This window comes from Poecilia mexicana, unplaced genomic scaffold (assembly GCF_051168715.1).
Source record: "Poecilia mexicana isolate PSO_F unplaced genomic scaffold, ASM5116871v1 scaffold_6, whole genome shotgun sequence".
In the NCBI taxonomy this organism is placed as follows: Eukaryota; Metazoa; Chordata; class Actinopteri; order Cyprinodontiformes; family Poeciliidae; genus Poecilia; species Poecilia mexicana.
Genome location: NW_028263375.1, coordinates 26,251,198 through 26,395,376, shown reverse-complemented (window position 1 = coordinate 26,395,376; position 144,179 = coordinate 26,251,198). Strand labels below are relative to the sequence as shown.

Below are 144,179 nucleotides of genomic sequence, written 5' to 3'. Positions count from 1 at the left end.
TCCTTACAGGTCTATGTTTGAGTAAAATGAACATTATTGTTCTTTTATTCTGCAAACAACATGTCTCTGAAATTACAAGCAAACATTTAGTTTTTATTAGCAGAAAAGGAGAACTGGTCAAAATAACAAAGAAAAAAAGATGCAAATAATGCAAGGAAAGCAAGTTCATATTCATTTAGAAACAACACTGATGTTTTCATTCAGGAAGAGATCAGAAATCAATATTTGGTGGAATAACCATGCAGTTTATTCCACCAATAAAGTGAAGTGGACTCTTAATATTTCCAGAGCTGTATATTAAGTGCCATCTATCTTATAAAACCCAAATAAAATACATTAAAGTTTGTGAAAAGGCTTTAGTAAAACCAAACCTGTACACAGACTGAACTAGTAGTCATTTTCTAGTAATTTGCACATTTTTAAGTATTAACTCTGCCACTGCAGCATTAAGGATTTTACATTACGACTTACACTTACAAACCTTTTTTTTTCTTTCTTTTCTTTCCCCCCCTAGCAGAATAAATTCCTTTAAACAATCTGTGACTGGCTCCAACAGAGCCTTAAACGTGTGAGTGAAAACTTAGATCGAGGCTGATGAGCAGAGTGCTCTTGTTCTGCAGTTGCTGAAATAAATAAATAAATAAATAAAGCCCGGAGCTACAATAATAGCTCAGGACCTCTCCAGTGGACATGTTGGAAAAACAGGAGACGAGGGTTAAAAGTGGCTCCTTCCAGCGTGACGGAAGACATCTGCTGCGGTGTCCTTGAACCCCCCCAGGATAAACCATGAGCTCCCACAACAAGCTCCCCAGCGTGAGGAGGCCTTGATTTTAGCAGTCGGAAAAGACTCACTAGAAAACTTTACCCGATAAGCCAGATGAACTTGGCGACAGCAGCTCGCGCTCTGCGAGGGCCAATCGGAAATGAAAGAGAGCAGATCCATCCGCACTATCAGCACATGGATCGGCCGGAAGCCGCAGCCGGGTGGCAGTCGATGGCTTCAGGGATGGAAACTGTAACATTCAGTTTATGTGAGGCGTCACTTGGAAGCGGAGGCAGCGCTGGTAAACACGGTGGCGCTGGGAAGTTTCTCGTACAGCAACAGAACCGTGGACGGGAAAGTGCAGGCAGCGCGGCAGGATACAGTGTTTTTAATTGGTCTCTTGAGCTTGTTTGGGCTCTTCACTGAGTAATTCACAAAGTAATGCGTTCTCCCTTAATTTTTTACAACAGTTTCTGCTCTTATCTCTTCACCAGATGCATTACTGATAATGCGGACAGTATAAATAGCAATATTTTCTGATAAGAGTGATTTTCACCATTCTTGCACTATTTTTCTGAATCTAAGTATACCACATAAGCATTGTTAGCTACTTTGCAGATTTCCAGAAACAGTTTTTATGTATTTATTTAATGGCATAAGCCTGACAATCATTCCTCTTGTGTCTGCTTTGACAGTCTTGACATCTGCAGATCTGCTAAATGTGACTCCAAAACCAGGGTTATAATAGTTTGGAGTTTTTCATTATAATCTAGTTTTCTTTTGTTGTGACTTTTTTTTTCTTTCTAATTCAGTTCATTTTAATTAGTTTTGCTATTTTTTTTATTAGTTAAATATTGTTTAGTTTTAGTGTTGTCATACTTTGGCTCATTTTTAGGTGAACGTATTGTATTGTGATTATGTATCCACTGATTGGGTAACAAATACTCAACAAATGATATTACCTTCAAAAAATCAGGTTATTGTTGAACAACCAGCTGATTCTGATGTTTTCTCCCAACTCTCGCCGTCGCCGTGTTGCCGACCAGCACCGTGATTGCGGAGCACCGTATTTTGCTGACAGCCAAAGTAAACTGCTTGTGTGTTTGGGGAGGGGAGAAAAGTCCAGTGCTAAAAGCTAACAAATAGATTCATAAAACATAAACACAAAAGTTATTATATCTATGATTTCAGTATGTTTCTGTTTTATAAACACACTACGTAGTTCCAGTTGGTTGTAGTTTTCTCCCATGAATTGACATTTATATTTATTTCAGTGAAGGAAAATGTTTTCTCCATTTCAGTTTTTTGTTAACTTTACTTGGACATAATAACCGTGTTACAGACTGCTTACAGTGGGAAGCACAACGAACTAAAAGTAAAGCTGAAGCTGTCAACTTTCTGTACAACCTGGTAATGCCCGCAACAAGATGGGAGCTCATGAGTTCCACCAAAAAAAAAACTAGACTTATTTTTGCACATAAAAAAAAGAAGCAAAAAAGTCAAAAACATGCAACAAAGACTTTTGATTTATTTATTAGTCCTGCAACTCCTCTGGAGGAATTTACCATTCCAGATGTTGCAGATAAAAAAACGATAAAAACACATCCATCACTGGACTGAGTAAATAACAGGAAAACTTTTGCTAAAAGTCTTACTTTTGCAAAACATACCAAGAGCAATGTTTCCACTGGCATATCTAAACGTTCAAATGTCCCATTGAGCACAGAGGGATTCAAATCCCCCGCCCCTCCAAAAAAGCTAAATTTTATGTTTTGTTTTGTTTTTTACATGAAGCCATGCTAAGCCGAATGTCTTGCTGAGGTTTCCTGCGCGCTGCAGGTCACCACAAAGAAGCCTAAGGAGGCTTCAGAGGGACTAATTAAACTAAGAGTCACATTTTTGTACTGTAAGAGGAGGCAGGAGAACCCAGAGTTCATACAAACGTCACACAGAAAGACTCCAGAATGGGATTCAAAGTACAGGCCTTGAAAGAAAAACAACTAAGCATCTTTTATTGTATGAATAAAATGTAAATAGTTAATGTTACGAGGGACAACCAGGTTCGTGTCGCCCAATTTCCATGAGAAATTATGAAATTGTACAAGGCAACAACAGCCGAATCCAGTGGAAAATGGCTGAAGAGCTGGGAGCAAGCTGGCATGTTGAGGGAAGAAACATGGAGAAGTGTGCAACAACTAAAGAAAAAAAGGATTAACACTAATAAACTAAAATGCACAAAGAATGAAGAGAACGAAGCTAAACCCAAAACTCAAACACACCAGCATCATAAAGCAAAGTCCTTCAGTTTCAGTGCGTAATAACATCAACATCACAATTTGATTGACTGATTTGACAAAGAATCAGATTTTTAAAGCAGTTCTGCTATGAGGTCTGTGTTTCGTCAGCAGAAACAAGGGAATTAAAGCGGATGTCAGGAACGCCATAAACCAAATTCTGCTCATCTCCTCCTTTATGACTCAAACAAGACGATGGAAATGGACGGAAGTTCGGTATCATTGCTTTTGACGAGGACAATAAACAGGAACATTTCTCCGGGAGTAAAGCAGGATGAAGGCGTCACTCCAAATGAATTCTCATCAGTTTTGCTTCCGCCGTCACTTCAAGTCACTGTCTTTTGTTTTTTTGTTGTTTTTTTTCAGTAAAGTCTGTCTTTTAGCTTTTAGGAGATAATTTCTCCCTCTTAGCCTCGCTAAGTTTTATGTGTGGATTTTTGATAATGGCAGACATCATCACTGCTGTTGCAACATTATTCCTCTCTAAAGGCGTCTATTACATAGTAAAAACCTCCCAAATGGGATTTATCGTGCCGTCGAGATAGTTTTGGATTTAAAGAGATATTGCAATAGATTATAATTCATGACTATATGAATTGGCATAGTAATTGATTTTGCTGATCAAAACCCCAATTGTGAGTAAAAGAACAGCATGAGTTTGTTATCTTTAATTAGTAATCTGGTCACATCATGTTACTATCTCTTTAAAAATGTTCAAACTTTTCTGAAAACATTCCTGCGTCCAATCATAAACTTGGATTCGTCCTGCGTTGTGAGTGTTGGGGGTGGGGAGGTGGTAACTTTGCTATAAATTTTTTTTTTTTTTAAATATATAATTGTACAAAATTAAATGTAAGAAACTACTAATTAAAGAAATGACTTTTTATAGAGTTGTGCAGCTAACAACTTAGAATATCATTGACTGTTTTATTAAACACTGCGGTCATATTGTGATACATTAGGCATGTGTTGGATTAGTCCATTTGTTGTTTTTAGTGGATTTCAATAAAAACTGGAAAACATTGATAATTTTCTTTAGACTTGGATATATTTGAAGGGAATTATTCTAGTTAAGATTTGGCCTTTATGTATTTTGTAAACAGAAATTAACTAAAAAGGTAAATAATCCATTTTAACCAAGATATTAGGATGTTTTTTCTTCCCCCACGTAATCCAGGTTATGGATTATTTTTTCAATTTCTCTTTGGTCACTTCTATGTCAGACAAAAGTCACTTTAACCCAAAGCCAAAGTGAGAAACTGTCGTGTTGAATCAACGGTTCACATTTGAGCTACCAAGATTTAACCAAGTAGTTTTTACAGTGAACAGGAGGCGTATTGGTGCATTTTTTTCTATTTCTGCCATTTCATCATGAATTATTATATACTAAAGTCACATGTTGTCATTTTCCCAGTAGTTTGAGTTTACATCGCTTTTCACGTCCAGACATCAAAACAAAACCAGTTAAACATGTTATCAAAAAAATTTATTTTATTAACTTATGAAATTACACACATCAGGTAGCTATTTTGTTTTTCCCTCCTGGATTAAATGTAACATCTCCCACATTTTCAACCACAAACAAAACCGGTGGCCGACAACCCGAACTCAAAGCTGAGCCTCATTAAAGAGGGAACTATAAATGTGCTGCGCGTTGCACAGATTTACAAACAAAGAAACAACTCAGCTTATTTGAATTCATTAAAACTAACTGCTTGCAGGCTGAGGGCTCTGCTCCGTTTCACGTTTCAGACACAAGTGCTGTTTCTGCTCACTCGGGGTAAACAGTCTTAGGTTTGCACCAAGCCTCACTTGAAACTATACGCCAGTGGTCCCCAAACTTTTTCCTGTGAGGGCCACATAACTTTTCCCTTCTCTGGTGGGGGGCCGGAAATTGTTGAGGGGCGGGGGGAGCGTTTCTCTATTGATTTTTACCCAGAAAGCACATGGGCAAAAACCATGAGTGAAACGGTCACTGGGACTAACTAGTATATATTCCATTGAGGGAATATAATTTTAACATATTAATTTCTCATATGTTAACATAAAGGCTCGTTTTGAAGTATAAGCGGCTACTTACAGGCATCGCTTCGAAGAATTCATCCTGACACGTGTGTTCATCTGCTCTACCGCTAGCAAACAACCGTACTGATTAAATAACATAAAAGTAAAGCAGTTCCCTAAAAGTCCAACAGATGGCAGCAATGCGCCATGCAAAACAAAACACCCACAGTTTACAGGACACACTTCCTGCTAAAGAGCCCCCTGGTGGTTGAAGAAAAATCCACATATAAACTGGAAAATACAATAAATGAAAAAAAACATCTGAATGCTCTCTGGTATTGTTCAGGGGGCTGGACCAAATGTGGAGGGCCGGCGGGCCGTAGTTTGGGGACCCCTGCTATACTTTGGAAGCTTATGACAGAAGGAACAAAACCTGCTTTGATACTTTTTGGTTTTACGTTTGAGGATGACAAATAATCACCGTCCAGATGGGGGGGGGCCTGAACTCGTGGTGCAAAGGATGAGACACGTCTCTTAATGTGGATGAACTCCGCTCACGTAAAATACTAGCAACGATAAGAGAAAATCAATTTGTCCACTAGTCCACGTGGGACGTGGACTTGGGCACCCCGAGCCTTTTCCGATGCCACCCTGGGTAACTGCCCAACTCAACAACCGCCTCTGCAATCTTTCTGATGTGTTTCATGAATGTGCGTTGCGTATGCAGTGAAAATGCAAAGGGGTGAGGTACAAGCTTCCATGCACTGGGGAGCTTTTGGGTGACATGTAGAAAAAATATTTGCAGCAGAATAATACCACAGCACGTCAACTCAATGAAGCACGGAGGTGGCAGCATCATGCTGTGGAGCCCTTGTTTTACAGAGTGACGTCACTGTGGTTTTGCTTCCTGGTTATGTCTTAGCTTAGCACACACAACAAAGAAATAAATCAATAAAACACACAGTTGTAACGTGAGAAAATGTGGGAAAAGTTCAAGAGACAAAAACCTTTCAGTTAGTGAATCCTGGGGAACAGGCTATGTTTTTTTTTTCTTAATATTTACATAATGTGCTTTCGTGTGTGGTTGAAGCTTTTAAAATAATACTGATATTTGACTGAAACCAATAATTTCACAGCAGTTCTCTAAACGTGTGGTTGTGATTGGAATTAGCTGCTGCTGCGCAAATTGCGTAAAACCAGCTGGTAGATCCAGCTGGATAAGCCATTCCCAAATTCATCTATTTTAATCTTCAATGATGAATCTCACTTCCATCCAAATTATTGTAGTTTATGTAATCACCAGATTAAGGAGGGCTGACTTCTCCCAAGGAGAGGATGATTTTTTTTTTGAAGCGCATGCGTTTTTTTTGTTTTTTTTTTGTTGTCTTTTTTTACGCACTGAAATCTGACTCGACTTTAAAAAGCCACCGCGGCGGATAGCAGCCACACAGTGCCGCGTTCCGCCCACCTCCACCCTTGTGTGAGCAACAGGTAGCTCCATATACGGACCAGAGAGGCGCCGCGCAGCCCTTCTGGCACCGGATCTGCAGAGGGCGCACGGAGGGGCAGTGCCACCATGCGCACTCCATCCGACGCGCCTCTCCTGAGCGGAGGCAACCAGTCCCTGCTGGCTTCCAGCCTCGCCGGCGACCCGACGATGGGAACCCCTTCGAACGGCACCCTCCACCCGAACGGATCCGACCCGTTCGCGCGCAACGAGGACGTGGCCCAGATCGAGATCATGGTCCTGAGCATCACCTTCGTCGTCGCCGTGATCGGGAACGTGAGCGTGCTGCTGGCCATGTACAACACCAAGAAGAAGACGTCCCGCATGCATCTGTTCATCAAGCACCTGAGCCTGGCCGACCTGGTGGTCGCCTTCTTCCAGGTGCTGCCGCAGCTCTGCTGGAAGATCACCTTCCGCTTCTACGGCTCGGACTTCCTCTGCCGCGTGGTGAAGCACCTCCAGGTGATGGGCATGTTCGCCTCCACCTACATGATGGTGATGATGACCCTGGACCGCTACATCGCCATCTGCCACCCACTCAAGACCCTCCAGCAGCCCACCAAGCGCTCCTACGTGATGATCGTCTCCACGTGGATGTGCAGCCTGGTGCTGAGCGTCCCGCAGTACTTCATCTTCTCCCTGAGCGAGATCCAGAACGGCTCCGAGGTGTACGACTGCTGGGCGCACTTCGTGGAGCCGTGGGGTTCCAAGGCGTACGTCACTTGGATGACCGTGGGCATCTTCCTGGTGCCGGTGGTCATCCTCATCCTGTGCTACGGCTTCATCTGTCACACCATCTGGAGGAACATCAAGTACAAGAAGAAGAAGACGGTGGCCGGGGCGGCGGGCAAGAGCGGCTTGATCGGGAAGTCGTCGGTCAGCAGCATCATGATGATCTCCAGGGCGAAGCTCAGGACGGTCAAGATGACTTTCGTGATCGTTCTGGCGTACATCGTCTGCTGGGCGCCGTTTTTCACCGTGCAGATGTGGTCGGTGTGGGACCGAAACTTCCAGTGGGACGGTGAGTCGAAACTCGGCGGGAGGAATTTCTCGGCGGTGAATCTGTTCCAAAACTGCGCTCGGAAAGTCCGTTTGCGCGCAGCTTTTTACGCACGGAATTACTCAGGAAAACAGCGCAAAAATATGCGAAAACGAATGCGTGTGCGTTATTAAAGATGCAACACTCGATGATTGAGAACAAGGCACTTCACGTTCAGTAAATATGAGCGTGATCAATCTTTCAACAATACCATCCAGGCCCACAATTTAGTGAAATAAGTGTATTTTGATAATTATAATTAATAGAATTTCATATAACTAATTAGTCCAATCGTAAAGTTATTCGTAAATGCACAATGTAATGCTTAAATGTGAAAATAATTAATTAAAATCAGTATGTCAAAGGCATAGTGTATTCAATTATTGCAGTCTTTAAAAAAAAAAAATTATTATTATTTCATGAGAAGCTGGTTGCAGCTCGTCATGATTTTGCCAATCAAACTGAGTGGGCGGGGTTAAACTGATCGGTTCAAGCGGCTGCGTAAATGAACTATTTAAGTCATAGTGGTGATTCTTTTTATTTTATGATATATATGAGCATGGGAAATATGAAATATTTTTGATAAATACTGAATCACAATTATATGATCATAATGCAAAATAAAATCAAATTTTGAACAATAATTTAATGTTTCACTTATGCATTTAAGAATGCATTATTTGTTTATTAATAGATTGTATTGAAATGATCAAATGAGTTTAACACATAATAATGATAATAATGATTTTTTTTTCACATATAGATGTTACATTAAAGTCATTGTTTTTAAAATACATTTTTGTTAAGTTTTAAATTCATGCCATGAGGTTTACAGGGCCGGATCTAAGACCTAGTGGAGGCTATGGGCTGAAGCCAGTTTGGTGCCCAACCAGCATAAGTGCATTTTATGTATCAAATTCAAAGATTTTCGTCGCTGTCTGTGTAAAAATTGAGAAAATTGCCTTTGCTGTTACATTTTTGAAGAAATTCCTTAAGAGCTGGTTACTTTCCCCAAAACAAAATAAATTGAAACACCTCAGAGCCACTTGGGCTCAAAAGCCCCCTTCAGAAACTATTTAAAATGCAGCGTTCACAAACATCCGTTTATTGTTTAGAAGCCACTGCCAAGGAAAGTAATTGTGAAATCATGGCCCCAAAGGGGGGCTTTTGTCTGAGAGGCCAGATGGGGGCGGGGGGTTAATGATCGTCTAGCTCTGAAAAAAAAAACAGAACAAGATTCAAGTATTTTTAATCAGGTAAAATACCTGAATAAAAATAATTGATAATTGAGTAATTTGATGTAACTTCAAATTAGGGCCTGATAATAAGGGGGGGGGGGAAAGGGAGATTCCATTAGAAGGTAAAACCTGATATTGTGAGTTAATGAATTTCAACTACATTTACACCAAAAATCAGCTGATGTGGTAAATTTCTCCATTCAGCTGAACATTTCTCTTAATAAGAGTATACATTTGTAATCTTACCCTTACTTAACAGTCTCATATTCTTATTATTAATGTTTTTTTATCCTTATGTGAATAAACAGTTGGTACAGCTGAATTTCCCCACTGAGTCAATGAAGGATATTTCTATTCCAGTTGGACTTGATTCCCAGGTACCATAAAATTTAGTGCTAATGTTAAAATAAAGGCCTTTAATTCTAACAAAAACAACTATAAATCTAACTGTATCATTACCATTTAAAGGGTTACATTAGGAGCCATTCTATGCAGAATGAAAAAGAAAATTTCACGTATATCAATGCATGTTGCAGCTCATTAAAGCCTGTTGTTTTTACTACACCCCCTGCAATGTGGCACCAAATGAACTTCATCTACAGGGAGACTTCTGCATATCCCAGATGTTTCATGGATTAATCACTCCTTCCTTCCCTCCCTCCCCTTCGCTGTCTGTTCTGCAGATTCTGAGAACACAGCGGTGACTCTGTCTGCGCTCCTCGCCAGTCTCAACAGCTGCTGCAACCCGTGGATATACATGATCTTCAGCGGCCACCTCCTGCAGGATTTCGTGCACTGCTTCTCCTGCTGCTGCAAGCTGAGCGCCGACTACAAGGAGGACTCGGACAGCAGCGTCCGCAGGACGACGCTGCTGACCAGGATCACCAACCGGAGCCCGACAGGCAGCACCGGCAACTGGAGGGAGCTGGACAACTCCCCAAAAATGTCAGCTCAGACAGAGTAAAACAGCCAGCGGCACCAAGAAACACATGCAGAGTGAGCTCATCTGTGGGCATGTGTGATTAGGACAAAAAGTCCCACAGACTTAGAAATCCTAAGGGACAAGAAAGCATTCTGCATGGTGAAAATGGAGCTAAACAGTGTAAATAAGAATATCGATATATATATATATATATATATATATATATATATATATATATATATATATATATATATATATATATATATATATATATATATATATATATATGTACATATGAGCTTTTTGCTCAGTCCCATGTGCGTACTAAATCTTGTTTATATAAGTTCTAATATGTATTCATCAGAAGTACATTGCGAAAGGAGGGGATGTAGTTTTTGCGTCACCACTTCAACCCGCCTGTGAACATTCTGGTGCGGCAGATAATTTAATATTTCAGCTAAATCTTTCACATGCTGACACGAGAACCTAGATGAGGCACAGATATTCCCGAGTGAGCTTGATATATTTAAAAAAGAGAAAATGTTAGCCACTGAAAAATTCAAGATGGTCACCATCGTGGTCAAAGAAAATTTCTTTTTGCACTAAAACTACCAAGATTTGTCACAGTTGTTTACTTTGCTATAGCGCTAAACTGATGAACCCATTGAAAAGAAAATAACTGCAGATGTCAGCGCTAAACCAAATACATGAAAAAATTAGTAGAAGCTAATGATAAACTGCTAAGCACGTAAACAAAATTTCTGGAAGCTAACGCTAAACCAAACATGAAAAAATCAGCAGAAGCTATTGCTAAACTGCAATACACAAGAAATTAGTGGAAGCTAACGCTAACCTCTAAGCACATGAAAAAAATTTGTGGAAGCTTGTAGGAATCCAAACATTAAAAAATTGCAGAAGCTAATGCTAAACCGCTAAACAGAAAAATTGTGGAAGCTAATGCTAAACCGCTAAACAGAAAAATTGTGGAAGCTAATGCTAAACCTCTAAACAGAAAAATTGTGGAAGCTAATGCTAAACTGCTAAACCATGAAAAAAATAAGCAGAAGCTAATGCTAACCTTTAAGACGACTGCCTCTCAGTCTGTCTCACATCTTTATCTCCTTTATCTCCAGTTGACGACTGGTTTGAGATTCACAAATCGAAAAGTTCTCAGTTTCAGAATTTGCCACATATTGTTACTTTAAAGCTGATTGACCAAAGTCTAAAACATATGATCATGTGACAAAGTTAATTGAAGTCATGAAAATGGGTAACATTTTATGGCAATAATTGATTTAAAAGGTTCAAATGGCAGCCATCTTGTAAAATTACGTCCTGACATTCAAGTGGCTAATTGGAAATATTAAAAACATACAACCTGAGAGCTGTGCATACAATTTTTTATGCTTGTATCCAGACATAGACAGTTTTTTTACAGTAATATGCTGCCCTGTTCTTAGTCTCCCCTCTCTAAAAACACTCAGCTGTCTTGATGCTGTTGCTGGTGTCTGGGTCTCCCAGCAGAGCTGCCCGACTCTCTTCCTTTTCTGAGCGTTCACAGAGATAAAAGTCACTGCGGCCTGAAGGTGTTCATGGGTAAAAGCAGCCCTCTGGTCTCTAAGTAACCAAGGCAGCCACCACATCCTTTGTGTTTGAATTTCCATTTTGTTTTTGCTTTTTTACTCTCTCTCTCTCTTTTTTTTTTCTTACAACCACATTTCAGCGGTTTATGTAAAAATGTGAATAAAACCAAACCATAACAGGACATAAAAGCATTAACAGGAAAAAAAGAAAAGGATTTGAACATTCGTTTTTAATATAAATGTCTGAGGAGCTGTCTCATGCAGGCTCTCCTCTCTCAAATAATGGCTCTCAGTTCTGAGGCAGAAACACACGGAGCTGGCGGGGACACGGACTGTAGGTGATCCTGACGGCTCTCGGATGGCGACCCACCCTTTGCACACCGTTCTCATGACTTTCACAGAATGTCAAGGAGAAGCTCACACATTCCTCACAAAACACGTCAGCTCACTTCCCGAGGTTTTTTTTTTCTGACATCCTCTGTGTGGGCTCTGTTTTTGACTTTGTTTGCACACAAGACAAAAAGAATTTCCTGCACTTTAATATGATTTACGGCATTTTAACGGCCCTCAGACCACAACCACAGAGTCCAACAAGCGTGTAATTAATCAAAGTTGTATATATATTACTTTGTGTGTGCGTACGCATGTGTTCTAAAAGTGTAGCCTAATGTATATTTGTAAATAAAAAGGCACTTGAATATCTGTAAATAGAAGTAATATATGTAAATGGCTTTGTGCTCACATCTTAAAAGAAGCGATTTATGCTGAAATACACATTGATGTAATGAACACTAATGACTGTTGCCTGTTTTCATAGTCATAACACTGGAGGTTTCACTGTTTGTTTTATGCAGTTGCTGCACAGCCACAGAAATCTGTCTGTTGTTTGTGTTGGAATAGCATAATTTCTGAACTTATATCTCTAGCCAATCTGAACGCTTGCATCGTGCCAATATCTGGTGTTACGCAACCTTTCCATTGAAAATAGTGTGAATAGGAAGTCCAGATAAAACAGAGCTCTTTTCAGAAAACGGTGACAACAAAACCCTCCAAATACTCCATGAGGATAGGTTTAGAACCTCAATAACGCTGTTAGTGTTTTGTGTAGAAAAGCAATCTGTGGCTTTAGCACAGATTGCTAAAGCGACAGATTGCAAAGCAATCTGTCCAGAGGCTTTAATGTCTCTGGACATTAAAGTCCAGATTTTTGGCTGCTAACATTAAAAACATCCTTGCTTTCAGACGCATTTGTTTGATTTGACTTACCGAAGCACCACATATCAGTGGAACATTATATGACCAATAAATAAATGATTAAGTATAAAGTGATGAACCTTTTAAAACTCCCTCGCAAATATTCATCTTTTACTTGTAAAACTAAACTGTTCACACCACAAGTTGTAGTTTCTCACAGGCTAAGAAGCTAGCAGCATCAAGCTAACGTCTTTTCCTGCCTGTGAAGTTTATCAAATAAGGAGATGCTAGCCAATTTTCCGCCAAGAAATTAGCCTAATCAAAGCCGGGGAAAGGAGACAAAAGATAATGGGGTTTTACGTCCTAGATTTTATATTACTGTAGTTTGAAAAGACAAAAATCCAAAAATAACAACCAAACTAAATCACATACTGGGTTATGTAAAATAAACCTTGTTAATGTTTAAATCTCGAAAACATCTTTAAAGATTAGCTCTCTAATACATTTTTCTTCCTCTTAATTTTTCTTATGTTTTCTCTACATATGTTGTTTTATACTTTAATGACGTGTCACTCTAAAGTTTTTCCACTCCTGCTGAAAGTTTCAGGGAGGAGTCTCTGTTATTTTTGCACCACAAATCACCAACTAGGATGCCTTTCTGAAGGCTAACAGTGTTGTTGTTTTTTTAAACTGGAATGATTTCAACATCTAAAATCCTCTCAAAGAAATATTGACCAAAGCATGTCATCAAAAATATGCAAAGAACTCTGTACCTGGTGATCTCCAATACTTTTATTTATTGACGTGCTGATATGTAGCTTATTTGACCAGTAATAAAGTTAAAAAAAAATAATTCTTGGCTTGCTTTCAGTGTCTTGATAAATTTCTATGAGCTCCATCACTGAGGACTTTGCAAGACAACGGCAAAGTGATTTTTATTATTTCTAATTAAAATTGGACGCTTTGTGAGACTGTTATCCAGTCAAATATTTCCGTTGGTCAAATTCTTGCTCGTGAAAATGTCCTTCACCTCTCTAAAATGGAATATTTACAATGAAGCAGAAATGTGACTTAATCCAGATAACTGCATTAGCTTCATAGCATCTTTATCTGATTCAAAAAGCATTTTTCAGACTGTCAAGGGAAAAATTGCTCCACCACCCACATGTTACGCTGACACTTGGTTTCAAAACAGTTTGTTCATATTGACTCTCTCCTCCCAACTTCCCTCAGAATACCTCCAGATGTAATTTCACACTTTAGACTTTGTGGTTCTCGCCTTGTGACCCTCTAAAACACAGCTCCGAGACTTTTTTCATACAGAAAAATCCGCTGAGATCAAACAGTGATCTGCTCCATTCACAGCAGCGCAGAAACAGAGAAGTGCTCTAAAGTATCAGCTCATAGCATCACCTAGAAGAACAATTTGTAATTTGCGTCATGTCTGGATGACCTGGGTAAGTATTTCAGTAGCTGCAAGGTGGAAAATATACTGCTCAAAAAAATAAAGGGAACATTTCACTTTAATTTTGTGTGTGGCTCCAAATCCAGGCCTCCATTGGTTAATAAATTTGATTTCCATTGATGATTTTTGTGTGATTTTGTTGTCAGCACATTCAACTTTGTACAGAACAAAGTATTCAATGAGAATATTTCATTCATTCAGATCTAGGATGTGTTATTTGAGTGTTCCCTTTATTTTTTTGAGCAGTGTATATGTACCTTATCTTAAAACTCATAAAACCAGTAAGATGACCAGTAAAGTTCCTTTTTTTAATCTACACACCCCTGTTTTATCCATTCACTATGCCAACACTAAATTTTTTCTTTCTGTGAGATATCAATAATAAAATAAAAACTACTAGTTTATTTTAGGCATGCAGTAATTCTACTATTGCATCACTTTTCCATTTCAACTTGACTATCCTTCGGTATAAAGGATAAGAAAATCACTTTCACCCAAAAGTCTCTTGATCCTTCTGCGTACTCTCGTAAATCAAGAGAGACGAATCTGCCGAGACGAATCGGATCCTACGAACAAAGGGCCTCGGTCCGCATCATCCCTGCGGCGGTTCGTGCATCGGCAGAAACAGGCAAACCGGGTTCTGCAGGTTGAATCAATCAGTCGAGCGATCTGGACGGTACTTTGTCACATTTTGTCATGTTACACAAATGTCGATGTTTGTGTTATTATTTGCCAATACAACGTAGTAAACGGTGGTAAGGTGAAAGAAAAAAAAATCTTTAAGATTTTTTAGTGTTTTATAATCTGTTTATAGCTCACAATCTATATTCACCTTCACTCCTGCAAAGTTTGTCTAAAAACACGCAGTTGGTAATCTGCTATTGCTTTTATTTTGTTAATTTAAAATGGTCGTAGAGTCCTGAACGGTCGACTGTACAAGGATGCAAACCAAACTTGTCATTTTATTGTGTAACTTTTAAGGCGGAAATTGACAGCAGCTGTCAGTCGCAAGAATGTGGAGTAAACACTTTTTACTGGGTAAGAAGAAGAACGGTCATTTACTTCATCAGTAAGTACGATATAAGTTCCAGTCAAATGTTTTATTATGGAGAAGGTCCGTTTCTAATTATTAGGAACCATGGGAACAACTGTCTCACCGTCATGTAGCCTAGCATGTACAAAAAAAGGATTAGCATCTCCTCTTTTGTTTACTTCTGTGTCTACAAGGGGAAACACAGTTTGTGGCATTTAGAGGTATAAATAATGTGGTGTGAATTCAGGCAAACTCAGCAATTCAATCAACACATCAGGAAGGAGAATCGGTTTCTAAGCTAGCCTTTACCAAATGGTGTAAATGCCGCTATGGGAGCAACAAGGTGTGCTACTTCCACAGACAAATTGCCTTGACTTGAACAAGCAGAAGCTGTGATTATTTTGACAAAAACAACTCTTTTCAAAACTTCCTAAGTGTCGTATTCTTGTGTCAGATTGGATTCAGTCACAGCGCAAAGTTTTGGAGAATCTATGAGATGATTCTGATAGTTCTCATTCAAGGTCATCCCATCGAGTTTAGAACAGAAATCCCTGACTATCCAGTGTCTTCTTGGGCTCAGGGCTGCATTATCTTTTGCGTCATTTTAGACAGATGCCACGAAGATCCACACTTCCTCTCTTTGATGGGTAAATAACTCACATTGTGTTTTTCTCACAGGAAACAAATCTGCTTTTTCGGTTTCTGTCCAAACAATCACCTGGCTTACCGTCCACCTGACACGCCAACCTCTGAAACTGAAGCAAGCAGGCGAGGAACCAAAGGAAGCATTTGGGAAGGAAGGTAACCATTTTCTAAGTTGGTTAAAAAATGGATGCCACAAAGCGAGAGACATCGTCTTAATTCAGCCGCGGTTGGTCGGTGGTAGAGGAGACGACATGTGGCTCTCTCAGCGTCTTCACTACACGCAGCTTCCGTCTTCCTGCTCCATTGTTCTCCCTTTGAAAATAACACATACCTCAGTTTGCTATTGTGACGGCTAATCGGCCCCGCGGGGTCGCTCAGCCAATGCGAACGAGCCAATCCAAAAATACTATCATGCAAAATCCGGAAGAAGTTAAAACATTGTTTTTGATACTTCACACATTACATAAAAGCAGCCGGTCAAAAGGACGATTGAATAACAGCATTGATAAATAAGTTGTTTGGTTCTTTTTTTTACATGGTTTGTAGATGAAAACCGACCGTCAGAAGCGGCTGATGCAATTTTTAGCAAGACTGATCTTCCATAAAACATTAGATTTTGCTTTTCTTTAAAGTTCGAGATCCTCATGGCAATTTCTTTCTAGTTTCCTTCAAAGACTCTTTTGCTCTCATCGATATTTTGTAACCCAAGTTACTTTTTGCACGTTGCGCAAATTTTTGTAAACATTTCCGGTGGATTATGTCTTAAATGAAACCAGTTAACACTAACCCTGGGATGATTTTGGTATTAAAGGGGCTTTAATTCAGACTATGAACCCGTTTTGCATTAAAGTATAAACAGCTCAACTCAGTTCAGTGTTGTGTACCAAGTCAGCATATATTGAATATAAGTTAATGTTATATTTAAATGTTGGACATATCTTTAGGAATATACTGAGTGTTTATATGTGTGTGTCCTTAAGACTATCACTGCTCATTATTTATTGTTGTATGTTTATTATAATTATAATTTATTTATTTACTTATTTTTTTTGTTGTGTGCTATGCTGGGACAAACAAATCCCCACACATCAGGGATCAATAATATATCTTATCTTGTCTTGTCTTGTCTTGTCTTGTCTTGTCTTGTCTTGTCTTGTCTTGTCTTGTCTTATCTTACAGCTACGTAATTTGCTGATGTTTCGTCTCGCCTCAGTCTTACAGAACACATTGCCACAAAACAAGAACAAGACAAAAAAAAAAAAACCTCCCGGAAAAGCAGCCGTCAATCTCCAAAGATGAAGCCATGTTCATCTGAAAGTGTCAAACTTCTTGAAGTGTAAACAAATGCTAAGTAGCTTAAAACTTCTGCACTGAACCATATTTTACGACAAAACTGATTTGCATCCTGGAAACTGTGTGTGTTATTGTCCGGTGTTGGCTTCGGCTGTCGCCGTGTTTCCTCTGTCAGCTCAGGATCTGTAAGTAATTGTTTCCTAGCAGCATGGGGGTCTCATCATGGAGTTTGTTGCTGAGGCCATCAAAGGACAGAGCGGTGGATTTTTAAAACCTCTAATCTTGTCCATGACCCCTCGCCAGGAACCGTAGCGAACCTGTGCTTTACTGCTTCCCTTCGGAGGAAGAACACAATCACCTCCGCGGCGAAGAAAGACGGAAAAAGGGATGGAATAAAACATGAGGCCGTCTTTTGATGTGAGACTCAGATGTGGTCTGTGTAGCTGGAAGGGCTTGAAGTGAATGGTAATATCTCAACACCTCTTATAATAAATTACAAATATTAAAAACAGTAATTTAACACACGTATATTCAGCCGCCTTAATATCCCTCAATCATTTTTTTTGCCACAACCAATTGTTGTATAATTTGATTTCAATATATTAAAAAAAAATCTGCTCGGTGAAAACCTCAGAAGTTTGTCATAAAAAAACAAACCTTAGGTGTTCCTGCTTATAAAATTAGGATTAAATAAAGCATGGGACACGACAAACGTGGCGACACAAGATTTGAGACAGGGACAGAGGTTTGAACTCTGGTAAAAATAATAAATCAATTACTTCCTGGTCGTCTTCCCAGTCACTCGTCATCCTGTCTGTTTCGCCGAGTCAGACCTGAAACGCGCCCTCAAGAATCACCTCTGTTCCTGCTTGCACATTTGTGCATTCATCATAAGCAGAAGCTATTTTAGCTGCACTGTGTTTCACTCAATCTGACTGAACTTGAGACAAACGGGTTCAGTTTTCATCCTGTCTGTCAGGGAGAGGTGAGAAAGGCAAACGGTGAACCACCCGGTCAGAAAAAGCTCAGATCTTATCAGGAAGTGGCGAAGAGAAACGGATGCTTGTTGGTTTTAGGGATAAAAATAAATAAATTTAAAAAAACACTTAAGGAATGTGCATCATTTGGTTGAATCTGTTTTTATTTAGAAAACATGTCTACAGATGAGTGCAGGCAGGACTGTGGTTAAATATATTTCCCCTGCAAAATCTTCTACTCTTGATAACAATGGACAAGTAAGAAGGCAAAGAAACAATATAAGACTGTACAAAAACACAAAAACTTAGCAAGTATTTTCATCTAGTTTCTGTACCAAATGTCTTAGCTCACTTCAAATAAGACAAAACTAACTTTTCAGCAAAACGCAGGAGCCTGTTTTAAGTCAACGATTCTGTAATGTTGATGAAAAAGTGCTAAATCTCCTGGCAGATTTTTTTCACTTATAACAAGACATTATTCCCATGTTATAAGTGAAATAATGTTATAACATCATCAATATTAAGGAATTATGATCTCCAATATACTGCTGAAAAGAAAAGTTACTTGTGAGTCAGTTTTGTCTTATTTCAAGTGTTCTAAGATATCTTTTCTAGAAACTAGACACACTTGCAGTGTAGTTATTTAAATCCCTTTAACTTCAGTTCTTTGTTAAAAAAACAAAACACTGAGTGTGTTTTTAATTGCACGCAAATTCTTGCGGTCTCGTGGAAGAGGCTTTGGTCGCACGCTGGCGCAGAATTGATCAAACGTGTGCTTTGATCCGCTGCCGGATCGCAGCATGACCTCACCTGAAGTCAGCTTACAGATGAGAGCCTTACGATGCACAGACCCGGTTTCAATCAGAGGCAGAGGCAGGGAGGTGGGCTGAGAGGCCGCCAGACACACTGACCTTTTCCTCTGGACGTCATTGTATAGGTGGGTGGCTACCGGGAACACGCAACGCAGGTGTCGGCCATGTTTTTGGGGGGCCTTTCTGAGTCATTGGGCTTCCTGATTGGAAGGATTTCCAATGAAAATTCAGTCAAAACATTTCACCGAGTTGTTGACGCGAAAACGGACTGAAAACAGGCCGAGCGGGGAGCGCAGAGCGGTGTGTTGATGGCACGAGTTGTTGCCTAGCAGCGAATACCGAGTTAGGTTGTGTCTGTGATTAATGAAATGTCAGAGCTGAACTTTTTGCTGCCCTCAAACAAACAGGTACAAGTACCCGGCTCTGTAAACAGTTTTACAAGACAGGAATGTTTAAGCAGAGCAGCTTATCAGAGGTTTCATAAAATGATTTTTTTTTTTTTTTTTTTTTTTTTAAGACAAGAGTTTTCCTTCTGAGAAGCACAAACATGTTTACATTCTCTGCTGATGGATGAGGTCGTGAGCAGCATCCTCACGCAAAGGCTAAATAATTCCTTCTCGCTTCAAAGGATTTGAAAATCCTTCTCTGTTATTAATCTTCTTACTTGTTATTGGGACATTTTACTCTTGTATCATGTCAGTAAAATGAAATAAAAATTGTGTGGCTGCCACAAATTGCAAAAGTGTTCACACCCCTCTCATCAAAACCACAATCAGTTGGGTTTTATTGGTGGGGAAATGCAACGTAGCCCACAATTGTGAGCTGGAAATAAAATGATATATGGTATTAAACATCTAAAAAGAGTGGCCTGCACCACCTGGTTCAGTATTGTGAAATACGTCGAAGCTTGCTGCTGTAATATATTAAAATTGTGAAAAGTCCTGAGAATATGAATAAAGGCACTTTTTTTTCTGACCTGCTTTCCTTTTTTTTTTCTTTTTTCTTTTCTTTTGTTTTGCAGGAAAGTGAAGCATTCAGTCATATAATGCATGTTTGGTCTGCATGTGTTGTGCTGTGCAATCTGAGACCAAAGTCCCCCAGATTAAATTGTATTTTTTAAAAATTCAATTTGGATAATTTAATCAGATCTTCTCAGACAAAAAAAAAAACAAAACAAAACAAAAAAAACAAGAAAAGTCAAAACAAAGATCTTTGGCGTGTCTCAAAATGTCCAAAAATTTAATGCGGTTTGATCAAAGAGCATCCTCCTGCAAAAACATGTTTACAACCTGAACATCCCCCCTCCGCCCCCCGCCGTGCTTTCATGCTTCTCTCCTGCCAGCAGACTCTGACCTCAGCTCAACAAAGGAAAACAGTTGTTTACCACAAAGTGAGGAAAGAAGCAACAGAGACAAACGAATCGGGCAGGGGCTTTTTCCTGTGGAGCGTCTGACCACCATCTTAGCCCTCAGACGGGGGAGAAATGTCTCCAGGAGCTTCATATGCAAACCAATTTGTGGCGGCGGCAGCGGCACCTCTGTGGAAGAAATTCATTCTGATTGATAATTTTCTTCTCCCTCATTCTTTCAGGAAGTCTGGGCAACATTGTCATCAATAGCAAAATGCAAAAAAAACAAAAAACAAAACAAAAAAAAAAACAATAACTCAAGCAAGGTTTCACAGATTCAGTCTGAATCGTCAATCGTCCTCCAGGAGATTTTCAGATTGACAGTGCCATCTGCTGGTCAAAGAGCCAAACTACAAGGTTTGATTTAAAATGTTCATGGCTCCTTTTCAGATCAATTGAAGCCCCAATTTGACCCATTCTAGATCCAATCTCACAAAAAAAAGTTTTTGTACATCGTCTGTGTTTTACTGCGTACCATTTTCATTGATTGACTTTCTGATCCCGGTTTGGTGCAGCCGATGGTTATGAACTGTGAACTTACGATCTCTGATCAGACTTGAAAGCTTTGTTAGGGCTCAAAAGCATTCTGTGAAAAGATTTTAAAAAATGAGAAAGTAAAAATACAGAGATGTATCAACATATCAAATGGTTGTACGTTTGTATACTTTAATCCTTTTAATCCCAAGAAGTGTTTTAGAAAATCTCTCTTGCTCCGATGATTCCAGTTTAAGACCCAGTAGAGTTTGTCAAGGTACCAATAGCTACTTTTTTTGACCTCTTGATTGGCCAGTATGCAGGTTTCACATAAACTTTTATTGTCTAGCATGGGAGGAGAGAGCTTGATTTTTTCACAGGTTATCTGTCTCGTGTTAAACATTGTCATTACAGTGACAGTTTTCATAAATATGTAAAGACAAAAATGCAATAATAGCTCCCTACTGCAGGTTTAATAACATTAAATATGTCACAACGTATGAAGCTTAACCCAAAATGTAGAAGTTTAACCTTTTATACCGACTTTCTGGGACGAATTAACATTTTGATGACATTTAATATTTGCATCGTATGTTAACAAAAGACAATTAAAAATAATTTAAATTTGAAACAATGGAGTGAGGGATCTGAACCATCCCTCCCAACTTCTCTAGGATTTGGGATTTTTTTTTTCTTTTTCTTATTTTTAGCTTTTGAGATGCAATGCAGCTGCTCCCAGTTGTAAAAACAATACCTTGTTGCCACGGCTTCACATCATAACAACTGTCCGAAAGCAAAAAAAAAAAAAAAAAGAAAAGAAAAAAATCCTTCCAGCTGCACAGCATCCAAAACTAGAGGGAATAATTGTCCAAACAAGCACCCCCCCACCCCCCCCCAAAAAAAAAGATTTCTCTCAGCTGTAACTTGAGGTGCAGCAGTTTGCCTTTGTGAAAACATGGACTGCAGCTCCTCTAGTGGCAACAGATGGTATTAGATTTCACTCCTGATGACACCCTGAAAACAAACGCTGCAGTGAGAGTCGTTATCATAATCTCCATCATAAACACACACAAAACCGGCATAATTCACCCTGACATTAAGTCTAATAAATCGCCTCACTGTCTGTCTCACACATTTGTTACCGGACAGACGCAAACCTCCGCATGAACACACCGCGCCGCCACCTCCGGGTTGTCTATCCTCCCCAGTGAGTGTGTGTGGGAGCCATCTGTGTGTCTGTGTGAGTGAGTCAGTCGTCGGTCAGACAGGCCCGGCTTATTAAACCCACACACAGGCATCCATCCAAAAAGGACAACAGATTTTTTTTAATGTATTTTTTAAGCAAGCTTGACCCCCGTCATCAATGTCGTAATCATGTGAAGAGAAAGAAAAAGAGGAAGAAGAAGGCAGAGGTGAAGGGTGGTGATGTGCATGAAGTGAACCAAAAATAGAAAATGATTGAATCCAGCGGAGTTAAATTAGATCTAGTCATCGCTGACTAACACTGCAGCATTATGCAATGCGGCAGAGGCACAGAAGCAACCCGCTGGATGTGATTTATGGTTCATCTTGATGTTTTTGTCTGCTTCGTTTTGAGTAACAAGCGAAGACTTTAACTTTTACCTTTATTTATTTATTTTTTTTTTACCACAAGTAAAGTCTCTAAAACAGTGGTCCCGAAAGTCGGTCCAAGACCGGCATCCTGCATGTTTTAGTTCTCTCCCTGGTTTAACGCACCTGGATCAAATGATGGCTCATTAGAAGGTCTAAGAAGAACATTGACCTGCTGAGAAGGTTGTTACTACCTGCAGGGAGAGGACTAAAAAGTGCAGGATGTCGGCCCTCAAGGACACCAGATGAAGCTTCTGAAGCTGCAAAATACTGCAGAACTGATGAAAGTGGAAACGTCAGTTTTCTATTTTAAGATAAATTCAATTAGTTTTGCATTTGGTGTCTTGTAAAGAATCTCAGTTCACTGGAGTTTTGCTGTGATAAAAAAAGTTCCCAGATTTCCCCGTTCTCAACAGACCACCGTGTCTCCGTAGAGACCAAGTAGAGTGGTATGCAACAAGCCGACACAAAGTTTCAGTTTTGCAGAGACACCAAGCTCTGCTAACCTTTCAGGTCTCATGAGTTTGAACTTTTGGAAGTGCGAACATCATCGCCACTTGCATCAAACCTTACACCGTTTCCATCCGCCCCGGAAAGCTCAGAGTCACTGCGCGACTCTTCATGGGGGTCAGTGATAATGATGCCCCTGCTTCTGAGCTGAGCATGGAGTGAAATCAGGCCAACCGGACCGGACAGCACAGGTCAAACACTTAAACTCCATCAAACTGAATTAGTCTGGATGTTGTTGACGACCGAACCGAGCGAACCAGGGTCTAATTTTGCTGAAAACTCTTCATTAGAGTTGCTCTAGAAGCTGAAAAGCAGCCACCAATCTGTCTCAGTTTTGATATCACACAGATTAATTTGTTACGGAGCAGCGCTTAAGAGTCCTGCTACGTATTTATCAACCTCGTCTTTGCGTGCCGTGTCAGCGCCGTGGGCGTAATCGGGTCAGTGGAACTCTGTGCAGACAAACTTTAAATTATTGATCAGCTGTAGTCTGCCAGCAGTCCATCATCAGACCACTCGCCGTCACTGGAGAGCCTCGGTTTAATGAGTGCACTGTCAGATTTAATGGCTGTGCTGCCTTTTAAAGAGTGAAGATGATCGTTGTTATTGAACGCAAACAAGAAGCTCGTCTAACGATCATTAGGAAGATCATTAGAGAACGATCATCATCCACTGTTGGTGGCTCCGGAGCAGAGGTCGACTGAGTAGAGCAACCAAAAGATTTGACTCAATGAGAGTAGAACTACTTTAGCATATTTTTACTCAAGTAAAAGTAAAAAGTAGCCGTCCAAGAAATGACTCCAGTAAGAGTAAAAATGTGTTTGTGTAAAAAGGCTACTCTATCACACAATCAATCAATCATTTCATATTTCAAAATTATGATTTTTATGTAGTTATCTGGAATTTTTTTTTAAGGCCCAAAATGAAACTAATTCATTTTGTAACATAATTACAAAATAACAAAATCAGGCAAAATAAAAAATAAATCCAAATGAGTTTGGCCTTGGTACAAGAGTGGCAGGAATTGATTGTTGAAAGAAAAACTATCAGAAGTCACATTTTTGTCGTTGCCAAGCAAAACACTGAGTCCATATTTTATTAAATCATATTTCCTTGTGAAAATCAACTCTATTGATCACCCTCCACATCCGTCTATAGTTGAAAAGTATCAGAAGCAGCATATGATTTTAATCAAACAGTATAAATTACTTTTCGTTTTCTAAAATGCAAAAAAGGTTTTTTTGTGTCTTCAAATGTTTGAACGGTCCAGTCAAAGTCCAAGAACTCAGCCACTGACTGTGAATTCGGAGCCATCTCTTATCCCCTGGTCACAGCTACACGTTTGCAGTTTGTGTCCCGTTTGCAAAGTCCCAGTTATATTCAGGTCAAATCAAATCACTCTGTGACATCACTGGATTGTTGATGCTCACATCGACTAATGTCAGCATCAAAGCGCCGTGAGTTACAGGCTAATCTGATCAAAAATAGAAACGAGAGTTTCACTGAATGTTTTCAGGCAGCAAAACTTTGAGTTGGATTTGAATCATCATGTTTCCAGGCCTGTAGGGGGAAGTTTTTTTTTTTTTTTACTTTTAATGATAACAAAATAATGTTTTTGTTTCTTTTCCTCAAATCTGAAAGAGTGTCTTGCACTTTAGCTCTCTTCAGCTCCGCCAATAGAAAGCAGCCTTGAGGCTCTCTGTGCGGTTCGGCTCGTCTGCTGACTGTGCATTGTATAACAAATCAAGGCACACTTCTCCAAAATCCAGTTGGAACTGGAAAAGTGTGGCGCTGATAAGCAACAATAGAGATACCAACGGACACGTGATTTGATTTGACTGAAGCGTTGCCGTAGTTCTGGGGCCGATACTCTGCTGACCAAGGCCAATGAACGTTGCCACACTGGATCCTCACAAGTTGAATTTGTCGGCTTGCTTTGAGGAAGACGTTTCGAGCGCAGCACGCTTAGAAACCACGCGGGAGAGAAACTCTGAGTTGCTTCTGTTTTTGTTGCGTCTTTTTCTCTTTCTGACAGAGGATTCATGCTTTTATCAGTTTTTGCTTCCCAATGTCTTTTGTGTGTCTCCTTCAGAAATACGACTGCAGCTCAAAGAAACACGCAATATCAGTTTAAGGATAATATGCCAAAGTTCTTAAAACTGTGTTCATTTCTATGTAGCTGAGTTTTCATTCAATCATTCATTTAACTGTCAATGAAATCTCAAAAATAAATTTGCTCAATGGAAGCTCGTCAATTTGGAGAGGGTTAGGATATCCTAACCCTAAATTTTTTTTTATAAGAAACTTTGGAATGAGGTGGTTCTTAAGCTGCATCAAAACAAAACTGCAATGGAAATATATACAAATATTTTTTATGTGATCAACAACCGCATGTCACTGCTGCCGGGAAAGACGAAGACAACAGGACGTAGCATGAGGACGATGGTGTGCCATGTTTTTTAATGACATCTTATGACTTTAATTGCATTTCTAATTTAATGGAAATGCTGCAATTGCGCATATTTTTGCGCAAATTTGTAACAGAGACCCAGCTACCATAACCATCAAAATGACAAAAAAAATAAAGGCTTGGAATATTTCCCTCTGTGTGTAATGACACAATATTATATATGAGTTTCACTTTCTGAAACGAGTGACAAGAAATATTAAACTATAAAACAAGAGGAGGCAAAGGGCAACACGATCATCGCTATGGGACTTTGACGTTCCAAGACGTGATTTCAGAGTGATTTTTTAATTCTTTTTTTTAAAAAATACCAGCTGTCTGATAAAAATCTAATGTATTCTGGACAGATATGTTCATCCAATGCTGTATTCCCAGTCTTGGATGAACTGGGAATACAGTTCCCAGTTCATCCAAGGATGGCGGAGGCGTCGTGATATGGGGGAACCATTTTTGCCAGCGGGGACAAGGAAACTGGTCAGAAATTATGAGAAAACTGATGAAGCCAAACACATGGCAGTCCTGGTTTAAGATCCTTAAAAAGCTTGATAGTTGATGCTGACGTGTAAAATTAGTCGAGACATAACCAAAGCATTGACTCGTGTGAGGTGAAAACTCTGAATACAGTATTCAAAATGTGTGGATGTTATTGCATGACAATGAATGTCCTTAATAAACTCTATAGCTCATTCGCGGTTGCGCAAATAAGCCTCAAAGGAAGTCATAAAAAAGTCCCTGGGGAGTGCAGAAGTTTAAAACAGAGAACTATGACCTCCAACAGGCTTGTTGTGTTCAGTGAAGTCAATGTGGGAAACAGCACGCCTGCAGTATTTATCAGATTTCTGCACTAGTTACACAGCCTCGAGGTGATTTAAGCACCTTTGACCTCCAGCAGTAAGCGGCTCACTGAGGCGCGCGCGCGCACACACACACACAAGCAGCGACCGGTTTGTCACATGACGACCAGCGTGAAGCCCAGTCTGCTGTGCGTGTTTGGCTCCTATTTCCGCGTTCACCCACACCGACTGAATGAGTCTCTACCAGCACCACCAACACCGCCTCCACCGCAGCAGCAGCAGCAGCAGCTCTGTGTCTGCTGCCGCCTGACGCAGAGACACCGAGTCCCCCGTGCGGGCATCGTCGCCCACCCGCATCGCTCCGCCGCCCGCAGCAGCCATGCTCACGCGAGTGAAGACGGCCGTGGCCAGCCTGATGGGAGGCGTGATGGCCGGAGGATCTAACGGAGACCATCCCGGCGGCCCGGATCTGCCGCTCAAATTTCCGTACAGCAGACCGGAGTTCCTGGGTCTGTCTGCCGACGAGGTCGAGTGCTCGGCGGATCACATTGCGCGACCGATCCTGATCCTGAAGGAGACCAAGCGGCTGCCGTGGGCCACCGGCTACGCGGAGTGAGTAACCTGCGCGTCCATCTTTTCTTGCATCCTTTGGAAAGTGAGATCACTCGGGCGGGTATAAACACAAACACCAGCACGCTTTTATGATCGGCCTGCTGTATGTGTGTGCGCGCACTTAGATGTGCATATAAAGAGCGGCGGCTCTTTCATAATCCATTGGGATCAAGATGTAACATTAGAAATGATTGTGTTGAATACAAAGTGCAAGGACATTGCAACGAAAGATGCGGGTTATCTTTTCTCTCTCTCCATGCTTCAGTTTAAAAAAAAATTATGATCATCAGCACTTGACCTAATAACCTACTTATTTCACATCATCCGCTTGGTTCTTGAAACAAAAAAAACAAAAAATGAATCCAGACTTCGTTGTTGTTCTTTTTCTGTTACTGATATTCGATATATTCCATCTTTCTGCCTGCGGGGTAATAATGCCTGGTGTGTTTACGTTGCCTGTGGGAGGCACAAAAGGAAGCAGAAATGTTTCCAAATCTAGAGGAGCAAGTATTTTTTTCTTTTTTAAAATTGTCTAAAATATGCAGCTTGTGCTTTACTGATAGAGCTTGTACTTTTTAAAAGAGAAACTGGAAAACGTGATAGAAATATAATCATCAGGGGGAAACATCTGGCATTTTATTAAGGTTTTTGTATCTAGCTGTTTATTTACATCCATCCATCCATCATTTTTGAGACCTCATTTTATGTGAATTCTGGATTTCTGCGTTATCTGTAGCAAACATCTGATGAGTTTCACTTTGGCTGTTTTTCATCAGCTGGCAGAGTTTTAGCTCTTTTTTTAAGTTCACCTCATAAATGTAAATCATTTTGGAGTTTGATTGTCAGAGGCTTCAGAGGTGTGATTGTAACTTTAGCGGCTGATGAAGACGAGTGATCGTCCATTCGGAGCATTTCATCGGCACCTTTCTCTCTCCATATATATTCCGATATCCCGCGTTGGGCCCGAGTTCCTACCTCGTTACAGAGAGATACCATCTCAGTATGACATTTGACCCTTTATTTTCCTGCACTGACGTTTTCTTCAAAGGCTGCTATGATTGGAGCGAGTGCGTTTCCTTCCCTCTCTTTGTTTCGTAGTTGTTTATTTTTGGTAAAAAGCAGCGTCTGCAGAAATCCCCCCAGTCTTTCTCTAGCTAATCTTTTTAAGTTGAGCCATCCAGGTGTGAGGCCTGTTGAGATGAATGCCATTAGAAAGAGCAGCGGAACAATGTCAAAAAAGAAGTGCAAAATAACCTTAAGGTTCCAACTTGACGTCTTCAGTGAATCTTTTGGATACTTTCCTGTTTAAGTGTTGAGCATCGGACGTAGAAACGGTTTCCAAAGTCACAGAGTTGCATGTTGTAGCTTGTTCTTTTCCAAACTAAAAAGCCCAAATTCCTAATCCTCTCAGATCAGACGGATCCAGAGGTCATTTGATATTCTTGCTTGCACAGCTTTAAAAGGAGGCTTTATCTACGTCTACTTGTGACAAAACTGACAAATTATGTAAAAGAAGACGTATAAACACACGACCAACGTGGTCCTCATCAAGTCTTTGGAAGACTGAAAAAAACGGAAACAACATTCTGCTGTAGAATAAGCTAAATTATCAATTAGGAATGTACAAATAAATGAGAAAGTCAACAATTACTCAAAATGGCGAGTTTTGTTATTTTCACCAAACACCTCGACTCTTGTTTCATAAAAATCAAGTCTAGTCACAAGCTAAAAGTGACCATCCTTGGTGCTGCTAAATGCCGTCAGATTTGTTTTAATTCAGCCACGTTGAGCTCATTATACGAGCTACTCCTCAGAGCAACCCTGGTGAAAACGTTGCTAAGCAGCTAATAGAGGAGCCATGTTGTGATGACTTCCTGAAGGCGGAGTTTCAGAAAAAGCAGGAGTTTTTAAAGAGACGCACACCAAATTTCAAGGTGTGAAGTCAGGATGTAAAATTACTTTTAAGTCATATTTGACATATATAGCAGAGCCAAAGCATTGTGACCAACTTGGTCTTCAACGTGAGTTGACAACGTTGCTTGTAAGCCGATGTGAACAAAACAGAAAGATTGCATCACTCTGTAAAAAGTTTGAACAAAAATTAAGAAATTAATTTTTTTTTTAAAAAGTAAGGAAGTCACTTGGATAAATAATCTGGTTCATGAAAGGTAAGTTGTAAAGGGCTTTGATAAAAACGCTGCTTCACCGGGAGGCGTTTAGGATCACTGTTGCTAACTGTGTTTCCATCGACATTTTTTTACACAACGCTTTAAGGTTGATGGAAAAGGCAAAATTTAAAATAAAGTCCTCAATTTCTCTCGCTTGAGGCCGTTCTCGTCTTTCCCGAAAAAGAGTTAACGAGCCAAAGGGGAGATGGAAGCATATGAGCCAAACAAGTTCCAGCTTAGGTGGGTTTGTACCTTACCAGGGCCACGAAACACTAAAAAATGTCCAAATCTCTACCTCCCGTTTGTTGGGGAGGACTTTCTCCATTATCTCTCCATGTGTGGTCCATGCTAGTTTGCAGCATCAAATTTTGTTTATTACAGCCACGTGCAGCGTCAACGTCTGATGACATCACGGATTGCGTTGCCTGGTTGATTTGCTCCACACTAATAGCTGGAATCGCAACTATACATAGTTTTTACCCCGCTTTAAGTAAAATACCCATTTGAAAGCTGCTTTTGTTTTTAGTCACTGGTTACCTTTTTTATCATAACATCTTTGATGACCTGAACCTGAAAACGTACGTAATTTTTCATTTAATTCTGCATTTACAAGTACAAATTTTAACAACTTTTGTTCTGAATTAAAATATTTAGATCAAATCAGTCTTTATCTGTGAGAATTAAAATCAGAGTTGGTTTTTCTTCTTCTTTAGTGAAACCAGGCTGTGAGGTTATTCCTGCGTCAGTCCCTGGAGACGCAGGAAGAGCAGCTCTGCTGTTATCAGGATGATTCTGATGCCTGTTTGAGGATCTGGACCAGTGAGCAGGATCATTCAGATGGACCAGTGGTTATTGCTCACTCTTGTCTCAAGTGTGCATACAAGCCCCGCTCTCAATTTTTGCAGAGTGTTTGCTTCTTCTGCATCTCCTCTACCCCCGCAGTTGTTTTTCCACTGAGAAAAATCAACCTCTACTGCTGTTTTTTTTTTTTGTTTGTTTGTTTGCAGAGCGGAACGGGGAGTTGGGTTCATTACCACCAACGCTCGATCTGGATTTTTTTTTTTTTCCAATATCGGGACCGGTACCAATATTAATATCGGATCGATGCATCTGTGCCTGTAATCCAGTATCGCTGTAGATTAGGGAGTCCAAACATGTGCTGTTTGCTCCTTCAATCTTTTAGTATTAATAAAGTCATCTTGTAGTCATTCAAGATTTAATTTATCATACAGAAGTCTGCTAATGACTGATTTTCATTATTTTAACTCCCTCTAATTTCACTCCATCCATTTTCCCACCAGCTGCCCAGCCTCCCTGTGCCACCTGAAGAATTAAAACCTCTCCACAGCGCCACCACCAGGGCTCACCACGGGTTACATGCAGCCTTCGTGTTCCTCCTTGAACACTCTGGTTGAGCTGTTTTTCGTTCTGCTTCTTTAACCTTAGCCCAGACAGCTGTACAGTCCAAACCTCATCTCGAGCAGAGCCGTCGTATCGATGGTGCAAAGATCAGTTGTCACAGAGCTTTGTCCTCCTGCTGCTCCTATATTTGTTTTATTTTTTTACTTACCGATCCACAACGGTTAATGCACAACCTCAGCAGCTGTAAGATCAATAACCAATCAATAGGTTTCTCTGCAATATAAACACGAGGGCCAACTTTCCACCTTCTCGTTTGGTTGCGCCAGCGTTTCCAGCTCACCGCAGAGAGTTTATCCTTCAGCTCTGACTGCAGTTTCTATCTGTCTTGGCTCTTTGCCTTCTGCTTTTGTGTGTTTTTTTTTATTTTCATTTTTTTACTTGTACATATTTTGAGTTCTCATCAAAAGAAGCAACATAGTAGAAGGGGGCTAAGAGGAGGCACATGAACAGCATCAGTCACAAGACTCTTCACATGCTCACCACCTGCATCGGCACGGGAAGGAGGAAGGAGCGATTGGCCGATTTCATTTCAACCTGGAACCTAAAACTGAAAAACGTAACATTTTAGGTTTATGTTTTCAGCAGGGCTAAATTAAAGATTAAATGATGACTGTTGAAAATCTGTTATAAGCAATTGGACAACAAGGATGATTTTTTTTTTTTTTTCATAACTAACCCCAAAAGCCTATAATTGTCAGCATTCGTAGCCTGCAGGCTGTTCACCCCAGCTTTTGTTTGTGCAGCAAGTAGCAAAAAAGTGATCCAGGGCAGCCTGTAATTCATAACATCCGCCACCAATTGATCCGCCTCCAATGTTTTTGAAGTTCACAGTCTGCAAGATGTCAAACAAAGTTCCCATGTAGTTCCTACGGGCTGAACGCCTTCCAGAGCAGCAGTGGAAAATTTCAAGGAAAATCAACCTGTGTGGATGAAGGCAGAATAAGCAGCAAGTCCGAACACGGCTGAAACACGGCGTTTTAATATTTGACAAACAGCGTTAAATAAGTCACTGCATGTCAAAGTATTTACCCCACTTTCAGCTGCTCAACTTGTTCCTTGTTGTATTCTTGGCAGTATTTGCACCCCTTATAAGTTTTGCTACTTTGTCAGGTTACAACCAAAGACGTGATTTCTTTAAGGCTTTCAATCATTCTACGTTTTAATTCCCTTTTTAAACTGTGTTAAGATCTTCTGGCTAACTATTTTACAGCTTAACCATGGCAACAGAGATGCAGATACTTTTAAAAGTAATATTTAAACGTCGTTTTAGGTTAAATTTCCATCTCGGCTCGTATCTCCCGTCTCTTTCCTTAGCGCCGATACATCATGCATTCCTAGTAATATTTGAATGTTGATTTTGCAAAATGTGAAAAAGTTTAAACTCTATTGATGCTGATGTAAAAACAGAAGTAGTTCTCTTGTTGATGTTCGTGCTTGGTATAAATTGATTGGAGGAACAAAATAAAACACATCTGGAGGACAAAAACTTCCCCTGCAGCATCAACTGCATGAGTGTTGAAGATCGGACCGCTGAGGACGTAATCGGGGTCGAGTTGAGGAAGTGGGGTAACCCAATGCGACCGGCTCGTCTTCTCACGGCGGAGAAGAAAGGCCGGCGCTGATCTCGTGACCTCGCGGGGTCAGCTGAGCTTCGCTCCCTGCGGAGGTTCGCTCTTACGCAACCCGCAAAACGTGGCGGAGAGCCACGGGGTTCTGCTGCTTTTCCTGGCTACGACAAAGCTTTGTGTTTCCTATTGTTTTATAACTGCATGCTCTGAAGGAATAGTTCTGAATTTATAATTTGTTGTAAAAGGCTGTCAGGAGTTCGTCCTGATCTTCATTCTGCACCGAGGCGAAAAGCTGAGATTATCTTAAAGAAACATGGGTTACTATTAGACAAAACACAATGTGCATCATAAGTTGTTTTTTCAGGTGTTAGTTTACCGTGTTAGTTGTTACAACAGAGGGAAGTGAAGCATTTCTAAGCTGCCGTGACTCTGACTCCAATTAAAATCAGTTTTACTGACAGAAAGACCAGCGCAGCAATTTTTCCGTCAGGTTGATGACCCGGAGTGTTTTCTCAGCTGCAGACGGAGAATGTCCACTCATTGGATCTTATCCTTACGGCCGCTAATGAATGCTTAAATTAGATTTGTGCAAACAATGCTTAACATTTCTGTTGCCACGACAACATTTGACTATTTTTTTTTGATCACATATCCATACACTGCAAAAAAAAAAAAAAAAAAAAAAAAAAAAAAAACCTGAAAATCTTACAAAATTTTTGGTGTCCACAGGCAGATTTCACTTATAACATCGGAAAAATGTCTTATTATAAGTGAGGTAATCTGCCAGTGGAAATAGTACTTTTTGTCAATATTAATGCCCCGTATCTTGCTGAAAAGTTACTTGCAAGTTAGTTTTGTCTCATTCCAAGTACACTAAGGTATTTGCACCAGAAACTAGACAGAAAATACTTAAGAGTTTGTGTTTTTGCAGTGCATGGTTGCTATTTCATATCACAATAATTTAATATAGTCCTAAAGATAAAGACCGATTATCTGGAGTCGAGCTAAATTTAAGAAAATGAAATCAGATACTGATTTGTAAAGTTTTGTTCTTTCAGCACCTGATGGACCAGTTTGAAAAGCCGCTACAGCATATTTACAGATCCAGCAGGAATGCAGAGTTACTGTGACCCAGTGCTTTTCCATGGCTGCAGCAGCAGATCCCAGCTGTAGTCAGCTGCAGCATCTGACAGCTGTTCACAGTCTGCAGTGTTTGAGGTTTCTGTTTCCTTTGCCCTGCATGAGTGGGAATGTTTTGTAAGTGAAATTTCTCTTCTTTTTCTAAGATTGTGTCGCTTCTTGTGTGAAGAACAATAATAAAGGCTCAGATTATGTTTGGGTGAGTTTTGTGGGTTGCAGGACATGACAAGGGGCCTCCTTAGACAGAAAATAGCATTTCTATCTAAAGAAAAATTAAAATAAGGAAATAATAATTGAAGCCAAATTTGGTCGTTAAAAGTTTGCATAACCCTTTTTCTGTCAGTGTTGAACTTGGGGGGGAAAAAGCACAATTGTGTGAATTGTTTGATTGGTACAATGGAGCGATTTAATGTCTAACAATGCTTCGCTACCTTTAGATATGGCTGTCGGGTATCATGGAAATTCAAAAAGTCTGACTATATGTTTTCCAAATGTACCATATAAAATATAACTACATTTTATGAATGTATTTATTGATAGGTTTTGTTCTGGCTAGTGCTAAACAATTCTAAAAGAGTAAATGTTTTATTTAAAGGAGTTCCATCACATATATTCTTACATCCTTGTTTCTGCTGAGTTTTTATTGTTCATGTGTGTTTGACCATCATTGTGTTACACTGGTGTCCTAAAGCACTGTCTTCCCTTCCTTCTTCTGTCTCCATGTAGGGTGATCAATGCTGGGAAGAGCACCTTAAACGAGGACCAGGCCTGCTGCGAGGTGCTCATGCTCAAACGGAGGCCTCTGGAGAGCTCAGGGCCAAACCGAAACCCCGCAGCCCGTCGGAGGTCTTCCCTGCCCAACGGAGAAGGCCTCGGCCTCCGAGACGGCAGCGTGAGTGAGACGGACAGAGATCTCTAATATGTCACACAGAGTCTCAAGATAAAAGTTCAGAGTTCTGTAGTCTGTGAAAGGCCTCAAGTGATCCGCTCTGATGCGGACCAAAAAAGCGAACTGGTCCAACTAAAAACCTCTGTCTCGGTTCGGCTTGGTTCGAAATAAACTGGCATGATTTGAATGCATATGTGAATGCCAAGCGGACAGGAGGCCGCTCCAAAAGCAGGAAGTGGACTGTAGCATAGGGAATTCTGGGTAAATGCAACCAAAACATTTGCGCTTGTGGGTGAAAATGACCATGGTCTTTTGCTCCAGACAAAACTGGTAAAATTTGATGCTACTCCATTTTTGTTCACATTTTTCAAACAAGGAAGTTGTGCTCATGTCTTCTTCTGAGGTTTTAATGTCGTTTCCTTCAGTGGTTCTTGGTGCAGAGTTTGTTTTACAAAGGGTTTGGATCATTTGCCTCAATGCAGTGTGGAAGTGAACCGCACCAGCTGAAAATGTAACAAATGTTGCAATTTTGCTCCGCAGTCAAACAAAGGTTACCAGATTACTGGGTGTGAAAAAACCCTTAAACATGTTATTTTTCGGTCGTTACTGCAGTAACTGGATAGCAGTCACATTCCTTTCAAAGCAGTGGTGTAAATATCTCCAAGTCGTGACGCACACGCCACAGAATCTCGTAACATGTTCCAAAAATCTGTAGCAATTTGACTCAGATTGGACGCATAGCGAGTCGATTCTGGCTATTGCAATGTGAGTGTGAGAGGGTTGAAAACTACAGGAAGTACATAAAAGAAGTGGCTGACATGATATCAGTGGGAGTGAAACCGGTCCGCAGGCCCGACTGTCCCCTCAATCAGTCCAACGCGCAGTTCATTGGAGCGTAGACCGACGCGTCCTTTCCACATCCTATCGGCGGTCAGCAGCTCTTGCATGCGAATCAGCCCTGAAGTCTGATCTCGTTGCAGTCAGAGGTGCATTGTGGACAGAACTCCAAAAAGATGTGTATCATCCTGCACTAGACAGTCCTTGCTGTTTGTTTTTGTGGAGCAGCTTTGACAGATATTCATTGACTTGAGTTGACGCTGTCTCTGTTCTTCAGTTTGTCTGGTTTTGTAGCAACAGAAAAGTAGCCCTACGTTACATTTTCTCAGTCTGTCCTTACTTCACACGAGATCGCCAGAAGCCAACAGCAAATGCATACAAGAGCCTCTCATGACTCACTCCTGCAGTGCCTGTGGACCGATATGAGAACTGTAGAGCCTCTCTTTGCCTCCTGGAATCATGCTGTAGAATCTGCCTGTGCTATATTTAGAAAACCCTGCTTTTTGCTCTGTGGATAAACACAGAGCACAAAACTAAAACTACGGCTAGAGCACTCTGCGGTGCAAAGTCATGTTCTGTCTTTGAGGGCTGTGTAGCGCCAGGCGACTTCATTTCAGAGGCTGGTCTGTACCAGAACTGATGCGGAAACAGAAGAGTTTGTGTCAGAAGATCTTAGATTTACTGTGTTCTGTGAAGACGGCCGACTCAAAGGGTAACATGAGTGAGCCGCATCGCACAGGAGACTGTTCAAACCCTATGTGGGAGGCAGAGTCTTTGAAAATCAACAAAGAGGACAGGATGCGTACATGTGTTACATCATACTGGACTTGTTAAATCCTGCAAAATGCAAGAGAGGAACTAAAGCAAAGCGGTAGAACAGACCGAGCAGACAAGGTTCTTACAGTGATGGACAAACTGTATGCATAGACTCTGACTAATAGTCATGATGTTAACGCAGGCCAATGTCAATGTCCGATATTAGTATTGCTGTTGTAGCCAATAACCAATTCTTACCTATCTTATTTGTAACTATTAAATTTCCAACTCAGTGAAGAAATGCCACTGAAATTGTTTACCACATCAGTTTTTAATATCAGCACAGTTTTACTTAAGGGGCCGATAATGATAGTTGAAAAACTGACCAACCGATTCAGGACCATTTCTAAAGGCCTTTCAATTTAATTTGTTTTTCTTTAATAAGTCTGGAGTTCTGAAAGTTTGGCCAATTTCTTTTCAAATAAAAAGAAAAGAAACAAACTGCATTAACTGAGCCAGCTGTTTCTATTAGAAGTACTTTTCCTTGTTGGGACTTTATGAGGTAAAATGTGTAAAGTTCTGTATCCTCTGATGAGGTCAATTGCACTTGAACTTGACGGCACCTGATGTGTGACACAAAATATCTTAAAGAAACAGAAACAAGTTATTTAAAGAGAGCTAACAACTACACCTTACCAAGCATGTTATTTTAAAAAAAAAATCAGCCAAACTCCTGCCCAAAACCTCCAGATCTCTCCAGTAGGTCTGTGGAATGAAAGATTGACGATTACAAGGTTTAAATGCTAAATTATCACTGATGTGACGATCATTGTTCTTCCTTGCCTCCAGGATGGCTCAGAGGATCTTACCTTTCACTACTGGGCGCTGTTCGACGGCCACGCTGGTTCTGGAGCTGCCGTCATGGCGTCTCGTCTTCTCCATCACCACATCGCGCTGCACCTTCAGGAGGTGATGGAGATTCTGTGCACACCCAACCTGCAGCCGCCCACTTGTCTGGACGAGGAGCCCGTCAATCACCTCCTGTCTGCAACGTCCAACCGCGCCCTGTCCAGGGCTGCGTCGCTACGAGGAGCCGCGGGCGCCCCGGGTTCACCCAGCGCCCCGCCACCAACGCGCTTCTTCACCGAGAAGAAAGTTTCGCAAGAAAGCCTGGTTATCGGAGCCATAGAGAATGCCTTCAAAGACATGGTGAGTTTACAGGTTGATGACAAATGCAAGTTGTGGTCCTGCCAGTGGAGTTTTCCTCGTCGTGAGTAGGAAGTCAGGTATTTAATTTACTGATTACTTTAAAGGAACGAGTGATGTCCCAATCAATATGATTGGAATTGACAAGTTAGTTTGAGCCAATATAACTGATGATCTGCAGGTCAGATCTTGATAAAGCAGAACTGTTTTTCCCGTATGGAACAATAAAACCCAGACAATAGGTGAGTCTGGGTTTTATTGCCTGTATCAAGGAAGCTGCAGTGTTTGTTGTACTGAATCGATGAATCAGGGCACAGTTTACAGCGATGAGTTTCTGTTTTCAGGCGATAAAAGCCCGACTGTGCATTTCCACTAACTGTTTTCTGATTAGTTTCTGGGGGCTTGAAAGTACTGTGGTTGAAGACACGATAGTGTTTAAGTAGAAAAATAATAACGGGTGGATTCCCCCAGGAACATAAAATATTCACTGCAGAGTTGCTTATTTTCGTTGCAGTGAGATTCTGCCTCTGAAAAATACCCTGTCAATATTTTTTGCCAGCTAATTTTGCAAAACCATTTCAAACATCTTTCATGTGCACATCTGCAGCTGCGACCACTTAAATAACATATTGGAAGTTTAGCTGTTTGTCTGATTTTTCTGCTTAACTCTTGTGCATGCGAGGACTGAGGCAAATGATACAAGTGATACAGGTGTGGGGTCAGTTGGACCCAATTTGTAAATACAAGGGTTAAGTAATTACATATTTCTAGTGTTGCACGTTGAAGTCCGACACCTGGCCCTCGGATGGATTTCCGATACAGCGTAACTTTCAAGTGATATTTTGTTGCCTATGGATTTAAAAGTATCAATAAATATGTTTTAAGGTGCGCCGACTCAAAGGGCAAATACTACATTCCAATATTCCAGCTGCACTTATAAACCCCTACAGCAGTAGATCGAGTTCTTCTGGCCTCCAGGAGCAGAAAGATGTGCTTCTTTGTTTAGGCCACTAGATGGCAGTGCACAGTAACGTTTTACCGAACCGGTAGTTCAGAACAAGATTGACGAAGATGACGAATTAATTCTTCGTGTTTGTTGAAAATGAGAACTAAAAAACTGGGTTGATTGGTTTGTTTGTGTTTGCGAGGATGATTTTGATATATTTTGCTCAAAATATATTAATCTATAGGGCAGTAATGTCATAATTTAAAGAAGTACAGTCAAATAAATAGGCATTTAGCATGCTGTCTTTCTTTCAGTTTCTGTCGTTTTGCTTCCTGTGTTCTCCATGTCGGGAGACATCAATTCTCCCCTCGCTATTATTAGGTTTTACATTTTAGTTTCAGCATTCCAGGCAGCTTCAGGCTAAATTTAAGTTATTTTGGCTGGAAACAAAGCATTTTAACTTCAGTTTTTTAAACATATTTTAAAGAGGCAATAAGTGCAAGGGAATGTATCAGCACAGTTTTGGGGTTTTCTCCACAGCTCTCAAGTTTCTGTGCAAGATTCACCTCAAACTCATACTTTAATCTATGTAATTTGATTTGATAAGCGCTGAGAAAAGTAAACCTAAAAAGCAGAATGAAGATGATTTCTGGCCTTTTTACGAATCAGCGTTTTATTTGGAGTTTATGTGATGGACCAAAAAATAATATTTCATAATTGCAAAGTGGAGGGAGAATGATAAAGAGCCCTAATTTATTTATTTATTTATTTATTTTCACAAATAAAACCACTGAAAAATTGGGTAAACTTGGAAAGCTGACCGAAAAGCAAACATGTTAATTCAGCGGTCTGGCTATGTTCAGACCCTCAGGTCGGATCTGATGTCTGTGTTATTTTAGCAGCCTTTAATAATCTGGCGTTTTCCAGTTTTCCACCAGACTTTCCTCGGGCCGTCTGTCTTGCCTGTGTTATGTCTCAGCTTTGACTAATTAGTGAAAAAATGATTAATTCAGTTAATTACCTGCCACTCTGTCCGCCGCCTGGGTTTCCCATCATTTACTGACAGCCGTTTCTCGCCGTTCCGTGACATTTCTTTCCATTTCCTGCTTTTGGGGCTCGGAGCTTTTGGGTTTCTATCAAAGCTTCAGACAGAAAGAAAGTGGCTTAAACGTTCCTTTGAGGGCACAAAATCCCACCTTAATGTAGAATCAACAAACTATGAAATATCAGATCAGCTCATGATTGGATTACTATGAAAATGTTCCATTTAACATAGAAATGCCCGGATCAGGGTTTTGCCTCCTGATACCGAGTTGGAAAACTTTTTGCATTTAATGAGCAGGAGAAAAAGAATCAAAATGTTCGGTGTTTAAGTTGCGAGAGCAAATCAATAGAGAAAATTTGCCAACATCAGTCACTGGCTAATTAATTGGTGGAAATCAGTTCATAATCCTAAATGCTTTTTGTATGTTCCTCAAGTTCAGGGTCTTTTTTTCTCTCAGAGCTGGGATGTTCTTTTTCTCAATGTTTCAAAATCACAGTTCGTCCCTGTATTAATAAACCATGATGCAGGCAGGTTATGAGCCAGTAGATGGATAAAAGTGGAGTTTTCTGGGAGTACTTAATCATCCGGAGCGTCTCTGTTGGACTCCTGCCTTCTTAAAGCGCAGTGAGCTTCTTTGGCCACTAGGGGGCCTCTCACATCAGGATCTGGGGAAGTGCAAGGCTTCCTACCTCCCACATGGATCCAGTTGTTTACAATGCCACAGGGAGACAGAAGAAAAAGCATCTCCACAGTATGATGTTGCCACCACCGTGTTTAGCAGTGGGGATGCCATGTTCAGAGTGATGTGCTTCTGTTGCATGTTTGCCACATGACTTGTGATCTGTAATATTGAAGTTTGCAGACTATTTTTGTATAGTGCGATTGGGAACAGCATAATAAATGCAGATGATAAATCCCCATACCCAGTTTATTTTTCACAGGAACAACTTGACACTTGAAGCAGGTTGAATATTTGTAAAGCCTGACTTTGTTACCATCAGACAACTAATCGATTAATCAGTTTAAAGATTTGCCACATTCTGTAGATTTTTCATTCAACCATTTAAATTTTTTATTATTAGAAATACATTAAAACATGCAAATGAATACCTTCGATTCTTTTTTTTTTACACAAGAAAATAAATAAACATTCTGTTGCCTAAAATGCAACAGAGTGATTCTTTAGTGAACGCTTGATCATTTTTAGCAAAGGATGCTACAAAATACTTCTAACATCAACATCTTAAAAGCTCTGCCCTTTCTGCTCAGCTAACCATCAATACATTGTAGTGATGATCTGTCATTTACTTTTTGCATTAACTTATTGAAAATTGGACAACAAAAGGTGCTCAAAAAGAGATTTTGTTTTACAGAATTTAAACCAGGCAAATCTAAAATCTGCCACTTGAGGAGTTCTAGGTTTGACAAATTTACAGACAGAAATGTTTTTTCCATATTAATTGTGAATTTTATATATCATTTGTGCAGTTTTGGCTTATTTGCTGCTCTGAAGGTGTTATTCTTTCAGGACATGACCTTTTTTTAGGGCCTCTGTACACCTTTTATAGATTGATTGCTAAATCAGTTGATGATTTTTTTTTTTTTTGAATAATCGATTAATTCACTAAATCGTTTCAGCCCTACTAAGCCGATTTGACATTTTCTTTGTTCAAAGATTCTGTTTTTTTTGGATTCTTGTTTTGTTCTCAGTAATTTGCAGCAGTATTTTACGTACAATTTTTTCTTTAGACATAATGCTATCTACAACAGTGGGCTTGCAGCTGTGTGTGTGTGTGTGTGTGTGTGTGTGTGTGTGTGTGTGTGTGTGTGTGTGTGAGCTGTCCCTCTTGGTTATTTGTCTCCGCTGTCAAATTGTTCCTGGCTGAACTTGCGAGGATAAAGGTGTGGATGTCTGTGCAGCCGTTTCCATTATGAAAGCCTCGCCTGCAGCAAGAGGTGCTGGTGCTGGGATACAGCGAAGATAAATATGTATGGCTCACCATGGATCCATAATTCACCCGGGCTGAAGGACACACTCGTTCACCAACCCACCACCACCTCCTGCCGACCTCTAACCCCCCAGGCGGTGGAGTTTTTGTCAGTACGGTGGAACCAAAACACACAGACGGCCTCCGTATCCGGGGGAACGTTAATGTGCCGTGACACACTCCTCATCTACCAGAGGTTCAGAGGGTGGTTCGCTCTGACTGTGTCGTGGGAGAAACACAGCAGTGCCATCACCTGCGCTCCGAAGCATTTTCAGTCCTTCTCAAACTGCCGATAGTGACAGAGAGACGGGACAGAAACGCCCCGGGGGCCCAATTATATTCCTGGGACGTCTCTCTGCTTCTGTTTGGGAATGATTAAGGCGTCAGTGAGGGCTGACGAGGTAGCTGTGGCTCAGATATGTGCCAGTGTTTTGATTAGACCAATGGCAGGGCAATTATAGTTCTAATTAATAGACTGATCGTATGTGTGTTTTTAAAATTATTTTGGGGTTAATTAGCATCATATTGATAAAGACTAATTAACTGCTGGAATAAGCAGCACTTTATGTAAACTCTCAGTCTCTGGATTCCCTTTATTCTGTTGCTGCTTGACTTAGACTGATGAATAAATGAATGAATGAACGAATGAATAAATTAATTACATGATAAACACATAGAGGTAGTTTTAATTTTACAACAGCTGGGTTCCTACACAGTCTAGGAGAGGTTGGATTTCGTCCGTCCATCCATCATGGAGTTTTGACAGAAACTGTAGAAATGCTGACACAGAATGTTGATTGTTCAGCTTTAATTTTTCACTCTCTTTGTCTGAAAAATGAATGTTTAGCATAAAACAGGGAAACTTGTCCAAATGATGAGCTCACATTGTGTCTGTGATGGTGTGTCAGGACGTGCAGATCGAGAAGGAGAAGGCGTCCTTCAACATCTCAGGAGGCTGCACCGCTCTAATGGTCGCCTGTCTGCAGGGGAAGCTGTACGTCGGCAACGCAGGGGACAGCAGGTGCGACTCGCACCCTCCGACAAACCACGACGAGCGCTCATGTTTGCTTGCACTTCACCCAGCCATGTCTCCGTCCGTCCGGCTGAACAGAACTATGTCTGCCTCTCTCCCTCAGAGCGATCATTGTGCGAGCCGGGGAAGTCATTCCCATGTCCTCAGAGTTCACGCCGGAGTCAGAGAGACAGCGGCTGCAGTTTCTGGTAAGAAGGAACCGACCCAAGCTACTTTCTAGCAATTACAGCACAAGTTCTTTATCTAAGAAAACCCACCAGAGTCACCAACGTTCGGCTTTCACTCCTCCTGGACGAGCGTGTAGTGGTCTAGAGAGAATCATTTGCGTTGTGTTGTGGCCGTCTGCTATAACCGACTGGAGATTGGAATACAAAGAGCGCGCACACACACAAAAACACACACACGCAGACGCACTAATCCAACAGTCAGCTCCATTAGTGGCTTCATGTAGCTGAGCGACACAGCTGAACAGAAAAAGCTCCGAGCTGGTTTTAAAAGCAGCAGAATGAAAGAGTATATATAGTTAGTCGCAGTAAAGGCTCAGCCAATAGCTTTGCCTAGGAGAGAGGAGGGTTAAACACTAAAAGACGGGGCACAGCGTGTCATCTGTGGAAGGAGTTGTCGGCAGCACCGCGTTAGCTAATCTCCCCCCTTCAGGAAGGTGTTGCAGGTAAACAGATGTTTGTTCTATGAAGAGTTCAAAACAAAAAGTTAAAATCTGAGAGTGTTTTCACACCTGCTAGACCGGAGACGAAAAATTGCAACGTTTGTTACATTTTCAGCTGGTGCGGTTCGCGTTCCCACCTCACTGTGTCAACCAAACCAAACCCTTCACCTGTTCACCTCCTCGCCTGCGGTGGCGCTGCTCCAAGAAAGGACATAAAAACCTCTGAAGAAGACATGATCTCAACTTCCTTCTTCTCAAAATGTAAACAAAAATACAGAAGCGGCAGATTTTAGCGGATGTTGGATTTCTTTTTTTGTCTTTGCTAAAAGATCAGAAGCCATTCCTCCCGCCAGTGCTAGGCTCTCGTGATTATTTTAGTTGTATTTACCCAGAATCCCCTGAACTATTGTCCAGTTCCTGCTTTTTTGACCTGCACCCTGAAATAACAGCAAAAAGAGAAAAAAAAAATCAAAAAATTAGACAGTAGTAGGAGAACATAGAAGGGTCAGGAAAAGGAAATGGACCAAGCACTGAACCCTGTGGTACTCCACAAGTAACGTGGGAATCTAAATGTACATTTATCATTTATGTGACCGAAGTCGAATCTGTTGGACAGAGGAAGATTGTAATGTATTAAGATATCTTGATTGTGAAAAGTATGTGTTTAGATAAATCATATCTAAAATCTGAGATCTAATCAAAGGTATCGATCGCCTACAGCGTACAGGCTGAAGGTTTAGATGAAGCTACCGTCTCTGAAAGCTCAACTGAATCAAAACAGTTCAAACAAATCAGGTTTTGCAGTCTCCTCCGATGCGTCCTCATTCGCTGAATCATCTTCAAGGAGACTCTAAAAGTTTTTCCTGTCCCCGGTGCGTCTTCCGCTCTCTAAAGCTTTTCTCTCCTCTCGTTTTGAAGGCGTACATGCAGCCACACTTGCTGGGGAACGAGTTCACACACCTGGAGTTCCCACGGCGGGTGCAGAGGAAGGAGGTGGGGAAGAGGATGCTGTACCGGGACTTCACCATGTCGGGATGGTGGGTTTGCTTAAAGACTCGTCCATATAATGATTGTTCCTCAGAAGAGCAACCTCCACAGCTAGCTTACACTTCGATGAGGATGTGCAGAATTTGAGTACATTTATTCAAATGTGAGATAAATCCGAATTAGTTTAAATTCCTGCTTTTATTTTTCTCAAGTCGGTTTATTTTTCTCGGACCGTTTAAGGATCCGTTACTTCGTATATAAAATTAGAAGGACGGAGCACAATGCAGACGCTCGTTCGTCTGGCCTCCGTCCAGTCAGGAGGACGAGGCGCTGAAGGCATCCTGGGGTTTCCATAATAGATATTAGATGCTATTTTTATGCCGTGCCATCTGTTTTTTTTTTTTTTGTTTTTTTTTGGGAGGAAAAAGCCACAGAGATGGACGTGAAGAGCCTAATCTCTGCTTAACACAGGCAAGAAAAACCTAGAATTGGAATAATTTCCAGGATCTGGATAAGTTGGAGATTTTTTTATTTCTAGATTTTCTTCCTTCTTTTCTGCAATACTTCCTCCCATTCTGCCCTTCCTTTCTGCCAGGTCTTTCCTTTTTTGTCATTCCTCCAGCGATTCTTTTTCCTCATTCCTTTTTTCTATCTTCCCTTTGTACTTTTCTTCTCTCCTTTTCACCTCCTTTTGTCCCTTCTATCCTTCATTTCTTTGCTTCATTTTCTACTTCTGTCCTTCCTTCCCTGCTTTTTCTTTTCTCTTTTTCCTTCCTCCTGTTCTTCTTTATTCCATTTCTTCCATCTTTCCATCTTTTACTTTCCGTCCACATTGCTTTTCTTTATTCCTGTTTTCTTCCTTGGTCATTTCTTTTTGCTCATCCCCTTTTCTCTTCCATCTTGACCTTGGCAGAAATATCTGCAGTAAATTCTCTGTGAACTTTGATACTTTGAGAAACTGAACCGAGTGATTCAGATTCTGGAAAGGTCAGACCTATGACTGCTCATAGGTCGATTGCAAAACACGTTTTGTCAGATGAAACTATTATTAAACTTTTCGGATATTGTGCAAAACAAAAGATGAATATGCGGATACAAACTTTTTCCACCCTGTTAAGTACAGCGGAGAACTTGTGATGCTGTGGGCCGGCTTCTTTTCCACTTGTGATTCATGCTAACAAGGCCTTTTATATGTACTAGAATTGTGTAGTTAGATGCGGTAAAAATCCTTACATAATATACAGTGTTTTCAAGGTGAGGACACCAGGAAGACAAAACTTCCTTCATCTTCGCTCGCTTTTCTGTAGGAGTGATAAAATTTTTTTTAGTGCTTTCTGTAAAAAGTGAGACACAGATGTGAAAATGCAGAGAAACAAAGGCCGCGGCGTGTGTTCACCCTGCAGGAACACACTCCGCGGCAAAACGGAGGAGATGACGGGAGATGAGCGGGATTATTTCCGGCGCCTTCTCTTCACCGCTCCCGTTCCGTGGCTCGCCTTCGCCTCATGTAGGTCAGCGTTGCCGGGCCCAGAGCTCTCCGTCTGCTCGTCGTCTCCGCAGCACAGACGTTTTGTGATGTATTTTTAATCAGGCTCTTCCCTCAACCCAGTTCTGCCGCAGCTTCGCCCAGACTCGGTCTGGGCTTCGACTTTAAAACCCCCGTAAGCTAGCGTGGCTGATTGCTTTGATGTGTAAGAGGCTTCGCTGTTTATCCCCCGCAGGCTCAGTTCCTCCTAATGACTGTGAAGCTTTTTGTCTCTGGATGTGCGCTGCTCTCCTCTAACGCCTCGATGGTCAGATCTCCACTTTAGCAAAACCTCACTGACCTGCAGACGTCCTCGCTCACTCTCTACGCCTCCTCCATCTCTGCCAGTCGGGCCAGAGGGGTAAAAATCTGGCGGTGGAGACTTTTAACGGTTGTTGGTGACACAGGAACCGGGCGGTTTTGCTTGCACAGAACGATGGACGTTGACCGGTCGGCCGAGGCGAGGCGTCAGGTGAAAAGAAAACACGGGGAGGAGAGAGTGAAGGAAACCAAAACACGAAGAAGTGAGTGGGTTGAATCAATCTCCAAAGACGGACAAATGTAAAGCTGGAGATCAAGGCACTCAGAGGAAGGAGGAGAGTCGGAGATCGATGGCGGGATTAGTCTGGAGACCGGGGAGGCCACAGAAACAACCCAAAGAAAAGAAAGAGGAGTAAAGAAATGTCAGCAGAATGACGGCTCAAGTGGAGTTAGGTGAGCTTCTGGTTCAAGACTGCAGAACCAGAACATGGAGGGGTTCTGTTCGGTTTTTACGCGCCACAAATCTGGAACAAACTTCCAGAAAACTACAGAACTACCGAAACGCCGACTTCCTTTAAGCCAAGACTTGTTTAGATGTGGATTATTCAAAACTATAACGTTACTCAGCAAATCCAATGACAATTATTCTTGCGTGTTGCTTGTTTTGTGATTGGTGACTGTCTTATGATTTCATCGCGTGAGGCGCTTTGAACTTCCTGGTTGCTGAAACGCGCTTTACGAATAAATTTGACTTGACTTTAAAAGGAGTCCCTGGAAAAAAATAACCAGAAACGCAAATGATTGATGAAAGATCTCTTCCATTTTTGAGTTTCCTCAGCTTTTAAATGATCCTTTCATTCATAAAGGGAGAAAGAAGCAATCCAAGCCAACCTGACTCTGGGGGAGAAGAAAACATGGCCTTTGCTAAATCATGAATTTCCTGTGATTAAAGAATATTTTTGTACTCAATTTCACTCAACCCTGATTACTGCCAGATTTGTAAATTCAGAAATCATTCAAATGTAACCGGTCTGACAACATGACGGAGGCTAAAACTGATCAAAATGCAAAATGTCCTGATCAAACAAATTCAGGAACTGATGAGAAACAACATGGCTGATTTTAATCAGTCTGGAAAGGTCAACAAAAAGTCATGTGTAGAGCAATTTGGACTCAAATTACTCCAAGAATTTTGATACCTTCATTGGCTGTCAAAATTACCCCAATAAAATATACAGGTGCTGGTCATAAAATTAGAATATTATGATAAAGTTCATTATTTTCCATAATGTCATGATAAAAATTAAATTGTCATATATTTTAGATTCATTGCACACCAACTGAAATATTTCAGGTCTTTTATTGTTTTAATTTTGATGATTTTGGCAAACAGCTCATGAAAACCCAAAATCCCTGTCTCAAAAAATTAGAATATTATGAAAAGGTTCTCTGAACGAGCAATAAAAATAATCATCTGAATCAACAAAGTAACTCCAAACACCTGAAAAAGATTCCTGAGGCCTTTAAAAACTCCCAGCCTGGTTCATTACTCAAAACTGCAATCATGGGTCAGACTGCTGACCTGACTGCTGTCCAGAAGGCCATCACTGACATCCTCAAGCAAGAGGGTGAGAAACAGAAAGAAATTTCTTAACGAATCGGCTGTTTGCAGAGTGTTATATCAAGGCACCTCAGTGGGAAGTCAGTAGGAAGGAAAAAGTGTGGCAGAAAACGCTACACAACGAGAAGAGGTGACCGGACCCTGAGGAAGATTGTGGAGAAGGGCCGATTCCAGACCAAATTAAATTTTCATCTCCATAAAACTTTTCAGCAGATGGAAGCATGAAGTGCTCCAAAATCTTCTGATAGCTGCTGCATTGATCCTGCCCTTGATAAAACCCAGTGGACCAACACCAGCAGCTGACATGGCACACAGACCATCACTGACTGTGGGTACTGGACTCTGGACTTCTGGCATTTTGGCATTTCCTTCTCCCCAGTCTTCCTCCAGAGTCTGGCACTTTGATTTCCGAATGACATGCAAAGTTTGCTTTCATCCGAAAAAAGTACTTTGGACCACTGAACAACAGTGGTCCAAAGTGCTGCTTCTCTGTAGCCCAGGTCAGGCGCTTCTGCCGCTGTTTCTGGTTCAAAAGTGGCTTGACCTTTGACCTGGGGAATGCGGCACCTGTAGCCCATTTCCTGCACACGCCTGTGCACAGTGGCTCTGGATGTTTCTACTCCAGACTCAGTCCACTGCTTCCCCCAAGGTCTGGAATCGGCCCTTCTCCACAATCTTCCTCAGGGTCTGGTCACCTCTTCTCGTTGTGTAGCGTTTTCTGCCACACTTTTTCCTTCCTACTGACTTCCCACTGAGGTGCCTTGATATAACACTCTGCAAACAGCCGATTAGTTCAGAAATTTCTTTCCGTTTCTCACCCTCTTGCTTGAGGATGTCAGTGATGGCCTTCTGGACAGCAGTCAGGTCAGCAGTCTGACCCATGATTGCGGTTTTGAGTAACGAACCAGGCTGGGAGTTTTTAAAGGCCTCAGGAATCTTTTTCAGGTGTTTAGAGTTACTTTGTTGATTCAGATGATTATTTTTATTGCTTGTTCAGAGAACCTTTTCATAATATTCTAATTTTTTGAGACAGGGATTTTGGGTTTTCATGAGCTGTTTGCCAAAATCATCAAAATTAAAACAATAAAAGACCTGAAATATTTCAGTTGGTGTGCAATGAATCTAAAATATATGACAATTTAATTTTTATCATGACATTATGGAAAATAATGAACTTTATCATAATATTCTAATTTTATGACCAGCACCTGTAAATGTCTCATCTGTGAGGTCACAGTCAAACTCACAAGTGGATTCCTAAATATTTACGGGAAAATAAGGATACAGGAGCATGGTGGGACTTAATGTTCCCGGCAAAAACGGGAGACTTGACAGATACGCAGAATGATACAGGTGTTGTGCGTTTGGAGAACATTAGAGAGCATCATGACGACCAAAAAACACAGCAAACGGGTCAAGAAGAACTGGAGCCATTTTGCTGTGGAGGCAGAAAGTTTCTACCTCTAGCAGGGCCGAAATGATGAATCGGATTAATCGTGTTGAGTCGCTTATTGAAATAATCATCAACTAATTTAGTAATTGATTAACTCGTTAACGCAAAAAAACACAATTTGCTGAAAGAAAAACATTATTAGTAGTAATTAAATGGTAAAAGGTGGATTATTATGGGTTAATATTCTAATCCATAAATTAACCAGATCAATTTATTTATTTATTTTTATATATGTTCATGTTAGAACGTTAATGTTACAAATGATCAAGTTTAAACGAACCTTACTTCATTGCATTTTAGGCAAAAATGTTTCTTTCATATAAAAACAAATAATTGAATCATTTCATTATTTGCACTTTTTTAAAACTTATTTCTAATATTGCATAAAAAGGTTTAGATGAAAAATCCAATCCAATTTTTAAAAATCCAATTAATCACCAGAATAATCGACAGATTAATCAGTCAATAGCTAAACTGATCTAATCTCCCGATGGTAGAGGCCGTCTTTGAACGCTTTGTGTCGTATTCTGCCGCAAACTTGGCAGCTGTGCGTCGAGTTTGTGCTTCTTAAGTGGAAACGTCGAACAGACATAGCACTGTAAGATGGTACGGTAATTATAATGGAGTAGATTTTAACTAGATGTAATCCTCTCTCCCTCCGGCCCGAAGTCGCCCACCGAGGGGACGGTCAGCCCTCCTCCCCACTCAGCTCACCTCTTGGTTAGTTACGCGCTGCTGTGGCCCGTGGGGTGTGAAAACGCTCGGTGTTGTGGTCGGACTGACTCCCCAGCTGCTCAGCAACTTGTGCTGCTGGTTTTGCGCTCGGTGAAGGGATTGTCAGGGTTCATCTCGCCTGACGTACGTCTCAAACAGGACGCTGTCCTCAAAAGCTCTCCAGAGAAGCTCCTCGTTGTGGGAGTCTGTATGAAACTGACACGTTTAGGTGGAAAAATTCGGTCCTTTTAAAGTAGATAATGTCAGCCATACGTAACGTATACTTTTTCCTTTTTTGCTCGGAGCAGTCTCAGTCTGTTGCGTTCGCCTTGATAGCCTGCGCCGCTCCAAGAACTGCTGAGTGCAGCGTTTTTAGCGCTCGCCTGAGGTGGAAACATATGGCCTCTCTGAGTGAAACCAGCAGTGATGTGAAAACCATCCCGGTCTTGTGTTTCAGAGCAGCTGAAATCCATTCGGTATGGGGAGGGGCGAGGCTACGGCACGGTGTAGTTTATTTATAACAGCGAGGCCCAAACTTTCCGGCTTCTTTTGACCCAAAAAACAGGAATGACCCAGAGTCTTGCTCAAGTGTAAATGAATTTTTGCCGAGTCGGTTAAAAACTGGTACGACGACGACTCGATTATCATCGACATGTTGCTTTTATTATGTGAATGCTGTGAGGCATCGGATTTTTCTGGTTGCTAATTTTTGGACTTTTAGCGATTTTTATATTTTTAAAACGTCCTGCTCGTTCAGAAAATTCTGCCTCTGACTTTTGGTATTGATATCCACTACGTTCTATGAAATATTAAGCTTTCTTTGATCATTTAGAAATAAATGGCACATCTCATAAATTGTGCCAGAGCTTTGTGCTCTTTTACAGCTGAGCTGCTTCCACATACTTTAAATTAGAAACAGCATTCAAAGTTTTTAATGTAGTCGTGCTCTTTGGCTACTACTGCATGATTCTGATTTTTCATATCTTTTACAGTTTTCTCAACATCCCTCTTCAAGTTTTTGGTCGCATTATGCTCATTTTTCAGAAAAGAAAAAGAACGTGGGTTGCTCTGGTTGCTAAGCAATTGAGCCACAGTGATCCACTCTAGCTTTTTGAGAATCCACAGGGTTCCCAAACAAATGATTCTTACTCACTCACATTTCAACATGTTCCTGTTGTATTTAATATGTGAAATGGAAAGAATACATTTTTACTGGCTTGTATTGCTGATTATCTTTATGTTATGTTGTTTAGCAGATGCTTTTATCCAAAGTGACTTGGATAACAATGCGCTTAATGTCAAAGCTAACATAAAGCTAATTCAACCCCTAGTCGGGTTCTCTCAGGTGACATGCCTTAGCTTAAGCAGTTAGCCGACATGCTAATGTTGTTATTTTAGCTAATGTTAGCGTTTTTAGCTTGTGTTAGTGTTGTACATTTTGACATGCTACGTTTTAGCCAGTTGTTAGTATAAGTAGATGAAGTAACTTCCTTGTGTTACCTAACAATAGCGTGTTAGCTAGCATGAACATTTATTGTAAAGAAGAAAAGGTGGTTATGCTAGTTTCTTATCCTGCGTCCACCTGGGCAGTCGTGATTCTAGAGCTGGAAGCACGCCAACTGCCGTAAACCATAAGAAAGCCATTAACGTGTCGTCTTTCTCCTGCTCAGGGCGTATAAAACCATAGAAGACGATGACCTGAAGTTCCCTCTGATTTACGGCGAGGGGAAGAAGGTAAGCGTTGCTCGGCAGCCACTCGCTGACAGTTAGTTCCGCGGCCGAGAAAGCCTCGTCTGTAATCAAACCTCTCAGTCAGCTCCCATCCTGCCACCATACGGGGCAGCAGGACTCATTAGTGGGCCTGTTTTCCCAACATCAGTTGCCACCTGACAGGACAGTGTTTATTTACTTGGGAATAATGTAACTGGAAGAGAGCCAGAATGAGAGGACTTTCATGTGTACTGCAGAGAAAAACCAATGAAATTTGAGAAATGTGACTTATGTTTCGCCTATGTGGGTTTATACATGCATCTAGGCCATTTGAACTTTTTGTCAAATCACAGCCGAAAACTTTAATCAATTCGTTTTCGGATTTTATGCCATAATTCGGAAGTTAAAGAAAAGATAGTTGTTTTTTTTTCAAAATCTCAAATCCTGTGTTCAGTCCTGCTTTGTCGATGATTTGCAGAACCACCACTTTGTTCTGAAGCACCTAAATAAACTCCAACTACTTCATTTTCGAAGAGATTTAATTAGTAAATGTTGTCAGCCTGCGTTTAATCTAATCTTCCTATAAAAAGTTTTGTAAGAACAGGGTTTTTTTAAGGAAATCTTGATCAACAAAATGACCCAGGGATTTTAGGTTTATCGGAATATGACAGTGGTGTCCCCAAAAGGTGGGTAAAAGGGGGCCAGAGCCCCACTGGAAAAAAAAGCTGCCTACCTCACTGGCATAGAGAGTCATGTTGATCAATCAATACATCAATATAATACCCAATATTTAAAACAAAATATACATAAATGTATTTAAAAATAATCCCTTAGTATTGACGGAAAAGTACTACTTCCACCGGCAGTTTATTTCACTTATAAGTATATTTATTTATTTATTTACTTGTGTGAGCCTAAGATTTTTACTTGTCACCCCTAAGAAGATTTTTGTTGCAGCTCTACTAGAAAGCAAACCTTAAATAACAAAAGTATTGAGCAATTCTATCGGTACTTTGGCACAGAGATTAAAAAAACATAGTCATGTGATCATAACATTGTTCATTCCCCGTTGGTTTTCCCTTCAGGCTGTGACGTTGTGAGTACAGTGCAGCGTGATGTGTTGAAAAGGTCAAAGCCAGACGAGACAAATGTGAATCTGCTGCTTTAGCCGCTGCTTTGAAAGACCACAAAAAATAGCCATATGGTATATGATAAGTTTACATTTGTATTCTCGAAGAATTTGTTTAAAATTTCATATTCCTAAATAATAAACGACCACTGGCGACTTAGTTCCTAACTTTGTGGTCTGTTCTTTTTTCGCGTAATTTATCCTGACCGTCAAAAACCAGATCCAAAGCTTTGATAATCAGTTCATGAGTAAAACGTTTCCTGGAAGGGTGAGCCTTTCTCTGACAGTAGAGATGGCTTTGAGGTGTTTTAAGTTTTACATTTTTTCCCTCAGAAAGAGGCCGTAAAACGAGGAGATTAAGGAAACGAATCCCAGAAGGTGGCCGAGTAACGCACATCTCTGATCCTTTTGCAGGCTCGAGTGTTGGCGACCATCGGCGTCACGAGAGGCTTCGGGGATCACAACCTGAGAGTTCACGACTCCAACATTTACATCAAGCCCTTCCTGTCCTGCTGCCCAGAGGTATGCCGATTTCCCACGTCTCTTATCATTTAGAGCGCGTTAGCAACCTGTAGAGTCAGGCCGATGAATCGCCTCCTCAGTTTGTAACTACCGCTGTGACTGTGGAAGAAATCAACTTACTGGAGGAACATGTTGGATTGAATTTTTTATTTTTTACTTTTGTGTGTGACAAATTAAAATCAGAATTTTCTTTTTTTTTTTTTTGTAGCCCCATTCTTTTAAAAATAAAACTTGTGTCAAGGTAAAATTGTAACCAACCAGTCTCATAATGAAAACAGATTTTTTTTTCATTATGATAATATTAACTTACATAATAACATTAATACTGTCTGTCATGAATCCTTGTGACTTCATGTTTTGGTGCTTTAGCTGTTCTCTGAGTGTCTGTTATCAAATTCAACCCATTTCTCAGATTTTTGAAAAACAGTACTGTACTGACAGGATGTGCACTCATTTGATGAAACATAATACCCAAGGTAACTACGGAGCTACATTGAGACCAGAAAATTAGTTTAAAAAAAAAAAAAGAAGAAGAACCAAAACTTGAATCTGAAAAGTATTTTTGGAACTTTTGTTTAACCCTCCTATTGTCCTCTGGTCCGAGGACCTCCTGTTGGACCCAAGGACCTCCTGTTGTCCTCGGGTCGAAATGAGCCGAGAACAACAGGAGGGTTAACTGTTTTTTGTTTTAAAAATATTTTTAAATTTCAAAAAAATTTTCACTTTCAACATTTTATTTATTTTTTTTTTTTACAAAATCTGTGGCCCCAATGTAGCTCCATAGTACCAATTAAAAAGGCCCTTTTGTATTGAAGAGTGCATTCTGGGAGACGCACTCTAACCCTCCCCAGAGTCCTCTCCCCTCGTAGCAACGACTGCACATGACCGCATTAGTCACCAACGTTGTGAACTCTCTCTGTCCTCGCTGCGCTGCTGCCGGGTTCAGGCGCAGGTCACGCCTCGTTCATCTGCGACGAGTCGAGACGCTTTAGTGAGGGAGGTCGTTCTGAAGAATCAGAATAACGTTTTAATTGGCACTTAAAAACGGTCAGCATAAAGTGTTCAGGTTGACCTTAAATTGATTTTTTTTTTTTTTTTAATTTGAGTATAAAATTCAATCTGACTCTTCCAGAGAGCATTCTGCTGCCGTATTGAGAAATCCAGGAATTATTGGGTCATCTGTGTTTTGTTCTGGGAAGCCTGACTGAAGTCATGAGGTTTACTGTGTAACCCAGACAGAGGGCCGTCGGATTTCTTTAATTATCCTCACAGTGGCTCTTTTCCCAGCAGCCTCGGCTGCAGGGTCATCTGTCTGCTGTGACCCTCCCTCTGTATCAGAGGGATAAAGGTCATGTGGGCAGAAAGTTTACAGAGTTAAAATCATTTTCTTTTCTTTTATAAGGCTCCCATTATTTCCCATACATGAATTCATAAACTGAATTCAGAGGTGTTTGGAAGCTGTGCAGCATGCTAAATATGATACTTGTATGCAGTAGGATCCCCCAAAGGTCTTTTAGTTTTTATCATTTTAAAATTAAAAAACATTGACACTTTAAACCTTTTACCAGGGATGTCCAAAGTGTGGCTCCTGGGCCCTTTTGCAGACCTTGGACTGATTTTGTGCAGCCTTCTACAATTTAGGAAATTATTTAACTTTTTTTATTTATTTATTTATTTATTTTTGTGGGGGCTTTGGAAATTTTCACTGACAAATTAAACTCTTAAAATTGAAAACACAAGAATATTTTTCACTTAATGTGTTAGTAGACTGGAGCACAAACATCCAGTGATTTTTATCTATTTATTTATTTTTTCAATTATTTTTTTTTTCTCAAAAGCAACCTTGGACTAAACACAGCAACTGTTTCTGAAGACAATCTGACCTGTAAATCATTTTTTATGACTTAAACATGCATCAGTAGGCATTAGAACCATGCGTTGTTGTTTGGTGGTTTGAGCCAAATTTAAGACAATATCTCCACCGGACATAATATGGGAAGGAAATCCACTCAGGTTATGTTATTACTACGGGAAATAACATAATCTTGAGCTTGTTTACTGTATTTCTATTGAGTTTTGTTATAAAACTGCTCAATCTCCACTCTTGCCTTTCCCCCCCTCGTCCGCCTCCAGGTCAGAGTTTACCCCTTATCGCAGTTCGAGCACGGAGCAGATGACGTTCTGATTCTGGGAACCGACGGCCTGTGGGACGTCCTCTCTAACCAGGAAGTAGCTGAAGCGGTCACCGGTTTCCTGGCGAACTGCGACCCAGACGACCAGCACAGGCACGTTCTTCCACCCCTCCCCTCCGTGCCCCGTCCTGTCCCGGCCCGACCCGACCTGACGCGAGCGCAGCTGCAGCCAGTCAGGCCTGAACTACTGCTCACTCAAAAAACATTTCTCTGCCATCTTTTTAGACTACTCCTCTAAGCTTAGCTTCACCCTTTTAACTTATTTATTTAGTATTCAATGTGATTTTTGTATTTATTTATTTTGTAAAACAATTGTATTTTTAACAGGATATCACCTTAGATGTCAAACTCTTTTTCATTTTTGGCCACATCAAGATCATAAATTTTCTTAACAGGCTGGTTTTGCTAGAGAATATTGATAAAAACCAGTTAACAAACTGTTACAATATTATTAAATAGATGTCCGCATTCGTACAGTTAGACAGTATTGAACTTTTTTTTTTTTTTTTTTTTGTTCCTGTAAGATTTTCCGATTGTTTTTTGCGATATTTTCTATAATCAAAGTCGCTAATTTTGGGGTGGTGATTGCGCTAATGCAATCACCCGTATCGATTGAATAAGGCCGAGACAGCAGACTAGTAGAAGTAAGAAATACTGCCACCTGCAGGTGGGAGTATGCAGAGTTTGGCATTAACTTGGTTACATTTACTCTAGTAACTTTTTGGCAAAATAGCTCTTTCAGGAGTAGTTTAAAAGTGCTTTTTATTTTTACTTGAGTAATTTAATTACAAGATAACGCTACTCCTATTTGAGTAAAATGTCTGGATTGCTAGAAACTCCACCAAATAAAGAACAAGCTTGTTTTAACTAAAACGTCATCAGACACACACCGTTTTTGTGTAAAATCTGTGATAAACTCGCAATCATCCATTGGCGCGAAACAGTGTGAGGATCTGTCGATTTTGAGTGAATTTCTGCTGTCACAGAATCGCAACAAACAGTCGGATTGATTAAATTTGGCAGGAAACGGATAAAAACCACAATGATTTGATTGATAAGATCATATTTAAGCTCACACATTATCTGGAAGGTTCCATCCGCGCGTCCCGCTCAAGTCTGGAGGGCCACGTCAGACGCTACGGCGGGCCGGATGTTGGCCCTCGGGCCTTGAGTTTGACACACCCGCCTCACGGCGTGACTACGCAGCACTTCGCTAATCGCGTCTGCTTTGACAGGTACACAATGGCTGCTCAGGACCTGGTCATGAGGGCGCGTGGGGAGCTGAAGGACCGCGGCTGGAGGATAACCAACGACAGACTGGGCTCCGGAGACGACATCTCCGTCTACATCATCCCCCTCATGTACGGGAACAAGCAGAACTAGCAGAGGAACAAGAACTGCAACCCAAAAGTTTTCCTCTTTTTTTTTTTTCTTTTTTTTGTTGTTGTTGTAAAGACGTGCAGATTTCCGGGAGGATCCGAACCGTTTCTTCTTCTCCGAACTTGGATTTCTCTTTGTTGTAAAGAAGAAAACGAGAAACCAGACAATGAAAGGAACTGCTGATGACTTGAATTATTATTATTTTTTTCTTTTTTAAGTCTCGAAGAAGCCATCTTTAACTTGGACTCTCTGGCGGGCGGTGACGTGCGTCTCAGGACCGCTAATACTTCACGATGCACAGTATTTATAAATGTGATGCGTGTAAATACCAGCACAGCGTTTGACAAAAGTGGGATTTGTGGAATATTTGTGTGATGCACGAGGAAAGAAAAAAAAAAGGTCTTGGCACTGAAATGGAGAAAAATAAAATGTCAAAAGATACGGACTCCGTCAGCCAGGCCTCAGTTAGCGTTTTGGTGAACTAGACTTAGCAGAACTACAATTCCCAGCCCGGGTTTGACTCTAATCAAAAAAGAAAGAACAAAAGGCCTCTTTCTGTTGCACTTTGAGAACTTTCTGTCTTCCTCTTCCTCATTCCTTTGACTAACAGGTGCCTCCGACACGAATTGATCAAATGTTTTCTTTGTTTTTCATAAACTACTTCTACATGACGCCCATAGACACTGACAGCTGAGTGGACAATCACCTTCCATGTCTCTACAATCACTATGTTGTTGTCAGATCCGGTGGTTTTTCCGTGTTTTTGTCCAGGCTGAGTCTTGTGAGTGCAACGCAGTACAGAGGAACTTCAACTAAAGTGCCTTGCAAAAGTATTCACACCCCTTGAACCTTTTTGAAATGTTACAGTCACACAAACTTCACTGTGCTTAATGGTGATTTTTTTTTTTGTATGTGTGTGCTAAATCATCACATATCGGAGGATATGTGGACATAAATTTTCACCTCTTGCTACGTATTCCCACTAATATTTAGGTCTGGACTTTGACTAGGTCGTGCTAGCTCCAGTCTCAAGTCTTAAACTGTTCGTTTTGCCATTGTTGAGCATGTTGAATATTTTTTATTTATTTACGCCGACAGCAAATTGCTTCTGAAGCTAGTCGGTGGCTGCTTAAGTTTCATTTTGGCTTATGGGGAGTAAAACATATCGAAAAACATGTTTGATATATTAAGTTTGTGTTTGAAATGTGACCAAATGTGAAAAAAGAAGTTCAAAGGGTGTGAATAGTACTGTGTAGCACCAGTGTTTTTGTTTTGTTTTTTTTCCTCCATGTTTTTATTTTATTGTTTTGTGTTTAGATCTCGTCTTGGTGTTAGCCGTTGTGTACGTTGGTGTAAAATGCGGAAACAGAGTCGATTCATTCAAATGTAAATAAAAACTCCAGCTGACGCTCTTCTGTTGACGAACCAAAACATGCAGTTTGTAAGATTTTTAAAATCAGAGGAAAGTTAAAAAAAAAAAAAAGGTTCAACGAATTAAAAAAAAACTCAATAAAATAAAATTGTTCTGGTTCTTTGGTGTTTTCATAGTAAAATGTTACATTTGTTTCCCTTCACATGCCCAGCGCTTAGTTTAATCTTTTTTTTTTTTTTTTTGCAGTCTCAACCATAGATTTTTGTAAAAAAAAAAAAAAAAGATAATGCCATTCTTAATAAGACTGGTTAAATGGTTTCTTTGTGTTTTAGGGTTTAGCTAACCGCTGTCTCTTTAAGCACTTAGCTTGTCCAATCCCCACCAACACGTTGAGTTGGTGGGGATTAAACTGCAGCTTTAGTGCGATTTAAACAGTTTTGATTACAGAAAATATTAAAAATAAAATATTAAATGCCTTCCTTTGCTGCAGCAGATGCACAAGAAAGAAAAAAAAAGAGGCTGCAGTTGCTCTGATAGGCCAGTTCAGAGTGTGAATGAAGGCAGATCAGGATACAGGAGGCCTTGAAAGGTCAGTTAAAGGTTTCACGCCGTCAGCCTCAGAAAAAACATAAGATATTCCAGGAAGAGCAAAAATATTAGAAACCACACAGTAATCTTTCCTAGCCACACAAGAGTTTGTGATCCTTGAGTTTTTTTCCATCACATTTTGTAACTTTAAAACCACAACTGTTTTGTCACGTTTCATGTGGATTTGAACAAATAAAGTGGCACAAAATCGAATGATGTGGTGCAGAAGTAAAATAGAGAAAGAAAAAAAAGTGAGAACGCACCTGTAACAAAAACAGATGAGTTGCTGGTGGACAGGAGCTTGTTGGGTTCTGCTGTCGTTTGGGTTTGTGTTCAGCCCGCCTCACTTAACTCTCACACGTTCCCAGCTTCTCTGCAGGAGCTCCAAGGACCATCTGGTCCCGTCAGAACCAGCGCCACATCCGCCTGCAGTCAGACCAGCACTGATCTGGCACTCTACTCCTACTCTCAACGTGTGTGTGTGTGTGTGGTCCAGATTGGATGACGGCAGCGATGACACAGTCACTGCTGTGGGTGGCTTGTTTTTTCCAAGGTCACAGCACTCCCACCCCACTCATGGACGCATCTGAAGTGAGATGGAGAGTGGGGGATTTTACGTGGAGAAGCAAAGCATTACCTCGCTGCGGTTTTTTTTTTTCCCAATCATGTTTTTCAACCCAGGATTCAATTTGGTTTTTGCCACAGACTAAAACTTTAGGGAATCTGCAGCCGCCTGTGTGTGAGCACACATGGCAGGGACAGTAGCCCAGGATGCCAAGGATTTTGGGGCGTCAGTTTTTTATTTTTATTTTTTTTTATGAGTTCATAGTTTGTGAGTAAACTCATAGAAAACTCTCAAACTCACATGAAGTTAGATGTTTTAAAATTGTTGGATTTTATTAGCATAATATTAAATCAATAGTATTGGAAGAAAATAAATTCCTAGTCCACCATATAGCATAACGCATTGATTCGTACACACCGACGTGTTGGTCAACCTTTCTGCAATTTGTATGTGTTAAATACGTTTTTGGTGGATGGGGCACCAAAACCGTCTCCGGTCCTGGGGCCCACATCCTTCTACGTCCGGCCCTGGACATGATGGGCGTGGGCTGGCGGTGGTCCCATCTGGGGAAAATGGTCCGCCTCCTTCAGAAGGCACAATTTCCAATTTGCAGTTCCTTGCAAAAGTGTTCTCATCCCTTTGACTTCGACCCACAAACTCTAATGTATCTTATTTATTTTATGTGACGGTCTAGAACAGATAAACACAGGATTGCTGAAGGGGAAGGAAACTGTTTTACAAATAATTAGGAAAGTGCAGAGAATCGGCGAACATCCAAATTTATTCACATTTACCAAAGCAATTCTTGAAAGCTTTACTTTCATGACTGTAAGAAACTACAGTGAGCCACATTTAATGTCTTTGCCAGCAGACTAGTAGTAACAGAAGGACCCACTGCTTCAACAGTTCAGCCTACTGCTGCACTGTTTAAATGTAATTTTTTAGTGGTAGTAATAATGTAAAAAAAAAGGTTAAATAACAAACCTGCCACTCAATTTCAAATATCAGTAGCAGAAAAACAAGCATCAGTCAACCTGAAGGCTGTTAATTAGGTGACATCTGAAGAGAAATGACTGTACAGACTAATTTAATAAATTAAAAATACGATTGAAAAGCCAATTTTTTAAATGAACTTTATCAAAGTGAAACATGATGTAGACTAATTTAACACAGGTTTGAAAATCTGTATTTGTCGTATGATTATTTTTCCACAGAAATTTGGACTTATCGAAAAGTGTTTTTCTGCTAACGGGTTACTTTCAATCCGAGACTCATCACTGTGCACATATTCTACTTTAATGAATATGAATGCTCTTTATTTTATTTAGTCATGATGAAGGAGGCTTCGTATAAAAACACACCCTTAATGTTTTGAGTTAGTTGCTGAAAAACATTTTTTCCCCCCACTTGACCACTTTGTGTTGGTCTTTCACGTGAAATCTAAGTAAAATACACGACGTCTCTTGTCATAACGCGTACATATGTGTGATTTATGTGCAGCACGGCTCAGGTGCAGCTCTGTGATCCATTGGCTGCGTCTCTCTACGGCTGGAATATGACACCCACACCCAGAGAGCCTGCATTACTCACATGAGAGAAACCTGTTGGAGCTTTACGCAACATCACTAATGACACCCAGTCTTGTTCTTAAACCGGAGAGCTGCAATCACAGACAAAAAAAAAGCAGAAAACGTAGCTACAGATTGCAGCAAGAATGAGCTCCTTACTGTAGGATTTATTGTGCAATTTCAGCACAGAGACGCTGGTGAGCGGAGCCCCTCCAGGACGAATACAACTCATAAATATTTCACAGTTGCTCCTCTTGGAAGGTCAAAGCAGGAATCGTTCTTCCTCTGCGAGGGTCCTTTTACTCAAGAAAGCCCCCCTTTCCAGGAATCATCGACCCAGGCTTCCAGCCAATCAAAGCTCCTCACACGTCCCGCTCCCCACCCCCGTCAGCGGACCAATGAGAGGCTGGATGCTGCTGGGCAGCAAAGGGAGGGTCCCAGAGGTTAACAGCGGAGCTGTTTCCTGCTCAACTGAGGGGGAATAGGTGGGGTCAGGTCACTGTACTGGAGAGCTTTGGGCTTTTTCTTTTTGGGGTGGTGGGGATTAAGGGAGATCCGCCGAGGCAAGACGCGTTCAGATCTGAGCGGGTTATTCTGGGAGTCGGAGTGGATTTAGTGAATGAGCGCCGCTCACTCTGCCCTGATGGTGATGGTATGCAGCAGCGCTGACAACAAAGGACACCCGGGGAGAGCAGATGTATTGTGGGACACCTCAGTGGGAAGCGCGAGCCACGTCACGGCTCTCCACATAGCAACAGCCCTGCTGACCTACATGCCTCGTTCCCACACGGTCCAGCCGCCGCGCGTGGGGCTGCAAACCAGAACAAATACTCCCACCGTAATATTACATTTAGAAAAAATACTTGAATTTACACGAGGAAAGATGAAAAACTACATAAGACAGAGCTCTTGTGGGTTTTTTCCCCCGTACTTTTTTTATTATTAATAAACGCGTGACACAGTGAGAAACACGACACAGTTCTGAGATTGTTTAGAGGAAAAAAAACAACACAAAAGCAGTTACATTCCTTATTTTTACATGAATTAAAACCCCTGTGAGTTTCAGCGGGGTGTGTTACCTGGGAGAGCCGCTGACCGCGTTACAAGATGCGGGGACTTTCTGTTCGTCCTTCGGCTGAAGCGGAGGCACCAGCACTGGCAAGGCAGTAGCTTGCGCAGTCATCTCCATAGCGGGCAGTGTCTCAACCCAACCAACAGCACAAACTACTACCTCAGCCAGTAACGTGGCCTAAAGGCGGACGAAAAGCTGGACGCCGTAAAAAATTTAAGAAGGAAAAAAAGAAAAGAAAAAAAAAAAAGTCGAGCAGTTTCGAAAATCCCTTGCAGTCGAAGATGTCCGTGCACTCCTGCCTCTGTCCTCTACTGAGCCGCACACTTGAACTGGGAGGGAAACCCCGCCCAAGCAGACCTGCCCTCATCCTCACTTCCCCTCATGTGACCTGTCGATGGGAGACCGAGCTACGGCTGCCAGAGTTCAGAGGAGGCCATGAAGCTGCAAACGTGCTTTCTCTTCAAAACGTATGTTAATACCCCCCTGGCTTGTGTGGCGAAAAGGGGATCACCACACCCATTGATATTCAGTGTATTAGTTTAAATTAAACACCTAAGAAGATGAATGCAGTCTATCTCGTCATACCAGCTACCTGAAACCTAAATGTTCTGGTTGCGAAATGAGAACCAATTGACGATCCACTTTAGAAAATCTTTAGATTAACGCGTTTGGTTTTAAAATATTTGAGCCTATTTCATGTTCATGTCTGACAGGTTTATATTCAAGTGGTTCCATGATTCTGCAACTCCTTCTCAAAAAATGTGGTTACACCAAAGCTAATTCGTAATCTAACAATTGGATAATTATGTTTTCACATAGTACCATGTTGGTTTGGATGTCTTGTTTCCCTTAATTTAAATCACCATAAAAAAATTTAAAAAAAAACTTTCATACCTACATGCCCCCGATGACATCACATCAGGCATGAGATACCAAATTAAGGTCCTTTTTAGGCCTGAGCAGCTAAGCGCTGCAGCTTTAATTTACTTAAATACTTTGTCAACACTGTATATTCATCCTTCCGGTTCACATCATACTAAAAAATATATAAGAAGAAATGTGTAGCAAACAGATGAAGTGTTTCCCCTGAGCATGCCTTGTAATGAAGCAGACAGCCGATTGGAGAAATGTCCCGTTTATTGTACACAGTCATGTACATCCCTTTTCACACGGCTGGCTGAAGGTGACATGGAATGTTAAAAGATTTGGGGAAGTTTTTTTTATTTGCATAAAATTTTGCAAGAACTTCATTGCTGGAAATGGTGAAAAAACCCCAAAAAGAAATCTGGGTTTTTCATTTGTACTATCAGTTTCTGCCTTTCTTTTCCTTAAGAACATAATCACTGTACATCAATGCGGCATCTTCGGAAGAATGAAACAAACCAAACCCAAGAGCAACACTGCAACTTTCTCTTTTATTTTTGTAGTTGACAGGCAACTGCAGCCAGCCTGAAGGTGAATGGAGGCGGAGGGGTTTAAGTGTCATTAGCTCATATGAAAAGCACACAATGATGCATGTTAAGTCTGGAGTCGTCCGGCCTTCTCTGCGGGGAGGGGAGCTGCTTCGCGTCGTCGTAAATGGAGTTCAATGTCCAAGCACTTGTGAAGCACCCCGGGATAAGAATCCAGATTCAAGATTTCTTCATTATTATAAAAACAGGGAGTGTGAGAGTAAGTCCGGTCAGGACTCTCCGTTCTGGACTTTGGAGATGGGCGGCTGCATAAAGTCTTTAAAGGGCCCCAGAGCCTCCTTCAGGGCTGCGCTCACCTCAGACGAGGAGCAGGTGATGCACTCTACTAACGTGGGGTACAGAGCGATCACCTGAGCCCACGTGTTGCCATCCACTGCATGAAGGGAAAAAGAAGAAGAAAGATTAATAGGCAGAAAGTGGAAGGATGTCTTCAGGCACGGTGAGGAAAATACCGTTTTCTGGCAGAGTCTTTTTAAGCGAGTCCATCAAAGTGCTTATAGCTTTCAAAACGAAGATAATCTCCGTCACTTGCTGCCTGAAAATCATAAGAGGCAAAAAAACGAGTAAGACAGCAAAGTAAATTTATGGTATTCTTTTGTTGATGCCGTTTTCATGTGAGTGTGGAAAAAGTTACTGCTGGTCTAGTTGATAAATCCGAATAAAATACCCCGAAGTTTGTGATTGGCTGAATGTTTTTTTTTAAAAATGGGTGCATCTCCATTAAGCAAATTTATTTCTGTACTTCCAATTTGCACAACTTTATGGTCGAGGGAAACGTGGCGGCTGCGACAAAGCGTACGGACATACCTCGGTAACGGACAGCGTCCGCTCAACCGCTCGTCCTCCACGTAGCGTCGGAGGACGTCCTGGGCCCTCTTGAGGAGCACGGAGAGCGCCATGCGAGAGATGTAGCCCTCCTGAGGGGTGGACACCTTGTTGCTGAAGGAAAACTGGAGCAGCGTCTCGAAGCACACCTTCGAAAACTCTTCCCGCATCCGCACGTCTATCTCAGCCTCTGCGGAAAGAAAAACCACATTGGTATCTATAGAGTTAAACTGACCGCTATCCTTTTGCGACACTTCAGCGGTCGCTGCTGCCACTTTCATTCGACTCTAGTTTGTTTGTCTGGAAAGTCGGGTTTGTTTGGGGAGGTGTGAACGCACGATCGAACTCTGATGGAGGCTAAAAAAAGCAAACGCTAGTCCACGTAAAAAGCTAGGTCTTGGTTTGATTCAAGTGAACTTTGGTGTGGTTCGAATGCATATCTGAACACCTAGCGGACCGGAGACCGCTCCAAAAGCAGGATGTGGACTATAGTGCAAGGCATTCTGGGTAAATACAACCAATCCAATGCACAAGTTTAGTGCTAGCGGGAGAAATGCCTCGTGGTCTTTTACCAAAGACAAAAGAGAAATGCTACACCAGCTAAAATCCGACACCACTCCATTTTTCTTTGTGTCGTTTCCTTCAGTACCTCTTGATGCCTCAGGTTTTTGAAAGTGCTTGGTTCATTTTACACAGTGCAGCATGAAAGCGAATCGCAGCTGAAAAGTAATAAATGTTGCACTTTTAGTCCCCAAACGAACCGAGTCTACCGGACTACCAGGTGTGAAGACAGCCTTAATTTTACCTGTGAACGAGGGAGCTTGGGAGTGAATGGAGCCCTTGTTGAGCATAGCCATGATCTGACCAACAAAGTCTTTGGGGATGAAATTGGCAAATGGTAAAATCTCTGTGCTGATCAACTGGACCACCTGAAAGGAAGGAGACCATTATGATGTAAGGGAAAAGAAAAGAAGCGAAAACGTTTCTGAGATAAGTCACTGGACGCTCGAACAGATAAAATACCTCAACATCGATCGATTCGTTCTGCTGAAACTCCTGAATGGACAGATTATCAGGGGGAGAGCTGAAGAAAAAAAAAAAAACGGTTAGCGCACCACGAGAGCATTCTGAAACCGGCCGTACGCGTCAATGAGATTTGGGGGGAAAACATACCTTTTGGTGAAAAGAAAGTCTTCAAAGGCGTTGGCCAACTCCGGCCACATGGTGTCAAACTTCCCAGACGAGGCATGTTGGCGCGCAACAGGCAACCCGATGGACAGCACCTTGAGCAGAGACGACACGGCGAGCTTCCAGGTGCTCTCCGACGGACAGGCGTACTTCAAACCCAGCGGCATTCTTAAAGTCTTGAAAAAGAGAAAAGAAAAAACAACAATGCAATTTTAATCTTATGAACATTGTTTGAAGAACGATTATAAGAAAATGTATAAAACTTAGAGCAGCTCTGCTGCGTTTGTTCTGATGTTTGTCTTTTTTTTGTTGCTCTTTATGGTTTTTGGATGCTGTGCAACTGGCAGGATTTTTGCTCTTATGTTTTTACTTGCAGATAGTTGATTATGATGCGTAACTGTGGCAACAAGGTATTTTTTATTTTATTTTTTTTTACAACTGGGAGCAACTGATTAGCATCTCAAAAGCATGTAGGATGTGAAAACAAGGACCGTTTATCTAATTATTTATTTACTCATCCATATCTAGTTTCACATGTAACATATTTTGCAAAATCAACATAGAGGACAAGAAAGAAAAAAAAAAGAAAAACGGACTTAGTGACTTCATTAAATCACCCTACTGTAAGGAAATGATGGACAGACTGGCAACGGATGAAACTGCCTGTGGAAAAACTATTTTATGCACAAATGACTTTTAGGGTTCTTAAAAGACATTAGTGATTTTATTTTTAAGTAAAGGACAATGGAGCTACCAACTTTTCATTGTCTTAGCAAAGTGTAGCTAGACTGTTTCCTTATTTTGGTTTAAAAAAAAAAACATGTTGAAAATAATTTTTAAGTGTCATTTAGTTTTTCTTTCCTTTTTTCCCCTTTTCATTAAAATTTGATTTGATTAAGGCAGAAAAATGTTTCCTGAGACATTGGAGAACTAGTTTATTGGAGAACTAGTTTATTTCTTTGGTTTGCAGCAGGTCAGCAGCGAGTTCTGAAGAGAAAAATTGATTTTAATCTTTGCAAATCAGAACCGAGAAAACAACGAGCCACTTTTCAAATGTTGGATGCTTCAACATTAAAGTCCAGATTCTGCCTGCAGACGTTGTGTTGAACGTGTTGGTTGATAACAAATCAGTTCTTTTTGAAACTTTATGTCTGCACAAACTGGCAAGTTACTGTAATCCCACAGAAATGACAAACGTAAAACTAGAAAGAATCACGAGCAAAGACGACTTAAAGGCATCAGATCTGGTACAAAACTAAATGTCCTCCTTACTGAAAATATTCTGCATAATAATCTTAAAAGAAATGAACACTCTGAGGCTAAATAGTAGCATTTATCATAGGCAAACATGATGAAAACGGCTTTGTTATTGTTCCTGTCAGAAGTCAGAACTTGTAAAACTCTCCATGGATTTTATGAATGAATTTCTTTGACTATGCTTCTTAAAATTCACATTTTAGCTCAGATTTATTCAGCATAAATACCTTGATGATATTCTGCAGAACCTTCTCGTTGATGACAGCTTTGTGGCACGCCGTTTTATGGTAAAGGTCCACCACCACCTCCAAGGACCGCTCAGCAAAGGGCACGTAGTTTAAGGCAACCCACTCTGCCTGTGGAGGCAAACCCCCCGCCCCAAAGAAACATTTTACATTAACCTGAAAATCTAAAAATCAGAAAGAAAAGATTCCCTCTTCAAAATCTGGCAACACTGAAAGCGTGATTTAAAGGCACACTTTACAGCAGGAAGGAAGAAACTTTACCGCTGCTATTAGTTTTGCCCCATGATGTTAGAGTCAAATCATCAAAGTGTGCCTTTAAGAAACAAAGAGAGCCACACTCGTGTAAAAAATAAATAAATTAATAAATAAATAAAAGGATCACCAAAAATCACAAAGTCAACTGAAAAATGAACTCCACACGGACGGTGCACACAGAGGCGCAACGACCAGTTAGTGGCAGGCAGAGAGGGGTGGAAGGGTGGAGGAGGAGGGATGGAGTGAGTGTGAGACGCAGATGAGACACGAGAGAAAACACCGAGCGGACCGATTCCTCGTCTGCCGCAGAAGGGAGCTCATCACCGATCAGCTTAGTGCCACTATAGATGAGGGAGGGGGCGGGGTGGAGGAAGGTGGAGGGGGCGGGGCTTGAGGCAGATAGCGAAACTCACCGGTGCAAACAGCTGGATCTAAAATTGGTTATCCGCGGTGAGTGGGTCCGAGAAACAGAATGAGAAGAAGACTGAGATTAACCGGCTGCTTTGAAGCAGAGGAGCTGACTTTGCAGAAAATTAACTATTATGATTGTTTTTATTTTATATATTTTTTTTTTCAGTGGGGGTAGAATAAGTCAGGGATAACTGAGCCAATCAGACGTGAGGAATTAACGTCCACTGTCTTTTCGAAACTTTGCTGCTTTACAACCAAAACCGTCCAAGTTTTTTAGTTGGAATTTTATGTAAGAGAGCAAAATATTTCAGTCTAGACTTTGTGTCTTTTTGTTTGAAACCCTTAATTTATGTCTAAGGGTCAAAATAAATAACATCAAGCGCCAGGCATCACGCAACCCTGCAAGGGTAAGCTAGTATGGACGACCTCACTGTGCATAAGTTTTCCCTTCTCTTCAGATGTAACCACAACTGTCAAAAGTGTAAACATAAAAAAATATAAAATAAAAAAAAATCCTTCAGTTTGCTTACACATCGATGCTGGAGTAAGCAACGTTTGATACTTTACACACAAATGGAATCAAAAGTAAAATCTGTGGCACCAGCAGAGCATTCTGGGATTTGTAGTATTAGCAACACTTCTGCCATCTGGTGGCTGGCTGGTAGAATCTCTTATTAAACCAGTGGGCCAAATATATTTAAACAACAGGCCAAATGTGGCCCATGTGCCTCAGTTTGACACCTATAATCTAAACCATTCATTGCAGCTCTGCCTGCTTGTTTGTTTGTTTTGTGTGTAAAAATGTGAAAACCACATCATGCACTAATGTGGTACTTAATCACACAGAATCTATGAAGGATTTGATCTTAGTAGGACAAAATATCGAAAAGATAACAGTGACGTGAATACTTTTGCAGAACATAAGGTTGTGTGTAGAGTTAGATATCTGAACATCTCTCATCAACATCATCATTAGAATTTAGAAACTGGCAGTCGCCCAGGGCCCCAGGTTTTGGGGAGGCCCACAAGAAAAAGCAATTTATTTTTTGGGGTATTCTACATGTAATTAAACTCTCTGGCTCCTTTCACATGTGGTGTTTTTTTTTTCTTCAATATTGTTGGATTTTCAAAATTTTAACACCACTCAAATATATAAAAAATGATGACATCATAGCATATCTTTCATGAAGCCATCTGCCATATGTTTCAAATCAACCATCCATCAATTCATACATCCTAATGTGTAGCTTTGCATGAGTAAAAGATTGTATTTATTTTTTGGCGGGGGGACTGGGCACCAAAACTGGCTCCAACCCGGAGGCCCTTATTTTTTCTGAACCCGGTCGTGAATCCGGTGGATAACACACAGCACATTATTTTCTGCGAGCATTTTTCTCGACATTTTGTTTGGGTTTTAAATCACAGCGGTTGGCATCATTCTGTGCAGATAACACGCGGCGTCTCTCAGGTCTGAGAACTTGTTGACTGAAGAAATTGTCGTTTCCCAGCGTGCAAACAAAGATGCTGTAGTTAGATGTTTTGTAACTACTGCAATCTCTCTCACAATAATTCAAAGACTAAAGAAAAGTGGCAACACAAGCTAAATTATGTGCATGTTAGGAGCCAAATCTATGCAGGAGGGAGGAATTTTCAGAAAGAAATAGCTTGCAGCTTCTAAAACAACTCCATAAGCATGTGAGGAATAGTTTGATTGGATAGGAGGTTGGATTATATTCAGCCTCCTTTGATGTAACAAACAAACAAAACATCCAGAACACCTGCGTGGAGGTGGCATGGTGAGTCGGAGGTCGTACCTGGTTGTACTTAGCGTTGGCCACGTGTTTGGTTTCCACCCGGCCGTACTGAGGAGGCTTACAGGAAAACTCCACGAAAAGCAGCAGCTGCTCAAAGATGGCCGGGTACATGACCTGCAGGTTCTCAGGGCCCACACAGATGGCCTGCAGCGGGGAGGGAGGAGAGGAACAAACACCGCTGACATTCACCGCAGGACTGCATATTAGATGATGCAAACAAACAATCTTCCCCCGAAGCAGCTCTGAAAACCTGTCCTGCTGAAACCATTTATATCATTACTTTTTTTGACTCAGAGAGCTTTTAACTATTGTTTTTTTTTAATCCTTGACATACGAGGTAAAATAAATCATATAATAACCCATAATTAGGGCTGCACAATTTGGAGTGTTGCAGTAACAATGGCCTGCTTGGATTCAATTAGGGATGCACTGATGGGAACATTTTGAGCGAATATCACTATCCAACACTAACATTGCTGTTATAGTTGATAACTGATATTTACAATGATCAATAATTGCATAGCCAACTTGAAACAAAACAAAAAAAAAACACAACTACACAGCTTATATTGCCCCTCTAATTTAGTTAAACACTCCCAAAATCATTGAATCGCTGACTGGATGTCCAAACAAAAACAACATGATCGACTCCAGTGGCGACCACAATTAGGGGATCGGGGGGGCCATGGCTCCCTCATAAAAACTAGTAGCCATACTGAGTTATCTTTTTCCATGCAGACATAAATGTACAACAAAATAAATAAGCAAAATTATACATTTTATTTACAAATTCTGCATGCTCTGAATATTTTTGGTGTTTTGATACACTTTGAATTCCCTACAGATGTACATCTTTAATGGAGGGTGGGCATTTATCGTGTCATTTATCATTTATCGTGAAAAATTTCTTATAAGAATTTTGATTTATCATTCTAAATTTCAGTTCCTGATGGTAGATAAAAAAAATTTTTAAAAATTGACAGTAAAATCGGAAATGTTATTTTTACTATTTTCTCCACCGTTTGTTCCACAAAAGCATCAAAATCATGATTTAGTGCACTTATTGTGTGCAGTATTTACAAATCAGACTTTTTAAAGTAAATGCCTCTGTAAATCGGAATAATTTTCAGGAGTTGTACTTGTGTTTGTGGTGCTATAAATGCTGTGTCTGCAGTCACAACCATCCAGTTCTCTACAAAATGCGTAATAAGTAGTTTGTTTGTTTTTTAATCACAATCTCTGGTGTTTTCACAATAGCACCATAAAACATCGTGATAAAATTAGAAATCCATATTCCCCACCACTGACGTTTAGCTGTGGAGATGCAAAGCATAGTGGGGACATTTTCAAGAAAGAACAGAAAAGATTCAAATTTACCACAATTAACCCCTTCATCACGATATTCCGCAGCGCCCCAGCTGCGCGCTGCCCTACCTTCTGCAACACATCCAGAGCGGTGAGCACAGCTTCCTGCAGGCTAGTGAGCGTGGCTTCTGTGTAGGAAGGCAGGATGAAGGGCGAGGCGTCGCTGCTTATAGGCACAGACACGGCGCCGTGGAGGATCACTCCCAGCTTCTTCAGGTCGTCCATGCTGAAGTTCGCTTTGATGTGCTGGTAGAGCGCCGGAAAAATCTGGATCAGTGCCGTGAGGAAGGGCTGGCTCGGGATGAAGGCCAGCTTCTCGGCCGGGCCGCTGGGGGGCCTCGTGCTCTCCGTTCCCGCTCGGTACCACGTGTTCCACGCGGACCACCACAGCGTCGAGTCCTCCAGCGCGGACTCCTCCCCCGGCGGCGGCGCCTGCAGCTCTGCGCCGTTGTACCTCGTCAGCCTCTCGACCAGCGAGTCTGAGCGCACCAGGGGTCTGCCGGGGCCAGAGGCGGAGAGCGGGTCGATCAGGACGGGGGGCACGCCCATGGCGGCGAGAGCGTCCCCGGCTTTGTCCGAGTCTTTGACCGGCGTGACGATCTGCAGGATTTCTTGGAAGCTCTTGAGAGCGGCTAGCGAGACCTCGTTGTTTTTACTGAGGGCGGCCGACTGGATGTGGTTCAACAGAACCTCCCAGGCCTCAAAGAAATCCCCTGCGGAAACATGGCGAGACGGTCAGAACCAACAAGAAGTGGCTGTGATTACTAGGGGTGTCCCGATCCGACATCAGCCATAAGAAAAGTTACATCGTCCTGCATCTAAAATCTAAAAGCATTTAGTCCGCCCCAGCATTTCTATCCAGACCCATTGGTTAACAATAAATAGGTCACTTATTCTAAAACTATTGTTCTCTGTTTAAGTAACATCACTAGATTTCTAATGTTCCACACTACAAAATAAGTAACAGAAAATATCTGATTTGTGTTGATATCGTATCAGGTCAATATCGGTATCGGTCGATACGCAAAGCTTCAATATCGGTATCGTATCAGAAGTGACACCCCTGAAGATGATCAACACTTTCATATGAAGCTTTTGCGAAACGAGTAGCGTCTGTTGCAGGCTCACCTAGTTGCTGGAGGAGATACCGCCTCGTGTTGAAAATGCGAGCCACACCGGCCAGCGTCAGCACCCAGGTCTCTGCCCACTGCTTTTCGGCAGTGTCACGAGAGTGGTGGATGAGGATGTTCCCGCCTCCAGACTCGATCTTCTCCTTGTCCGCTGTGGTGGAGGATGTCCTCACACAGTCCAGTAGCTGGAACAAAACCTAAAATACCAAAGAAAGATGCCAAAGAGGAGGCAATTAAAGGAAAAAACTCTGTTTGCTTCAAATTCAAGGTCAAATACTTCTTCAAGGTATAAATGAACTAAGAGAATATCAATGCTCTTAAATTTGATCTAATTGTTTCAGCATAGATAAATTTAATTTATGAGGCTTTAGTAGCTCTTTCGTTTCGTGTCTATTGAGTTTTTAATAAGCGCCACAGAGACCGATTTGGTTCCCCGAGCTTCATGGGACGAGTTGTCCTGTTCTCTGTGCAGAGATGTTTGTTTTTTAATAAAAACAAAAACACACAAAGGCTTATAATACACTGGGGAAAACCCTGCGGCATGCTACCTTCCAGACCACGATGTGCCACGTCGGCTGCTGCAGCAGGGTCCCGTGGGCGGCGATGGTGGAGAACAACGTCTGGCCTGCGCTTTTGCGTACGGCGGGCCGCGGGTCGACGCACAGCTCACCCAGCTTGGCGTACAAACACAACCACAGGCAGTCGAAGGGAGGGGCAGGGTGGAACGGCCTGTTCAGCGTCTCGCCCTTCTCCAGCGCCTGCTTCTGCAGAGCCTCCTCCTCTCTCTCCAGCTCCTGGGTGATGGCCTCCCCTCTTTGGAAGAAGTAATCGGAAATGTTCCACTGTGGATGTACATGGAACGGAGGACAAAAAGGGGATTTATCTCCTCGTCAGGACGCGAGTTAGTGCATCGTTCACTGAACACGACTGTGGGAAATGACGAGTGAAAGTTCACCAGCAGGCCGATGGAAGTAAGGCTGATGTTGAGCTCCTGGTTCTGAAGGCCGAAGCTGCCGGCCACATCCACCACAATCTGGAGGCACGTGCAAGGCATTGTGGGGAGGAAGTCGGTCACCACCAACTGCAGGCACTGGAAGGCTGTTCGGATCAACGATTCGCTGAGAAAACAACAGGAATCAAAGGTCCGTGTCAGTAAAACGCCAGCAGCCGACCGCCGCCACGTCCGTTGTTCTTACCCTTGATCGTTGCGGATAGCGCCGATGACGCCCAACACGAGGGGCCAGGCGGGGCCGAGGCTGTCGCCCTGACTCTGCAGGATCTGAAGGACGCACTCCAGCTGTTTCTGCCGAATGTCGGCGTGTAACACGTTGGACAGCTCCTTCAGGGGGTTCAGCAGCAGCAGCTGCAGCCGCTTTGGGGAGAGGAAGAACATGACTAGGGCTGAAACGATTAACCGGATTAATCGCGATTAATTCATTATTCAAATAATCATTAACTAATTTAGCAATCGATTAATCTATAAATTGAATATAAAGGCTCAAAAAAGCCATTTGCTGGCAAAAACAACATATTAAGTGGAATACTTTATAGGTTATATGGGAAATCTGCAGAATGTGCCAAGTTTTCTTATCCGATTAATCGATTAATCGTTAAAACATTCTGTAGAATAATCAATTACTAAAATAATTGTTATTTGCAGCCCTGCACATGAAAATCGGTTCTTGATTTGCAAATCTGCAATTTAAAAGCTGGCAGGTGCAGTCATAGCAACGCCACAAAATTATTTCCCCCATGTCCCTCAGAAATAAGATATGCAGGTATTAGAAGATGATGATGCAAATAATAACATTGAGGATTGGGCTCATTCAAAGTAATGAATACATTTGAACGGCCTGCCTGAGGAATGTGACAGAGGTTACAAGAATGATCAGAGGTTCCTGAACCCTGGAAAGCTAAACTAATAACCAAACTAATGAAAATAACAGATTAAAAACATAAAAATCTTTGTTGTCTTTTCAATAACTGTGCAGCAAAAAGTTTTTCAATTGAAAATCTTGCTTATTTTTGTCAAAATATCGTTAATTACATTAAGGAGTGTTGACATATCAAGTTTACAGAATAAATATCCACAAATTACGAAAAATCCACAAAAATGGGCATAAACATCTTACAGAATCAGCCTAAAATATAAATGCAATGTATATCTATGATGGTGAAATGAACCCATGCACATCGACTACTAATATTGATATGTTTTTCTCCGAGTTTTGCAGATCTATTCTTTTGCACAGTTGTTGTGTCCGGCCTTAATGGTGTCGCCTGTATCTGCTTCAGCGAGGTAAAGGTCACCAAGTCTCACAGCACAAGATGACGGTGACATTTCTTATCTCGTTTTCTTGCAGTTGGCAGACGCGTGCTCGTCATGGTTACTACGTGACAGCGGAGACTTTCTAAATGTCAGCATCACAAACAGCCAATTTGAAGGACAAATGCAGAAAAAAAGTGCATTAGCAAAGTCTAGGAATTTTTTTTTATATACATATTTCTCCATAAAGTTTGACATTATTTACCGCAAAAACAAGAAAAGAAGAAAAAAAGAGCATCTTTTGAGCGTGTGATCAAGCCTACCTGATTTTGGGCGAGCGGAGGGTTGTGTTTATAGGAGAGCCCGGCTTTGATTAGCGCCGTCAGGGCCTCGGCCCCCCACTCCCTCATTCTGGAGTTTGGGTGCTGGCAGACCTACAAGAGACACGAAAACATCAGACGCATAAAAGATCAACCTGCAGCTGTAGATTAGGTTGTTACAGACGAGGCAATGTTGGGAGTGTGGATACACATGGAGAGGCCTGGATGAGTAGCAGAACAAATACACAGCTGGATCTACCTCTGTAATTGTAAACAGGTAGACATTTTAGCAATGAAATGACAAATTCAGAATCCAGATGATCCATGTGTATCATTTTGTGTCCACATAAAGCTCAACATTTTAATCACATTCTGCATTTGGAAAATAATAATAATAATAAAAAAACGTGGTAAAAGTATGAATCGTAGCATAGTTTCTTCAAACTATGAAGGAATTTGAATAAGCGCGCAGGGAAAGATTTCAGATAGGCAGACTTTGAAGGTGCACATTTAGATTCTTGCTGTGTGATGAATCAGATTAACACGGCAAACAAACTGCGGACACATTCTGACATTCAGCGCCGTCTCGGATCCAACAAGTTTATGTCGGACAGCGAGAGAGAGAAGAAGAGAGAGACATGAGGGGAAAAAATAAACGAGAAAAAGAAGTGGTCCAAAAAAATAATAGCTTACCTTCTGCAAAACAAACGTGTGCAAAAGAGAGGGGGAGATAAGGAAGATGTAAAGAAACCTTTCAACACTCTGAGACAGATGTCCAAATGTAGAAATGTTACTCAACACTTCTGACATATTTTGTCACGGTACAACTATAAACTTTAATGCAGATTATTGATATGTGTATGTTAACTGTGCTTTCTTCCAAAATGAAAACAAAAAACTATTTTAAAACCATATATCACCTTGGTTCCACTTCACAGGTAACTCTACTTTGTCTTTAACATAAAATCTCAACAGAGGTCATTAAAGATCATGGTTTTACCGGGACACAGTGTGGAAAAATTCAATGAGTATGAAAACTTTGTCACTTTTTATTGACACTTCCTGCATTATTTCACAGGGCAAAACATAAAGGCTATTATGGGTTTACATTAGGTTTGAAAATATTTGAAAAAATGTAAAGATTTATTGACATGCAAGTAGGGATCTGAAAATTTGGGCCAATACCGACATCCGATATTAATGTAGATTAATATCCAATATTTTATATATCATGTATATTTAAATTACATTTCAATAAAAAAATAAAATTAAAACACCACACTGCTGACGTTGCTAAACAGTCAATAATTCTGCCTCATTATCACACAGCCACAGAAAAACAACCCCAAAATTACCTCAAACACTTACACTGATGTGAAAAAGAAGGCAGAAACAACGGTTATCAATATCTGCCCAGGTACAAAAAAATGACTAAAATCGGCCGATAACGATGTTGGCGCTGATATACATCAGCAAAATGTATACAAGTCCTTGCAGCCTTCCAGTCTGTCAATGTAAACAGGGCATTTTAAGTAAACAGTAATTGAGCTTTCTGCAGAATCACTTTCTAATATCTGTTTGTGCAAACATACCATAAGATAGTGTTGTTTCATTTGGCATATTTGTGGGGGGAATAATGAAATGTTTCCAACTGTTTCCCACTAAGCGTCTCGGCCTATTTTTAGCCGTCATTAGTGGGCGGGCTTAACGCAGGTAAAGGTTACCTCTAACAGGTGTCCTGTCAGGGGTCTCCACAGGATCTCGATGCGGTCCATGTTGACGAGGCCAGTCTCCAGCAGCTTAGCGACGGCGAACAGAGACGGCTCCTGAACAACGGCCAGAAAACAAGACGCATGAAAGTATTGGAAGTAGCGTGAAACAAGATGTGAGGCAATGCAGATGTAAGATTGGATTTTAACCAGTGGAAACTCAAAAAGAGAAAATATTGGTGAGTTGGAAAACTTTTCTTACCTTATTATTTCCATAAGCCATTTCCATGGCCTCCAGAGAGAGGGAACAGAGCGCATTGATTAAGTGATGCAAAGACACGTCATCCAGGTACCTAATAAAAAAGTACATATTTTAAAATTGTTTTACTTTAATAGTAAAAGGTAAACTGTAACTATAAATGTGACTAGGGGTGAACATTTATCGTATTGTTTATCATTTATTGTGATAAATGAATTATGATAAGAATTTTGACTTATTGTTGTCACAATAAATTCCAATTAATTGTTTAAAATCCCCGAAAACTGTCTGAATTGTTAATTTTACTATTTTTTCCACACTGTTTGTTCAGTAAATGCCAATAAATTTTAAAATCTGACTAAAAACAGTTACAATATTCATCTAGCTGATATAAATCACATTTCTTTGTGTTACTGGTATCCTAAAGAAGCAAATGGGAACGTTTTTCAAGAGCAGTATTTGTGTTTGTGGGGCTAGAATTGCTGTGACACGCAGTCACAACCACACAGTTACCTAAAAGTAAATAGTTCTTATCGTCACTTTTATTGCTATCACAATAGTACCACTAAATATTGTGCTAAAACTTTAAGTCCATATCGCCTAAATGTGATGCTGATTAGCTGAAAACATATTAAACTTATACTAAAATCAATACTAAATTTGACACCATTGAAGATTGAAAAATTCTTACTGTGAGCTTTCAAAGAGTCGGGACAGGATGTTGGAGATGACGGGCAGATCCGTCATGACTGCTGTGGTCAGCACCTGTTCACATTCACAGTCAGTTAGCTCAACGTAAAAGGTGGCAGCAAAGATTACGACACCTGCAAACAAAACGTCCGGGGCCAGAACTTTATCCAGGAGAAAGGACAGTTTTCTGGGATGAACAGAGACGCATATTGACTATGAATTCCTTAACGATTTATTGCCAGATATGAATTTCCCCCATGATCTTTTTATCTTCTAGGCCACATTTCCAATTTTTCGGTCATTTCTGTTGACTGCTCCTGATGTTAGCACCTACGCCACACACAGCCGTCGCCCTAGACAAAGTAGTAGAAGAGGAGAGAATAATTTTCCTATGTGAAAAAGACGGAAACAAAACTCACCGTACTCGGTCCCTCCACGGCTCGCCCCGGTTTCAGGGCTCCGCCCACCGCAGGCTTTAGTCCCAGGATCCAAACTAGATGCTGGGAGAGAAAGAAAAAGCTGTCAAAGTTGATCCGACGCCATCCATCACAGAGCAGATTCATGAAATAAAACAATGGAGATGTATGTCTCCATTGGTTTATTTGTACAAGTATAAGGTATGTAAAGCCTTCAACTCCCTAATCAAATTACACGAGTGACTAGGTGTGTCGTACCTGGAGGGTCGCCAGCACCAGCTGCCACGACGTCCCCAGCACGGTGCCGTGGCAGTGAGCCAGGTTCAGCAGCGTCCTCATGCACTGGATGTTTTTGGCAGTCAGCTGAAATAAAAGCGAGATGATTATTTACACGGTGACACGCTTAGCGGACACCTAAAACTAAAACAATCTGAACGAATGACGGAGCATGTGGAGTGAAAACGGCACATGCTTCGTTTTCACCGCTACAGTTAGACTTGATAAAACATTTTGCTGGGTGATAAATTGCGATAAACGATAATATTGTTGTTTTGACAACTTTTTCGAGTAAATTATTGATAAATGGGAAAAGTAATGCAAGTTCGCCCTCTCTCATAGACGAATACATTTTCATTTTGTAAAGATCACTTGGCACTGGGACTGGAAGACATTTTAAACACCCCAAAATAAAACAACAACCAAAAACAAAAAAAAACAAAAAAAAAAAAACAATCACACACATGTGAAACCATTAAAAAAAATTCATTATGATGTTTCTGTAAACAAAAATGCTCTTCAAAATTGTTGATCATGAAAAAAAAATTGACTCAATTGCCTTCCTGCTGTTAAAGGGAAATAATGAAACATTAGGCGTCGTAAAAAAAGCTTTTAATATTAAAAAAAAAAGATTATTAGTTGCCATTTTTACCACTTTATATTTCTAGTATTACTGAAAAAAGCAGAACGCTTCATTAGCTTAGATTTCCAAAAGGCTGCCAACATTTCTTTGTCCAGAACGACAGGCTGAGATTGAAAACTTAAAACAGGGGTGTCAAACTCAATTTCACCAAGGGCCACTTCAGCATATTGGCCACCCTCAACGGGCCACATTGACGGTACAAATCAGGAGTGCATCCCTGCTAAAACACCCCAGACAAAAGGTTGACTTCTCTCATTCAGTTCTGTAGAGGCTTATAATGAGTCAATGGTCCAGGTGTGTTAGAGAAGGAATGCATCTAAAGTTACAGATGCTAGCTCTGGAAAACTAGACTTGGCCACCTCATCTCTGAACTAAATGCGTCTTTCTGACCGGGAGCTGACAGCGTGTTGAAGAGTTATGGACCGGACGCTTTGGAGCGTCTGATTAGGAAGCGCATTACAAACCTTTGGTTGAAATGGCGCGTTAAATTCAAGTTTCCATTCCAGACCAGAGAAAACTAAAGAGAATGCAACGTTGTTTTAATCCATTTGAGGAGCCGGCAGCGGATTTAACAAATGGAGCCTTCTGGGTTCACGTTACACAGGAGAGCGGCGTTCTGGAGGAGCTGCAGACGTAACATCTGTCCGTTTCGGAGAAGCGAAACCACGCAAAAAAAAAAAAAAAAAAAAAAAAAAAAATCCTGGTAAAAGCGCACACCGGACCGCGCAGGGTAAAACACTCTCAGAGTTCAGTTGATCTGTTTGGATCAGACAGATCCAACTGACTGATGAATTAGCGCAGATTTTTCTGCAGATGGAAACCAGGAGGAAGTTGTTCAGACCCCAGCGGGTGATGTGATGCTAATGTAAGTGAAGTCGCTTAATTTAATTTATTAAAAGTTATTGGGGTGGTTTTTGTCACTACGGAGAAAAATGTAGATACATTTATCTGCTTAATTTGTGATGGGATCTGGATTCACGGTGAATATTAACTAAACCGCATAAAATGAGACTAAACAGCCGATGTTAATATTATTGTAATTTCACGGATAAAAATAGTACATGACCGATTTTTTTATGTTGTTGGTCAAGATAACGGATAACAAAAAAAAGTCTAGCGCGACCTGCCACCCTGACACCAACTCACACACATCTTCATTCACAGTCTTACTTGTAAATCGATTTTTCTTTTCTTGGACGTTTTGATGTTAGCTTGTTGATGTCTCAGTTTTATTCGCTGGAAAAATCAATAAGCAGCTTGAGGTGACTCTGCTGCTCTCTAGTGGCGAGAAGTCGTAATGTTGGCTGGTAATAATCGGAATGCATTGTGGGAGATGTAGTTTGTAGTCAATTCGTGCTCAAAACCTATTTTAAGTCAAGCATCGGCCTATAAAATGCTGGGGCGGGCCACATAAAATGACATGGCGGGCCACATGTGGCCCGCGGGCCTTGAGTTTGACACATGTGACTTAAAAGAATAAAGTTGAGCAACTTTCAGGAACTTTATGTTGGTATTGTGTTTGATTTTGTGGAATGGAAAAGATAAAAACATTTTCCGTGAAAGATAAATAAATATATGAAATTGTTTGGAAAGAAGAAAAAGGATAATTGTTGAATTGAACATTTAGTTAATCGGTTAATTAAAAAAAAAAAAACTTATTAGTGGAGGCCATCAACAAAACTCTAAGTGTTTTCATTTTGTTTTTAGAAAGCTTTTGAGTTTGTGAACTTTCCCTAAAGTCAGTTTAGGGTTTTTTTCACATCAGTTATGCAGATGAGCGATTCTACCTTTTTTTGAACTTCTTTAAATTTTATTTAAGTCGCAGAGAACTGGACCCGACCAGTTTTGCTCATTAGTTTTGGAGAGAAATTCTCCATTATTAACAGCAACATCTGAACTTTTGGGAAATTTTCTTAGAGCCCAGGTGGCAAAATTTGCTTTGATTCAAAATAATAATAAAAAAGCCTTCTGTGTATATTTAAAATATCAAACGTGTAAGTGCGTCCTCACCACCACGGTGCCTTGCGGCTGAGCGGTGAGCGGCTGCCCGACGGCCACCACCTGCTGATGGGACTCACTGGAGGGGCTGATGATCTGCACGCTCTGGCCCTGGATGGAGTAAGCTGTGGAGAACACAAGCACACAGACGGCAGCTAAGACTTCAGCGATGCTCTGCAAAACGCGCAAACAGGCTTTAAGGAAAACTTTCCAAAACAAGACTCCAATGTTTCTTTGGAAAGCTTAGATCCACTGAAAATCCAAACTTAATTCAGTGGATTTGTTGTGAACAAACAGTAGTCGGCTTGAGATTGTCTCTTTGTGTGGGTAAAAACTGTGTGTGGGAACCTTTGCTGGAGAGATTGGAGGTGTTGCTGCTCAGGACGGTGAGAGCGTAGTGGGGCGGCAGAGAGGCCTTGCAGATGGCTGTGATGAAGGCGTCGCGAGGCGTCACCAGGCCCAGGCGGCCGCACAGCGACGCCATGGTCATCTCCGCCTTCAGGATGTTCTCCGTCGCCGCCTCGTCGGTGCTGGAAGCATAAACATTTACGTGGTTATCGTTTAGCACATAAAAGCCCAACTACGTCTCACAAGTCCAAAAAAATCCCAAAAAACACATCATGCAAAGGAAAAAGACATGTATAAGTCACTCTGGACTATACAACTATGAGAAAAAAATTGACTTATAGTCCAGAAAATACGGTAATTCTAAACTAATGCTAACTTTTACACATTTTGTGTCACAACTACTAACTTCAGGTCATTTTATTTCATTTTTTGGTGAAGGTCTGACATAATTATTTGACAGATAAGTATTATCAAGCTATACTTATCAAACTATATAAGTATAGCTTGATAAGGATGATTTTCTGTTTGAATAACAACTAATATTTTTTTCTTACCTTGCATCGAGCAGCAGAGACAGGGCAGCCAGGAGACCACACCAGCTGGCGTTGACCATCTCCTCCCAAACCAAGTGGGCCCCTGAAAAGAAAAACGAGATGCTAACTGGATTTTAAATTGCTTTGGGAAATTAAGAGATGTCTGTATTTCTATTTCATATGTCACTCTTACAAGCATATTACTGACAATCTAAGGTTACAGAACCTTTTGTTGAAATCTTTTAGCCAAAACTCTACCTGTCCACATGCAGTCGTCACATTTAACACAAATATCAGAGGAAGCTTTATTTCCCACCTGGCTCTGGTTTCCATTCCTGCTCAGGGTGAGTCTCCCTGAACTCTGCAGCTGCCTCCTCCTCCGTGGTCAGCTCTCTTTCGATCATGGAGGTGATGCCCCTCACCAGGTCCAGCAGGGCGCTGAAGGCCACCGACATGGCGTAGCCCTCTGGGATGGACGGAGGCTCCACCTTGTCCAGCATCTCCAAGCTGGGTGGGGGAGAAGGTCGAGACCGAATCAGATGCGAAAACATTCAGCTTCACTCCAGCATAAAGCAGATACGGGTTTGATTTGATTATTGCAAATCTGTTGATCTATTGTGGTTAATTAATGATTATAACAGTTTAATGCAGAATAATACTGGAAAAAAAAATCAGGTCTGGATACAAGCATAAAAATTTGTATAGTCACCCCTCAGGTCAGATGGTTTTAATATTTACCATTAGCTACTTAGATTGTAAGACGATGGCAATTTTTCAAGATGGCTGCCGTTTACAAGGCTTTTAAACCATTTATTGCCACAAAATGTTACCCATTTGGCGAACCAAACTGTTTGGTTAGCCGTGACCACAACTGGTAACAACTGCTGCTGATTTTAGTGCAAACATATATTCTCCAGTACAACCATTTTGAAAAATAACCACAAGAAACAGAGAAATAGGATATCAAGGAAAAATATATTACTTCTATGGTTCAAAATGCAAACAGTAATTTTAGAGCAAAAATTAATTTTTCATGACATTCATGGTGACTATTATGAAAAACAGAAAAGCATCTATAAATGTGATTTCTACGGGTACAATTATGTATGATTTGACACAAAAAGTCTTCAACTGTGATAAATGTCGCCAGTTTTAGTGAGACAATAAATTTTCCTTGATGACCATGGCAGCCATTATGAATTTTTCGGTGGCTAACATTTGTTTTTTCAAACCAGCAAGCTGCTGGGAACATCTGCAGCTAGTTAGGTTCTTGTATCCGCATGTGGAAGATCCTGCTGAAATATTCAATTATCAGCTGCACTACTAGTGGAGTTTCACTACAGCCATGTTCTGTGTGTACAGAACATATGTTGTCAGTTTCAAAAGTGTAATAAACATGAAAGGAAACCCTTACTAGGTGGCCTTGGCGCTGCCCTGGATGCTAACAGTCATGAGGGGGATCCAGGTGCCGCGGTATTCGAACGCAGCCTGTGTGGTCAAGGTGCCGCCGCCCCCTCCTGTGCCCGGAACACCCTGAGCCGAGCCCTGGACCCCTGACCCTGACCCACCTAGAGAGGAAGAGTGACGAAAATAGAAAAACATTAAAAAAAACATGTGTACTTCCTACAAAAGCAGTTTTATTTAAAGCGTTTCACTGTTTCAAATAGACAATTTCTAACAGATTTTACATTTAAAATGCACCTACATTTATTTTATAAGATCAAATTTCAAAGGCCTTTTAACACGTTTTCTTTTCTTTAATATTCAGCACCAACTTAACCATGAAGGTAACTAACCAGCAGGCGCACTGACAGCAGCAGCGTTGCCAGCGTTTGGGACAATAAAAAGGGACTGAATGAAGGATCCCAGAGCGTTAACGATATCTCTGAACACCTTGGTGGAGTGCTGCTTCATGTCGTAAGACTGACAGAAAGAGCTGGAGAGGGGGAACACTTTGTTAGAAACACACACAAAACAAGGGACCAACAAAATGTGAACACTCGAGGAAATGAAAACAAGAAAGAAAAAAAGAATGGCAAACATCTCAGTGCAGTGGCGCCCCCAGAGAATTTCAATAAGGGTGTCCAGACCAGGCCAGTAAAAATAAATAATATATATATATTTCATATATGTATATTAATACAAATTCATACATTTATTTATTCATTTATTGGGTTTTACATTAATGTTTTGATTTAAAAAAATGACTCTGTATGTCTTTCTATGACCTGGACATTTTTTTCAAGATGGGACCACGGCACCTTTTGGACTCCCCACTGATCGCCACTGATCCTCAGGTCAGATAGACGAGGAACAGGATCAATTTAAATGAAAAGAGTGAATGCGTATAGATAAACGCGTGTTTACCATAGTAAATGCGGCTGCACACACAGCCTATGGACTGATTCTACAGCGACGGCTCGGAGCCACTGAGGCTTTTCCCCGTCAAGAAACTTCACCAGCAGAGACAGGAAGATCTCACATTCAGTCACCTGTGAAACAGACACAAGCAAACAGGAACATTTCACACATAATCACTGGTTTTAGAGGAATTAAAACACATCAGTTCATCTAAGATCACCAGTATTCACTGTGCGCAACCATTCATTCATCCTCCATTGTTGTATTCAGTTTAGGCTTCTGTTCGTTATCAAGGTGGACAGATGTATAACACAGAAACTGAAGGAACAAACGATGCTGATCGCATTTAGAACTTTTAAATTAACAGGTCCAAATTCCAGCTTTTTTGAAATATCTAATGTACTTTGTATCAAAACTCAAAGACATGAGTGAAATATGCACAGAAACAATCCATCTGGGATCAGGTTTGGTAAACTGAGTCCTTACCAGTAAGCTGTAGAAGTGTTTAATGAGGACTGAAACCACTCGCAGCAGCCTCATGCAAATGGGAAAGTAGGGTTTCTCCACGGGTGCCGGTGGAGCGGCGGCGCCAGAGCCCTGCCGGAACTTTATGTTGGGCGAGAAGAGCTTGATGACAAGAGGGCACACCCTCTCTTTCAGCAGGAAGCTGAACTCCTGGTGCTTTGGGAGACAACGCAAAATTAATATAGAGACACAGAAATAACATCTTTATTTACCTCAATAAGAGAGAGGGCGTACCTGTAAGAAAACAGCAGGGAAATCGTTCAGAACCGACTCCAGCAGCTCCAGGCCAAACGTTCGGGTCATTTCAGTCATTCCCACCAGCCAGTAGGGGGCGTCAGCGTTCACCAACTGGCACAGGTCCTGCGGGCAGAAGCATCTGGTACAATAGAGAGTTGTATCCAACTTGCAGAAACAGTGCACTGACTTAGCTCTGGTGGGAGAACAGAGACCCTCGCACACAGAGAGGCATTGTGGGTAATCAACACCAGGCAAAGCGTAAGAAAACAAGGAGCCATTGAGAAAATTCTGACAAGAGTAACAGCTTTAAGATCCACATAATTATGATGATAAAATTAGACATTTTCACTTCTTTCTTTAGATAATCTCAAACACTCATGATGGAGAGGTGGGTGGAGGACTGCTGCCTCCTGGTGGACTAACCTGAAACAGCATGTATGCGTCCTTGGCGCTGGGCCTCAGGGTGCTGACGGAGCGTCGGTTGGTGTTTCCCTGGACGGGAGGAGGCTGCTCCGCAATGCCTTTAGTCCAGATACAGAACATTGTTACAACATTTAAGCCACCACAGCTTTTAGATCCAAGCAGGAAAAACAAACTGTTAAAATTCAGATCTACGTCTCTTTAAAGCAACAACAGCAGCAAATCTGAAACTGTATCTTTGTTCCGGCTCATTGTTTTTTTTTTAATCATGCAGACCTTTGAATCGCTCGTCTTCAGCGACCATCCTCTCAAAGACGACGGTGACGACTTGTCTGACGGTGGCGGCCGCCGTGTTGTTGGTGATGTTGTCCTTGGTGAAGTGGAGACGGAAGCACAACACGATGGCCTGAAAACGACACAGGAGACTCTTCAGAGACGTGGAATATGTACATCAATGCATCAGAGCTGCACCACTTTAGCACTTCCAGGAAAAGTCCAAGCAGCATTTGTGGGATTAGGGTTGTGGCAATGTGTATCGAATTGAGAAACGTTTGAGTTACCTGGGTTCACACCAAACAGCTGGTTGACACGTCTATAGGTTGTTAAAGACTTGATAACCCCAACGTGCTGCTTCTCTTTGCTGTTTTACTGACTGTTGTTTGGCTTATTCTGAATGGTGACGAAGAGAAATAATCGTGTGTGTGTGTGTGTGTGTGTGTGTGTGTGTGTGTGTGTGTGTGTGTGTGTGTGTGTGTGTGTGTGTGTGTGTGTGTGTGTGTGTGTGTGTGTGTGTGTGTTAGGGTGTAAGTTCTGGAGGAGGAGTTTCAGTAGAAATTCCTAGAAATTTTGATAAACTTAAAAAGTAAAATAGATAAAACTGCTTCAGTAACTGTAAGAAGATCAGAAAGCAGGATAAAATAAAGACTATAGAAAATGAGGGATGAACTGACAGATGGATGAAAGATAAAATGGATGGAATGATGGACGATCAAAAAGATGGACGAAAAAGACGGATGAATGGATGGACAGATGGCTACATAAAAGAAAAGATGGACAATGGACCTTACCAAGCTCCGCCCAGAAACGCCCCCTAAAATCCCACGTGGCTGCATGTCTCACAAACAAAGCCTCGCGGAGCTTAGTATCTATGTAAACATAGCATCTTTCATTTCGACTGACTCTGCAGAGTATTTCTGAGTCGATTAGTGTAGCATTTCTGCTGGATTTTTACAAAATATCAGCCACGACAATGGACAGGGAAACCAACAAGTTCATGTCATCTTTTTTGGACGACATCAAGGTGTTTGAGCCACGCGATGCCTCCAACATTGTGCGCGTCGCAGCGAAATGCTACCGGTTGATGAGGAAAACAGCAGATCCTCACACCCTCAGCATAAATATAGCTGTGGACAAGATCACTGATGCCTATTGTTCTTGCAAGGCTGGGTAAGTCGGGCATTCATGGTTTTGAGGGTTACTTTTGAAATCAGTGATTTCTGTTGTTGGCAAATGTTTGAGTGTGTCTAGGCCTGATACTCGGTAGTCGGTGCTAGCGTGGCTAACACGATTACAGTTTAGTAAAAAGCCTTTTCAGGTAAAATAAAATCTTTAATGTGAGTCAGATACGGTACACATTGCATATTGATCTGTTCAGCAAACGGAAGACCGTGTAACAGACAGGCTATAAGGTGTAGAAGTTGTATCGGTACTGCCATTATGCTGTACTTAGCTAAAAGGTTTTCATAATGGATGTGTTAATTATTGACTTTCTTCTTTTCAGACTCGGGGGTCATTGTTCACACATTATAGGCCTCCTGAAGACCTTACAATATTTCAAACTTCAAAATTATTACAATATATCTTATTGATCCTACGACGGTTGAGCTGCAAATGCGGTCGTGCACAAGCTTTGATCCAAGCAAAGCATTCCGTTTCAGATTTTGGAAATCTGTGAATTTTAGTTCCACAAATACGATCAGGATACCTGACATCGCCTGAACAGATACCCCACTGACAGTGGAGAACCATTCTTTTTCGAGTCCTGACGCAAAAACTTTCTGCCGGTCTGCTAGTCCACAATGTACATTAGCCTGTGTAGCTTGTGTTTGTGAGACGGTCACGCACGTGGTAGCTGCGCTGGGACGTGAAATGGGCATTAGCCAATGAAACGCGGCCCCTGTGGTAAGGTCCATGGATGGATAGATGGATATCTTTGGTAGCTACTTAAAGGGGCAAGACACCAAAAACTCAAAAAGCTAAAATGTATTAAATTAATCATCAAAATAGTTTTGACTAAGTTGAGAATGAAAGTGAAAATTATTCACATCAGAAATAATTCAAGCTAAGGTACGCCACCTTCGCATCAGGGTAGAGTAAAAGAAGGACACTTATGTCATGATTGTGTTGACCTTTTACCTTTGAGAGGACTTCGTCGTGAACAACCGTGTTGGTGGTCAGCAGGACCAGCACCGTCTGCAAGAGCTTCAGCTCCTCCAAACCGTTCTCCATCAGCTGCCACAACATGTTGATGATGTTCCCTGCAGCCGCCTGGCACACGCACAAAAAGAACCAGAGCAAACGTCAAGCGTTGGCGCAGACATGTCTGCACATCGGCACGCATGAACCGCTCGCTTTATGCAGAACCCGCCACGTTCAGCAGACACACAATAGTGAGAGCAGCTGCTTCCTGACGCCAGCAACCAAACATCAGACACCAGATTTAGCCGTGTGTTAAGGCTGATGCTGACACCAAGTGACACTGCATGTCCTTTTATTTGACACGCAGTTTTTTTAAAAGTCTACGTAAAATATTGTGAGATCCAATTAAACGATCGACCTCAAAACCCAAATGGGAAACAAAGAAAAGCCAGTTTTTTTTTTTCCTTTTGAAGCATTCTCTGTCCTGTGAGGAATGAAAACTTATATTTCTAACAAAGAACCTGAAGCATCTCTACTATGAAAACATCAGCTTCCAGATAATTTGGCAGATTTTTAATCAGATATTGAAAACGATTCTAGATCAGGAGTCGTTGCAATGTGCCCAATCTATTAGGGTAGATCTATTCTGTCTAATTCTCTGATTTCATGTCATGCTTAATTATCTATTTTACTTTATATTTAGCATTCCTAAAAGCACTTTATGCACCATTTGAAAGGTTTGATGTTCATTTTAAATGTTTGATCAAGGTGGTCAACCTTTTGTTTTTGTCCGTTTCTGTTTCCTTAATATTTATTTCACATTAGTTGTGGCACTGACTGAACAAATTAAAATTGTGTTGTTTTTACATGTTTGACCAGGCTTGTGATGCAGAATTATGTCTATATATAAAAGATTTAAATCAATTCAGCTCTGTTTCTATCGTATCGGTATCGGCCGATACTAAAATTCAGATATCGGTATCGGAAGTGAGACAGGTGGATCGGTGCATCCCTACTTACAATAGCTGTGTGTTTATTTTCAGTGGAAAACTTCCCGCTTTTACATTTTGCAGCTCGCCTGACCTTTCGTTCCCCCTTCACTCTCCTCAGGGGTTTGTCATTCAAACTGTGACAGCCTGCTTTTCTGATACTCATTTCTCTCCGGATGAGACATGTTTGCTGTCTGGAGGCGGATGTCTCAATCTGACGACGATGGCAGTGCTGCTTCAGTCTTGTACCAACCAGATGCCTTATTAGGTGTTGCCATTAAGGGTTCATTCAGAGCATCTGCTGCCCAATTACAGCATTTTTTTGTTAAGAAATTTCACCTGACTCCAGTTCTTCCCTTAAGACTGCCGCCACATTGTCTCTAAATGTCAAAAGTAAGATTAAAACCTCTTGAGTGACACCTTGAGATGTAGCTTGGCTTTGTCCCATGAGGCCCTGAACGCTGAAACGTATAAAGTGAAGAAACAGAACAAAATGTCTGTTTGGTATAAGGAGGTTTTGTTTGCTCACTGTTATTTTTCATAAAAACACAGAATCTTCTAAATAAGTCTAGTATTTGGTAGTTGGAGAGAAAAGTAGGCAAAACATTTATAAGAAAAATGTGAAGAAAAAAACTGCAACTTCACAAGGGACATTGGTAGATGTTGTTTTGGTATGAGATGAACAGATTAACTAATTTTAAATTTAAAAATTGTTTAAATTACAATTAACACGTCAATTTATGGAATAAGAATTAAAACAGCAGGTTCATCAATGCTTTGTTTCTTACTATTTTGTATTACTCTAAAGTCTGAACTTTAAGAAATTTAATATAAAATCATGCCAACATATATACATATATATATATATATATATATATATATATATATATATATATAGTCTGCATATATATTGTAGTGTGTAAAAAGACAAAACTAAAGAAATACTTTTCGAAGGCCCTGCATATCATAAACTATTATTTGATTATACATAAATAAATGATGAAACTACTGTCTGCGGGGTTTTTTTTTGTTAAGAACTGTTTCAGACTAATGAAATCACAGCCTCACATCAGAACGTAGACCTCAGGAAGCGTTTAATAGCATCTTTTTATGGTGAATTAACAAGCCAGATGTGAAGCTTCGGGGCACCAGCCCACCGGCAGCTCAGCTATTTAAAGATTCAGACCATTTTCACCCATCTGATAAGCCTATGCTGAACTTCAAATTAATTTAAAAACTTATTAAAGTCATCCCCCTTCCCCCTCCCATCTTACTCCACATGATTTCCTCTGGTTTTTGTAACTGTGCCCGCACTCCCACACCATGTAACGAGGCTCATGCATTTTCTCAGCCAGTGGTTTCCTCGGCTACAGGGGGGAAGAAAATGACTGGAAAATTAGGAAATAGCGAGCTGCTTCGTGATATGAAACGCTATTGAGAAGCTGCATCAATTTTAGAAGTTATTAATAATTAAGCTATATTCAAGTGTTGCAGGTGTTGTCTCTAACTCAAGCCTCAAAGTAAAATATCCTTAACGTATTTATTGTCAAAGATAAATTAAGTTCCTAGCCTTAAAACCATAAAAAAAACCCACAAAGTCCTCCATTCCTGTTCTAACTGCAGCTGTGCTGAAACGTTGCTTCTTAGGGAATTCGTTTAAAGACAATTGAAAAGTCAAAACATACATTATCAGGGTTTCTGCAGGTTTCACCAACTCATATTTAAGACTTTTTAAAACCATTATGAATGGAATTTAAGACCTTTATCTCCACAACTTCATCAATAAATTTGCACTTATCAATAGACACAGAAAAGCTAGCTGGTTAGCTAGCAAGGGCATATTAGCAGCTAGTTAACGGTAGCCTCAACTGTCTCGAGTCCCATAATGTAATGGAGACATCCGAGTGCAACTCAAAATATTGCCTGACAGAAAAGTCCATTGAGAAAAAAATAAAACATAGAATATACAAGGTTAAATAGTTCTGTCAAGACTAAATTTAAGACCTGTGATATTAAATCCCAACTTACGTTTTAAAGGATTTAAGACATTTTAAGGTCTTCATTTTAGATACATGAATTTAAGACTTTTTAAGGATGCGTGGACACTTGGATTAGTCCAGGCGGTTTTGGTCTAGAAGGATCATATTCATCATACATTTACAAAAAAAATGTTTTTTTTTTTAAATTAACTCATGTACTTATATTTACATGACCAATAAATCAAAGTTAACTGAACTGAAAGGTACAGATAACAGTGTTATACAATAATTAATGTTGATAGAAATATTTTAGATTCATAGGGATAATTTCTAAGCCAACCATCTGAAGGTGAATCCTAAAATCAAACTTTGGTATATTCCTAAAATAGCAACCAAAAGGAAAATCTTGATCGTTTATCTAGTTGGGTTGGTTTACTTAAATACTAAAACATGATGAGATGCTCATGAATCAGAGCAAAACCTAATGAGAAGCAACAAGAGGCTTTTCTGTGTTCATCAAATTCTACTTTTTTTTTTTTCCCTTAGTGTATTTGTGTTTGTGTAAGCACATTTGGTTGTTGACGTCAGCTGCCTGAGTCCTTGTGTTTGCTCTCTGTCCTTACCTCAGACACTACCTCATGAGACATGAGTCTCTGAATGGCAGCCAGACACAACTGGGTGATCTTTGGCTCTTTGGTGCCGCAGCCCATCAGAAAAGGTTGCACCACCTCTGAGCTGTTCTCCTTCAGTGCTGCAGCAAAACACCAGAGATCAGCAATGTCACGTTATAGCAGAAGGGTACTGCTGTGTGATTTACTCTAGTAAAAAGCATCAAAATGTAAATATTAAAATACAAACATAAATTTATAAAAAGGACTAAGAACACAAACTTTTGAAGCATCTATTTTGAAAGAGGAAACGCATGTGGAAATCGGATGGTAACGTGAATCGAGAAATGTTTTTAGCTTCATCTGTAATTTAGCTGCTCAGGAACTCAGAAATCCTTTCTTATTTCAGATCACAATGATGGCAACACTCTACAATGAGGATGCGAGTACTGAGTGAAGACTCCAAGTTATCCAATTTCAGATTTGGTGAAGGAAAGAAGCTATTTAACAGTAAACTGAATTTGTTGAGACTGTGGTTTATTCAGGCTGTGAGAAAGTGAGAGAGAGCAAGACTTTAAGCAGATAACAGGACGGCAGAACAGAGAATAGAAAAACAGATTAAAAAAAAATTAAATAAGAATATTTGCATTACATCTCCTAAAAACAAATAAAAAATTTAGCAAATTTACGTCAAGCAGGTCAAAGGGTGATGATAGGATATTGGCTCCAAAATTCTGATCAGTGGGATTAGTCTTTGAAACTGGATCATTTACAGAATTAAATGAACTCAAGTCATATTTTTGTTTTCTAACAACCATCTGTTCAGTTTTAACTCTGGAATAAAAGGCAACTCTCTCTTAAATACCAGAACAGCAACTGAGTTTCAAATCCAAAAACTCACAGAGACTCTGTAACAACCATTTGTCATAGTTGCACAGTGTACAGTTACAGAGGGGCTGCTTTGTTCACTCAGAAAATGTCAGCTATGCTTCGCTACTGGAAATCATAAAAAGCTGGATTTGTCGAGGAATGTACCAAAACAATTTTCTATTCATGAGGAGGGTGGGCGTGGGTCTGCGAGGAAGAGGAGTTGTCTCGCAATTAGGTGACACAGTGACCCCACCCCCTCTGGTCTGCAGAAATAATGTGTGGATATTACTTCATCGCACTTTGAGGGGGTTGTAAATGTAGAAAAGCACAATGCAGTTCATTTACTGGACATGAAAATGCTGCAAATCAGAGCAGTTTGGCAGCTAAGAAGACTTGAATGAAGGCCGCAAAAGGTCAGTGCTAGAGCAGGGTTTCTGCAGGTTACACCAACTCAAACTTTTTAAGATTATGATGAATGGGATTTAAGACTTATTTGTACAGAAATGTACAAAGTTTGACCAGTCAACTGGTGATAAATTTCCATTTACCTATGATAGACCCAAAAAAGCTAGGTAGCTAACTAGCAAGGGCATGTGAGCAGTGAGTTACCAGTAGCCTCGAGTCACTAGCCAACGGTTAGTTAGCTAGTCAGGGTATGCTAGCAGCCAGTTAGCGGTAGCCTCAACTGTCTCAAGTCCCAAAATATGATGATGATGTCGAAGTGCAACTGAAAGTTTTGACTGGAAAAAAAGTCCCAAGAGAAAAAAAACAACAACAGAAGAGTAAATAGTCCTGTCAAGATGAAACTTAAAACCTGTGATTAACATAATATATGCCAACTTCTTTATAAAACTAATTTAAGAGATTTTAAGGCCTTAGTTTCAGATGCAAGCATTTGAGATTTTTAAGGATGTAGAGTATGATCACCAAAATGAAGGACATCATTTTAAATACCAACTCCCTTCAGTAAGGACTCAGACTCGGTGTCTGTATGTTTCCCTGAGGCGGCTATCATGCTAAAAACAAAAAGGGATTACGAATCTTTAACAAAGCCTCTTTGCTTGTATTCTATGAGTCACTGAGGAAGACAGAGTTAGCTCTTCTCAGTATCAGAGATGCTTAAAAAATGAACTTACTCTAGAAAGTAAGCAATTTTTAAAATTTTCTCAATGTTGCCATGTTGCCTGTTCATTCAGGTTGCTACTTTCAAACCAGCACTGAGACGTCAGCAGGTGAAAGAAAGCTGACGGTACCACAGCTATGTCGATCATATTTAATCCTTATGAAGGGTTCACTTCTGTCTGTCAGGAAAACAAGCAAGATTAGGAGACGTTTCCAAATCTCACAATTGAGGTAAGGGTCTATTACGGGTAACGTAGACAGAGATAGATGACAAGTAGCACTGCTAACATTGTCAATCAGACTAATCAAGCTAAAACACTAAAAAGAAGTTTAACATGTCAACTGTTGAGAATAAATAAATTCTGTGTTTTTCTTCCATCTTTTTTAGCTAGTTGCTAAGCTAAACCTACACAAAATGCAAATGAGAGCTCTGCTTAGAAGAAATGACACACCAGGGAACGCCCTCTTTAGGGCGTAGCTTAGACAGAGGCTAACAAAAGAAATTACCAACTGTTGCTTGTCACCATTTTTGGATGTTAGCTCTTACAGGTAGCATGTCAGAATGGACCAGGTGTATTTTGGTATAAATAAATGGAATTTATGAATTCAGCTCACCAACTCTTCTTTAGCCTCATACATAAAGAACTCAGCATGAAGAACCAATGATTCTCCTTACAACTTTAACGATTTTGCCTTCGTTTGACAACAAGAGTGAGTTTCTATTCAAGTGCGAAGATGTTAAATTTTCCTTCTGATTTTTTTTCTCCTGAATATTTAATTTAGCACAGCTGGAATTTCTGTTGAAATGTCACATAAAACAGTAAATGTCTTCTTGTAGGATGGTGCACATTACCCTGATGTGTACCATGAAAATCTGTTTTGTAAAAGAAAAAGGAATTCGATATGCTGTCATTATTCTTAGTTGGGTTTTAGATGCATCATTGCAGCAGACAGCACTGCACTCAACGTCAGTCTAAAAGGGCCATAAATCTGGACTACAACAACACGACCTTTTCACCTTCGGTCTGGTGTGAGCTACTACTTGCAAATTGAGCCTCTAATTCCTTTTGCAATCACGTTTTTTCCTCAGTAACATCTATTTCATAAATAAAGTATGCTACTGTTAATATACTGAATAATTCTTAGCCCACAATCATCAATAAAAATGTTTTTTGACATTAGGAAATGCAACATGTCACCCTCACCTTCCATGTAACACAGCTTACCTGCCAGTATGTCCGTTTTCCTGGCTGCAATGGTTTTAATCTTCACAATGCCAGACTCTGCAGCCTAGAGGAAAACAGAAAGTGAGACGTCAGAAAGTGTTGGTAAATATGCCCAGATGAGGTCGTGGCTTCAGTGAGATGTGCTACTGGGAACTGATTTCCCCTGTGGGATGTCTGTCAGCTACGAACGCAAAACAAGGGGATGTCGAGAAAGAGGACGGACGCAAGGCAACGGTAAAATTGAGAGTGCTGACTGCTTTCAAATAAGGATCTCCTTATCTTTATGCAGCAGCCAAAATGCAAAATGCTGGTGTTCGTTTTTGTCCAACCTGCGTGTCTTCTTTAGGTAGCAGCTTCCTCTCATCATTAAGGTGTTCATCTTTCACCGTTACACGTTAAAGTGTTCCAGGGTTTCACTCAAATTTAAGACCTTTTTAATACCATTATGAATACAATTTAAGACCTATGTCATGACAGAAAAGTACAAAAGACAATGGTACATTTTATGCAGCAGTGTCAAGCGTTTTTGGGTTGGCAACACAAGTGAGGCAGTGGCAAAGACAAAAATCTTTGTCCAGCCAACTGGTGATAATTTACGCTTACCCGTTATAGATGCAAAAAAGCTAGCTAGCATGGGCTAGTTAGCAGCTAGTTAGCTGTAGCCTCAAACGCATCGAGACAGAACACAATGAAGATCTCTGCGTGTGTTACTCACCTGTTATTAACGTATTTAAGGCCAACTTACATATTTTCCAACAAATTTAAGACATTTTAAGGCTTTAATTTTAGATAAATGAATTTAAGACATTTGAAGAATGTCCAGGCACCCTGGTGTTCACATTTTGACAGTTTGTCAATGAGGTCGCTGGAAACATGGACTTAGAATTTTATTGATATTTTGTGGTACTATTGTGATAATAATAAAGATCATGGGTAAAAAGTTGACTTATGTTTTAGGTTACTATTCACAGCTTTTATGGCACCACAAATAAATATTATTCTTGAAAAACATTCCCATTTGAAATTGGCTTCCTTGTGACGCCCCTTACTAAAAAAAAAAAAAAAAAAGTAAACAAATGTGATTCAGACAAACACCATAACTGCAGTTAATTGTATTTTTAATTTTCCTGATATTTATTGAGGCTCTCATTGAACAAACAGCCGAGAAAATATTAAAAAATAACATCTGATCCTGCACTCAGTTTTGATTATTTACCATCAATAACTTATCATAACAATACATTTAAATTCTTATCGTGACAAGAAATGTTCACAATAAATGATAAACGGTACGATAAAAACCCACCGTTACATGCAACACATTAGGATTTTCTTATTAGACATTTTAAAAATTGTTTATTATTTTCCTTCCACTTCACAGTTATGCACCACTTCTTGTTTGTTTATCCCATCATTCAAAGTTCAAGAGGTATGAATACTTTTGAAAGTCAATTTAAATATATAATAGAGGAAAACAAATGTTGCTCATAAAGTGAACGAAGGCACGTCAAAGTGGTTTAGAGTTACGCTGCACTTTGACTCAGAGGTGACAACATGGCTGCTGTATCCCACCAACAACCTACCACTTAAACAACCGCAAGATCAAGTTATTGTGGGGAGCAGCTACTCATAATCTGCCAAGCTGTGCTTGTCACCAAGCAACGCCTGATCAGCAGCTTGGGCTTTTAACCCAAACCAAGGCCGGGCCTGCTGAAAGTTAATCTCTGGAGAAATCCTGCACTCCTTCCTCACCAGCCTCCTCCTCTTCCTCCTCAGTACAGCAGTGTGGCAACGAGCTGTTGGTGTTAAGGCAAGTGCCTGAAGAGAAGAGAGGTAGAGTGCAGTCCAAGTTACAGCAGGTGGCCACACAAAATTATTCAGAGGGCTGCATACAGCCCCTCTGCCGCACTTTGGACACCCCTGGTTTAGACCGCAACGTCACATTTCTGAAAGAAGAAACTTTTTATGGTTATAATGTGACATTGTTCTTTACCAAGTAGCTACAGTTTGGGTTTTACCAGCTGTGTGTTATGTTTATCAAAATTAGGAATGAGAAGAGATGAAGTATCTTAGTGTTTATGAGTTTCCTTAAGTAAATGAACTTTTAAATTAATCTTTTTTTTGTTTGTTGTTGAGATGTTCCAGTACCAAAAAGCTTTGTTAAACTTTCTTTAAACATCCGAGTTCAATTTAGCAGCAGTGCTGCTTTCATAAACAAGAAAATAAATCTAACATCCTAACTGGAACCTCATGCTGCCGGCATATTCAAAATATTTTCTTTGTCAATTATCCGTGCCCATTTAAATTTTCACACAAACTCCAGTGAGTTGCTGAAACGTAAACATGGACAGACGACGCAGCGCAGCGTGGAAAACAAATCAGGAAGCATCGATGCTTTCAGTTCTCCTAAGGAGCCTTTTCAGAAAGGAGACCCTTATAGGGGAACTGACCCACATCTGCACACCAGATGCATCACAAAAAGCGGCGTTGGCGCGAGCCGAGGCCATCCTCTGCAGCAGTGCGTCCGCGCCGTCTGCACAGGTCAGCGCTTTTCACGAGCTGACTTAGCAGGCTGTGACAAATGTCAGGCCTTCAGAGTTGTAGCGTCAAATCCCAAAACTGCTACAAGAGTTGCTTGAAATGCGTCGATGAACTCTTCAAGTGTTTGCAACCCATTTGGCTTAGTTATTTTATAGCTTCTTTAATTCTAAGGCAAAAGTTGTTTCACTTTCTGGTCCTGGACATAATGCTAGAATTAAAAAAAACAAAAAATGTGTTCTTTTAGGAAACTCCTGCACTGTGGTGCAACATGATTGTGGCTGACAGATTGAGAAATCTGGAATAAATCTACTGATGACTGGAAGACGGAAAAAAAAAATCTCACAGCCTCACAAACAAAATCTGCTCTGGAAAAACATCTAAAATAGGCGTCTTCAGGACTCCAGTCACATAAAGAAGTGTGATTTGTATCACTAAGCTGCACATGGTAACTTCATTTGATCAAATTTTCTAATTTATTTGCACTGAACACTGGAGCAAATAGGAAAAATAATAATTCTGACAACGCAGATAGAGCTCAAGGTTTTTAAACGTCATTAATTGGAATTTAACGTCACGATAAATCAAAGTTTATTGTGATTAGTTAGTTGGTTGGTTTTCAGAACTGTTGACTATGATGAGCTTTTTATGTTTTCATGGTGATTGAAAAACCCATAAACTTCTTTATGCTTTTTTAACACGTAATCCGTCAGGAGAGGATTTTTATATCTCGTTAAAACAAGAAACTCTCGCTTTGCATGTCGCCACAACGAGAAGATTTCTAGTTTTACCGAGAAGATTTCTCATGAGAAAGTGATAAAACTCGTACTACTGTAAAGACAAAATGTCTTGTTTTAACAACTTTTGCACTTCGTTAGAACAAGACGCTGTCACTGGATTTATTTCTAAGCTCTGGCAGCTAATCACTTCTGTACCAAAGTCACATCCAAAGCAAATACAGGTGACAGAATGGCCCAGTCAAAGATCAGATATAAATCTGACAGGATCTGTGGCAGAGTTTATATACATTTTTTCCCTCCTACTTCACAATTACATTTGGTGTAACATAAGCTTTAAATCTGTTGATAATAGGAAATTTAGTACTTTTAAGAACATGAGGAATGAAGTAAAGTTAAAGCTTTAAATGGCTCAGACAAATGAAGCGTTACCATTTTTGGAAAATTGCAATTCATTTGTTAAATATCCACCACAACCGTGTGGTGCAGAGAGAGCTTCTCTGCTTGTTGCGCAACACTTCAATTATTTTAAATGAATAATATATGTGAGGACAGGTATAAGAGAAAACCAAAGACGATCTTGCTGGCTTTTACACGTGGGGGAAAGGAAGCTTGTAAGGACCAGAAAACGCCGAGGATTAAAAAACAAGTCGATATCTGAGGCAGTAGCTTGATAATGACCTGAGGCAAGGCCACAGAGCCAACAGGAGATGTAAAATCAGACGCTTGTTTGTGGTCCGGCTTGACCGCAGGAGCAATCCCTATTAACATATCAATCTCTAATGTTCAGGCGCTGAACACGCAGCCAGAGAAATGCCTTCCCTATCTCATTTTTCTCATTTGAATGTTATCTTTCTCCAAGGTAAAGCGACCGGAGAAAAGGACAAACAGACGAACTGAGCCGATAGACAAACATTGCCCGGTCTGCCCTTCGCGGAACAAGCTGTCTGATCACTGTCACGCAATTAATTGCATGCAGTTAAACTAAAATAACAGAGTAGGACAACGTCATTTGAATTCGATCAGTTCAGCAAGCGACTGATTGTACTCCAGAGAAACAGCAGATCTGGTCTGTGCAGTCGGAAAATATTCAAATCGAAGCTAAAAATGGACGGAGGGCGCTTCCTTTCCCAATACTTTGCACACCAATAGAACATGTTTTGTGTATTATTGAACAATTATTTGTTTATTAGAAGCAAATAAAAGCCAACAGTAGGGTTATAAAGACTCTAAAGGTAGAAGTTTTTAAGGGTGCATTGACGCCAGCCCTGTTTAGTCCGCTTTAATCAAACTCTAGCTTGTTTGTCTAGAAAGTCCGGTTTGTTTTTGAAGGTGTGAATGCGCAATCACACTCTGATGTGGACCAAAAAAGCAAACTCTAAAAAAACCTAGGTACTGGTTCGGTTGAACTTGGTTTGAAAGCAAATGTGGATGCAAGCGGGCCTGAGATCGCTCCAAAAACAGGAAGCAGACTATAGCACAGAGTATTCTGGGTAAATTCAAACTAAACAAACATGAAAGACTAATGCTAGAGGGGAAAAATGATTTGTGGTCTTTCACCAAAAACAAGAAAAAAAAAACATCTTACAACTGCTGAAATCTACCGCAAAATCATTGTTGTTCACATTTAGTGAAAAAAGGAAGCGTTTCCTGTAATGTTTCCTGGTCTAGCGCCACCACAGGTGAGGAGGGAGAACAGGCGGCTCGGAGCATTTGGTTTGTAACGTGGTTCAGTGTGAAATGAATCCCATCAGCCGAAAATGAAACAAATGTTTCAACTTTGGTCCCCAATCTAACCGAGCCTACGGTACTTATGGTTCTTTATAGAGAAACATTTTGAGTTTGTTTGAGATGCCTAACAAGTCGGGTTATCTGCAAGTGTAGCTCTGCAGATAACATGATCAGAAAAGGTCCCTCTGCTAATAGGGGGGAAAAAAGAGTTTATGATCCAGCAAGTTTGTAGAAAAGTGAATAAATTTGGTCCACTTCTACACTGCTGTATTAGTGGATAATAATAAACGCCTCCACATTCAGAAGAGACCATTAAGTTTGACAGAATGGTGCAGCTGACAGCTTCAGGCAGCATCATTTTGTACAGCAACATGGAGATGGTTCGACTGAAAGAACAGCAGCTAAATTAACACCCATCTGGTGAAAGTGGAGGTGATTATGATTTTTAAGACATTTTTGGCTTTTTTTTTTTGCTAGTTTTACCTTGTTAACATATTACAGAGCTCTGAAGTGTACATAGGACTGAATCCCCTGAAGTCATGGATCTCAAACTGTGGTATAAATACCAGCGACGTTATCTGGGCTGCACAGTTATTTTGGCCCCAACTCTAAGATAAACACAAAGCTCTTTCAAGATGAACTTCAATTCAGCTAGAGATAAATTATCCAAGCAAACTGATCTTCACTTTAACCAAAAAAAAAAAAAAAAAAAAAAAAGGTTAAGGACCACAGTAAGTATGTAGGACAAGAGGCTTTGATGCAAAAGTGCAAAGAAATTGTTCATAACTGCTGAAATGATAACATGCTGGATTTTAAAGTCTAATAAATTAAAATGAGCTCAATTATATTTTCAATTTTGACAATTGACACTTTTTTTATGGTAATTTTGTTTACAAAAACTTCATAATCTATTTTCTTCATGGTTTCTGTTGTGTGTTTTTCAAAATTTCCCTTCTATTTAATGTTTTTGGTTGTTGTGTTTTATTTTGGACGTTTCAAATATCTTCCAGTTCCATTGTGACGTGTTCTTTACAAAATTAAAGTTTGTTAGTGTTTGAGAGAGTGAACTTACATTATTTTACCTTTATCGATACATTACTTGAAATGCTCTCAAAACAGCAATATTATCGTTTATCACAATAATTACAGGGACAATTTATCGTCCAGCAAAATTTATTGTGAGAAAGTTAGTCTGGGACGGTGTTAAGTTACCGACCATCGCCACTCCAAAACTCTGACTTTAAGAGGTTCACTGCCTTTTTTTTTTTTTTTTTTTACTTTATAATGGAGAACAAATAAACTACATTCCCTTTTTCTAATAACAAAATAAAATCTGAAAAACTAAGACCTGTTGTATAGCTGTGTTAAAAAGAGTTGTCAGTTCGGTGGCACTCAGGAAAACGTACCATTTACCAAGATGATAACTGTTATAAAAACTGCGGGTTACTACTGATGTAGAGCATTTATTCTAATAGTTCCTGCTTCATGATTATTATTGTTATTTATTGTTAACCAATGTATTGTTTTCTCTAATTTGTGGTTATTACTCCACTCATCCGTACCACAGTTATGGGCTGTTTCCTTCAAGGATCGCTTTACTCAAAATATGTAATTTTAGTAAAAGCACAAAATATATAATTTAGTTGTTTTTGTTTTTATTATTATTTCTTCCTGAAAACACAGTTATTCTTTTTTTTCTCTTTCAGCTCCTTTCTGCTCCATCCCAATGGACATCTCAGACTTTCCTTGCCGAGGTCAGATCCATGTGTGAATCATGACTCCTGTCCTCCTCTGATGTTTGTCCACAAAAATGCCACATCTACTCCAAAACGGCGAGGAAGACATTTTGAAAGCACCTAATGAGGCGACCCAACTCTAAGCTATTTGTCTGTGAATTAACTGGCTTTTTCTACAGCTACTGCAGATATTTTAAATGTTAATGATGGATAAAAACATTCTACAAATAAGAGCGGAGTTTTAATCTTCCAAAAACTATCGTTGTCGTGTTTCGCTGTCTAAACTGTTTCAAGGCATTTTCCTTTCTTTTTTTTTAAATCCGGAACTTGTTGCTGAAAAATAAAATTTTCGACACAAGATCCAGACTTTTGGGAAAATATTTTGGCGACTCGCAAAAAAAAAAAAAGTGGAACATTTCCCGCTGCATCTGATCTAAAATGAAAACTAAGCATTTCAGAAAAAGAAAATCAGAAGGTGAGTCGGAAACGGTGGCTTCAGTGGGATGGTCTCCTTCCCTGGACCGCATGCAGTGAATGACTGAGTCACTAATTTTGCTCTTGACCTGAAGATCCTGAAGGGGAAAATCCGTCCATCGGCTTGTGACCTTGAGCTTCAGCATGCTTGGGTTGCACAGCAGAATCAGTCAAAAAATTCAGGTTTTGTAAAGACCTAGTCAAACTCTAGATTTGAATTAAACTGAAGTGTTATGGCATGAGCTAAAGCAGACTATTCAAAATGTGTCTAAATGAAGTCAGTGTATCAGAAAAGGTGACTACGGAAAGCACTGGGGGACAAAATACCAGTTTCCATCAAAATAAATAGAGTAAAGAGAAGCAGTAGCTAATCATCGTGGGTGAGTGATTCAAGGAAAACACAGTCACATTTTCAAATCATAGCTGAAGATTTTACAATTTAGGGACCTTGATAATTCAATTCAACTTTATTTACTCCAAAGGGAAATTAAAAACTGCCATATCTCATATCTGAAAAAATGATTATGGATGGTGATGCTGTGGGCAGTAAGGCACTCCAGTAGAAGTCAGTCATACAGCAAATCTGAAGAGGCCTCTGATTGCTGCAGAATGGCAGCATCATGACAACTCAATTTCTGGGCAGCGGTGACAATGTCCCACACTAACATGTCCTGGATGACAACATCAGTTGTTGATAAGCTCTGCTAATCCACCTCATTTGCTTTTGCCGCTCATTTCTTTCTGGTTTTATGGATCGGAAAATGGGCAGAGACGTGGGGAATATGATCTCTCCCTGTTTTGATTGAGAGAAGACATGGTCTGAACTTACTGCTACGAAGTTAAAAAAAACAACAACAATATCTTGTTGCCACCATTACTGTCCAAAAGTAAGAGCAAAAATCCGTCCAGCTACACAGCATGAAAAAAAGGGGGATATCTGTCCAAACATGCATCACCTCGACCAATAAAATATAAACCAAAGGCTACAAAGAGAACAAAACCAAACCTAACAGAGCCACTTCGACATACTGCCATCATGACATGAATAACTCTAGAAAAAAAAAAAACAATTAGGTTAAAGTTAAGGATAAATTGTTAAAATGTATACTCAATTGAATCCTTATACATTTAAAGCTTTGTTTTCACTGAACACGTGACATACATTAATTCTTTTTCCCCACGGGCTTATTGAATATTTTCATCCCAAATACAGACATAAACGAAGAAGAAACACCATGTTTGGGCGAAAACAACAAAAGCTAATTTCAAAGTGCTCTAGCTGTGTGTCTGAGAGAGGAACTAGTAAATACCTTGGTGATAGTTTTTCATAGGAACAATGAGCAACTTTTACTGCACTGAAGCGTGTGAGCAGCTGTCAGCGGCCACAGCAGACACAACAAGGCCGTATGGTTGGTGGGGAGATGGGCACCGACAAACAACATTCAGGAGAAAACCAAAAGCCACAATATTCCCATACGAGACAAAGTTCCCAACATTTAGCGCGGTGTAGCACTCGGCTACGAACCCAAACTAACCTCTTTGACAGGGGGGAATTTCTTCTTGCACTCCATGGAGAGAGACCGCAGGTCCGTCTGCATGTTCTCCAGCAATTTCTTCACCGCTTCGGGGCTGCTGGTCGACATCTTTGACGGCGTCTTTGACACAAATCCTCACAGAAACGGTTGACGTTTACGAGCGGCGTCGGAGCGCAGTCGCCCCCCACCCATTCACCGCAGGGATATAATCCGTAGCTGCTTTATTCGCCTCCCTTGTTGTAGAAACTAAAAACGCCGCGGTCCATTGACACAGGATCCCACTCCTCTGCTTCGAGCGCCCCGTGCGCAGGACAGCAGCGATGACACCGGCATACGCTCCCCCTCTGGCGAGCAGGCGGGCATTAGCAACGGGAAGAAGTCGTCCTCGCTACGACTTTTCCTCCGACGCACAGGCAAGCCGAAATATATTAACTAAATTTATCTGTCTGCCATCAACGGCCGTGCCAGCTCTGCTTTCCTTCCCACAATGCTTTGGTGGACAGTGACACGTCACTAGGACTTCCGTAAACAGTAATGAGCAAAGAAACATTACTGCAGCGACCCCTGCCGGACAAGTCCAAGGGGAAAAAAAATCTTGGTTTTGTGGATCTTGAGGTTTGAAAAACCAAAATGTAAAATAAGTTGGGAAATAATAATAAAACCATATTAATAAAGAAATGGCTCCACCAAGTCACAGTTAAAATGCGAACAAACAAAATATATAATTAAAAGAAATTGAGTTTAGAGTGTCAAAGTCAGTGGGCCGGTCAAACACGATTCAAGGCAAGATGATTGGCCTACGTCTGAGTTGCTGTGCAGGTCAACCAATCATATTTTACCATCTGTTTGACGACCTATCTATCGTGATTGGCCAACGGAATGTGAAATAAATACAGGTTGATATAAATAAAAGTGTTTTAAACAAATTATATATGAAGTTTTATTTTATTTTAATGTGTATTAAATTAAAAATGTGTTAATTTACTTTTTTACCTTAAAAATATAAAATAAATATATGTTTATACTAAATAATTACGTTTAAATTGTTTAGTAAGCATATATTTTATTTGTCTCATGTAATGATAGGATATACTATACAGCTACATATATAAGTATGTAGTTAAAATTATTTATGGGATTGTGCCATTTTGGTTCTACAATAGCAAGCAACCATATTTATGATTAACCGCATTAGAACTTATATAATGTTGAATTTTAAGGAGGAAATTCTCAGAGTATTGATTGTCAGACAGAAAATGGGAGTGCCTACATCTTCCAGAAAAAAACTTATCAAATTTGTTGATGATTAATTAGCAGTAATCTAAACTGTGGAACAAGAATAGTCAAAAACTTAACCTTGTTTATACCAGTAAATCTTGCCAGACTCCTTCAAATATGTACACAGAGTGATATCTTTTCCACTTACTTTCCATGGGGGTATTTTTACACAGCCTGTGACTTAGCAGTAACTCTCAACTGTTTCCACAACATATTCATCCCCTCAAAAGGTAGGTCTTAGGTCTTTCAATGACACAGTTTGAAAACGTGACAGTTCAAATGCAAAGTGACAAGTGTTATAACGTGCAGACAGAAAGTTATGCTTCCAACAAGAACATTCCAACTACAACAACAGATTGTTTTATTATCTTTATTTATATATATACCAAAACATTATATGAAATCAGGTAAGATAAAATGATTAACATCCCACAAAAAACTGAAAGCACTGCTTTAAAATTAAGGTGATATTAATCAGTCATAAAAACATATTTCACAATAGAAAAGTTGTATAAATTGTTCTGTATAGTAATCGGTTATCGTACATTCATTCCCACATGTGAACGAACCAAGTCTGAGGTTTCTCGTGTGCACCAGAAAGAGAAGTCAAATAAGGCTTTTTTTTTTTTTTTTAAGAAACATATCAACCAGCTTTCCCAGATCAACACCGTGTTTAAGAACCTTTGCATTTTAATGGCATAAAAAAAACTGTATATTAGATACAAGACAACCCCGGCTAAGTTAAAACTGTGTCAATATCAAAAGTAAAAGGAAACAATAAAAAAAAGACAAACAAAATAACCATGCAACTCTGCAAAAGTTTAATAAAGCAGGTGAAAAATTAAATCGTAATCCCAAAGTATTACAATGGGACACAAAAAACAAAACAGCTTATCTGATTGGTCCTTTGAGGTACATTCCTCACCTCAAGTTCTCTCAAGCAGCACTTATTAGTATACTTCGGTAAAAAAAAAATAGAAAGAAAGAAAAAGAAAAAAAAGTGTGCATTATTCAGAGTGTTGAAATAAAGGGTTCCTACACAGATTTCCACTTTTTAGGCTCAAATGTTTACATTTAGAACATTTTGGACATTGGAGTGCAATACAATCATTTCAAAAACACCTGCACAGTAATCAGATGGGTTTTTTTTCAACAAAGCATAAAAAAACTACAACACTGATGTTGGCTCCTGATTTTTTTGTTTTGACACTTTAAAGGTCTTTTCCATTGCTGGTTGTTTTTTTTGTTTTTTTTATTCTACTCCAATTCTTTAATGTTTGACATCAAAAGCGACTTGAATGAGAAGAACTTGCCTGCATAGATCAGCGGACGTAGACATGACTATTCATGCCATTATTTAAATAAAAATAGAATTTACGAGACAACATGGATCTTGTAATTTCTAATTTTTTTCATATTTTCTTTCATCATATTTTAAATTCCTAATCAATAATCAGTGAATTTATTTAATTCACTGATTATTGATTGATCAGGTTGACAGGAAAGAAAATAAATACTTCAGCACATACACTTTTGAAATATAGTGTATGTATATATACTATATACATACACAAATGCAGTTGTCTATTCCTGTAATCCAGAAACATTTAATTATTGCTGAAATGTATTTATTCATTTTGTATTGTCCTGTATTGTTATTTATTTAAATGGCCACATATTTGCTTAAGGCTTACTGTGGCATTAAATGTGACACTTTTGGCCTTCAGTGAAGAAGCAGTGAAATGTCTGTTTTTTAAATTTTTCCTTAGCAAGTCGGTGATGGCGAACATCTTGAATTTAACATCCAATGTGGAAAATCACAGATAAAACATAAAGTGTATTATTCAAATATAAAACAGAGTAAAAAATCATGTTGATTGTAGAAATTTCCATTTGTTTACTAGAAAAAGGTACGATAAGAAATAAAGTCTGGAAACTTAAACCATATTTTCAAAAGAATGATCTTTTTCCCAATAATTCCAGGTTTCCAGACTTTTCAAACTTTTTCAAGATAGTGTATGAACCAGCAGAGATGACAGAGGTCATCCCTGCAGAACTGTATCCAAAACATACGTATATGTTGCATTAATAATAATAATAATGATAAAAAAATGCAATTAAAAAGTCAACAATATTATTCAAGTTAGCTTTTCATGAACACTGCAGTCAAGTGTCGGGACACTTCTTGTGCTCCGTCTGCTGCAGGCCAGGCCGTTAAAAATTAACGAAAGTTACCGAAACGTCGCGTCAAACTAACTGAACATTACAGATGTCCATAACAGGCGAAAAGGCTTCCTTAGAAAGCAAATTTCTTTGCCACTGAGAACCTATAGTGGTCACATTTTCAAATGTACACATTACTCTGCCATGGGCAAATGAGATGTTAACACGCTCTCCCAAAGAAGATGGGGAATGTTTTGTTCAAGGCACCGGGGAACGAGGGAGGAAGATCCAGTAGCAAGAGGTGCAGTTACAGGTGCGGTGGCTCTGAAAGTCTTCACCTGAGGTAAGGGGAGAGAGAGAGAGAGAGAGAGAGAGAGAGAGAGAGAGAGAGAGAGAGAGAGAGAAAGGAAGAAAGAAAGAAACGGTCTCTAGCAGTGAGACTCCTTTTCATCTACAGCGAAGTAGCCGTCTCTGGTGGGAGGAGCTTTCTGCTGGGGCTTGTCGCCGTCTCCAGGTTGGACGCCCATCAGCCTCTCTTGCTGCTGCTTCGTCATTGGTAAGTCAGTGGAAGGAGTGGTGAGAAGAATGAGGCGCTGTAAAGTGTGTAGCACAAATTAAATGAAAACACAATTAAAAAAAAATCAAGTCACTGTCTAGATAAGATTGGTCTGTTAAAGTTGTAATATATTTTCTAGGAACATAGTCCATTTTATGACATAATCCAGTATCTATGTTACCTTTGGTTCTTGTAAAAAATGCTGTGACTCAAAAGAATTTTTATTTCCTGATTTCACACCTTGAAATTGAGCCTCTGTCTCTTTAACAACTCCTGCTCTTTCTGAAACTCTGCCTTCGGGGAGTCATCTCAACTTCTCTCATCTATTAACCGTCTTAAAAAAGTTTTTACCGGCGTTTCACTGAGAAGTAGCTCACACATGCGCAGTTTCACCAGGTGTTTGCTAATTACTGCTGGCTAGTCTGAAGGAGCTGAGTGGGAGAGAGGAGGAGGAGGAGGAGGAAGGGTGCCCTGCGAGACAGACACTCAGAAGCTTGGAAACTGCAGCTGTGAGGAGGAGCTGCGCCTTGAAGGCAGAGCTAGGTCCGTCCAGGCGTTTTGCACAGCAGAATGGTTGCCACGGGAGATTGAAGAATTTATTAAACATGCATAAAAGAAAAAAGGCATCACTCCAGATGTGTTTTTGGGGTGGAAATAACATTATGACATCATGTAGGACTCAAAAGACTCAATTTTACATGATTCTGCCCCTTTAATAAGCCCATATTTTATCATATCTAATCTCTATTTATCTGGAGTCAATATATTACTCTTGAAAGTATGAAGATAGATAAATCACTACCAGCCTTTCCATTGCTTCTTAAAGCATGCCAATACTCTCAAAACATGATTTTCTGAAACAAAAAGAGCCTTCTGAGGTCCAAGTCACCTCCATACTTGTATGGAAGATAACAGCACCATCTTGAATATGATGGATTTTATGTTTGATTTAAAAAAAAATACTATTTTGACCGGAATAGGCACTTTGGTCACCAATATTTTGATGTGTAAAGACAAAGTACACCATGGGCAGATCCCAAGTCCATCACAAGGTAATACAGAGAGAAAACCAATTGTTGAATCTTCAGAGCCAAAGTTGGGATTCGCACCCAGGACCTTCTTGATGAAAGGAAACAAGAGCTCAAAACGCTAACATGCAAGCTACACAGCAAATCCTTAGTTTTTTTGCAGACTGACGTCTAGAGATATGTTAATATCCAGTGTGCATGCCACTTGTGTTTTTATACAGATTCTAAGAGCGTCTTCATTCATGTTTTCCAATTTTTTTTTTACATAAAGCAAAGAAAAAAAAAAACAGAAAACGGATAAAAACGTTCCCTCCTGCACTCAACTCGGTACATCTAAAAACGAGATGAAACTTACCTCTTTAAGCGTTCCTGGTGTGCAGTAGAGTTTCCCTGCCGCCCACAGAGGGATGCAGAGCATGGAGGACAGAGCCAGAACCCAGCCAATTCCGTCCCCCCATACTGGGTACACGTATTCATTGTTGTACTTCAGAGGTGAGTACTTGATCAAGGCAAAGGCAAAGGTTCCCTATGAAGTGAAAACAAAAAGTCATGTTGGTTATTCTACTTGCAAGTCTTTAATATGTGTATTACTTTCATACAATAACTGATATTTGTATTTCAACATAACTTTCTTTATTAAGACGGAGACGAAGAAAAAGCTGCTGTTTGCTGCTTTGAGAATTAGTAAACTGCAATTTTAATGTCGTCCTGAAGGGGTCGCTGTTGTTTCAGCAACATGCTGTAAAAAGCCCACTGAAAATAAACATGAAACCTACAAAGCACGTTGCCGGGGTGAAGAAGAGCCAGCAGAATTTAATGACGGGGCCGGGACGGTACCCGATCATGTCCTCTATGTTGTCATAGTAACGATCAGCACCTGAGGGAAGACACAGTTTCACTTCCGTCAGCGCTTTGAAACGACTTATTTATGAAAAGAAAGACACCCCACAGCTAAATACATTGACTCACCGTAAACCCAGGCAATGCAAACAGTCTCAAAAATAGCCACGAAAAGAAGGCACATCCCGCTGGCTGCGTAGTAGTCGAACAGCTGGAAGACGTACATGCCTCCCTGTAGGCACAGACAGGCAAGAGTTCAACTAAATACAATCAGATATCTACATTTGCCTTGCATGGTTTATAGTTATTAGCTAGAATGAATTTCAGCTTGACCTTTTTATTATTTTCCCTGACGTTTTATTCGCTTTTTCAAAATTTTCTTAAAGCTTTTTCATGACAGTATAATATAACACAGATAATCTGTGAAAAAAATAAAGTTCCTTTGCTTTCTGCCAGTGCTAACTAACAGTTCCAACCAATGAAAGCCAGGGGGAGGGTCTTAGTGCTGTCAATCACCCTCATGTATGTTCGATCTTTTCACAGATTATCCATCTCATATAATACTGTCACGACAGATAGTTTTAACAAATGAGGAAAAACATATTTTTGGAGAAATTACATGCTGCAGCTTTAAGCAGGGATTCCCCCAGTGTATTACAAGCCTGGCGGGCCACCAGGCTTTACTTGTGCCCCCACCAGGCTTAGCATTGGTTATTGTTTTTTAAGTCTTTTTAAATTGTTTGCATTTTTTAATATTTTATAGTTGATGTTCAGGTATTAATCCTCCAATCTTTCAGTAACACATAATTATCAAGTGATATATTTTCAAATTTCCTGTCAACTTTAAACATTTTTAACTCATAAACAAGACGGGCCGCTGGATGAATGGCTACCGTAGCAACCAACCAAGAGGCTTAGCAGGTTTTCTGGGGGAAACCTTGTTTAAGGTTACACCAGCATATGCTCACTGGCATTTATGTACCCTCTGAAGTGTGTTTGTACCTCTGTCAGCATGATGAGTCCCAAAAGGAAGGACACCACAGCTACCGCCAGGATGAAGAGCTCCCTGCGGTTTTTGCGGCGGAAGACGGAGGGATACATGTCCACCATGGCCGTCACCAAGCTCTCCACGCACACGAACTAACACAGTGAAGAAGTACAAATCAAAACACGACTCGGCATGAATCGAACAGCTTTTGTGTTGTCGATTGTACCTGACTGTCCAGTCCCAGGAACACAATCATTACGAAGAAACAGCAGGCCCAGAGAGGGGAAACAGGCATCATGGTGACAGCACGAGGATATGCTATGAAGGCCAAACCGGGACCTGGATACACACACAAAAAAAAGACCTCTTTGTTGGATGTTGAAAACAAATAAATGCTTAAATGTCTTTAAGCTTCCAGCGACTCTGTTGGAATAAACACACACCAGATTCGGCCACTTCTGAGATCGGCACGTTTTGCTCAAAGGACATGAAACCCAAAATGGAGAAGATGGCAAAGCCGGCGAGAAAACTTGTGCCGCTGTTCAGGAAACAGAGACACATGCAGTCCCTGGAGACGGCAGAAACAAGGCATAATGTTTAAAACACACCGATCTAGAGCACACTGAGGTTTTGTAATAAGAAAATGGCAACTTCTATAACGACGTAATGAGGCGAAACAAGTGATATTAAAGATAATGTAGACAGAAAAACAGACTTTTTTTTTAGCCTTACCTGTAGCAGTTGTTGTTGTATTTGTTGTAGCTTCCTAAGGCTGTAAGGCAGCCCAGGCAGATGGCATATGAGAAAAAGATCTGTGTTCCAGCATCCATCCAGACCTTGGCACATAGAAATCATTTACTTATTAAAGTCCAGAGGGACTAATATACATGTGCAGGGTAAAGATATATGCTTTAAGGCTGTACAGTCATCAAGCCAGAATTTCAAAGCGTGACTAGAAGACAGCCAGCCCTTTGAAAGTCTTTAGCTGGATGATCTGTGAGGACATGTTCTATACCCCATTCATCATCTCAGAGAGCACAGCTGTGCAGTTTGGCAGTCGCCAGTTGAAACTTGCTCCTTTCCTTTAGGTGATAGAAGACAAAACATTTTGTTCCTATCGTGGTTTGAGCGCCTATGCTACCTCGGTGCTACGCAGCCACGCGACCACTCTCCCTCACCCGATGACCAATGGGGCCACAAGTGTCAATTTTGTCTCCAACTTCACCTTCCTGCATAACCGAGCGCCGAATTGTACGTGCTAAAAACGGCTAGCCCCTCCTTTTGAGCCAAAAAGACCAAAATACTTTGAGCACTCACATTCTGAAATGAAAAGGTAGCGCACACAAACACATGATATTTGAACTACAAGATCTGCTCTCCTCTAAAGTCCCTTCGTAATAACCACACCGAATCGTTGCTCTGGTCATTACAACCGCATTAGGCATCCCATAATCACCAAAATATGTAAAGCTCAAAAAGGAACTCTCTGCACAAAAGCCAAGACACGTAAAAGACATTTAAAAATCTTTAAATAATTAAGTACTAGCCCATGCTCTTGAATTAGGGTGGCACAGTTTCAGGAAAATATTGAATTAACTCCTTCAATTACACTTTAGTAGCTTTAGGTTTGCTAGTTTGTGTGTTAGCCTACTTAAATCCTTAGTAATTGGGTCTTAGTCGAATTATCTATTTTAAATATTGATTATATTAATCACCACTTGCTGGTGACTTTTCCTCTGAATTTTAGCTGAAGTGTTACTTGATTCATCAACTCAACAAATTTTAATTTCAAGAAACTTACAAAACACTAGTGCACCTTCTTCAAATCTGCGGTAGAGATTGCTCACCATAAAGAAACTAATTCATCTTGTAAACTGATTTAGCTGGATTGTGACACTAAACGGTTTCTAACCCTAGCTTCATATGGTTTTGTGTAATTTACTAATTTGGTTTTGCCTTCCTTCCTGTTGCATACAGGACAGAAAATCTGGCTGACTGGAGTTCCAGCCAACAGATACTTCCCAGATAGCGGCTCCACCAGCCTAGCTTGACTTGGCTAGCACTCTCGGGACTCCTATTCATTCCCTGAGACATAAGAGGAAAGGAAAAGGAGGGAGGGCTGTTTCTGGGATTGTCATGCTGGACCGGTAGGTCTTCAGATTGTAGCTCTCATAGAGAAGTGAACAAAACAATCAATCTGCATATTAGAAATTCTCCAGCAGGACAAAAAAACTGATTTACATGGCCCAATTACAATTTGGTCAATGAAATTTCATCTAATTTTAATTTCCCTGCTGTTGACAGCGTCTTAAGTCACAAGTTACTGGGTGAGATGATTTGAACTTTGCAGTCATTGTGAAGTCAATTTACACCATTTGTTCATTTGCAGGAGGAATCAGAAGCTACTAACATAAATTCATAACTTATTTTAAAGCTAAAGACTTAATCTGTCTGTCTATTCTAACATACAATCGAAACCAGAAACTATATAAAAGAAGACATGAGTTTATTTCAAACTGTCTGACGTGAATTCAGAATAAACTTTTCCCATCATTTTTTTTATATTTGCTAAATAATGAGAGAGAGAATTTTTTTTAAGGCAGTTTTTATGACTTTCCTCAGTCAAAAGTTCAAATACGCTATAGATTACTGTACCTTTAAACAATTTGGGACATTCGATGCCAAGTCTTTGGAAGCTTCTGACAGGTTTATTGATAATACCCGAGTTAATTTGAGACACACCTGCAGGTGTCATTTAAGGCACACCTGAATCATGGGAAAGTCGAAAGAAACCAGTCACCGTATCAGGAAGAGAACTGCGGACTTGCACAAGTCTTAAACCTACCTGGGGGTCAGACAGTCGTCCCAAATCGGGGTAAAGGTAGAAGTGGATTCCCCTCAAGGCTCCGGGCAAAGTGACTCCTCTGATCAGTAGGACCAGCAGCATGATGTACGGGAACGTAGCCGTGAAGTAAACCACCTGCAAGGAAACACAGCAACTCTGTCAAACTATCAGTCCGCTCTGCATTATTTCCGCTCATATACCTCAACCCATAGAGGCGGTTTCACCTTCCCAGTTGATTTGACTCCCTTCCAGATGCAGAAGTAGCAGATGACCCACGCGACGGCCAAGCAGGCGACCAGATCCCAGTTCAGCGCGCCAATGTGGTCAATGCCAGAGGAAATTCTCAGGACTCTGCGCCTGCAGGACACAAGCAATCCCAGGATCACTCCGACGTACTTTGACAAACGAGCAACACAATCTGAAGCGATTCCAACTCTGAAAGAAACTCGAATCTCTTGTCGAGTGACGGATATCTGGTGAGCTACCTTGAGGAGCCGGCGAAACAAAGGGATGAGGAAAAACAGAACTTACTCCCAAAACTCAATGACGGGAGAGGTGGCGTTCTCATGGTGATTGACGGAGCCGTTTCCCCTCTGAAATGCCATACAGGAATCTTGAATGAAGAACAGACAAAAAGGACATTCATTCCCGCGAAGAAATCCAAGCTTTCTCAGAGGTTTCCAAGTTACACTCGGATGAGAGAAGCAATGCCGCCGCTGAGAGGGAACAGTGAAGTGGAGCGGGAACACTCAGTCTTAAAACAAGTAGCTATACGAATGAATGAAATGATGAGGGAAACCACTGAAAAACATCTGAGTTGTGACATTCAATTATAGTTCCTCAAAAAAAAAAAAAAAGCTTGAATTTGGAGGCTGTGGGTACATGCTAGCAAGCTATTAGCGGGAAAGCTAACGTGCTGCCGAGGTTAAGTTCAATAGACAACAACAGGAAGTTTTGATGTTAGTCTTAAACTACATAGAATTACAAATATTCTTCTGCATTTAAATGTTAAACATAAGCAGCAGCCAGATAGATATCCAGGTAGTTTGAAGTTTCTGAGTTGAGGTAAAAAAAAAAAAAAAAATTCAGACTTTCTATTTTGTTTACTAATGAATCTTTAAAGGTGGAAGCCCAGCCAACTGCTCAGTTATGTTCCTATCTATCTTATCTTTGTTCACTATAACCCAGTTATTAGTCAACAAATGTCTTTCTTTCATTGTTACAAGAAAAGAATAACACAAAGAAGCAGGATGTGTACAAACCTGTAATCTCAAAACCACTGTAGTCTGACAGGTTTTTTACTGCTCTGAATGTGCCTCAGAACTTGAAAGTCAAATCTAACAACCATGTCACACATTCAGTATGTTGAGCCCATTCTCGTTACAAGGCGAATAAAAGTAGGACTGGCTAATCCTCCGGGGCTCATGATGCGTTTGAAATTGTATTTAAAGTAGGATTTTTTTTTTTGAAATTTCACATCTGAGGCAAATTGTAAAAACGGAGTTACTAATTGTTGTGGCACATCTGGTGCACTCAATAGTCAGAGGTCAGAGTCGTAAATTAGAAAATAAGTACTACAAACTGCATGGCAAACTGCTATTATCTATACAAGACAAAGACGATGCATTTGTCTTCTCTTCATAAAGACTGAAAAAAAAGAGGATTTTGTACCGTCCTGTGTTTTGCCTCTGGTTTAACGAAATCCAAGCTTTCAGAAATATAATAAATACTTCATACCTCTAACTTTCTTTGTGTTTTACACATGCAGCATCCATGATGGATACCAAACTAATGGCTGTTTGGAGACCTTTCACTTTCCAATTCAGATTTGTGACTTTGTTGCATTTCCACCTGGGAACTTGAACAATCCAACTTTCAAGTCGTAATAGAAGCTGATGACAACGTACGTTTTCTTTCTCATTATATTTTAACATGTTTGCAAGTAGAGGTCGTCCATTAGTACTGTCTGAATTTTTACGTCTATCTTATACCTGCAACTTTCACTGTGTTTTATACACTGCCCTGCCAGTATGGATGTTGAACTTCAGGGGATTTTTTGCTGTTGTTGTTGCATTTCCAACTGGGAACTCGACTTCTCCACCTAAATTTCTGAGTATGCATAAAATGCAGCATGAATCCACAGAAAAACTGTCCACATTGAGAAACAACTGACCCTGCCTGGGGTAATGAAAAACAGTGCTGTCGTCCCATCGTTCGCCTCACCTGTGTTCCACGTGTTGTTGCAAGACGCCCAGGGCAGATCCCAGGTGAAGGAGTTGAAGAGAAAGAATAAGGCCCAGGCCAGCACAACAATGTAGTAGATGTTCAGGAGAGCGACAATCACCTGGGTGGCATAACCCACTCCTGATATGCAAAAAAAGAGAAGGGAGTCATTTAAAAAACACAAAAGTAAGTGAGAACAGTTTGTTGAGCATTCTTCCACTCAATCTAAGCTGAAGCTTTAGATTCACATGGAAGTAATCTTTGCACATTTCTAATGACTCCCAGGCATCCAAGTTCTGGATTAAAGCTTTGCTTCTGCACGTGCGTCTTTTCCCAGATGTCATTCCTCAAGTTTCCTTAGTAGACACTCCCATTAAAAAACAAAACAAAAACAAAAACACTTAATACATAGCCTCCTATTGTTTCCACATCTATTTAACAGACTTCAGTGTGGCATGTGTACTAATTCTAATAATTCACAACCACAAACGTTTTGCACTGACATGTCTGGAATTCCTCTGTCAAGCCACAGCGTTGCGCAGACACGTTTGCTTGTTTTTTTCCACGGTGACGCCCCGAGTTTCTTATGGATCTTATGTGGTCCATAAGAATGCAGCTTACTGTGTATTTCTGCACTGACCTACCAAACGATATTTACCTTTGACATATATAGACGTGTTGCAGAGTAACGCCAGCTCCCGGCTGCAGGCCGAAAAACTGCTCACCAACAAGGACCAGAGGTTTTAGCTCTGAATGCGTTAAATCCTAAATGTATGCGTGGTATATAAAAGAGAAAGGGATGCATTGCTTTGCAACTGATTGCCAACACTATGACAACTAGATAACAGAAAAAAGTTTAAATGAAACAAAAATAGCGAGGAAGAGGGAAGTAGGTTATTTAAGCTAGCTTGACTTTGACAACCTTAACATGTAGATGTGCTGTGGAACTCGGTTTAAAAAAAAAAGAAAAGGCGACCCACACACCAACTTTCTCACCGATCATCAGCAGAGCAAATGTTTAGCTAATAATAATAATAATCACAAAATAAACATAAAGCATGAAAACATGATGCTTTAACAGACTGAATGTTCTCTTCTTTGTGTGGGAAATGTTTGCGTGTTTTTTGGTGTTCAGTCCTGATACATTTGTGGCGTTGTCAGTCAGTTGCTATGGCAACGAGTCTGTACTTAGCACAGCCAACACAGAGAGCAGCAGAAAAAGAATATGAGTGGTCTTGAGTTATTCTTCAAAGGTTTTTCTGTGTTATTTTTCCCTTTGTTGTGGCACAAAACACTAAATTAAGAATAGCTACATGTCCAGGTTTCATTTTGTTACCTGAATTGTACGACTGCGGCGCAGCTAAAGACAACACAAATTAAAAAAATAAATAAATAAATAAAAAATTGACTTTTTGCCCTCAGTTGTTGTGCGCATGCTCGAAAGTTCTGGACGTAAACAATAACATGAAAACATGCCTACAGAAGAGAAATAATCTCAAAGTGTTTCAAGGCAGAATAATAATAATAATAAAAAAAACACATTACCTTCAAATAATGGGCAAATTTTCCGCCAGCAAGTGATGCCGCCCTCACTGGTGTACTGTCCCAAAGAAGTCTCCAGGAGGAACACGGGGATGCCACAAGCAAACAGGAAGATGAGGTATGGAATAAAAAAAGCCCCTGTATACATTTAGGCAACAGTTCATAAACACGTTAAGACTGTCTAACACTTGCAGCTGGGTAAGCAAAAACACAGCATCTTGCATAAATATCTATGCCCCTTAAGCCATTCCACATTTTGTTGGAATCACAAACTTCAAATGACTTTGGATTCTGCAGCACCACAAGCCTTTTGGGCAATGTCTCCACCAGATTTCGACATCGACACACTGTTCCCATTCCTCTCCGCACAACAGCAGAAGCTTGGTCAGACCGACTGGTTAACTTTTGTAAACAGCAGTTTTTAAATGACACTCTGTATTTATTGTTTAGGTGGTTTCTGAAGGCTCTCAGTTGCAGTGGATTTTATGTGGTGGTATCAGAGAAAAAAGGACTCAGTGGTATGTTGTACAACTGGGAATCATTTTCCTTCCATCTCAGATTATGCACTAATTTGCATTGGTCTACCACATACAATCATAATAAAATCTATGAAAGTTTGTGGTTGTAACATGTCAGATTTTGTAAAAGCTCTCCTTTAAAAAGGATAATACTATCTGAACACTTTTCTACGTAGCGTGTGGCATCACAACATTGGTTTCTTTTATTTATTTTCATAAATGACATCCAGCTATCTTTGCATGTATAAACTCTGTCCAAAATGTCTGTGTTTGTCGGTGAGGTCTAAAATCCTCAGATGTGACCTTGCAAATGCTATTGATTATTCCTACCACTAACTCAATGTGGCTTCTGCTCCATATTAAATACGTGCAAATAATCGAGTACAGCAGGTGAACAGCGTTAGTGCCACAAATGTGGGGCATGACAATGAAAAGTAAAAAGAAAGTCCACCAGGTTCAGCTGGGCTACGGTTTCTTTTCACATTCCAGTTACCGCACCCTGGTTCCATTTTAACTTAATTAGGTCCTGGTCCCTTTAGACATCAGACGGTTACCAAGAACCATAAAGATGACGATTCTTAGAGCTCACCTCCTCCGTTCTTGTAGCAGAGGTAGGGGAAGCGCCAGACGTTACCCAGACCGATAATTTCCCCGGCGACAGACAGGACAAACTCGATCTTGTTGCCCCACTGGCCCCTGTCCATCATCTTCTCCTCCGCGCTGGGGACAATGTCCAGCGGCCTGCCGTGACCGTTGGATGGCTCCGCCTTGGACGTGTTTTCTGCATCTCGTTTTTCACCTGCATCAAACAGACGGACAAAAGTTTTCCCTGATTTTATGGAGAGATGTTGACATTTTCGAGTATTTCCACAAATTGTTAATTTGAACACAAATGTACGCCACGTGCATCATATCTATGAATGTAAGAACTTTTATGTGTATTAGGTTTTTTTCTTTTATTTAAGAAGCATGCATTAATTTGAGTTGATCCATCCAATAAAACTACAATAAAATGCATTGAAGTTTATGGTTGTGTTGAGACTAAATGACGAAAGGTTCATCGGGTTCATAAACCTTTGCAAAGACCTGGAGATACAGTCTGTAGTTTATAGCAAAAGCCAGAATGCTTAATAATTACTCCAAGGCGTTTAGCAACTTATAATAAACTTCTAAATTTGCCCTTAGGAGCTCTGATGATATGCAGTCGCCATTTTGATATGGGTTGTACAGGTTGCACAGGGCGGCATGAGAAAATTGTGTTGCTCACAGAAAAAAAAAAAGCTACATTCACATAGCAAGTCTTGATGCTCAATTCTGATGTTTTGCTGATATATGTTTTGCTGATATCTGATTAATTTTTTGCACGGTTGTTCATCCTACTAATTAAATGCAACTACAATCAAACTCCTGTGTGAACGGTTTCCTAAAGAGACCAGCAGAGGCAGAAGAAGAACGGCACACATTATTATTTACATCCGTCATTTACGGACATAACAGTCCGTAAATGACGGGGTCTACGGACTGATTTTAGAAGTTATTCAGCAATGGGAGTCAACGGTATTGTCACAAAATCATAACACGAAGGAAGGTAATAGAAAGAAAGCACTTACTTGTAAAAGTAGATAATTGCCATTTAATACCGCATAGCGAAGAGTCGCACATTGGATTTCTTTGTATGAAATGATCAAAATTGGGCCATTCAGATTGCGGTGAAGAAGCTGGATATGAGTCACATTTGCATGTTGTGTGAAGATATGGAAGTTCACTTTAACATATTTTTGTTTTTGTTATGTATGTGAGATAAGATAAAATAAAACAAAAATGTATAAAACTACATATTGGTTCCCCATATTTAAGAATGAGTCCTCCGCAATTTATAGCTCGTAGTATGTGCAGCGTTTAAGGAGTTAATATCCCATGAATTTTAAGACTTTTTAACGAGCATTGTAATGGATTGAAGCTCCTTTTATCGTGACCTTGAATGTTCAGGATTTTGATTGGATGACGAGAGGCTGGTTAAAGAAAACAAAACAGAAAAATCAAGATCCCCAAAGAGGGAAACATATTTTCAGTACCATGGCTAGTTCTTAAGAGTTATAATGATGACATGCAAACGGCACCAAATCTGTTTTTCGCAGTCCAAATGGGCCCTTTCTTTTGGATGAGGTCACCACTGACTTCAGGTTATGAGTTTGGAGCTGGTGGATCCCTGAGCCGGACCCAGTTCTGGGTCCAGTGCTGCTGAAATAAAAGTCCCACAGAGGAGGAAACAGGCGGCCCACTGACTGTGCTCACTCCTGTCAGGTTGCATTAACAGACTTCTCACCGGCCCCTCCGCTGCCCCTTTCCCCCTCCCACCATGTGGTCACAGCTACTGACCAAACGCAAACAAGCTGCTGATCAGTCTGCAGGAAACACGCTCACTCTAACTCAGCTACGAGATTCCATCAAACACATCTAACCTCTGTCATATTTTCACCTTTCATGCCAATAAACACAAATTATACCATGTGTGGCCAATCTAGCTGCAGCTTTTCTTTTTCTTTTTTTTTTTAATGAAAAAGCAACACATGGGATGGGAATTCCATTTATTCGTCTGTTTTGTGCGAAGCTACCTTTAGGAATGTGCTCCTGCTGTCAGAGCGCAGAGGTCGAGCACAAGCGTGACTCTGTGCGGGGTGCGCGCACGGGGGGTTTGGAAACGGGAGCCGCTTTGAGGGCCAAGGTCTGCGGCGACGGGAGCCAAATTGTGACCGTGGTAAAAATAGAGTTCCTTGTCTTCGGAGGGCACTTTGCTGAGCGGTCAGAGACTATTAGGCTGCTTAGATCTACGTGAGAACAGAAAGCTTGTCGTTTTAAAGCGACTTGTGACATTTCTTGCATAAAGGCAATTATTGGGCTGGCCTCTTATTCATGTCAGAAGCTGACACGTCCATAAATGCCTGTGCCCAGAGGCTCTCTCAGCTGAATGAAACACAACTCGTTTAGTTACTCAACAGAGTCACGAACAGGAGAGCAGCATTATCTTAACCGCCTTAACTTCACCAATGCCTCTCAAGCTAATTGTTTTTCCTATGAACTGCCACATCCTCAGTGCTCAGCTTTAATGCTGGTATTTAATTTGCAGTGTTATCCTACAGGGATTTCGGAAATTGATCACAGATTCGATCGGAATCGGGCGTTATGTGCAGATCGGGCATCGGATATATATTTGCTCTAAACATGGATGTTGATATAATAGTTAGCATCTACTGTTATGTTCAGACTGTGGATTGCAGTGTAAGACTGAAGGTGCTCACATTTTCTCACCAAGAAATGACCTGCTTTCTTTCACTTTCACTCGTCTCTCCAGTTCATTTCTTTTCTCTTTTCGTTGTTATTGGATAATAACTGAGATTCATCAGTTATTAATGTAAAATGTACTCATTCAGCTGCTTATTTTAGACATTACTTATAAAGTGATTTTTAAGCATGCAGCCCAAATTCCGTTTTTATTACAGACATTAATGCAAAACAAACCATCTCAGATTTTATTTTTGTTTTGGGAAAAGTAGCACAAATGTCATCCACAGCCAATGTATCCGTTTCATCTCAACTCAGATTCCCATGATCTTTTGGGTAACACTTTATTTGAAGGGGGGTTGAATAAGACTGTCATGACACTGTCATAAACATGACATAACACCTGTCATGAGCATGAATAAGCCTTCATGAATATTTATGACTGTTGTCATAAAGCGTCTTTGGGTAAATTATGACACTTTTAATACAAAGTTGACATTATTCAAAATGTATTTGTTATGACAACTTGACATTAACCAAGAAATCATTACTGTTTAAACTTTACCTTGAATCAGTAATACTTTTATAACAAATTTATATCAGTAATGATTTCCTGGTTAATGTCAAGTTGTCATAACCCACAGGCATTGTTCACTGGTCTAATCAGTCGATTTTTGTTCAAAGAAACAAAAAAATACCAATAAGCTCAAGAATTTATTGGTATTTTTGATGGGACCTAAATTTCAAACTCCAACTTGTGACATATCAATGAAACTTGCTATTTATTGTGCTATTAGCCTCAATCTATTAGCTCCCATCTGGCTGCCTTTTACTAAATTTATTAATCAAGTCAACACGAAAAATAAAAAAAATAGCAGGGTAACAACTGCTTAACAGGTTGAGCTGCAACCTCAAGCTTTAGCTGACAGTTCTTCAGCTTTTGGATGAATGTTAGGCAAACATTTTTTTTCCCTCTCCTCCAAGCATTCGTGTGGAGTTCCGCTGCTTGGAAACCCACACACAAAAAAGTTTGAAGATAACTATAGATGTATATATGTTTTGCTTGTCAAAGCCAGCTAGCAATCGAGACGGATGATTATTAAACTAAAACATGATCGGTAAATAATTATGTGGCACCCACCTTTCATAATGTTGACAGACGGCAGCCTTCAAGGAAGAGAGCGGGGCTGTCGTATGCGGGCCGGCCACTGTTTCTGGTTTCACTATATAACATGCATTGAGGGGCGGAGATAGAAGAAACTCAAAACTCTGGCGCAGCCTACATTGAGATTTTCCCTCTGCTTTGCCTCTCGCTGAAGAAACGCCCCCTTTATCCATTCACACTCAAACACACACACACACACACGCACACGCACACACACTCATGCCCTACAGCACACTGGAGGTCTGTGCTGCCTCAGTGTGGTGGGCTGATTGCGTAACCTTTTGACAGGCTAGTTCTCTCCCAGGGGTCCTGCATAAACTGCAAGGGACAAGAAAGAAGAAGAAGAAGAAGAAGAAGAAGAAGAAGAAAAAAGTCACGCTGGATAAGAAGAGTTTGTCTGATTGTGTCATATGTATGCAAATGTGTTTCGCTGATGCAAATTATTTATTAGCTGAAGCTTGCCTGACAACTATTTTTGTTGTTGTAGCTGTTTGTTTTAAAGTACAAAAAGGCAGAGTAATTTTGAGCAAAGAGCTATGCCAATATTTCAGACGTCTGCGTCTTGCGGATGGTAATTAAAATGTCGCTCCATCTTCGTGAAGCTGCTGCTGCTTCCAAACAGCCTTAATTCGGCCCCCGGAAAGCCGTCTTTATTCTCCGCAGCCAGATTTGCTCCTCACAGGCCCAGCTGCCCATTCACAGCATTTTCCCACCACAGGAGTCCAGAGAGTGGACTGGTTCGACTGAAGCGTTTGTTTTATGGTCACAATCCAGGGTTTGGTTTTTTTTTAAATGTATTTTTATTAGTATTTATTTATTGGAGACTGGGAAGCAAAACAGGGAAGGAGATTCACTCCTGCTTTTCATTTCTAAAAACGCTTTGGTGTGAGTTGAAAACACATTTATTTTAGGAATAAAAATCTGAAAAGTGTGGTGTGCATTTAAATTTGGCCCAGTTTTCTTTGACACCCCTAAAAAACAAACAAGACAACAAGTTGCTTTCTGCAGCAACCTAATGGACCTGCTTGTAATTTGCTCTCAGTGACAGGTCAGGGAGAAAGTTGTGGAGAAATTTCTAACAGATGAGACCAATACTTAGCTTCCCCCTCCCCCCAAGTGTTTTTCTCCAAAACACTTGAAAGTAAATGGAGCCTCACATTTCAACAGGACTGACCTAAACATACATTTGAATGGTTTAGAGCACATCTGTTAGAATGTCCTGGTCGACGTTCAGAGATAAATCCAGTTGTTGAACAAATGGTCAAAGTCGCCTCACATGGAGCTGGTAGACATGCAACAAAACGAGGTGTTTTTTTGAGGAACTAACCAAAAAAGTAAAAAGGGGAGTGAAAATAAATGCATGCCACACTTTTCAGATTTTTATCCGCTAAAGACAAGAAGTTGAAACACTATCAACTACACTATGCACTATCACAGTTTATGTGGCTAATATAAACAGATTCCACATTTCAGCAGGAGCATACATTCTTTCCTCGTGGATTGTAACTTTTTGATTTGTTGTTTTTCTCGTCATTAGGTCTCATCCTGCTTTCTTTGATGCTGCAGTTCAACATCATGTGTTAAGCTGAATATGCTCTGACTTTTAGTTTCTTTCTCCAAAGTTGTGTTTGCTTGTATTTCCCTCATCAGATCATGTGTTTTTCCCCTCCTTCCCCTCCCCTTCACACACGGTTCTAATTTTCAAACCATCACGCCTGCATCGGGTTGTTTACCTCCACCTCAGCAGCACTATACATAGTTGCAGATTTTTCATTTTTTCTCTCTCTTCATTCCCTATTATTTGGTTTCATTTTATCCACTCGTGCCCGAGGAGCGGCCTGCGTCTGCCTGCTCCCAACACATCGGCACGCTGCTGACCAAATTGTAAAATCTCTCTCCGCAGGTTTCAGCACGAAGCGCAGTCGGCTCAACCTGCACGGCCGATACGCAATTCACACACATGCCAGGAAAAACTTTCCAAGAACTCAGTGAGCTGATCTGTGTTTATATAAAACTTTGGCACGGTGTCTTTGTTTTGTTATGAGGGCACGATTAATCCGTTCAGCTGCATCCCAGAGTATTGAGCAACAACCGTGCCAACATGACTGTCTGCTCGTGAAGCGACCGAGGCCGTAGGAAATTTCCAGGGATTGAAAGCGCCGGACGCGTTCGACTCCACGGCAAACAGATGGAGCGTGGAAACAAGGTGAGATTAGAAAATGCAAATAATGTGGATGATCACCCTCGGAGTGCAGAACAGGAAAAACCAGTTCACAAAGGTGTCATCTTTTTAAAAAAAACTTGACTGGTATGACTTCTGTTGGCAGACAAACATGATTTTTGATACTGTAAAGGACAGAGGAAAGAGGACAGCCACTGTATAAACTGCGTCTCCTGTTTCCTCTTGCAACTTTCCACCGATCTCTAACTGTTCTTCTGCCACAGGCCAAAGCTCCGACTCCATTGTCTGTGTCGCTTCTTACTTAAACTCAACCGAGTCCCTCAGCTTTACACAAGTGCAAAGTTTCTTTTCATGTGGACGTCAGATTTGGTTCAAACTTCAAACTTTACGATTTGGTTAGTTACCAGTATCAAGTGAAATCAGCAAATGTAAAAAGAAAACAAAAATAAATGTAACAAGATTGTAAACATTGAGAATTGCACCTTTAATTTAGAAGCACCTGCAAGCATGCACTTGACTTTTGGCTAGAGTTGTGCACCTTTCCAGTAGTTTTCCACAGTCGACAAGTTTCAGCAAAGCATGAATCAGTTACTCTTAAATACACAATTATTCTTTTAACTCTGAGATTAAGATGGAAATCAACAGTTCTTTGAGACCGATGACTGCTACTTCCCCTTTCTTTGTCTCTTGTGGGGATTTATTTTTCTTTAACTGACAGAAGGATGAAGATCTATGCAGGTGGTTGTAAAGTTTACACTTATCATGGGTGTTAAAACTGCAGTATGTGAGTTTATATATTATGTCTTTGTTGAAACTGTCATTATGCTGAGACAGATAATCTGTGGGAAAATGGAGCTTCTCTGCTCCATTTTTCCATTCCTCAGCGTTCATCCTCCCTCCCCTATTCTCTGCTTGCTCTGTGCTACGCTGCAGCTAGCATTGCCTGTTGGATGGATTCAAGAAATGTAACGCCTCCTTTACCCACTACAAAACCATTTCTGATCTGTGTTTATGATTTTTTTGTCCTGTTGGAAGTTTTGAATGCTTGGCCAAAACTTTTACAAACAAATAAAAGAAAATTGTTTTCGGTATATCCGAACCCAGGCTTAACCCTGCCGCGATCTTAATAGCTGGGGTTTTTCATTATGTGTGCGGTATGGTTGGGGCACAATGACCCTGCGTGCGCTTTTACTGTTTTTTTTTTCTGTGTGTAGTTTCAGGAACTGACGGTCTGATGGGACAACCCCATCCACTTCCTTGTTGTCATTTGCCGCAATCCCCCCGGGAGTTAAGACCGCGGGCGGGTTAGATTAATCCACAGTAAAGCAAGTTTTAGGTCATTGGCTAAAATTTACAAAGCTTACACAAGGCAAAGGGCTAGAAGTTTTTTCCTCAGAAGAGAAAGACTGAGATACAGTGTGGTTTGTTCAACCAGCCATGCATAGACATTACAAACAGACATGGCTTTGCAATAATTTTCAACAAGAAAGGTAAGAAGGTGAGCTTTATCATATAAATCTGAAACATTTGCTTGGCCAACAACATGACTGTTACACTGAGCTTGTATGGCCAATATTGTTTTTTTTAAGAATGAGAAGACTTATGATGCAAAGTTTATGAGTGGAGTTGATGCCAATGCTTCTCAACGCCTTTGGTCGTCCTGCACTGTCTGGGATACCGCCAACTCGTGATTCATAAACGGCCAGAGGCAGATCAGAGGCGATTGGTCTTTACAGGTTCTTCTAAGAATTGTTTTGAGAAAGATGCTGATGAAGGCTGTACCATCTGGCAGCATCATCTTAAGGATCTGTGCCTGGTGGTAGTGGAGTATTTCCACAACGGGACTGGAACAATGAAACAACTTCAAAATCTTTTAGCTTCACCCATAAAGAAACGGTTTTAGAGTGGACAATAAAGCAGCCTAACATTAAACTTTTGGAATCATTGTGACAAGTACAATCAAAAGCCAGGTGTGTTCTAGGAAACCAAACTAACATCTTATGGTGTATTTATGTCACAAGTTTGTTAAAAGCTGAAAGAAGGAGTGTGTGGTTTCAAATTGATAAAGTAAATTTGAACAAATCTGGGGTAGACACGTGTTTATTTCAGTCCTGTGTGGATAACAGAGATATTTCACTGTGAACCTTCAACCTTCTATGAAAACTTCACATTATCCGTGGAACAGTTGTTTAGTATTTTATTGCTTCAGTTCACTTTTAGGTTTTGCTGTTTTAGGTATGCTTGTGACTCTTACATGTTGGGTCCTGCTCAACCAGAGTATACATGCCAGAAGGACTCGAATAAAACAACTGAAAAACTAAATTAATTAGCGTAGGGAAACTGTACATGTCTATTCATCAAACCAAGATAAAAGAAAACTGAAACGAACATGTCATACATATTTATATTAAAGTCAATCACAGATCTGTGAAGCTATTACTGCACCAACTAGCAAAGGTAAGTTCACTACTCAACTCACATTTACTCAAAATAAAATAAAACAAAGCTCAGATTTAAATTTTATTTTATTTTATTATTAGAAATTTACTTACTCTAACTTAGTCTGGGCCTTATTATTGGAGCTTATAGTTTCAAAATGTTCCTAAAAAAATGAAGTGATCAGAGTTGTTTACAGCTCACTTTATAACGTGCATATACATGCTGGCATCATGAAACACAATGACCCTAAAGCTGATAAGTGGACGTACAAGTCAGCACAGTAGGTCTGAGCATTTTGGCAGTAAACAACATTTTTTGTCTCTGCCAAATAATTGCCTAAATAATATTTCGTTTGACGTTTATCCACACCTTTAGAGCATGTAGCAACACCTTTTGAATCTATGTAGCAATAAAATCCTCCTAATAACTATCATTTACCTGGGAACAAGAGAGAGCAGCAGCAAAACAGCAACAGTCAACCGTTTTCTGTGGAGAAGATTAGTAAGTTTCTTAAATAAAATGCAATCCTCATCACTCAGATGCAGTAACAGTACACCGCATCTTGAACAAAAGACAGATTTCTAATGCTAAATAGGAGCAGGATCTCAAAAATCCCCCCACCCCAAAAAAAACTATTAAAACAAATAAGCTCAAACAACAAAACCAATATTGCTACCTTCTGGTAACAATCAAGTTCTCCCCCATTTTAAACCAGTTTACTACAAATATTTTCCTCCATAGTCTGACTGAATGCACAACCCGCAGGAAGAGCTGCATTTGTCTCTGTGTCGATAAGAGCCTGATAAAACTCACTGATGGTGCAATTTCTTACATTTTTACAAACAGCAACCTGTACTCCACAAACTAAGCACATTACTTTAACTTCAGCAAAGCAGAATGAAAAAAGTTAGCTGAATGTGTGATGGTAAAATCCCTACGTTGTGCGTCGGTCTTACTGTTTTTAGGGTGCGCTGACATCTCTCTGGATAAAGTGCAGGGACTGTTTATCAGCACTGAGCAGGCTTGGACTGTGCACCCATAGAGATAGCAGGAGCTAACGGAATACAAGCGGCTCCTTTCAAAACAAAAGCTATCTTTAAAACAATGAATACTCAATACAACATGACAAGCAATTCTACAGATAATAACACTGCACATATAAAACTAGTATAAATACAAATCAGCATGTTAGCTGTTCTTCTGAGTGCCTTTAAAAGTCTTTCTGTGAATAAATGAAGTTAACACCTTGAGGTCATTTTAATTCTGTGACCTGAGGAAACGGCAGATTAAACCTTTTAATCCCAAATTTGGGTCCTCGCCCCTCTTATATTTGTTCTTTATAAATGACACTGTTAGTTTTGAAGATGATTCTGTCATCGCGTCACTTTCCCAACGCGACCTGGTAGCTAATGACTTCTTAAAATGTTTTTAATATTGCGATTACATGAAAGAATTGTGTCTTGATTTTAGAAAAGGGCCCCTCCTCGATCACTCCAGTAGAGAGATTGAACAGTCGAGTTGGTGCTACAGTATAAATATCTGGTATTAGTTCTTGTTAAATTGAGCTTTAGCCCCCATGTAGAGTCATTGGTAGAAAAATAAAATCCACACTCGAGCATATTGTCACTTTCTTCAAATTATGGCCCAAGTCATTTTTTGCCAAAAGTGATTTCTTTTGTTTGTTTGCAAACAAAAGAAATTCACATGCTGGAATTGAGCAGTAAATTTCAGCATGTGAGGACTTCTTTGGCCCCGCCCCCTTAATCTAAGCATAAAGATGGTTGTTTATGATGCTGTTGCATTATTTTCCTTCTTTTTTTATTAATGTGTGTAGCTGCTTACTGTGCAGCAAAATGCACTCTAGGGAAAACAGAGTTCAACTGAATTGAGGTCATGCATCCCTGATACAATCTGACATAAAAAAACAGATAAGAGAGCCTTGCATGATGATGCCTTTGCTGTTGTAACACTTGCGTATGATAATGTATCTACAGATCATGCCAACTAAAGCTGCAGGAACCAAGCCTTTCTGTCAATCAAGCAAAACGTGCTTTACATCACAAAAACAAAAATAAAAAGTCATTAAAAAAAACCTACATAAAGTCGACAACTGAGAAAGCAGTGCAAAAGCATTGCATTTTGACATGATCAAAATCATCAATACACCCTTTGTTCTCCTTTCAGGAACTCCTTATCAGCACTGAGTGCAGTCGGACCATGGAGATAGTGTCACCTAAATCCATGGGCTACTTTCAACAAGCTTGAAAATAACAACCTTGGTTTTTACAAGCTTGTAAAAAATGACTGAAAAGAAGAGCAAATGAAATCAGTCACTATTATCCACTGAGAGACAGAGCCCTCTACTGGTCAGGATGAAAATGCAACAGAACGTTCTGGTGAATTCAAAATAATAAGAGTCAAGAGTCAAGGTGTTCCTCCCTGTTTAGCGTTTTATTAATAAGAATTTTTCCATTTGACAAAAATACACAGCAAAAGAAGACTGAAAAAGCTCAGTATTCTTCATGGAAGGGGTACTCTGGATGATCGCTCCACCTGCAGAAGAGTTAACGTCCGTATATTTATGGTTATAAAAACAATAACAATGTTGACTGTTTTCTTTAACAAAGCGTACATACATGAGCAGCTCAACGAAGCGGATGTTCTTGTTCAATGCTTCAATGGCCTTCATCTCTTCCTCCGTGAGGGAAAAATCAAATATCTGCAAATAGTAATAATAATAATAAAAACAGATTGAATATGCCTAAGAACTTTCAAGAACTAAGTGACTTGAATTTGAGTTGCATGTATGTCTTACATAACACTTCAGACTTGACTTAGACTCTTGATCTAAAAACTTGCTGCTTGGACTCGAGCTTTGAGGCTCTAGTTTCAGGAACAGTTGTCTCGTGAGTTAATAAGGGTAGATAACTGAGTAAAGGACTGAGTTACAAGTCTGTTGACTGCTATGATAACTTGACTCGCACTAAAAATGTCTTGTCTTTAATATTTCTTAGTAAAAAATAGCCAGTGTCAACAACACGGCACAGTATAAACCACGGACCGGAGTCCCAGTGGAGATTTGCATATTCTCTTCTTAAAGAGAGCGATTTATCACTCACTATTTTGCATCTCTCTTTATCTTGTTCTCTATTGCTAAACTTTCTTGCAAATTAAGCTTAAGGATAATGATTTGATTTCATAAGCTACAATAATGCAGCGTCTTAAGCAGCTTAAACGCTACATATCCAACAGTGGCATAAGAAATTTTACTCTTGGAAAAGGAAAATATTACATGTGAACATCTCCTCTATGACACACTCTTTATAATTCAAAGGCAAATATTTCTTCTTCACCTGAAAGTTGTGCTTGATACGCTCAGGGCTGAAGCTCTTTGGAATCACCACCACTCCTCTCTGAACGTTGAAGCGCAGCGACACCTGAGCGCTGCTCTTGTTGTACTTTTTCCCAATAGACACCAGCAGCTCATCCTCCAGCAGAGGAGGACATGTCAGATTTACCCTTGATGAGACACGGCAACAAAGAAAGCCAGTGGCTCAGTTATCTTTGTCAAAATAAGTTACAAATTTAAGCTTTAAAATGTGCACACATCGTACCAAGAAGCATCCCTGGAGGAACCAAGAGGACAGTAGCCAACGACAACAATGTCATTTTGACGGCAGAACTCCAGGAGCTTCGGTTGGGTGAAATATGGATGGCATTCAATCTGAGAGGTATGAGAAAAGAAACACATCTGAATCCAAACCAAGCAAATTAGCTCTGTTTTTTTTTGTTTGTCAAACTCTCAGTTTTTACAGCTGGATTACTATTTCTAGCTAATTTATTTTAGCTATAACATTTGTGCAATTTTATCACTTTTTCTACATTCAGTGACGCCCCTGGAAAATGTGCTAACGGGTTGGTGGAGGATACCAAACACGGCCTCTAAACTCAGTGAGACGTCAGCGTGGAGGAGACTCGCTGACCTGGTTGGAGACAGGTTTGTGTTTGAGGCCAGGTTTTTTCAGCAGCAGCTCCAGCTGTCTGCGGTTGAAGTTGGAAACTCCCAGAGACTTCACCAGCCCGGCGTCTTTGCAAGCCTCCAAAGCCTGCCGAGAAAATGAAACTCTCAATTTTCCACACACTAATACCAATCACTGTCGAAGGCTTAGTTGATCTCCCAAAATCTGGGAGTTACTGACTACACGAGCCAGGTAAACCTTTTAAGGTCTTATTTTTAAAATCCTTCAGATGAGATTGTGGAGAAAAGTGCAGCGCACACCGTCTGTCAACTGGCTGAAGAAAGGCTCCTTCAGTTTCCCCTCAATAACAAGAAGTGACTAAAGGAATCCCAATTTTGTCCTATTGAAGGTAATTCAACAGAAAAAACCCCTAAGTGTAAGCTAAATGCACCATGTCTACATGACAAAATAGCCTGACTAATTAAGAAGCTCAAATCTTTTTGTGAGGGGTATTATACTCATACAATAAGTTGAAACTTTTACTTGTAATTGACTTTCTACGTTAGAGGATGTCTGTGCTGTATTTTTGTTTCTCTTTGTAGCTTCAATGTAGCAAATAAACCTTAAAGATAAGAATTTGATCATGTGACATGCTGTTTTTATCGAAACTTGTGTAAATACCAGCAGTACCGTGAAACTAATGTTTTCAGTTCAAACCAGCCCATGCCAAGTCTAGCTAAAGTTCAGTATTGGTGACACTTTGAAAGAAAATGTAGAGTTCTCAAAATATTTACGACAAATTTCACCTATAGGTACAAATGACTTGGATTAACCTCTGAAGTTAATAAATCTTTCTTAACATGCATGATTGTTAGTTCCAAGTTCTAGTTGTATCAAATGTGTCTCACTGACCTGAATACATTTGTAAGACCTAATTACACCAATGTTTGTAGTTATTAAGACGCACATTTGTTTTTTGATTGCAGTGCCATGATTGCAGTAAAACAAAGATAACTCACTTCCCATGTTGCACAGAGATCAGTGTGGTGGTAGATATATTTCCCATTCTCGTCTCTAGGATAAAATTCATTGCCAGGCTGAAATGCAAAGCACGGTTTATCAATTATTTTTGCATAAATAGTTGATACTAAACCTTATCCACTCTATGCTGGCACAATCTGACCACTGTACATCTCAACAAGGACGTAGCCTTGAACATATGTTATCATCCTGCTAAGATAAGAGAGCGTAATGTGTAATCTTTTGTCACCTTGAAGGCCAAGGGAAGCTCCACAATGTAGAGATCCACATAGTCCATTTTTAGTGTTTCCAGTGTCCTTTCCAAAGCAGGTCTCACCAGTTCAGGAGGATGGAAGGTATTCCAGAGCTGGAGATGGCAACACAATGCTTGTACAATAACAGAAACTTAGAATAGACGTGAATCATAAAATTAAGTAACTTAGTACATGGTGACAAATATTCTTCAGAAAACTTAGAGTTGACAACAGCATACAAATCTAGGCATTACCTTGCCACAGTAAAATATGTCCTCCCTTCTAACAGTGCCATCAGCGATCTTCTCATTGATTGCTTGGCCCACCTCATGCTCATTGAAATACACTAGAGCCCCATCAAAGTGCCTGTATCCGACATCTATGGCCAGCTTCACACACTCAACTGTCGTGCCTTTCGGTGTCTATGAAATGCAAACGTGTTTCAAGTTGCAATTACAGATTATCCCAACATGCATGCTTTCTCTAATAAACACCGTTTCAAAGTAGCAGAAGGGTTTTATCTTTCTGCTTACCTTTCGAGGGTCTCCGTAGGTTCCCAATCCCAGAAGTGGGATTTGGTTGCCATCGCTAAGAGGAATGTTGTGGCTCTCTGCAGAAAGATTCATCAGTGCAGAAATGTGTACCCAACTGAGCTTTTACTGACTGAGCTTTCCTACATAACAGATAACAGGACGCGGCCATGAACTTTGAACCTGGTTGATAAATTATCAACCAAGCATGAAGTGAGTGACCTCTAACTGAGTCTGTCATTTTTTTTTTTATCTTGGATGCTTGGGTGTTGAATGCGAAAAATGACTTCTTTGAATGGGTGCAGAACATTACACTGGTCATAGTCTTGACTGTGAATTAGACATATAACAGTGTCAGCTTCCAAACAAATGTAAAAACAATTTTGTTGAGTTGGAATTAAATTTTACACAAAGGCTGCTATCACATTGTTTTCTACCTTGCGATGTTGTATGGATGTATAAATGAAAGAAGGGTGAAGAAATCACAGTGTCCAACTGTGCAAGGATGGGATACATTGCTTTTGTCATGACACCAGCTTTTTTATTTACATAAAAGTAAAAAAAAAACTGAAGCAAAGATTAGACCTCAAAAACTTTGAGGTCTAATCTCAAAGACCTTTGAGGTCTAATTTTTGGCTTCATGCATACACATTTATTTTTTGCTTGAGGTGGCAAGAACATGTTTTTCTCTGGCCAGCTCATTTCAAACTTCAGGGAAGTCCTCATTGGTCTCTCCTACTGCAGTATTAGTCAGTCAGGTAGCTATGTTCACTTTCAATTTCTGACCAGCGTTTGTTGAACAGTTCCTGTCCGGAATATGAGATAACAACGGGTTGCAAGAACTCCCAAGCCAGGCCGGTGAGAATAAAATTATACTATCTTGTTCCTGCCCAGTTTTAGAGAGCTGAGTTAACACCATCCGGCGTTGAGTTAGCATCATTTCACGGCTAAGAAAATAAATACAGAAAGTTCAATAGGCGCCATCTGGTGTTCAAAAAGAAAAGTGTAACACCACCAAGCTAATTAAGCACCTGGTAGCGATAATTAAAACCGCTTTTCATGTGATACCAGGTTCAGACAACTCGCTATTTACTGACCTATTGTTCGCATTAAAAGTAGTTTTGGTCATTTAGCACGTTTTCTAGCACCACCCGGCGACTGCTGAACACAGTTATTTATTTTATTTTACATTTTAGGCAGTCTAAGTTTAGTCTGTAACTATTAAAAAAAAGAACTAGTTTGTATATCTTGACAGAACCATGAAAACAGATACAGGAAACTGGAAATATTCAGATTTTAGCCAGTTTTGCTAGCTAAAACCTAGTTTCTCTGTGTTTTTATATTTTGACATCCTCATCGTGCCAATGAGCGCGTGCGAAACGAGGCCGTCTATTTTAATATCCTCTGGGCTTTTCCTTGATGGGTTTGTTGTCGCTACTCGGACAGTGAAGTACAGTAAGAAATGAATGGTTTTGCTGAAAGAGGACAGGTGTCAGAGCAAAGTTCCGGACTCACCTGAGCCTCCACAGCCAAAAAGTTGCTGCCTTGTCTGCACTTGGTTTTCTTTTACCTGGAAATGTTCCATCCAGGACGAAGCCACCAACCTTAATGCGCAAGACAAAAAAAGAGGTAGTCCAAACCTTTTCAATCAATTTTGTCCAAGAAAATGAAACTGTCATGAATTTCACACGCATGTAAAATGTCGATCGTTTTTATAATTAATTTTATTATAATATATTGACATTTGAGTCAGACAGAAATGTGTACAGATTGTTTATGTGCTTAAAGACTCCAGCAGCACCGATTTGTAATACAGTAATGGCAAACCCTAACCGCGAGGGGGCGCGCTTGCTTCTACTTTCAAGGCTGAAGGATTTATTGGTCAAACCTATTCGTCCGTGGGATATCCCACATTATAGCAAGCTGCTCCTTAGGAATACCATCATTTCTCACTGTTAATATGTAATAGGGCTTATTTATCTTTGTTAAAAGCTCAACAGCTAACTGTGAGGCTCAGCAAACTCCTAGAGTTTATTTTTAAATGTATTTAGCCAAACATGAGCAGAGTTTTTGATCCTTGTCTTTGCCACTTGTAGCCAGAGAAAGTAGAGCTGGTTAAGAGTTAACAACTCAGAGTAGGGAGTTAGTTGATCTGTCAATGACAGATCAGGAGAATAAAAGGGTAATGTTTTGTTTTATGCAGTGGAAGTCATTAATATTTGGTTTGTGCTGCACATAATTTTAATCTTGTGTTGATTAGAGAAAATACAAACTGGCACCTGACTGCTGTTTATGAAAATAGTTGAGGTTATGTATCTAATGTTACTTCAACTGTGTAAAAATAACAGTTTGGTTAAATTATTTCAAGCCCCAACATTAATATGACTTTGTGTGAGAACCTGTGAGCAGAAATGCAGAAATGGGGAAAATGCCCAAGTCTGTGCTAATTGATAAAAAAAATTTCTGCGCTCATTTACTTGTTGATTAATATATTGCATGTGATTGCTTGTTATTGACTAGATTGTTTATATCTGGTCATTTTGAACTTATCTCTCTTAGTTATATATATATTTTTACAAACTTTGTATTTATTACATAAGATGGAGTAGCTTTCAACAAATAAGCAATTTCCCCTTGGGGATCAATAAATTCTATTCTATTCTATTCTAAATTACTTTGGATTTTCTTGAGAATTTTTGGAATTACTTGTAAACTATTGCAGATATTATCTCTATTATTATCTATATTATCTCTGATGGTGGTTTTGCTTTACACATTTCTGTTAAATTTAACACAAGTTACTTTAAATATCAAAGCAGCCGCTATGATACTCTCAGTTTTGCCGTTCTTTCATAAAATAATAAAATACACACATAAAATTAGTTTAAGTTGTGTTGCAGCAGGACATGCGATGTTTTACTAGTGATTTAAACTGTTTAGTCTAGTCCAAGCTGTGTTTTGGTTCCCACATTGAAGTCGGGGATCTCTCTTTAAACAATGCTGCTCTCTGAAGTTCATTCAGAAGTTGTGTAACGCTGACATGGACAAGCTGTTACAACTGCAAAATGAAACTCAGTCAAGAAATATGACAACTTTCATGAGTTTTTGAGTAAAGAAAGTTTTTTCTGTTTTTTTCCCCACCAATTTTAATTGTTGTTAAATCGTACAGTGTTAATGTATATCTTACCTTGTGTCTCAGGTGCTTCACAATGGCACTACATTGTTTTTTAAGGAAAGATTATAATTTTTTATAGGGTGCAGAGAGAATGGTGGATTTGTCTCATATCATGGTGTCTGACTTGTGTGGTATACCACGAATCATGAATCAATAAATAAATATAACTCTTTCCTTATACCAGTGGTTAGCAACCATTTTAAAGCAAAGAGCCATTTTGCCCTCACTTCTAGTAAGTAAATTTCTCTAAAGCCCTTTGGAAAACATTAAGCTTACTATATAACTGCAATGTAAAATGTATTTGTTTTAGGGCTGAATAAAAATAATCAGTTTCTAATTTTTAGTTTTAGAGTGATAAAAATTCAACTTTTACTTTAACTAAACCCACCATATTTCCACAAAGCACCTGCCTCAAGCTGCTGCTAAGACCCTCACTGTATTATATAAAACCTATTTGATTCATGCATTCTAAAGCCAAGACCCAAGTGGAACAATGTTCTTTTGATGTATGTGCTGGACAGCAAAATATCAGTAGATTTGATTATAAACAAAATCATGATAATCATTAAAAAAAACATGTAGTTTGCTGACATAATTTGATAAAATATTAATATTTATGTGATCAATCAGAAGGTTCTGAAGTTGCAGAAACTGGAAAAAATGATTCCCTGATAAACATATAATTTCAGGTATTATTGAACTTTTATGACCTGGCAATGTACAAACAGAGTAAGAAGATACATACACAAACAACAAATATTACTTTTGTTTAAATCCTTGTTTTTATCAAGTCAGAGGACTCCACTGCTCTGAACGTTTCCCTTAACTTCAGCAGTACACTCTGAGATGCTACATGTTAGCTTCTTGAGAGCTAACCACAGGCACTTGGTGAGGTTAAAATCTGGAAAGTTTTCTGCCCGCAGGTCTAAAATTTATTAATTTTCTTTTGAAAATCATGCCGCTCCCTCATGATTTACTGGGATCTCCACAAGTCATCACCAAACGGTGCCTGTTCTACTGGCAGGAGTTGCTCCGTAGGACGGTTTGATCCCGCTTTATTTATTCGTGGCAGTGTTGTTCATGGGCAGAATTGTTAGAAAGCTCACTCCCCTCCATGAGAGACAACCGCTCATAAATTGTATTAGAATGCGTCACTGCTGGAGCAATGCAAGACCAGTGATTTCTCTCTCTCACCGTTTCTCAAAATGAAATAAATATTCTCCAGAGAAAATAACGTTTCACCAGTCCATCTGCTGTCCCTCTGCAGAACTTCGGTTTGTCCTTGAAGTTCCCCTTCTTGTCCTAGAGTTTTAATCCTGCCTACTTCACTTGAACATTCATTTTAACGAACGGTCTACACATTTCTGTAGACTTGCTCAGTCTGCTAATTAATTCAAAATCTCAAAAGTGGGTTTTGTTGCGTTACGCCTGAAGATCTTCTAAGGTACGTCTGTACTGCAGCTAATAACCGAAACATCAGATTAGATGGGGAATGTCTGGAAACAGTTTTTTTTATTTGTTTTTTTATTATTCTTGCCATAGATTCTCAGATCAGGCCTTTACTGGACTTTACCAAAACATCAACATTTCTGGATTGAAAACATTATTGCGTTTATATGTAGTTGTAAGTTTGTTGTAGGAATTGGGGGAGGAGTCGACTTCTTTGAGCTTTACATGATGGTATAAAGTTATTCCCTCGTCAAAAAACATATGTGGATTGTTGCCTGGATTCTTTCATGCGTATTTGAGACATCTTTTAATCTCCCGTGGCAACCATTCAGCTGTGTGAAACGCCTGCAGGGGGACCAAGTGCAGCCATTGAGATAAAGCTCCTCCTCGACTCCTCCATTCAGCTCCTTCAGACTAGCCAGGAGCAATTAGCAAACACCTAGAACTGCACATCCGCTGAGCTCACTATACAAGCTACTTATCAGTGAAACGCTGGTAAAAAATATTCTTAAAGGGTTAATATCGGAGCGACACTGTGATTTCTTTTAATTCGCATTTGATATGTACAGGATTTTTATAACAACTGAAGGTAACATAGTTACTTGATTGTTCTACAAAATGGCACTAGGAGGTTGGAAAACACATAATACTGCCCATTTAAACCGTTGATTTAATTGTTGATTTTATCTAGGTAACATGCTGCATTTTGTGAGCAAGCAGGCAGAAATAATTTCGTTGTGGGCAACTAAAGCAGTAAAGTATTCCTCTATTCTTCTCAGCTAATTTAATGATCCTCTGTCCATATAGTGGGGACCTTTAACAGCTATTGAGGGTCTGCTTTCAATATAGTTTAGAGTTTGACTTTCTTTATGATGCAAAAAAAAAAAAGGAGAAACATTTTGATTGCCAGAAATAGTGGAAGACTGGAATTTAGTACTTCCTGACTTCTCTCTGTCTGGTACAGCTGTTAAACTTTATACTGTGGTTAAATACTTACAAGATTATATGTTTGATGACCAGTCTGATGACATGGACATTTAAAGACAATGCTGCGCAACAAGTTAATATGCCAAGATTTAAAGTTGGTGTGTGCTCTGTTCCAGTAAAGATTAGACTCTTTAAAGTTCCTGGTGGAGGACCTGCAGACAAGCCAGCATGTGGAAACTCACCATAACCTTTAATGATAGGATGAGGTTGCTGCTTCAGATGCCAGGACGGCAGTGCAAGCCAAATGTTCATTAGTGCTGATGTCCCCACTTGTTATGCTATGTTGCAGAATCTCATGATTGTGTGCGCAGGTTAATGGGCAATTAGTACAGGCTACCTTTGGTACAGCTGACAGAATGTAATTACCAAACAAGATAAAATTGAATACTTTGTGGTATTTCTGAAAAGGAAATAAGGACCAGCTTGTTGTCTTTAAAGGGGCAATATTGTGTTTTTTAGGCACGTAGTGCCATTTTATAGCACAATCAAGTAACTATTTTACCTTCAGTTGTTATAAAAATGCTATATATATCATATATGACTTAAAAGGAATTTTACTTTGTAATTTAGTGCATTGAAATTGATCTTCTGTCTTTAAAAACTCCTGCTCTTTCTGAAACTCTGCCTTCAGGACAACATGGCTCCTCTATTAGCACGCTATCTACGGTTTTACCAGCTTTTCAATGAGAAGTAGCTCCTATAATGAGTTCAGCTGATGTGCAGTTCCAACAAGTGTTTGCTAATTGCTGCTGGCTAGTCTGAAGGAGCTGAGCGGATGAGTCGCTGGGGAGGCATTCTCTGTGAGGAAGAAGTTTGGTAGTTTGGGAATGCAACTCCAAGGAGGAGCTTCATCTTGAAGCTTGGTCCACTTGGTCCACCCAGGTGTTTTGCACAGCTGAATGGTTGCCATGGGAGATTAAAGGATTTCTCAAGCATGCATGAAAGAATCAAAGATAACACTCTATGTATGCTTTTGATGAGGGAATAACATTAAAACATGACATGAAAAAGAAAAGCTAAAAAACAATTAATTTTATAAAATGCTGCCTCTTTTCGTATCAAATTTCGTATCATTTCACAATGACACAAAATCTGGGATTCGTATCATTGCAGTTCTCAAAAGGAACCATATAATGTGCTCTGAAAATGGGTATAAGCAAAACTGTTAAAATATTTTTTGTAACGGAATTAACTTGTTAAAACCACCAAATAGTTTAAAAAAAAGGAAAAACATACAGAACTTAGGATGAAGTCTTTGACTATTATTCAAACATAAGTTGAATTTGAGAGCTGGTCCGCCTCCATCAGCCTCTAGAGCAGTGGTTCTTGACCTGGGTTCGATCGAACCGTCGGTCTCAGGGGTTCGGCGGAGCCTCTGCCGCGGAGGTAAAGACACACTTGTGTAAAGTCGTGATGACGCCCCGCTTTGCCATCACTTGCTGCAGAGGATCACGTTACATTGCTGAGCCAATCCGAGCTGCAGAGGAGCACTGATTGAAGTAGCTCCACTCTCAGCATGGATTTGAACTTGTGTCTTTAATTACTTCAGCAAAACTCACAGTTTTTACCAAATTCTGTAGCTTTTGGTGTACTTCTAAATCTGCTCCTTAGTTGCATCTTTTCAGGGTTGGTACTGCCTCTAGTGGCGTGGGGGTGGTAACACAACTAATATAATTACATTACTAAATCAGAATACCGCAAAGTCTTTATTATTTATTATTAATTTTTCTTTCTCCTAAAAATGTAGAGCTAATTAAATGATCTAAACAAGACCTGTTGAAACTGTGGCAAATTTTAAATACCTTGGGTCGTTCCTGGACAGTCAGCTCAACTTTGCTGAAAACACCGACTATATTTTGAAGAACTGTTCTCAGAGACTCTACCTTTTAAGAAGACTTAATGATCATGGGGTGACCCAACTAGACTCAAGTTGGGTCACCCCTATGTCTTGAATGTAGGGGGAAAAAAATCATATTTTCTTTATCACTACAGAAGGGTTCAGTGAATGCGCATATGAAACTGGTGGGTTCGGTACCTCAAAAAAAGTTAAGAACCACTGATCTAGAACTACTTCACTTTGCACTTAGCAGAAACCTGTCCACTTGAGGACATTTTTTTCACAGTTATTAATTTCTAAACCCTGATCTACAGACCTTGGTCCAGATGGTTAGCACTGATAACCTGATCCCAAACATAAAATTTAATGTGATTTCATCAAGTCTTTAACTGTCCTGAAGTTCTTAAACTTATTCTTAGATTTTCTGGGGGGAACAGGAATCAATTTATGAAACAAAAACAATATTATGGATGCATTTTCTAAATCGGACATGCATTAAACACTAATGTCTAGTAGTAGTTGTGTCGGTTTTTCTCAACCACATCAACAGCATACCTTAATTACACCCAAAAGCTGTCATCACTCCATAATACCTGCTGCTACATATGTGGTCCTGTGCTTAGACTGGGCATAAATGAACAGGGAAAAAAATTAGTCAAGCCACTGTCCATAATTAAAATTTGTACATCAAAAATGAGGAGTGTTGTTTTATAGCGCTCCTCTTTGTTTTATACTGTGATGCTGCATTTAAGTAAAGTACAATTCACCAGCAGGGTGCACACACAACACTGGAATTTCCTCTTTTTCTAGTAATATATATTATAATTGACCTTTGCTTTATTGCCAGAGACAGTTTCCTGGACGTCTTCAGAAACACGTCAACCTTGTGGAGAAGTGGGTTCAGTTGTCAAGATGAGATAAACCTCTTCGTACGTCATTGCCATCAACAATGAGCCAAATGATGGGAGTAGCTACACAGAAAGACAGTAAATTTAGTCTAATGAGTGTTCCATAGCAATCCTTATTCCTCAAGCCGGATATGACCATGCTAAATCCTTATTTAGCTTGGTCATATGTAGTTATTTTTTATGGGACTCAAAGTGTATACCTTACCATTTCAAAAAAAAAAAAAACATCTTGGAGAGTGTCAATGTCTGGAAGACTTCTTTGCTTCTTATTTAAAATGGAGATCCAAGTTGTGTGTCTGACTTTATTAAATCAAGACTGTATCTGGTATTAAAATATACAGGTCACATCAAGGAAATAAGTACTTCTACTTGGATCACACTCATCCATTTGGATGGTGTGTGAAGTGGCTGTATGAGAGAATTTGTCACCTGGAGGTTGAAACTTTACTCAGTACCTTAGAGCAGCACCTGGGAGGCTTTCTTGTCCCATGAAGGCCTCTGTAGCCTCAGGCTCAGGATTTAGTGCGCTTTATAATGGACGGATAGTATGATTATTATTATAATACCTCTCACCTCAACGCATGGCTCTGGTTCTGGAACCAGTTTCCTTGAGAGGGGCTGGACATACTTCCAATCTGGAGTTGCCCACAGTGAGAGGTCCTGGGGAGGAGTGGGCATACTTGTTGCCCCCATCTTGGTGCCTGTACGTTGGGGTTTACCTGGTGAATGAGAGGGTAGCCTCCCTCTACATACAGGTGGGGGTACAGGTTCTGACTGTTGTTTGTGCTTCTGCGCCAAACAGCAGTTCAGATTACCCACCCTTCTAGGAGTCCTTGGAGGGGGTATTGGAGAGTGCCCCTCCTGGGGACTCCCTTGTTCTGCTGGGGGGTTTCAAAGCTCACGTGGGCAATGACGGTGAGACTTGGAGGGACATGGTAGGGAGGAACTGCCCCTTCGATCTGAACTCAAGCGGTGTTCTGTTGTTGGACTTCTGTGCTTGTCATGAATTGTTCATAACTAACACCATGTTCAAGCATAAGGGTGTCTATATGTGCACTTGGACCCACGACACCCTAGGCCACAGTTCGATGATCGACTTTGTCATCGTTTTGTCGGATTTGTGGCCATGTGCCTTGGACATTCGGGTGAAGAGAGGGGCGGAGCTGTCCACTGACCACTACCTGGTGGTGAGTTGACTCCGGTGGCTGTTAGTAATTGTTGTATAACCTCTGCTGCCTCTTGGCCCGGACTCAGTGGGACTTTCCTGGTTAAATACAGGTAATTTTACTATATCGGTGTATATATTTTATTAATTAATTTTAGCCAGCTATGTTTACTGTTAGATGATGTTTTCCCCACCGCTTGTTACATACTGCAGCTTTAATTTCACTTATGAGGGGACAAGTCAGGAGGGATGTAGGAATAGATGTCTGTAATTTAAATGCAAGTTAAGGTAAAACTGTGTCGACTGCCTCCAGTCCAGACAGGAAGCTGTTTTTTATTTTCATTTTATAAAGATTGTTTGAGTTTCAGTAATATATTGCCAGTAATAGTAAAAAGAGCAAAGAGAGAGAAATCCGTATAGATTCCCTGGAATGATGCTAACTAGCTTATCATTGAACACAGTGTTGCTCACTGTTTTCACTGGGACAGGGGTTAAAGGTAATGCTGGTATCAGGGGTTAGAGCTGCTGCTGACTGACTCACCTGTTATTAACTGTGGTAAGAGGTACAGGGACAAGTTAAACATATGAATATATTGGTATTTTAGTCCTTAATTCATTAAATGCTAGTGAAATGGAGGCAAACAGTAGTTTGTACCTAAGCTAATTATGCTAAGCTACAGACAAAGCATGGTTGAAAATCTCATCCAGTCTACCCACCTCTCATGGAGAAAAACTGTGTTACAAATTAAAATTCTTGTCTTTTTTTCTCTCGCTTTCTTTTATCTTTTTTTTTAAACTTGACTTTATTATTTTTCTTGGCAGCATAGTAACCGCCACAGTTCTTCCACTGACTACTGCTGAACACCATCAAACTCACCAAGCAGGAACAAACCATTTCATGCAGATCCAGGGGGGAGTTCAGGATAAATATGGATGTGTGTTTTTGTGGTCTGGGAGTGGGAACATTAAATTTTTACTGCTAAAAACAATTTAAAAACATTTTATTATTAATTTTGTAATTGACAGGGCCCCATATTTTTTTCTATTTCCATGAAGAAAAAAAAACATAATGATGCAGCAGAAAAGGGAGAAGCAAAAAAAAAAAAAAAGACAAAACAAAATATTTACTTTTCTTGACAAAAACGCATGTTTAGGGGAAATGAAAAAGAAAATATATATTTATGCTTTTATTTCTTAATAAAATATATATATTTATGCTTTTATTTCTTATTATGTCGGTTTTGGTCCTGCATAGTCTAAACCATTGTTTACTCACTATGAGCTATCCAAATTTCATCATTCGACCATCTACATAAACCAGGTATTTTAGTAAATGCAAATTCATACATTTACAGTTTTACATTCATATTACACAACTCGTATTTTAACCTTACATCTTAGCATCATAATGAAAACACCATAAGCCCAGAGTCCAGAAATTCACCATCCTTTCTTAACCCATGTCTTCTCCTGAAACTCCTAAATAAATGGATTTCAGCCACTTGTCAATTAAAGAATGAGTCTCCTGAACAGCGCAGATCCTAAAATCAGTTAAAAAAACAAAAAGAGAATGATGGTCCCGGCCCAATTTAAAGCTCAGACATAAAACCTCATGGGCTTTCACATCTTCAGAGCCGTCTGCTGGATCAGAATGAAACCAAGACTCCAAAACTTGCCCTTTTGTGCCAAAGACGTTGATTACATAAAGTGAGCTCTGTTGGACAAGGCAATGTTTCACTCTGGCGGAGAGTCGTTGTGCTGCCATAAGAGCTCAAAGGGATTTTTTTCTCTCTCTCATGTGTCATGTTCCAACTCTCCTCGGATCTCTGTCACGATGTATTTACTGCTGTGTTCTGGTGAAAATGCTTGTGTCTTTTTATTCCTGTACTGGAATCAATGAATTATAGTTTTGCTGTAAATCATTGATTCCAGCAATGATTTACTGATTTTGGTTTGAATGCACCGAAGCTTTTCGTCTGACAGTAACTCGATGATGTACAATGTGTTGACTGCTTAGTTTCTGTCTTTTGTATCGATCTTTCTGATTTTCAGCGTGGAGCGATTTGTTGTTTTTGCAAAGTCAGACCACACTTATTTGGGTCCATGTGTCACTTGCTGCATCTCCATTACAAATGTGTGCAAAACTTTAATATTCTGCTAATGTTGAAATAACATAATTTCGCACTTGCGGTGTTTCCGTTAAATAGCAAATGGAATTAAAATCACAAAATGAATACTTTTGTTGATGTGATGTCATCAAAAAACACGCTCTACCGTCATGTTCTGATCACAAGACTTGTGTGATGCAAAAAAACGTGTTTCCATTGCAGCTTTGCGGAATACGGTCATTTCGATACGCCCGAAAAACCACCTCCTGCTAGCGATATGGCTGAAGCACGTGTTAAATATCTGAAATACCGCCAAACTGATATTATGACCTTTCCTCTTTAACCCATGTTTTCGTTTTCTCCGTTCACTCCACGCTGTTTTCTTTCTTTAAATTATTTTGAAGCAGTTATGAGACAAAGCGGTAAAACCTGAAACTGCTGCTGCGCAGCTTGCTCAACAAGTCATTGCTAGGTAACCAAAGAGCAAGTGAGTTAATTGATGCCACCAACCATGCTTAGCTGGCCATGAGAGGCTGAGTCTTTCCTCTGCCTACATCCCCCAGAATGCTGTGCAGTTCTGATCTGAGTTCAGTGAAATTACTGCATATTCCATCAGTCGTATTATCTTCTGATATTGATCACATCTCTATCACGATATATATTACTGATTTATTGTCCTGCCGTATGTGAATATCTATATTTTGACTGCATTTAGTAGAAGTGCGGTTTGAACTCTGCCAGTGTGGATAAAGTTTGCACTAAACCTTTTCTCAGTAAAGCTCCAGCTCCGGCCTAATGAACAGCTTTGCTCTGCGTTTCTCTCCTGCCGGGCCGACCCTGAAACCACCGTGACAAGCTACGCTTGGAGCAGCACCTCAAACTCACGCTGGGCTTTACTGTTTACTCAGCGAAGACACACGAAGCTGGCTCACTGCAGAGGGTGCTATGCTAGAACCCCCCTCGCCCCCCCCAAAAAAAACAAGCAAACTTAGATCAAGAAAATTTCAGCTTCTCTGAAAGTTTTAACACAGTACAGAATTTTTCTTTCAAGCTTAATTCTTAACTACTCTTTGGCAAAATTTCTTTACAACTTTTTTTGTTGTGAGTGACAGTCCAGCACTTTATTATGCAGCAGTGTCGAGGCGTAAACGGGTCCTTTGAGCGCTCCGCGGGCATTCTTCTGTCTGCCTGGCCGTGTTAGTGGTGACACATACGTGGCAAGGCGAGCTTTATTGAGCTTCAAAGGACCTGACCTGCGCCGCCACCCCTCCACACACACACACACACACACACACACACGCACACATGCACACACACACACACACACACACACACACACACACACACACACACACACACACACACACACACACACACACACACACACAACAAGATTAACACCGCTGGAGGACGACCTTTCAGGAACTCCAATTTCCTCCACGCATTAGCTCTGAGGTCAGTTCCCGCTGCTGTTTCTTGTTAAGACCCCCTGGGGGTGGAGAGGAGGAGTGAGTGATTACATTCTGGTTGGGAGGCTGCGCTCACATGGTCACTGAGCTAGACCCTCTGGTATTCTGGATGTTCCTCATTCAGCCTGTTATCTACTCTATGCAAAGATAAGCGTAGGTGTCGGTCAGAAGTAATGAGGTATGATGACTCCTAGGAGAATTTAGTTACAAAATAGCGAAAGCTGAAATTAAGAGAGCATTTTTGCTAAATGACTGGAACTATGCCATGTGTTTATAGAACTAGCTAAAACATGAAAACATGAAATTTATTTATTTTTTTTCCCACACAAGCAGTTTGTTGGCTAATCACGATACTCCATATTCCTCCTGGCGGC

General features: G+C 40.2%; 5 protein-coding genes across 7 annotated transcripts; 2 read left to right on the top strand and 3 right to left on the bottom strand.

Annotated features, from left to right (window-relative positions):
• Positions 1-5,743: 5,743 nt before the first annotated feature.
• On the top strand, positions 5,744-13,397 carry avpr1aa (arginine vasopressin receptor 1Aa). The gene is made up of 2 exons (XM_014986062.2): positions 5,744-7,589; positions 9,529-13,397. The coding sequence occupies exons 1-2, from the start codon at positions 6,638-6,640 to the stop codon at positions 9,807-9,809; spliced, it is 1,233 nt and encodes a 410-aa protein (XP_014841548.1). The 5' UTR covers positions 5,744-6,637; the 3' UTR covers positions 9,810-13,397.
• A 12,837-nt stretch (positions 13,398-26,234) lies between these two features.
• ppm1h (protein phosphatase, Mg2+/Mn2+ dependent, 1H) lies at positions 26,235-57,235 on the top strand. Its single transcript, XM_014986039.2, has 10 exons — positions 26,235-26,645; positions 33,670-33,835; positions 36,275-36,634; positions 41,519-41,631; positions 41,747-41,831; positions 43,229-43,347; positions 50,542-50,605; positions 52,125-52,232; positions 54,366-54,517; positions 55,660-57,235. The coding sequence occupies exons 1-10, from the start codon at positions 26,413-26,415 to the stop codon at positions 55,805-55,807; spliced, it is 1,548 nt and encodes a 515-aa protein (XP_014841525.1). The 5' UTR covers positions 26,235-26,412; the 3' UTR covers positions 55,808-57,235.
• Positions 57,236-62,365: 5,130 nt separating this feature from the next.
• mon2 (MON2 homolog, regulator of endosome-to-Golgi trafficking) lies at positions 62,366-102,400 on the bottom strand. 2 transcript variants are annotated; one of them, XM_088006493.1, is made up of 35 exons: positions 101,896-102,400; positions 93,145-93,208; positions 89,942-90,069; positions 86,348-86,479; positions 84,209-84,338; positions 83,936-84,033; positions 83,510-83,635; positions 83,237-83,431; positions 82,757-82,881; positions 82,186-82,325; positions 81,804-81,957; positions 80,706-80,896; positions 80,411-80,492; positions 79,857-80,038; positions 79,521-79,633; positions 76,850-76,954; positions 76,595-76,675; positions 76,177-76,250; positions 75,489-75,579; positions 75,242-75,343; positions 73,521-73,631; positions 72,128-72,303; positions 71,887-72,049; positions 71,480-71,773; positions 70,930-71,128; positions 69,871-70,514; positions 68,437-68,580; positions 66,625-66,642; positions 65,939-66,067; positions 64,440-64,630; positions 64,290-64,350; positions 64,072-64,195; positions 63,249-63,456; positions 62,894-62,976; positions 62,366-62,814 (listed from the first exon to the last, which is right to left on the bottom strand). In XM_088006493.1, exons 1-35 carry the CDS (start codon positions 102,001-102,003, stop codon positions 62,651-62,653), a joined length of 5,130 nt encoding a protein of 1,709 aa, XP_087862619.1. In that variant the 5' UTR covers positions 102,004-102,400; the 3' UTR covers positions 62,366-62,650. The 2 variants fall into 2 exon arrangements, with proteins under 2 accessions (XP_087862619.1, XP_087862620.1); XM_088006494.1 differs by lacking the exon at positions 66,625-66,642.
• Positions 102,401-103,529: 1,129 nt separating this feature from the next.
• slc6a13 (solute carrier family 6 member 13) lies at positions 103,530-120,635 on the bottom strand. Its single transcript, XM_014986027.2, has 15 exons — positions 120,300-120,635; positions 116,466-116,675; positions 115,362-115,496; positions 113,817-113,957; positions 112,125-112,206; positions 111,818-111,950; positions 111,594-111,728; positions 109,481-109,584; positions 109,192-109,316; positions 108,975-109,087; positions 108,763-108,900; positions 107,890-107,992; positions 107,697-107,797; positions 107,276-107,446; positions 103,530-105,929 (listed from the first exon to the last, which is right to left on the bottom strand). Exons 1-15 carry the CDS (start codon positions 120,304-120,306, stop codon positions 105,765-105,767), a joined length of 1,863 nt encoding a protein of 620 aa, XP_014841513.2. The 5' UTR covers positions 120,307-120,635; the 3' UTR covers positions 103,530-105,764.
• A 6,741-nt stretch (positions 120,636-127,376) lies between these two features.
• On the bottom strand, positions 127,377-132,307 carry LOC106917221 (aldo-keto reductase family 1 member D1-like). Of its 2 annotated transcripts, XM_014986018.2 has the most exons (10): positions 132,223-132,307; positions 130,711-130,787; positions 130,432-130,599; positions 130,174-130,290; positions 129,923-130,000; positions 128,928-129,050; positions 128,559-128,668; positions 128,298-128,463; positions 127,581-127,663; positions 127,377-127,497 (listed from the first exon to the last, which is right to left on the bottom strand). In XM_014986018.2, the coding sequence occupies exons 1-10, from the start codon at positions 132,290-132,292 to the stop codon at positions 127,455-127,457; spliced, it is 1,035 nt and encodes a 344-aa protein (XP_014841504.1). In that variant the 5' UTR covers positions 132,293-132,307; the 3' UTR covers positions 127,377-127,454. The 2 variants fall into 2 exon arrangements, with proteins under 2 accessions (XP_014841504.1, XP_087862618.1); XM_088006492.1 differs by lacking the exon at positions 132,223-132,307 and having other exon boundaries at positions 130,711-130,803.
• Positions 132,308-144,179: the final 11,872 nt, after the last annotated feature.

What these genes read in the sequence shown, in the direction of transcription:
- avpr1aa (XM_014986062.2), top strand. Translation starts at nt 6,638, where the DNA reads ATGCGCACTCCATCCGACGCGCCTCTCCTGAGCGGAGGCAACCAGTCC. An exon ending in CCGAAACTTCCAGTGGGACG is followed by an intron (nt 7,590 to 9,528) that starts GTGAGTCGAAAC and finishes TCTGTTCTGCAG; the next exon opens with ATTCTGAGAACACAGCGGTG.
- ppm1h (XM_014986039.2), top strand. Translation starts at nt 26,413, where the DNA reads ATGCTCACGCGAGTGAAGACGGCCGTGGCCAGCCTGATGGGAGGCGTG. An exon ending in TGGGCCACCGGCTACGCGGA is followed by an intron (nt 26,646 to 33,669) that starts GTGAGTAACCTG and finishes GTCTCCATGTAG; the next exon opens with GGTGATCAATGCTGGGAAGA. An exon ending in TCGGCCTCCGAGACGGCAGC is followed by an intron (nt 33,836 to 36,274) that starts GTGAGTGAGACG and finishes CCTTGCCTCCAG; the next exon opens with GATGGCTCAGAGGATCTTAC.
- mon2 (XM_088006493.1), bottom strand. Translation starts at nt 102,003, where the DNA reads ATGTCGACCAGCAGCCCCGAAGCGGTGAAGAAATTGCTGGAGAACATG. An exon ending in CTCCAATCTCTCCAGCAAAG is followed by an intron (nt 79,634 to 79,856) that starts GTTCCCACACAC and finishes TGTTCTCCACAG; the next exon opens with CTTACTCCATCCAGGGCCAG. An exon ending in CTCCGCTCGCCCAAAATCAG is followed by an intron (nt 72,304 to 73,520) that starts GTAGGCTTGATC and finishes CTCTCCCCAAAG; the next exon opens with CGGCTGCAGCTGCTGCTGCT.
- slc6a13 (XM_014986027.2), bottom strand. An exon ending in CAACAACACGTGGAACACAG is followed by an intron (nt 112,207 to 113,816) that starts GTGAGGCGAACG and finishes TCTTCATTCAAG; the next exon opens with ATTCCTGTATGGCATTTCAG. An exon ending in CCCGTCATTGAGTTTTGGGA is followed by an intron (nt 111,951 to 112,124) that starts GTAAGTTCTGTT and finishes TGTGTCCTGCAG; the next exon opens with GCGCAGAGTCCTGAGAATTT.
- LOC106917221 (XM_014986018.2), bottom strand. Translation starts at nt 132,292, where the DNA reads ATGGAACATTTCCAGGTAAAAGAAAACCAAGTGCAGACAAGGCAGCAA. An exon ending in CCTACGGAGACCCTCGAAAG is followed by an intron (nt 130,600 to 130,710) that starts GTAAGCAGAAAG and finishes TGCATTTCATAG; the next exon opens with ACACCGAAAGGCACGACAGT. An exon ending in GTATCAAGCACAACTTTCAG is followed by an intron (nt 127,664 to 128,297) that starts GTGAAGAAGAAA and finishes TACTATTTGCAG; the next exon opens with ATATTTGATTTTTCCCTCAC.